The sequence below is a fragment of the Podarcis liolepis genome, assembly GCF_965112155.1.
Source record: "Podarcis liolepis genome assembly, chromosome: 15".
In the NCBI taxonomy this organism is placed as follows: domain Eukaryota; kingdom Metazoa; phylum Chordata; class Lepidosauria; order Squamata; family Lacertidae; genus Podarcis; species Podarcis liolepis.
This window is the reverse complement of record NC_139566.1, coordinates 12,455,840-12,577,735: the sequence shown is the minus strand read 5'-3', so window position 1 is coordinate 12,577,735 and position 121,896 is coordinate 12,455,840. Positions and strand designations below refer to the sequence as shown.

General features: G+C 47.1%; 6 protein-coding genes and 1 long non-coding RNA gene across 10 annotated transcripts; 3 read left to right on the top strand and 4 right to left on the bottom strand.

Annotated features, from left to right (window-relative positions):
• Positions 1-4,906: 4,906 nt before the first annotated feature.
• Positions 4,907-31,194, bottom strand: BSCL2 (BSCL2 lipid droplet biogenesis associated, seipin). Its single transcript, XM_083477630.1, has 11 exons — positions 30,946-31,194; positions 26,495-27,135; positions 23,361-23,442; positions 21,147-21,290; positions 16,994-17,128; positions 15,973-16,070; positions 15,133-15,274; positions 14,118-14,193; positions 10,774-10,854; positions 6,522-6,605; positions 4,907-5,281 (listed from the first exon to the last, which is right to left on the bottom strand). The coding sequence occupies exons 2-11, from the start codon at positions 26,701-26,703 to the stop codon at positions 5,121-5,123; spliced, it is 1,212 nt and encodes a 403-aa protein (XP_083333756.1). The 5' UTR covers positions 26,704-27,135; positions 30,946-31,194; the 3' UTR covers positions 4,907-5,120.
• A 2,208-nt stretch (positions 31,195-33,402) lies between these two features.
• GNG3 (G protein subunit gamma 3) lies at positions 33,403-43,623 on the top strand. The gene is made up of 3 exons (XM_083477726.1): positions 33,403-33,830; positions 40,080-40,185; positions 42,798-43,623. The coding sequence occupies exons 2-3, from the start codon at positions 40,087-40,089 to the stop codon at positions 42,924-42,926; spliced, it is 228 nt and encodes a 75-aa protein (XP_083333852.1). The 5' UTR covers positions 33,403-33,830; positions 40,080-40,086; the 3' UTR covers positions 42,927-43,623.
• A 1,222-nt stretch (positions 43,624-44,845) lies between these two features.
• Positions 44,846-58,023, bottom strand: LOC310694500 (adenylosuccinate synthetase isozyme 2-like). The gene is made up of 13 exons (XM_083477619.1): positions 57,470-58,023; positions 56,263-56,365; positions 55,421-55,489; positions 55,134-55,184; positions 54,980-55,046; positions 52,194-52,301; positions 51,808-51,889; positions 50,907-51,033; positions 49,667-49,821; positions 49,425-49,549; positions 48,357-48,454; positions 46,771-46,920; positions 44,846-46,228 (listed from the first exon to the last, which is right to left on the bottom strand). The coding sequence occupies exons 1-13, from the start codon at positions 57,698-57,700 to the stop codon at positions 46,176-46,178; spliced, it is 1,419 nt and encodes a 472-aa protein (XP_083333745.1). The 5' UTR covers positions 57,701-58,023; the 3' UTR covers positions 44,846-46,175.
• Positions 57,385-60,101, top strand: LOC310694557. The gene is made up of 2 exons (XR_014519746.1): positions 57,385-57,508; positions 58,187-60,101. It is a non-coding gene; the product is annotated as an uncharacterized lncRNA (long non-coding RNA).
• Positions 59,678-77,303, bottom strand: HNRNPUL2 (heterogeneous nuclear ribonucleoprotein U like 2). 2 transcript variants are annotated; one of them, XR_014519727.1, is made up of 14 exons: positions 76,638-77,303; positions 72,304-72,436; positions 71,711-71,784; positions 70,375-70,514; positions 69,116-69,206; positions 68,888-69,000; positions 68,222-68,485; positions 67,407-67,529; positions 66,874-67,005; positions 65,976-66,144; positions 65,308-65,837; positions 63,814-65,240; positions 63,158-63,265; positions 59,678-62,668 (listed from the first exon to the last, which is right to left on the bottom strand). XR_014519727.1 is itself a non-coding variant. In XM_083477535.1 (14 exons), the coding sequence occupies exons 1-14, from the start codon at positions 77,155-77,157 to the stop codon at positions 62,597-62,599; spliced, it is 2,241 nt and encodes a 746-aa protein (XP_083333661.1). In that variant the 5' UTR covers positions 77,158-77,283; the 3' UTR covers positions 59,678-62,596. The 2 variants fall into 2 exon arrangements, 1 of the variants encoding a protein (XP_083333661.1); XM_083477535.1 differs by having other exon boundaries at positions 63,814-63,914; positions 65,637-65,837; positions 76,638-77,283.
• Positions 77,304-80,563: 3,260 nt separating this feature from the next.
• On the top strand, positions 80,564-84,418 carry TTC9C (tetratricopeptide repeat domain 9C). The gene is made up of 4 exons (XM_083477678.1): positions 80,564-80,707; positions 82,102-82,357; positions 82,703-82,885; positions 83,968-84,418. Exons 1-4 carry the CDS (start codon positions 80,687-80,689, stop codon positions 84,060-84,062), a joined length of 555 nt encoding a protein of 184 aa, XP_083333804.1. The 5' UTR covers positions 80,564-80,686; the 3' UTR covers positions 84,063-84,418.
• A 7,199-nt stretch (positions 84,419-91,617) lies between these two features.
• LOC310694479 (uncharacterized protein) lies at positions 91,618-115,660 on the bottom strand (the record flags this gene model as incomplete). Of its 3 annotated transcripts, none has more annotated exons than XM_083477540.1 (6): positions 91,618-91,741; positions 91,793-93,127; positions 93,465-95,744; positions 97,369-97,611; positions 98,807-99,092; positions 115,481-115,660. In XM_083477540.1, the coding sequence occupies 4 exons, from the start codon at positions 115,658-115,660 to the stop codon at positions 94,291-94,293; spliced, it is 2,163 nt and encodes a 720-aa protein (XP_083333666.1). In that variant the 3' UTR covers positions 91,618-91,741; positions 91,793-93,127; positions 93,465-94,290. The 3 variants fall into 3 exon arrangements, with proteins under 3 accessions (XP_083333666.1, XP_083333665.1, XP_083333664.1); XM_083477539.1 differs by having other exon boundaries at positions 91,618-92,676; positions 92,723-93,127; XM_083477538.1 differs by having other exon boundaries at positions 91,618-93,127.
• Between the last annotated feature and the right edge of the window lie 6,236 nt (positions 115,661-121,896).

Genomic DNA, 121,896 nt, shown 5'->3' with positions numbered 1-121,896 from the left:
CATGATTAAACTTGGAAGAACTCAGTGGAATTCAGAATTGCTCATACACTACGTGCCAGTTTCTATACCATGGAATAGCAAAATTCCAGCCTTTCAAAAAATCCTCAGAGTGAGTGGTGCTAAATTCCGCTCATCTTGCATAATTTAAGAATGAGTGGCGTGTGTATTTCTGGTACACAGCTTGCTCAGAGTATTTGCTCCGCATACAACCCGATAAGCCGAGGTTTTGGTTGGCAAATTGTGGGAGAAAAGGTGGAGGAGCGGAACGGGAGAGAGAAGACTGTCTGGCAATCGAGGATGAGACGCAAGGTGGACCTCATGACACATGGCCAATGCATGTTGGGGGTTTCCATTTAGAAAATTTGCACCTAAGGTGGCGGCGAAGGCGAATCATTTCTTAATTTATTTTTAATGGAAGTTGTATTTGAAGGAAGGAAAACGAAGAAGGAAAAACCTGTCAACTTAACAATACAGACAGGCCCCCACTTACCTGTGATCGGCTTGTGTGTGACTACATATACCTGCAGTAAAAAAGGTAAAGGGACCCCTGACCATTAGGTCCAGTCGTGGCCGACTCTGGGGTTGCGGCTCTCATCTCGCTTTATGGGCCGAGGGAGCCGGCGTACAGCTTCCGGGTCATGCGGCCAGCATGACTAAGCTGCTTCTGGCGAACCAGAGCAGCGCACGGAAACACCATTTACCTTCCCACCGGAGCGGTACCTATTTATCTACTTGCACTTTGATGTGCTTTTGAACTGCTAGGTTGGCAGGAGCAGGGACCGAGCAACGGGAGCTCACTCCGTTGCGGGGATTTGAACCGCCGACCTTCTGATCGGCAAGTCCTAGGGTCTGTGGTTTAACCCACAGCGCCACCCGCGTCCCTATACCTGCAGTACTGGGAAATAAATAATGAAGATAAATAGTGAAGATTTTTATGGTAAAAGTGAGCGTGATAAAAAAAATGGTTAAAAATTATGATATATGTAAACTGCTAAAGATGAGGTAAAATGAAAATCAGATAGGGGGGACTTGGGGAAGCCCACCTAACAATGTTTAGAAAAAATAAGGATAAGACAAGAATTTATTTGTATTTGTGTGTGTGTGTTTGTGTTGTTTAGTTGTGTTATAAAATGAATAATGGGGGGGGGGGACCAAAACAGAATGTAAATGGGAGACACCTATGGAAAGCCTGCAAGGAGGATCCCAGCATAAGGGCAACTCTTCACCTCCTACAACTTGCCGGAAGCTGCAGGATACAATATGCATCACCAGTCCATCCATCTTTATTATTATTATTAATTAAATTTGTATACCACTCAACATTTGCACATACAGCTCAACATATGCCATCCAAATGTGGAATCAGCTATCCAAGCGAAGTCGGCATTTATAAACAGTGCGTTCAACATGTAACATTAATACTCAGCCCACCGAGTATTAGATAGTGGGTATTTTCTCCTTCCAGGCTGGAAGTTTAAGTCTCTCTTAGTGAGCCCATGGGCTCTCAAAATCCATTTTTGTTGTCCTGCCGTGAATCCCTGCTCCACTTAATCTAGAAGGACGTGAACATGCACAGATATCAAGGATTTCACCAATACAAAATTGATACAGGCATGTGGGCCAGAGGCAGGGGGGGGGGGCTCCTTTAAACTTCTCTGTTGAGGGGCGAGCTGCTGCCCACCCCTCAGAGAAGAAGTGCCAGGCGGAAGGAACAAGCTACCTACCTTTCAACATCCCGATGTATCGCCAGATCGCGATATTTGGCTGTTGATACATTGCAATGTTGAAAACCTGACACTGCCCAGCCCTACTTTCTATATAATCATCTGCCTTGGTAAAGGTAAAGGGCCATTAGGTCCAGTCGTGACCGACTCTGGGGTTGCGGCGCTCATCTCGCTTTACTGGCCAAGGGAGCCGGCGTACAGCGTCCGGGTCATGTGGCCAGCATGACTAAGCCGCTTCTGGTGAACCAGAGCAGCACACAGAAACGCAGTTTATCTTCCCGCCGGAGCAGTACCTATTTATCTACTTGTACTTTGATGTGCTTTCGAACTGCTAGGTTGGCAGTTCTGCCCTGAGTGAGGAGCAAATGCTCACCTAATTTCCAGCAGATTTGAAAGGGGATTGGACTGGTCACAGTTACTGAGGAAAACTGGATTTCTTTTCAGCAACAACTGGAGGGCTGTGAGTTTCCCCACTCCTGCTTCAGACTATGAGGCCTACCCCCAAAAATGTATTTCATCCCCTATCCTGCCCACGTTTCCAAAGCAATCCAGGAGGGACAGACGGGTACCACCACAACAAACTCAAGTTTCAGCAAAGCATTTCACACAGCCCTGCACAACACCATTGAGCTTAGTTAGGAGTGCCAGCAAAGCACCATGGGAGTTTGGCAAACAACATGTGACCTACGTTAGTCCTCGCTGCAAGCAAGCAGTGCGCACGCCCTGCACTACGAGGTGAACGCATCCTTCCAGCTGGTGTGTGGAGCAATAAGGGTCATCCCCACTACCACTGGGCTGGAATTTGAGGCGAGAGTTACTAGCTGTCTCTGGAATGCAGACAAGCCCTCCTTCCCAGCCAGGACGGGCCAGATGAACATTGGATCTTTGCAAACTGAAAGACGTCAGGTTGGGTGGGACCCTGCTCTGGCTGCAATGATTATCGGAAAACCCTATTAATTGAGAAAGTGGCAGCTCAAACAGCCAAAGGAACACGAGTGTTGAGGCAAGGCAACTTCCTGGGTGCATTTTATGCAGGGTGGTGGTGATGAAGCCCATCAATCAGGCAACTCGGATTCTGCATCAGGAAAAAGGAGACATTCCTCTATAAACCCCGTGCAGACAGAAGTGCCTTGCCTCTCAGCCTGCGTGATTTATTCTGGAAACTGAATGTGCAACCCCTACAGGCGTGCTGAGTTGCACCTGACATTGGGGGCCCCTCGATGTGCATGCACGATGCCACACGTGCGATACACCCCCCAGTCCAGACAGGCAGACTTGGCCCACCCACTCACCCCCCAGCCCTTTTGGAAAGGGACGCACAGGCAAAGATGCTTCACCCTGTGCATCCCTGGCAGAGAGCGCCTTCTGGAAAAGCTTTCTGGTGTTCCTCAAACATACGTGTGGGACAAAAAAGCTTCGCCCCATGGGAGGGGGGCGCACACAGAGGACGCTCTTCCCTCTCTGCTTGTCTCAGCCCCTGTCCAGCTTCCAGGCACTTGCCTGACAATGGCAGGGGACGGATGTCTCGGCCCCCTGCACACCAATATTGAGGGGGCTGAAGCTTCTTCCGCCCCCTCTGCTCGGCGCCCCTGAACCCCTTTCCCAGTGTTTTTCAACCTTTTTTGGGCAAAGGCACACTTGTTCCATGGAAAAAATCACGAGGCACACCACCATTAGAAAATGTTAAAAAAATTAACTCTGTGCCTATATTGACTATATATAAAGTAATTCTCTTGAATAGGAATCAAATAAACACAAATCAAATAAACACAAACACTTAACATCAGTGGTGGGATTCAAAAATTTTAGTAACCAGTTCCGACATTCAAGCATGGTTTAATATTTTTTCTTTAATGGCAAACAAAAACGTTGCGGACCGTTCTCTGCTCAGCAGGGATCGATCCGCTGATCCCCACTGAGCCAGTGGATGACAGCTCCATCTCCGCACTGTGTGCGGAGAGGGAGATGTCAGAGCCTCGCTGCTCTCTATGAGGAATCGGATGAGAGTGGACCGCCTGTCCGCTCTCATCCGATCTTATCCAGTCTGATCCCCACCCAGGACGGATGGAAATTAGGGTGGACACAGTCCGGCGCCCGCCTAGTGGGCGAAAATGTGACTTTTTTAAAAAAAATCTTTCGAATTTTTCAATTTTTCCCACGGCACACCAGGCAACATCTCGCGGCACACTAGTGTGCCGCGGAACAGTGGTTGAAAAACACTGCCCTTTCCCATGGAAGCCAAGGTAGTGCACTCCGATGTTGACTGCAGCTCCAGCACTATTTAAAGTGGGATGATACTGCTCTAAGTGCATAGTGGAGAAGGGGCCTAAGGGCTCGTCGACTCTTCTGTTTGTGCTGCAGAATCGAGGCACTGGGTGCATGATCTGAGCAGGTATTTTTTCAAACCTGTGGTTTTCCTACTGAATCAGAACAAACGTTGATCGACGGAAAACCTGATTGACGTCCGAATCAGTGGTAAACAGCAAGTTTTCCCAGGAAAAGCTCTGGGACAATATTAATAAATTGTAGAATTTAAAAAAGGTAAAACGGTAAAGGACCCCTGGAAGGTTAAGCCCAGTCAAAGGGGACTATGGGGTTGCGGCGCTCATCTCGCTTTCAGGCCGAAGGAGCTAGCATTTGTCCACAGACAGCTTTCCAGGTCATGTAGCCAGCATGACCGCTACTGGCACACAGAGAACCGTGACAAGTGCCAGAGCGCACGGAAATGCCATTTACCTTCCCGCTGCAGCGGTACCTACTTGTGCTGGCGTGCTTTTGAACTGCTAGGTTGGCAGGAGCTGGGACCGAGCTACGGGAACTCACCCCATCGCGGGGATTCGAACTGCTGACCTTCCGATCAGCAAGCCCAAGAGGCTCAGTGGTTTAGACCACAGCGCCACCCGCATCCCTAAATCGCAGAATTATAGAGTTGGGAGGGACCCAAGGGTCATCTAGTCCAAACTCCTGCAATGCTGGAATCTCAGCTACTTGTGCCTACACATCACAGACCTAGAAATCACACACAAACGGAAGGGTAGAGAGGTCCTAAGACTCATCCTAGGCTTCTAATCTAGTCCATGGTGTACATGGCTAAAAAAAACCCAAACTCACCTCCCAGTACACAAGAATTCACGGCATGGCTTTTCTCCAGCACAGAGCTTTTGCAATACACTGGCAACTAATTCGTTAGCAGGTAAATCTTTATTTTAAGTTACAGTGTCTCCGGGTGAGGAGTAGGGGGTGGGGGAGAGAAAAAGGAGCTGGAATGTAAACACAAGCTGGGAGCAGAGGCTCCCTTCGGAGAGCAAGGCCTGTGGTGGGTGCAAGCTATTGGGAGCAGTGCAAAAGGCTGAGGAGGGGCTCGTCCGGCCGCAAACAAACCCGCCCGCCCCCTTTTCAGGAACTGGAGCAAGTACTTCTCTGCCGGATCTCTGAGCCTGGCGTGAGGGTCCTGGCCCCCGGGGGCAGCAGGCTTGAGGGGTCCCCCTCCCGGGAAGGGGCTGGGAAGTTGGCCTCAGCAAGCAGCGTGGAATTGTCCACAGACTCAAATTCCGTCTCTGTGAATGAATAAGCAAACGGGAGATAAATCAGTATTCACATGTTGGAGAGAAGCCCCTGTTATCCAGGCATTTCAAAGAGGAGGGCGGGAGGCGTGCCTTTGGGGCTCCCAGCTCAGTTTCAACTATTGACTGTTAACTTAATCTAAATGTAACACCGCAGCATTAGTTTTTAATCTTATTAGTATTAATAACACTAATACTAGTAATAACAATATAATAATAATTTTAAAAGCAACATGATTAGAATGAAATCAATATCAACAGCATTTCTAGGACTCTTTTCCACCTTAGGACTGCTCTGCAAGACAATATAAAAGCACCACTGGCACCACTGCCCCCGTGAAATTTTCCAGTTGTGACCTTAAACAGATGCTGCAGACTAGGGCTGGGTGATATATCGCTATACAAAACTGGTTTGAAAGTCCATATCGTTATATTGGTTTCATAATTTTTGACCTGACAATATATCGTGAATCGTGAATTTGCTATGCAAAAATCACAATGTGTGAAAAACCGTGAACCCAGCCTATGTTAACTCTGCAGGCTCAGCTCTCTCCTGCAGGGGGCAGCAAATCAGAGGAGCAGGTACCGGCAAAAATCACAATGGAAGAAAAACTGCAAAGTTGCCAGTGCCCCCATGTAGCTCCATCCTTATTTCAGACATTGTGATGTATCAGTATATTGCGATGTTTAGCTGGTGATATACCACGATGTTGAAAACCAGCTATCGCCCAGCCCTACTGCAGACTCCGGCCCAATCGCCTTCTAAATCCAGCCTGTAGATGGTCCAGGAATCAGCGTGTTTTTACATGAGTAGAATGTGTCATTTTATTTAAAATGCATCTCTGGGTTATTTGTGGGACATAGGAATTCGTTCATTTCCCCCCCCCCAAAAAAATTGGTCCGGCCCCCCACAAGGTCTGAGGGACAGTGAACTGGCCCCCTGCTGAAAAAGTTTGCTGACCCCTGCCTTAAGCCATCCAACCTCTGCTTAAAAACCTCCAAGGAAGGAGAGTTATGCTATGCTTACCTTTGTATAGCAGGCTACATGCCACCTTAACAACAGTTAAGAGGTTTATTTACACACTTCCCCACCCAAGAAAGCATGCATAAGTAGATATATGTGTGTCCCTTTAGCTCTGCAGTCTCCTTGTTTATTGTTATATACTGCATGCAAAACATGGATCCAGGAGGGGGGTGGAGGAAGCTCAGGTGAGGACCAGGACATGCCACCTACCTTCGCTCATCCCATTGTCCAGACTGGACCTTGTCCCAGAATCAGGTTTCTCCAGATTGCTCTTTTGGGCCTGCATCTCAGCAACTGTTGCAGAAGCAAGAGGAAGAAAATCAAGCCAGGCCTGTAGGCTGGAAATCGTGTGTTGAAAAGAGGGAGCGTCTAAGATGGCATGGAAATCATGGCAGAATACCCCATTCGTGGAACGCCCTCATAGGAAACCTGCCCAACACAGAGTTGGTCTACTGGTCCATCTTGCTCAGCACCGTCTACACTGACTGGCAGCGGCTCCCCAGGGCTGCTTTCAGAAAGGGAGTCGTTCCCAGCCTTGTCTGGAGATCATAGAATCAGAGTTGGAAGGGACCCTGGGGATCATCTAGTCCAACCCCCTGAAATGCAGGAATATGCAGCTGTCCCAGACGGGGATCAAACCCGCAACCCGCGTCTCCACCTCCATCGTTCTGCCTGGATGCTGAGGTCCTGCGCCAAGGGCCTTCTGGCGGTTCCCTCGCTGCGAGAAGCCCAGTTACAGGGAACCAGGCGGAGGGTCTTATCGGTAGTGGCACCCGCCCTGTGGAACTCCCTCCCATCAGATGTCAAGGAGAAAAATAACTACCAAACTTTTAGAAGACATCTGAAGGCAGCCCTGCTCAGGGAAGCTTTTAATGTTTAATAGGTTATTGCATTTTAGTGTTTTGTTGGAAGCCGCCCAGAGTGGCTGGGAAAACCCAGCCAGATGGGCGGGGTATAAATAATAAATTTTATTATTATTATTATTATTATTATTATTATTATTATTATTATTATTATTATTATTACCCTGGTGTCATCAGCACCATGCTGTAACCAGCTGAGCTACGGATAAGATGCCAGGAATTGGACCTGGGATCTTCTGCAAGCAGAACAAATGCTCTGGCCCTTCCCCAGAGACTTTTTTTTGTCACCTCCTTTGTCATCTTTTTCAGCACATTTAGATTTTTAAAATCATTATTTACAACCTGACCTGTACCATTTGACTCCAAGAACAGGGTGACACAATTCATTTAAAAGAGTAAGTTGTTTGCCTCATGCCTGGACATGAGAACCACCAACCCACAGGGAATTCTGTAGAGCGGAATATCAAATCTTGGCTTATTGGCCCTCATCCAACCCATTACAGTGGTACCTCAGGCTACATACGCTTCAGGTTACCTAAGCTTCAGGTTACAGACTCAGCTAACCCAGAAATATTACCTCAGGTTAAGAACGTTGCTTCAGGAGGAGAACAGAAATTGTGCTACGGTGTCGAAGCAGCAGTGGGAGGCCCCATTAACTAAAGTGGTGCTTCAGGTTAAGAACAGTTTCAGGTTAAGAATGGACCTCCGGAACGAATTGTCCTTAACCCGAGGTACCACTGTACAGAAGAGGTGGGGAGCCCCAGGCCACAATCTTGAGGCCACCTGCCTTGACAGCCTCACTTTGCACCCTCCTTCAGTATTTTCTGCCTGTCTGGAACGGGTCCTTGAACTCCAGTAATGCCTCTTGCTTGTCCGGATGGAGATAGAGGGGGGGTTGCATGAATGCATATAGAAACCAGCCCACCGCACAAAGGTGAACATTTACATTTGCTGCCCCTCCCACCACTGCCATGTGGCTCCCAGAAGGCAATGCGGCTCTGGGGACAAAAATGATTCCCTGTCCCTGCATTATAGCAAACAGACCGGAATTTAAAATTTAGTTCAGATTTGAAATTAGAAATTATTTAGAATAAACGAACAAACGTAAGCTATAATACAACAGAAAATAAATGGCAGTTATGGCAGCAGATAAAAGGAACGCAACAGGGACATTATGGATGTAAGGACAGGAAGTCCAAACGTAAGAAATTATTAAATTGACAGTGAAATGAACAATGTCAAATTTTGTGCAAAAAGCTAATAAAATTTTATTTTTAAAAAGGGTTTTAAGATTTGGCTCTGGATATCATAAAGCTGGAGAAGGTACAAAGAAAGACAACTCTGTGTGTGTGTGTATGGACAGCTTACACAACTGGGACCTTACAACTTGCCAGCAGGTGAAGGGGCACGTCCAAGGCTTTAAAAACCACGAACTTCGAACAGAGACCCAGGGATGGGCTGCAGGAGGAGGTTTTGCCCTTCACACACTACAATACAAGATTACCCAATTTATTTTCAGTGGGTTCAAGATAAAAACCAAAGACAGGGCCATTTCATGTTGTGCATAATTACGAAATCTTAAGGCAGCTGGCGCAGTGCCTGTCCAGATGGAGTGAAAACAAGATCCAGATACAAGTTATGTTGAGAAATTGGTCCAGAGGTTAATTTCTGCAGAACGTTAACGTCATAATGACATACATCATGCATGGAAGGGAACAGAGAGTAGCCACATCTCGCCAACTCAGTGGGGTGGGTAGGGCTTGTCCCTTTAAAATATATTTTCAGATGAGTATCTTAAACAGTTTGCTGCTGTTTTTATCTGATTTTAATGTTATTTCATTGTGTGCGTGCAAATTGCTTTGAGGCACCTGGATACAAATAATGCCACTAATAAATATACTGAATTAATTACTAAGCGAGATTTCACCATTCATTGGAGGTGTGTGTGGGTGTATGTGAAACTACTTAGAAGAATGTGTGGTTTAAGTAGATGTCAACTGTTGCGTTCACAATCCCTGAGAAAAAGTCTGATCGTTATAATTGATACTGGACGTGTAGTAACATGCCCTTTTAAAAAATAATAATAAAATGTTTTTAAAAAATAAATATCAAGATGTTGTCCTCAAGGTCTTATAATTCATACTTGAAACTGAAACGATTTCTGAGTAGTAGCATATTTTGCCAGAGGCATTTGAACACTGCTATCCTAACAAAATAATTAGTCATCATCTAGTTGAAAAGGAATTGTTTTGTTTGTCCTCTAGTATCCTTAATTGTTTATTGCTTTGTGTGTGTTTAATTTCAAACAACCGCATTGTTTTATCTTTATTTGCTAATCAATTATATCTTTTTGATCAAACAAATATTTTCCTTCCTTCTTTCTTTCTTTTTCTTTCTTTCTTTCTTTCTTTCTTTCTTTCTTTCTTTCTTTTTTTAAAAAGGTCATTTTTATCTACCTTTAGACCACGTACAACATCATAAGCACGCAGGTTTGAAAACGAGAATTAGATGACCTGAGCTGGAAACAAAATATTGCAATGTGGGCTGTTCCTGTTCAAGGATCCAGCTAGCCTCTTTCCCGATTACTCCATTCCATCCCATTAAATCACCAGAATTCCCTGCAGGCCTGTGCAGAGCTTATCTTAGGCCCGGGGCGGGAGTCCCCAGTCTGCTGAGAGGCCCATGGCGTTCTTGGCAAGACAATGTAAAGTCAGGCAGGCCCTTAGAGGTCCCCCTGCCCAGCTTAGCCCTCCGAGGCCCGGAGCAAGTGTACCCAGCTGCCCCTCTCTGCACAGGTCCGGTTCCCTGTACAGTCATACCTCAGCTCCCGAACACCTTGGGAGTCAAATGTTCTGGCTCCTGAACGATCGAAAACCGGAAGCGATTGCTCTGGTTTTCGAATGTTCTTTTGGAAGCCAAACATCCGACGGGGCTTTCAACTGGCTGCAGGAGCCGCGCTTTGGAAGTCGAACGTTTTGGAAGTCAAATGGATATACGACTGTACAGTGGTACCTCTGGATACGAACGGGATCCCAAAAGCGCTCAACCTGAAGCAACTTCAAGAAGAAGAAGAAGAGTTTGGATTTGATACCCCGCCTTATCACTACCTGAAGGAGTCTCAAAGCGGCTAACATTCTCCTTTCCCTTCCTCCCCCACAACAAACACTCTGTGAGGTGAGTGGGGCTGAGAGACTTCAAAGAAGTGTGACTGGCCCAAGGTCACCCAGCAGCTGCATGTGGAGGAGCGGAGACGCGAACCCGGTTCACCAGATTACAAGACTACCGCTCTTAACCACTACACCACACTGGCTCTCAAGGTATGACTGTATATCCTCCAACCAGGCAAGTGAGAGGCATCATTAGAGTTCAAAGACACATTCCAGCAGCCAGGCAAAGCCATCTTGGAGTTCAAGGGCAGTCTGCATTAGAAGGGAAGTGGGGGAAAGCAGCACGTTAGCCCCTCCAAGACAGCTGGACAGCCACTGAGGGCAACAAACTCCTAATCCATCTAGCCCTTTGGTCTGATCCAGAAGAGCAATTGTATATATATTTAAAGCGATTGTCCGAAAGGCAAAAGAGCATCTAAAAAAAGTGCAGACCTGCTCTCGACAATTCGTCCTCCTCTTCATCAGCCCCCACATCCTCTGGTTGACGTGAAGCAGCCTCTATTTCCTCAGAGCCTGCAGAAGAAAGGCAACCAAAAAAAGAGTTCAAAATAATTTTATTTGTTGCATTGTTACCGCTGCTGTTGCTAAAACTTCCATCCTGCCCTTCCTCCCAAAGAGGAGCCCTGGTTAGCAAGCAAAGTAGTGAAACAATTAGAAATGAAATAAAAACACATTTAAAACATTTAAAAAGAGTACCTGTTTAGGGAAGTTTTTAATATTTAATGCTGTATTGTTTTTAACACTTGATTGGAAGCAGCCCAGAGTGGCTGGGGAAACTCAGCCAGATGGGTGGGGTATAAATAATAAATTATTATTATTATTATTATTATTATTATTATTATTATTATTACCACCTGAAAAACAGTCGCATAGCCTCACAGCTAATCATTTCAATCTTGCCTGGAATGGTGGGCCGTATCCAGTGTTGGTCCTGTTCCCAGCAGTACCAGTGAAATCAATGGACATGGCCAACTTCGGGCCCATTCATTTCAGTGGGTCTACTTTTGAGTAGAACTTAAGCTGGATGCAACCCAATGCTTTGTCGAGCACTACCCTGAAATCCCAGTAGCTGTTTTGACTTCTGTTTTGAAAAAATGCTGCTAAACAAATTAATAATAAGAGGAGAGAATGGGTTTTCAGCCATTACTAACCTGGGCCCTGCGGCCTTGCACCCTCAGGTAAAGCTCGGAACTTAGCTCCTTTTATTTATCACTTTCCCTTGGTCCTCTGGGCAGATGCCCACATAAGGAAGTCAAAACAATTTTGAAACAAAATCCATGCTATGCCAAAGCAAAACGAAAACCCTCTCTAAAATCCAACAAAAACACAAGGCAAGAAACAGAGCAGAGATGAAAACAAACAGCAGGCATGATTCCACAGCCCAACCCCAGATATTTTTTTTAAAAAAACAACTTTGTAAAGGGCAGATATATGCCAAATGCCATAAAAAAGAGCCTGAAATGTTGATATACAAGATGCTGAAGAGTTATTAAAATGGCACTGAAAATAAGGGTGATTTTTAGAATGCCAGCATCCCAAAGTTCTTTTGAGAGAGAGGTGTCATTTTAATGAATAAACCAAATGTGAGGAACGCTGGACTCAGCTGCTATATATATATATATATATATGTTTTCGTAGATTTTCACGGGTATAGGAATGCAGGTTTTGGTGTCCTCGGGTGTCTTCCCGTGTAAAAGTTGGGGTGTCTAGGCGACGTTTCGACGAGGTCTCACTCGTCATCTTCAGGCTGGTGCTTTCGGCTTCTTGTTACTGGAACAGAGCGGGATCTCAGTGTTTGAGTTCCTATAAATACTGTAGAGGGGTGTGGTGTATTGCCTCAAAAGTTCTGGGCAGAGGGGAAGTTCCCAGGCTAGTGTTCTTTTCTTCTTTTGTTCCTTAATTACTTGAGGGATATCTTGAGTGATTTCTTGAGTGATATTCTGAGTACCACTTAGGTGGGTCATTAGGTGTGGATGACCACACCTAATGACCCACCTAACCACCCAACCAGAGGCACACAGAACGCCATCACCAATCAACCACACCAGACCCAAACCCAGACCCTCTCCACAGATAAATTACAGACTCCATCCAGTAACCAAACCATAGTGGCACCTCCGGATGCTGCACCCCTCTGCAATCCCTACACAGATCTGGCTGGCACAGGGCACAAAACCACAGCTCGCCCCTATACACGAAGCCAAGCCAGAGCACAACTAAGTGCAGTACAGCCATCTTCTCAGAAAAACTCTTCACAAGCTCAAGAGGTCAAGACACGAAAGCTTTAGCAACTAATCCACACTTAATGACCCACCTAAGTGGTACTCAGAATATCACTCAAGAAATCACTCAAGATATCCCTCAAGTAATTAAGGAACAAAAGAAGAAAAGACACACTAACCTGGGATCTTCCCCTCTGCCCAGAGGCTATATACCACACCCCCTCAACAGTATTTATAGGAACTCAAACACTGAGATCCTGCTCTGTTCCAGTAACAAGAAGCCGAAAGCACCAGCCTGAAGATGACGAGTGAGACCTCGTCGAAACGTCGCCTAGACACCCCAACTCTTACACGGGAAGACACCCGAAGACACCAAAACCTCCATATATATATATATATATATATATGAATATATGAATATATGAAAGGAAACGGAGATTCGTTGTACTCTAAAATTTGCAATGCGCTCGCTGAAGTTTGCTTTGTTCTGTTTAATGAAGTGTGAAAACAAAAATAAATTTCAGAGAGGGGAACGTGTCCAGAGGAGGGCAACCAAAATGGTCAAAGGCCTGGAAACGATGCCTTATGAGGAACGGCTAAGGGAGCTGGGCTTGTTTAGCCTGGAGAAGAGGAGGTTAAGGGGTGATATGATAGCCATGTTCAAATATATAAAAGGATGTCACATAGAGGAGGGAGAAAGGTTGTTTTCTGCTGCTCCAGAGAAGCGGACACGGAGCAATGGATCCAAACTACAAGAAAGAAGATTCCACCTAAACATTAGGAAGAACTTCCTGACAGTAAGAGCTGTTGGACAGTGGAATTTGCTGCCAAGGAGTGTGGTGGAGTCTCCTTCTTTGGAGGTCTTTAAGCAGAGGCTTGACAACCATATGTCAGGAGTGCTCTGATGGTGTTTCCTGCTTGGCAGGGGGTTGGACTCGATGGCCCTTGTGGTCTCTTCCAACTCTATGATTCTATGAAAACAAAAAGTCTTCACCAGAAAACAGAAGAACGTGAAAACATCAGCAGCTGATGATTCTCATACGTTCAAAGCACTATGATATCACTTTAAACACTGGTGGGTGGCTTCCCCCAAATAATTCTGGGAACTGTAGTTTGTTAAAGGTGCTGAGAGTTGTTAGGAGACACCTATTCCCCTCACAGAGCTACAATTCCCAGAGTTCCCTGTGAAGAGGGGTTGACGGTTGAACCACTGGGGGAATAGTTGCTCTGTGGGGAAAACAAAACTCTCCTAACAACTCTCAGCACCCTTAAACTGCAGCTCCCCTAATTCTCTGGGGGAAGCCATGACTATTTAAAGTGATACCATAGCGTTTTAAATATATGGTGTGAATGTGGCCTAAGACAGGAGTAGCCGGTGCGGGGGCCGCTAGATGTTGCCGGACTACAACTCCTGTGATCTCTGACCATTAGGCCATTCTGCCTGGGGCTGATGGAGTTGGGAGTCCAGCAACAACTGGATAAGGGAAAGCTCCATACCTGGGAAGGTGCCACCAAAACAGCCCTAAAAGAAATTGACTCCCAATTCCACGGTACCTTCTTTAGGGACCACAATCCGTCGGCGGACGTCTTCTGAATGTTGAAGCATTCCAGATCTTTCCCGGCCAGATAACTACCCGGGGATGGGGTGGGGAAGAGAGAAAAAAGACAGGACAGAAATCAGAATTTTGTTGGTAACTGAACACTCCCAAGATTTAGATTTCTTTTACTGAGACTCAGCTGAGGGGTAGAGGGAAGTGTATACTGTGCTGGTTATATTTGTACAGGTTGGTATATATATACTCCCATCATCCAGCCCAGACACTGAGGTTCAGCTCCGAGGGCCTTCTGGCGGTTCCCTCACTGCGAGAAGTGAGGTTACAGGGAACCAGGCAGAGGGCCTTCTCGGTAGTGGCACCTGCCCTATGGAACGCCCTCCCATCAGATGTCAAGGAAATAAACAACTACCTGACTTTTAGAAAACATCCGAAGGCAGCCCTGTTTAGGGAAGTTTCTAATGTTTGATGTTTTATCGTGTTTCTAATACAGTGATACCTCGGTTTAAGAACAGCTCTGTTTACGAACGATTCGGTTAGCGAACTCTGCAAAACTGGAAATAAGTGTCCCGGTTTGCAAACTTTACCTCAGTCTAAGAACGGAATCCGAATGGTGGAAGGACACTGGCGGCAGGAGGCCTCGTTAGGGAAAGCGCACCTCAGTTTAAGAACGGTTTCAGTTTAAGAACGGACTTTCAGAATGGATTAAGTTTGTAAACCGAGGTACAACTGTATTCTGTTGGGAGCTGCCCAGAGTGGCTGGGGAGGCCCGGCCAGATGGGCGGGGTATAAGTAATAAATTAGTAGTAGTAGTAGTAGTAGTAGTAGTAGTAGTAATAGTAATAGTAGTACAGGTTGGTATATTAAGCAATATGTGGCAATAGTGGTTCATTTGTATGACTTAAGAAAAGGTGAGGTGGGCTTGCTCCAACCATGTCTCCTTTTGGGCCAAGCAACCAGGGCCGTGACAAGTTACAAAACGCAGTTCACCCCCAATCCTTGGCACCGTCTCTCACCTGCATCGATAAGGACTCTCTGGGCCACACGGTGCCCCAGATCCACTGCAAGTAGCTGAAGAGGACGATGACGCTCAGGAAGGTGAAGTTGCTGGCCACACCCAAGATGGCGGACGTCACCGGGAAGTTGTAGAGCAGATATCTATGGGAGACAAGAACAGGAAGGAAGGGGGAGGTGTTAAGAGGTGCATTGTTCATATTGTGGAATTCCCCCCGCAAGAGAGGCTAGACTCGTTCCCTCTCTTTTATCCTTCCCATTCAACACAGGCCTTTGGAAACCAAGAAGCAGGGGTCAGTCACTGGGCTGCTGTCAGGGCAAACTGGGTTTCAATTGCTGGTTCCACCTGTGCTCTGATATATTTTAATTATCATTTTTATCTAGTATTATTTGTATTGCTTTGTATTTTATACGGTTGTTTTTAAATGCTGTAAATGGCCATGAATTCCAAGTAGGGAGAAAGCTGAGGTATAAATACATTAAAAAAATAATAGTTTTTCTGTGGTTTTTAAAAATTGATTTTGCAACTGTCCCTTCTGCAATTTGCTCCCAGGAGTGTGCTGTGGACAGAGGCCCAAACAAGCCTGCCCTTTTTTCTCCGTGCTTAGAATGAACTAGTTTGGCTTAACGAAGTTCACTGAATTAGTTCAAAACTTTCCATACTACTCAAGGAAGGAGTTACCACAATTGCCGAGTGAAATGAACTGTGAATCACCTTTGCCTTGCAGTAGAACTGTGAATGATTTCTACTTCAAGTCCATTGTATTTTTACATGTTGAAGAAATATAAAAAACGCTAATAAATAGATAAATAAATAATAGATAATAAACAACAGTCCTCACCGCAGTCCAGTGAAATGGGCATGGATGCGCAGCTGAGCGCCATAAATCTGGATCTTTGTGGTCTGGATTTCAATCACGGCACCGACTGTTGGTGTGTACTACAAGCAGAAAGAGAAGCCAAGGTCACCGATTCATCTTTTGTGTGTCAGTGTAACAGCAAAGACCTGTGCCTACCCAAAATGCAAAGAGATCATCCCTCCCTCCCCAAGGAAGGTCTTACATGCATTTAACTTGTGCGATTAACTTGTGGGGATGCACTAGCAAATTCTCACAGGAAGTCAGATTATCCCACAAGATCGTGTGAGATCTACCATATTTTTCGCTCTATAGGAGGGGGAGAACAGGAAAAAAAATTTCTCCCCCTCTCTGCTCAGCGCCCCTTCAGCAAAGCGGCAGGAGAAACGGAGCCCCTTCCAGTTCTCCTCCCGCTTCGCTGAAGGGGCGCTAAACAGCTCTCCCTCTCTGCTGAAGCCAGGAGAGTCTTGCTCTCCCGGCTTCAGCGAAAGGAACCCGAAGCCTTTGGAGCGCAACGCGAGGTCCCGCTGTGCTCCAAAGGCTTCAGGTGGCTATCCCTGAAGCCTGGAGAGCGAGAGGGGTCGGTGCGCACTGACCCCTCTCGCTCTCCAGGCTTCAGCGAAAGCAACGCAAAGCCTCCGGAGCGCGGGGGGAGCTCTCCCTCTGCGCTTCGGAGGCTTCACGTTGCTATCACTGAAGCCAAGGAGCCTGCATTCGCTCCATAGGACGCACACACATTTCCCCTTAATTTTTGGAGGGGGAAAAGTGCGTCCTATAAAGCGAAAAATACGGTAACTAACCCAGAGCAAGGCTGCCAGCTTGCAGGAGCCGCAGTGTGAGAGCTGAGAGCAGGGTGGGGACCAAAGGTTGGCAAACTACCCCAGTAGGTGGTGGGAGAAAAATATTGTCAGGTATGAAGGACTGGCCAGGAGATGGGAAACAGGAAGTGACAGTCTTCCATAGAGGAAGCAGGAAATCAAGGAGAAGAGCAATGCCATCCCCTCACCGAGTCCTCCTTGTAGTCTGAGTACAACTCGACGTCCAGCAACTGCTTCTGTTCTGTGAAGCCGGCCAAGAACAGGCTGGCAAAGGCGAAGGTGTCCAGCATTTGCAGCAGGCTTGAGCGGTAGTGTAGCATTGCCTAGTCAGGAGAGAGGGAGAGCGCGGACTCGGTCACTGGGTGAGGGAGTGCAAAGCATCTTTTAGGGAAAAGAAAAATTAGAGGGGACTGGAGGGAGTTCCCCCAAAACAGCCCAGTGAAGAGTGAGAATGGCCACAGATTGCTGACCGGCTGTTGGGAGAGGAATGGAATGGAGTATCCCACAAGAGGGCAACATTTAAGAGGGTGGCGCTGTGGTCTAAACCACAGAGCCTAGGGCTTGCTGATCAGAAGGTTGGCGGTTCAAATCCCCACGATGGGGTGAGCTCCTGTTGCTCGGTCCCTGCTCCTGCCAACCTAGCAGTTCGAAAGCATGTCAAAGTGCAAGTAGATAAATAGGTACCACTCTGGTGGGAAGGTAAACGGCATTTCCGTGCACTGCTCTGGTTCGCCAGAAGCAGCTTAGTCATGCTGGCCACATGACTCGGAAGCTGTACGCCGGCTCCCTCGGCCAATAAAACGAGATGAGCGCCACAGCCCCAGAGTCGTCCACGACTGGACCTAATGGTCAGGGGTCCCTTTACCTTTACCTTAAACACCCCTGAGGTTGCCAACGATCTTTTTCTTATTTTAAAAAAAGCCAATGTGCTGGAGGTGCACCATGATGGGTGCAGCGTGGATTTTTATAAAGATTTTGTATCCCACCTGGTATGGCAGCTTCTTCCAAGCCTAGGGATAGTTCAATGGTAAAATAAAAATTAAAAAATGACCGCATGGACACCTGCCCACACTACGGAACGCTCATTTCCAGTTCCCAAAATGTAAGTCAAGCAACCTTCTTTTATTTAGTACAGAAGTGGGGACTTTGTGCCCCACCAGATACTGGATTCCAGCTCCCATCAGGGATGGTGGGAGTTGTAGTTCAATAGTACTGCAGGACTTCAGTTCCCATCAACCCCAGCCAGCATGACTGCTGGACAGAGATGATGGGAGATGGAGTCCAACAACATCTGCAGGGCCACAGTCCTCAACTCTCATCTAGCCAATGATATTTATAGGTTCCTCTGCATCACAGTCTATTTCACACTCCAAGACTTAAGTGGGGGGGAGAGAGTTGTTGAGCATGGCTGCTTGCAACGTGGCACAATATTTAAATAACAACAACAACAACAACAATTTATTATTTATACTCCGCCCATCTGGCTGAGCCCCCCCAGCCAGCCTCCAATCAAGTGTTAAAAACAATACAGCATTAAATATTAAAAACTTCCCTAAACAGGGCTGCCTTCAGATGTCTTTTAAAAAGAAGACAGCTGCTTATTTCTTTCACATCTGAAGGGAGGGCATTCCACAGGGCGGGTGCCACTACCGAGAAGGCCCTCTGTCTGGTTCCCTGTAACCTCACTTCTCGCAATGAGGGAACCGCCAGAAGGCGCTCGGTGCTGGATCTCAGTGTCTGGGCTGAACGATGGGGGTGGAGACGCTCCTTCAGGCATACAGGACCGAGGCCGTTTAGGGCTTTAAACACCCCGGAGGTTGCCAGTCTAATCTAGCCTTAGCTGTTGCCCCTCGTAAAATCTACCCATCTTGCCTTAAAAGCTGTAGATAGTGTGTTCCAAAAGTTAAAAGAAAGCTTTCTGGATGATAGCCAACCAAACAGTGTAAGCTCTGCACTTGGGACTACAGACCCAAGCGATTGGGAAGCCTCTTTGGAGAAAACAGGCAGAGACAGAGAACGAATCAATAAGCTTTCCTTTCACTTTGGCTATTGGCCATGTGCTGTGCAATCAGCTGTTGTTTTCTATACAGATTACAGACCCCCCCCTGCCCTGCCCGAAGATCTTACATTTGGAGAGGTTCGTATGTGAGAAGGTGGCCTGGATCCATCACCAGTACAACGGAAATGTGCTTTGAATTGTGCTATTCCCTCCTCTTCAGAAGCCCTTCTCCAGCTGCCCCAGCAAACCAGGTTCACTGGACGGCTTTTCAAGGATGGCACTTTGTTTCCATTACTTAATATAATTTTAACATAGAAATGGAATAATTGAATTGCTGACATTATTAAGGATCAAGTGTTAAGAAAGAGGCAGAATTGGCTCCACTCTCATTGATTTCAGGAGCCAATATAATATTTAAACCACTGACCCTTCATCTTTTGGCGGTTGATGGAATGGAAACTGTACACTTGTGGTAAAGTGGCTGTCAATTAAAATATGCAGCGTCGGGTGTGGAAAGTTAAGGAAACACTGAAGTAACAAGGGGTGAGTTTAACAAAGATAAATTCTGTGATGACTGACTGCCTTTTATTCCCTTTAGTAATTCTTGCCCAAGAGCGGTTCAACAACCTACTATTCAGTTTTTCTTTCTGGCGGGCTGGTTGTACAGTCTTTAACATGCTTTTGTCAATTGACTTGATCCTTGATTGTTGATACACACACAGCTTGCAGGCTTTTGTTTTGTTGCTGTAGTCAAATTTATATTGTCCGTGGCTCGTCCCTGTTGGTTTGCTTGAATATTCTCTTTGTGCTATTATAAATTTTGAATTTAATATATATATATTTAAAACGAATCATACAGTGAGGGGTCAGACTGTCAGGTGTAGCATTTTGCTCCCAACAAATAAAACCTGGTGCCTTCCAGATGTTTTGAACTACAACTCCCATCAGCCCCAACCAGCATGGGGAAGGGGGGAGAAGCTAAGGCCGAATGTACACAGCAGTCCAAGCTCTTTGCATACATAGCTAGAAGCAGGTATGTTTGTTCCTAAAATAAAAACAAAAATGCAGCGCTGGTTGTCTCATGTTTAGGGTTATTAAGGTTGAACATTGCTTTGCACCAAAAAAGGCACAAATCAATTTACAACAAATTGTAAAATGACCGCATGGACACCTGGTATGCCCCACGGAGAGCCTCAAGGTCCATAAATAGCAACACCCTAGTAGTCCCGGGCCTAAGGAGGTTAGATTAGCTTCAACCAGAGCCAGGGCCTTTTCAGCTCTGGCTCCGGCCTGGTGGAACACTCTGCCTCTTGAGACCAGGGCCCTGCAAGATCTGATTTCTTTCTGCAGGGCCTGTAAGACAGAGTTGTTCCACCTGGCCTTTGGCTTGGAGCCAATTTGATTCCCTCCCCCTCTTTCTTTTTTCTTTTCCTTTCTCCTCCTGCGATGAGGCTACATTTTAATATTTTAATGTTTCAGTATTTTAATGTTGTATTTTAATTTTGTTTTTAAGTTGTAATCATTCAACTTGTTTTTATTATTGCTTGTTAGCTGCCCTGAGCCCGGCCTTGGCTGGGGAGGGCGGGGTATAAATAAAAATTATTATTATTATTATTAACAGACTAAAAAATACCATAAAATCTGTACATAAACAGTAAAAACAAATGCAATGCTTTAAATTTATAATAATAAAAATAATTTTATACTGCCCTATACCCTCAAGGGACGCGGGTGGCGCTGTGGGTAAAACCTCAGTGCCTAGGACTTGCCGATCGCATGGTCGGCGGTTCGAATCTCCGCGGCGGGGTGCACTCCCGTCGTTCGGTCCCAGCTCCTGCACGCCTAGCAGTTCGAAAGCACCCCTGGGTGCAAGTAGATAAATAGGTACCGCTTTCTAATGGGAAGGTAAACGGCATTTCTATGTGCTGCGCTGGTGCTGGCTCGCCAGAGCAGCTTCGTTACACTGGCCACGTGACCCGGAAGTGTCTCCAGACAGCGCTGGCCCCAGCCTCTTAAGTGAGATGGGCGCACAACCCTAGAGTCTGTCAAGACTGGCCCGTACAGGCAGGGGTACCTTTACCTTTACCTATACCCTCAAGTATGTATCACCGGTGCTGCCCAAAGCCTGGGAAAACAAAAACACATCTGCCCTTTGCTGAAATTATGGCAAGGCTGGCTCCGGGCAGGCTTCCTGGGAGAGGGGTTCAATTAACGGGGAGGGGGAATACTGGAGAAAAGGCCAGTTCTCTTGTCATCACTTCAGCCAAAGGTCACTGGGGAGAAACCACCACTCAGCCGCTCCCCCTCCACCCCCGCAGTTCCCCCGCAAACCCTGGACATACCGATCTGGCCGAAGAGGAGATGATATGGCCACCTTTGGTGTAACACGAAATGACCACCATGAACATCCCCAGGTTCTGGTTGACCGGCGACTCGGGCAGCTCCAATTCCAGCGAGATGCGGTACGGTTGGCCGTACATGAGGACCTGAGGGCAGAGAAGGCGATAGAGAAACACCAACACACACAGACACACCCACACACCCTCACATTTAATCAGTGGAATCCTAGGGTCCTTCATTAAATAAGATCTTAAAACCATTAAGGCTGGCTTTGCACTCAACTTAAGTGCAGCAGCAGTCTTCTTTTCCCTTTGAAAGGAATACAGACATAGAAAGCTGCCTTAGACCGAGTCAGACCATTGGTCCATCTAGCGCAGTGTTGTCTACACTGACCGGCAGCAGTTCTGCATGGTTTTAGAGCAGGAAGCCCCCATCTCAGCCCTGCCAGGAGATGCCAGGGATTGAACGGGGGACCTTTTGCATGCAAAGCAGATTGTCTGCCAATGAGCTATGCACTTTCTCTGCTTCCTTGCGATGACTAGGCAGGATAGCCTTAGAGAAAATTTCAATCCGCTTTTCTCTTTTTTAGGCTAGGCACCCATGGGCTGGTATAATCTTATTTTTATGGGGCGCTAATTCTTTATAGATTTAATTGCGAGGCTGCAGATAATGGGTGTAGCATCGCAGCCAAGAGCACAAGTCCCTGGCCCAGGCCCAGATCTCATCTCAGGCTTCTGGCTAGGTGCTGTTCTCTCAGTCTTATCTGTAAAATGGGAACAATAAGAGTGTCCTAACTTGTCAGGAACACGGACCATGGACCTGGATTTATATCCTTTTGCGTTATATCCACAATTCATTTTATTTACTTATTAAGTTTATATATCCTGCCTTCCTCCCAGAAGAGCCCACGATGGCAAACTCTTCTGTAATAAAAAATAAAAAATACAGTTCATAATAAAGACATGTTTAAGACATTTAAATGTCTGGATAGGCCGACTGAAACAGAAGGAAGTTTTCAGCCGGCATCTAAAAAGAGGACAGTGATATTTTCCCCTGTTTTGTTTTCCACATGGGTACTGTTCCTTGTTTCTTCTTCTTTTGCATCCACTCGGTGCACTTGTAATTTTGAACTTTTCATTTTTCAACAAAAATTATAAAATAAAATATAAATAAACAAAAAGAGGACGGTGACGGCATTTGCCTAATGTCAATAGCCAGGGACTTGAACCCGGCACGTTTTGAGAGCTAAGTATGCGCTCTGCCACTGAGCTAGAAGCCCTTCCGAAATATGCTGAACTGGGCATTTCTGCCCAAGTGCCCAAGATCTAGTGCATGCTATAATTAAGGTTCACTTATAAACTAGAGACAGTTTGCTGAAAGAAATTATCCCATGCCTTCCAGGAGTACCATTGTCTGGGGTGCAGGTGATGAAATTACTTCTTAAAAGAAACCCGGCACATCTTCTGGGACACCGGCAGAGCTTAGAATCTGCTCCCAGGGAACTTGCGCCCCAATAAGAATTAATTAGGACTGTGATGAAAGACACTTCGGAGCTTTGGAACTGACTTTTTCATTTAAAAGAGGGTCTCACCTCCATTTTGTAGACAGCTCAGTCTCATCTGTGAGATATATATATATATATATATATATATATATAGCCTTGTTCTCTTTTTATCTAGTTTTTAGAACATTTCACTGAATATTACAGTTTTTACTTCTATTTTTAAAATAAAAACAACTGAAATTTTTTATTATACCAAACAATATAAACAAATATTAAAACATTATCCGGCTCAGGGGTTATTTACCAGCCAATTGTTCTGAGCAGACAGTTTCTTGCAAGCTCTGGGAAAGGGAATTTGTGGGATTTTGCTATACCATGGAACGCAGAAGTCTAAAAAAAAATGTATTTTCCTCCAAAGGGCTGAAGGCACCATACGCAATTGTGATGACTGGGATTAAGCAGTGTATAAATTGTTGAAATTGTTTAATTGATCAAATAAAATTGTCAAGTTCCCAATTTAACTGGCAATTTTCAGGTGCTGATCTCCAGTTAAGAAGTTAGCCGGACTGCGGGATGGGGGGAAATGTTGCTTGAGCTCTTCACAACTCCCTTGACCACATCGCCATTGTTCGATTCAGGACAACAGCGGATGAACCTGTCATGTCAACCTTAGTGCCAAACACATCAATGGCCAGTGAAGCCAGAAACTCACCCGGTCCCGGCTGTCCTTGATGAAAGAAACGTTGGCAACAGGGAAAGAGCACAGTTCTGATCCAATTTGGCCACAGTCAGTCCTGGGGGGACACACACAAAAGATCCCAAACAAGGTCACATTCAAAACTTGAGAGAACTGCCAAATGAAGACCAGGTTTCTGGATGGAGCTCCTTTAGATACAACCCCTAGCAACACTAGCTGCCCGTCAATTTTCAGATCTAGGCGCTCATGCTAGTGTTTAAACAGCCCTGAATGACTTTGGCCCCAAATATCTGAGAGACGGCCTCCTTTCCTACAGATCCTCCTGGGTGTTAAGATCGGCAGAGTAGGCCCTTCTGGTAATTCCACCTCCCTAAGAAGTTTGGGTCTTCTGGGACAGGGCCTTCTCTGTGGCAGCCCCTAAGTTGCGGCATTCCCTTCCCGCAGAGGTGCACCTGGCTTCTTCCCTGTACAGCTTTCAGCGAATGCTGAAGACACAGCTCTTTGCCCTGGGCCTTTGACACCTGAAATGTCTGCTTCCAGGCCCCACCCTGTTTTTGTGAATGTAGTATTTTTTTTATTTTTACTTACGGATTTTAAATTGTTGTAGCCCACTTTGGGACCTGCGGGTGAAGGGCGGGTGGTAAAGTTAATGTTAATAATCAAAAGAGCAACAGTGTCTCTGGGAGGGCACAAAGCTAACAGCCCTCTCTCACGGCTATTCTCTGCCAACTGATACTTGGAGGATTTTTGCTCCTGACGTGGAGGATCCACTTAGTGACCACAACTGCTGGCCCTTAACAGAACTCTCCTCACCCCCAACTCCATTCATTTTTCTCCTAATCTCTTTTCAAAGCTGTCTAAGCGAGAGGCCACCCCAAGCATCCTGATGCAGCAAATTCCACAAATATATATATATATATATATATATATATATACACACACACACACACACACACACACACACACACACTGTGTGGAGTTAGTACTTCCAACTGAGTAGATGGGGCAACAGTTGGAATCTGTCTCTGATCTGAAATGATTTTATGTATGTGCTGTCTCACATTTATATGCCGGCTCCCTCGGCCAATCAAGCGAGATGAGCACCGCAACCCCAGAGTCGTCCACGACTGGACCTAATAGTCAGGGGTCCCTTTACTTTTATGTATGTAACTGTTTTATGTAAGTTACTATACTGTAAATTGTTTTGGGATGACTTGTGGGAAGAAATTCAAAACAGCAAGCAACAACGTAAGAGTTCTAATATCCAAGGTGGGGGGAGAGCAAAAAAGCACGTCTATCCAGTTTTTCAAACATCATTTTTTGACCTTCCACTTCTTACATTTTTTCTGAGCTAAAAAGCTGCAAAAGCTTTGGAACTTTTTCTCGTAGGGACACCCCACATAGAAGCTATATTATTACCAAGTCAGGTCCATTTACCTCAGTGCTGTCTACACTGACTGGCAGCAGCTCTCCAGTGTTTCAGGCGGGGCAGGGGGCATTGCAAGCCCCGCTGGCAGATGCCGGGCTTGAACCTGGGACCTTCTGCACACAAAGGAGATGCTCTATGGATGAGCTACGGCCCTTGCCTTCACCTCAGCCGGACTCCTGGCTTCATTGTCACCAGGGGCCTAAATACGTCTCTGGGTTGTACTACTTCACACTGAACAAAATCCCTGCAACAACGAAATAGCGTATCAAGGCAAAAAGCTGCTGGCCTACTTTTTTGCCCAGATATCCTAGCTTTTTCCCCCGGGGCTTCTTTTTTGTGAGAAGCCACAGTTACAGAAGTCCTGTCCCCAAGTACAGTGGTACCTCAGGTTAAGTACTTAATTCGTTCCGGGGGTCCGTTCTTAACCTGAATCTGTTCTTAACCTGAAGCACCACTTTAGCTAATGGGGCCTCCTGCTGCTGTCACGCCGCCGGAACACGATTTCTGTTCTCATCCTGAAGCAAAGTTCTTAACCTGCAGCACTATTTCTGGGTTAACGGAGTCTGTAACCTGAAGCGTATGTAACCCGAGGTACCACTGTATATTCTTTCTGTAGCTCTCCTTTGGGGAAATGCGTCTCAGGAGCTCAGTTAGGTTGACCCTTGCCTGCTGAGCCATGAGCCCTCACCCTTTCTGTGGACACCCTCCCTTCTGGAGGGTTCCCTCAACCTCCTCTCCCCTCTCCTCAGGAATCCTTGCCCACTCGCTTACTTACTCCGAGGCCACTGACCTCCCGGTAACCAACACCCCCCAGCCAGCCCCAGAGGCACCATTCGCCTGGAGAACTTGTAGCCAGGGCTGCTGCAACAAACAGCTGCACAAGCCTCTGGAGGTACCAATGTGAGAGAGCATCAGAGGAGGGAGGGAAGGAAAGAGGGACGGAGGCCGGTGCTGCCCCCGGCACACCTGACCACCACTCAAGGCACCCCAAGGTGCCACGGCACCCTGATTGAAAACCACTGCACTAGAGCAAGTCTACTGCTATGACATATTGTGTGCACATCATCCAACAGCAGGGACACAAATTTGGCAGGCTAATAATAATAATAATAATAATAATAACAATAATATATTATTTATACCCCACCCATCTGGCTGGGCTTCCCCAGCCACTCTGGGTGGCTTCCAACCAAATATTAAAATACATCAAACATTAAAAGCTTCCCTAAACAGGGCTGCCTTCAGATGTCTTCTAAAGGTTTGGTAGTTGTTATTCTCTTTGACATCTGGTGGGAGGGCGTTCCACAGGGCGGGTGCCACTACCGGGAAGGCCCTCTGCCTGGTTCCCTGTAACTTGGCTTCTCGCAGTGAGGGAACTGCCAGAAGGCCCTCGGGAGCTGGACCTCACTTCAGAGCCAGCTTGTTCACCCTTGCATGAATTTTAAAGGGTCAGCTAAAAGTCTACGATTATGATTTCTTTCCCCTGGTAAACAACGCCTTGCATAAAAGTCACACTTAGTTAAAAAGCTCAGGTAAACTAAGGACAGTTGTAGCCTGGCACTTGAAAGACACCAGCGATGGTGGCAAGAGAAGTTGTTCAGGAAGGCTGTTCCGGAGCCGAGGTGCCACCACAGAAAAGACCCCCACCCCACCCAACTTGGTGGAGAGCCCAAAAGAGGACTGCAACGGACACTACAATGGAAACCAACCCCAAACTGACCTGAACTTGTAGTGGACGGGGCTGACGTAGCTGACCGTAGGCATATAGGAGTAGTAGAAGCTGCCATAAAGGAAGACCGAGATCCAGAGGAGAAGCAACAAGACGCAGAGCAAAATGGCCGTCTGCAGGACGGTCCGGCGCACACGGAGCATCAACAGCATCGCCACTTCCTGCGCCCATGGCAGGAAGGGTCCGGTGCTGCCCGCCATGGCGCCGGGAGGAGAAGGCAACAGAGAGGGATCCAGCGGAACGAAGTCGTCAAACCGGCAGGAGTCAATGCACAGAGCAGCTTCGATGCCTTCAACGGCAACTGGGAGAAAAACCAGGAATGTAACAGCAGATCCTCAGGCAATGAGGCGGCTAGTAAAAAAATAATAACAGTAAAAAGTTTCCCCTTGTTCCCAGCTGGATGGCAACCAGACCTCCTACTCAGGGAATAGATTCTGGCTCCTGCTTCGCATGCTGCCCTGTTTGCGTCGCTTGGCTTTCTGCAGGCTCTTTATATCCATGAGAAAGACGGGGCGGCCTGGGGGTCAGTGACTCCGGCACATGGCGGATGGCGGGGCTGCCTAGCGCAGCACACCGTCCTCGTGGGAATCAGGAACTCGGCAGGCTCAGCGCCATCATGGGCGGGAAGGTGCCTGGAGAAAGGGGAAATAAAGATGACAAATCCAAGGTCAGAGAAAATCTCAGCACAGAAAAACCAGATTTTGCAGGGAACAGAACTGGGGTGAATTTTAAACAAGGGTGAACAGAAGAGGGAAGGAAGGAGCCTGTTGATGGAGAGTTAAAACAGAGGATCCAGAAGAAATGTAGAAGGTCAAGCAAGGAGCATCAAACTTTTGGAAGAGACCAAAGGGTTAGACGGCAAACAGGGGAAAGGGATGGGATGTAGGAATTGGAACAACTGAGTTCCTCCTCTGGACTAATTCTTATTTCATAAACGTGTCTTGTTTTTCAATTGCAGGTCACAACAATAATCACAATGGACACCAGCATCTCCGATCCCTTGCCCACCACTTACCCTCATCAGTGCATACCAGAGATTTATTGCAAATAATAATAAGAATGTTTATTATTTATACCCTGCCCATCTGGTTGGGTTTCCCCAGCCACCCTGGGCAGCTTCCAGCACATATAAAAGCATAATAAAACATCAAATATTAAAAACTTCCCTAAAAGTCATATAGTTGTTTTTTTGTTTGACATCTGATGGAAGGGTGTTCCTCAGGGAGGGCGCGACTACTGAGAAGGCCCTCTGCCTGCTTCCCTGTAACTTCATTTCTCCCGGTGAGGGAACCACCAGCTTTGTTGGTAGAGCATGAGGCTCTCAGGGTTGTGGGTTTGAGCCCCACGTTGGGCAAAAGATTCCTGCACACTGGTACCTCGGTTTACGAACCGTCCTACTTACGAACGCTTCGGGTTACGAACTCCACAAACCTGGAAGTAGGTGCTCTGGGTTGTGAACTTTGCCCAGGATACGAACGTAATCATTTCTGGGGCCACGAGAGGCCTATGTAGGGAATGGGTGCCTCGGGTTAAGAACGCTTCGGGTTAAGAACAGACTTCAGGAATGAATTAAGTTTGTAACCCGAGGTACCACTGTATTGCAGTGGGTTGGATAGATGGGGCTACAATTCTGTTTCAATGCTTTCCATGTCCTGACCTAATTCTTCAAAAATTACCGTATTTTTTGCTCTATAAGACTTACTTTTTCCCTCCTAAAAAGTAAAGGGAAATGTGTGTGCATCTTATGGAGCGAATGCAGGCTGCGCAGCTATCCCAGAAGCCAGAACAGCAAGAGGGACTGCTGCTTTCACTGCGCAGCGATCCCTCTTGCTGTTCTGGCTTCTGAGATTCAGAATATTTTTTTTCTTGTTTTCCTCCTCCAAAAACTAGGTGCGTCTTATAGAGCAAAAAATGCGGTATATCAGGGTTGCACAACATCAGACTACCCCCAACCACATGCAAAGAAAAAGGCCCATGCTCTTCCCAAAAGTAAAATATCCCTGCACAGAGAAAACTAGAAAGCTGGGGTAAAACTCTTTCCCTAACATAACTTTCTACATGCAGGGATATACATTCAATAGGAAGCCGCCTACTGCAGGATGAAGAGCGACAGCTCAGACACAAGCCAACATTTCAGTGAGAACTAGACCTCAGTGCAGAACAGAACCAGTGTTTACAGAACTTTAGAGAGAAGGAGGTGGCTAAAGAAAAAAGGGCAAGCTTCCAAGGCAGTAAAGCCCAAACTTTCAGCTTCTATGAGCTACTTATTTCCCTCTTCTTACTGTCACTCTTTGATCTATCAAACAGAGTCAGGTGCAAAATAGTTGCTTGAAGAGTTAGGTAAGAACTAGATATAAAGTGCTGGTTCTGGAGCTTGAGGTCCTTAGCTACTGCACCCCAGTAAGCAACACCATTGGGATAACCAGCATATTCAGAAACAAATTATACTTACGTTATTCTGGACCAAGGATTCCAACACAAAACTTTAAAACGCAGCCAGCCAGCCACAATCAAATTTATTTTTCTACCTGCTGTTCTTCCAAATTATAGTCAAAGCAACACCCAGGAATGGTGAAGAAATCACCAATATACAAGTACAACCAGAACACAGTCCTTAGCGGATTGCAGGGCACATTTCCTAATAGAATATAGAAATCCTAATCAGGAAGGCAGCACACACACTATAATTAAAGCCTCCCTATAGATATGAAACCTTCATTGCACAGTCAAGATCACGCGCAAAAAAAGTTTAACAAACAAGTCTTTCCCTAAATCTCTGAAGATACCAGTAGCACAAAAAAGATCAGAAAGACCTTATCAAAACAACTACGGTAATTAGTGCAGTACTCACATTCATACAAGTAAGGAACATGGAGGTTGAAAGATAAACAGAGGCCAGTAGTGACAGATAATTTCTATACCGAGAAAGAAGGATAACAACAGGAGGACTCAAAGAAGGAACTTTTGGAAACTCAAGGCAGTAGAAACATAAGATGATTGGACCCCACTGAACTTGAAGCATGGGAAGCCCCAACAAAAATTTATAATTTGGCAAAATATTTGGACTTTATGATATGTATTTGTATAATTTGGAATATTTAATGTGATTGGATTGGATTGTTAAAATGGAAAACTTAATAAAAATTAATTTTAAGTTAATTTCTATATTGGGGGTTTTAAACAGCAACTTTGTCACAGCACTCAAGTATATAAAGTCCCATTAATATTTGGGGAACACCAAGGTTCAGATATACATAAAACTTGCTATTAAACTACTGAGAATCAGAAACCCTCACTGATCCACTTCCTTCTGCTCCTATCTACCAGCAAACCCTGATCTAGTTACTATCTCTCCCAGTTCCAGAGTTTCAGCTACATAAACTAAGCTCCAGTTAAGGTCTGGGCCCTTTGAGAAGCAAAAGAACAGAAGAGGAACCCTGCTGAAGCCTAACTAGTCCAGCATCTTGTACTCACAGCAGCCAAACAAGTGCCCCCCAATGGGAAGCTTGCAGGCAGGAACCGAGTTCAGCAGCTACTCCCAGCAACTGGTATTTGAAGACAGTGGAGGCGGCACATGAACACTGTGATAGCCCAGATAACCCTCTTCTGAAACCACCCAAGGTGTGCACTTTTCCCAACTAAGTGCTCACTATATCACACACCAACACCCAACATCTGGTCCCATCCAATATGAGTCCTACTCAGAGTAGCCACACCGAAATGAGTGCACATGACTGAGTTAAGCACATGGATTTCAATGGGTTTACTCCAGGCAAAACTTAGCCCAGCTTCAATTCTAGCTAAATCTTGTTGTTTTTTTTAAAACAAAGATACTTAACACACCAGGTCACAGCTTAGGCTAGCAAAGGCACTTCCCAGCCAATAAAACTGATAGTGAAAAAGGAGGCATTTTGTATGTGGGGAGGGGGTATTGATTTAAATATACACCAGAAACAAGGGGATTAAGGCAAGTTTCTGCACTTCTGAATTGCATCCCATATTGTTTTTTGCGGGGGGGGGGAGGGGAGAGTTCCCAATACCCAAATCTCCGACGGACGACAGGTTGAGGAGAAGTAAGCCATACAACCTGAGGTTTCATTCGAAAGCAGGTGTGCATGTGTAAGGAAGGGGACCTGGGTTCGAAACACAGCACCCGAAGTGGGTAAAGGAGGTCAGAAAGCTACTCACACACTGCAGCCACAGCTAGGTGGGTGGGGAGATAATTAGACACCTGGACCCCTGTGTCCCAACCAAAACTAAAGGGGAGGGGCCGGATAATTAGAGACCCGGACGCCTGGGTTCTAGCCACAGATGGAGGGGGGGGAAAGAAAAGTAGGTACCCGAACGCCTGGGTCCCAGTCACATATGCGGGGGCAGATAATTATACACCTGGACTTCTGGTCCCAGCTACACCTGGAGAAGGGGGATGAGAATTAAACCACCTTAGTTAGTTGTTTCCAGCGCCGGCTTGAAGCTGCAGCTCCTCCTCCCCTCGCTCCCCCTCCTCTTCTTATTTCTTCTGCCTCTCCAAAAACTGGCTCTGGTCCTGCCTCTTCCGGGTTTGGCCCCGCCCTTGCCGATCCTCCTGGCGGGGAGGGAGAGGGAAGAGGAGGAGGCGGGCCTCTCTCTTTTTAAACGCTCCTGCTGCGAGCATCTTCCAGTCACGTGGGGAGAAAGATGCTGATGCTGCCCGCCTGCCTCCCGTTTCCATGGCGACTGCAGCAGCAGTGCAGGAGGAGGAGGGGGGGGAACCAGGCCTCTTCCCATCCTCTGCCAAGGACAATGGTGCTGGGGCGCGGGGGGGGGGGGAAGGAAGCTTGGGGTTCAAATCTCCACTCAGTTAACTGGGTGGCCTTTGGCCAGTCCTCCTCACAGGATTGCTGTGAGGATAGAATGGGGAGAGGGCAGAATAGTGTGAGCTGCTTTGAGCTCCTAAATCAGGCATAGGCAAACTTGGCCCTCCAGATGTTTTTTGGGACTACAACTCCCATCATCCCTAGCTAACAGGACCAGTGGTCAGGGATGATGGGAGTTGTAGTCCCAAAACATCTGGAGGGCTGAGTTTGCCTATGCCTGTCCTAAATGCCCCAGTACAGTTGTCTAGGATGAATGTTGAAATATCACCAAGGTGCTGGAGAGGCTGTGCTGAGTTAGGCACGTATTCGCACGTGTGATGGACCTGCCTGCAGGTTTGTATACCCTGGAATCTACTTTTTGATGAAATACAGGAAATTGGAAAGCAGCCGGTGGACGGGCCCCCACAACTGGTGTTGGTGCATCGTTTTATCATTCAAAATGCCAACATTCCACACACCGAGAAAAATTTAGCTGGGCATCTTTTAATGGTAACACGCTTCCTCATAACTAAACATTGAAATGATCTTCAGAGAGCAACTTTATCTTATTGGAACCAGGAAGTATGGTACATGGAATTCCTGGGGGGGGGAAAGAAGCACAACCCAAATTGTTTATTTTTTAATACAGTGCAGTATTTAGAACATTTTTCTGTCAACAGAGGAATGAGATATGAAACATCAAAGCAAAGACAAAAAGGGGGCAAAGCATGGGTGTAGCCACGACTTATGTTAGAGGGGCAGGCTTTATGTTTAAGTATTTTTAATTGATTTACTTGATTGATGGGGCTGCTGCTTCCCCTGTTCCTCATTGGCAGCACCTGTGGGGCAGAGACATCAATACAGTGGTACCTCAGGTTAAGAACTTAATTCGTTCCGGAGGTCCGTTCTTAACCTGAAACTGTTCATAACCTGAAGCACCACTTTAGCTAATGGGGCCTCCTGCTGCCGCTGCGCTGCCGGAGCACTATTTCTGGGTTATCGGAGTCTGTAACCTGAAGCGTATGTAACCTGGAGCGTATGTAACCTGAAGTGTATGTAACCCGAGGTACCACTGTAATCCATTCCAGACATTTGGTATAATAAAGATTATAACAAGAGTATAACAATAAAAATACAATTAACACAGATATCCCTAATTTTAAAGGGGGAAGAGCTGTACTTCCAGCGAACCTTCATTTGTGAAACTTTGCATATATTCCTGCTTTGGGACTTCCTAGAGGCATTGGGTTGGCCCCTGTAAGAACAGGATGCTGGACTAGATGGGCTTTTGGCCTGATCCTGCAGGCCTCTTTTGTTGTTTCCTCCCTCACTAAGAAGGGGAAGCAGAAGGGAAGATAGGTTAATAAACAGCCAAGAAAAGGGTCCCTCTTGGGGCTATAGCTCAGTGGCAGAGCACCTGCTTTGCATGCAGAAGGTTCCAGGTTCAATCCTCTGCGTCTCCAAGAACATCTGAGAGAGAGCCCTGTCCGAAACACTGGAGAGTGCATACCGCTGCATACTAGAGGGATCAGTGATCTGGCTCATTGCAGTGTAGCTTCGTAGGTTTCCATTATGTGCCTAGGTCCCCTTTCTACTGGGGGAAATTGCAGGGATTTAGGCCTCCGAATCGCTGGAGATTGAAATCGGCAGTTTCACTCGATGTGAAGGAGCAGGCGAGGCCTTGGAGTGGCAAAGAAGGCTTGTCATGTGGCACCGAGTGGAAAACGGAGACAATAAAACGTTCTTTTTCCTTCAGCTTTCTGCCTCCCACATCACACATAGTTCAAGGTACTGCAGGGAGTGGAAGCTGCTTGTGTACCTGCTGTGCCTATTTAGAAAGGGGGGTGGCGAAGAGCCTGGAAGGAGGGGAGAAAAGTAGGCAGTGTGCATTGATGTCAGATTTCCAAATGAAAGGGAGATGCTGACACCGTACTGCAGCTCCCATGCGCCTGTACCACTACGCACATGAGGGGTGTGTGGGCCAGCAGCCCCCACTCCTTAGCTGTGCTTGCCCCACACAACCTCATGCCTCTCCTCTTTAATTAAATTTCCTCCATAGCAGCTGTAGCCTTCCACTCCAGAAAAGCAGCCGTCTTTTTAGAGAAAGCCATGTGGGGGGGTTTACCTCCACAACCAGCACCACCCCTGCCACAGAGATGGTTCAGCCCCAGCCTTAAGTGGCTTGTTGGAGCATCCTCTTGGTACCAGATCTATTTAATTAAGGTCCATCCTGGAAGAGGTGAGGAGAGTACTGGGGAGACACCAGGGTGGAGTCACTGCTTTGGTGGGGGGAAGGAAGCAGAAAGGTGCCTTGTGGAAAACACCCACGCCCTTTCCTCTACCCCCCACCCTCAAGTCCAGGTGGGGAGAGAGGACCGGAGTCTTCCTCTACGCCAGATCATCTGAACACACCCAAGGCTGAGAAAAATCAACAACAGGCACCCACATTTACACCCCCATCTCTTCATTCCCAACAGGGATCCAAAATAAAGGTCTGTATTGGGGGAAATCTCCATCAACTCTGAGGTGGGGGGTGGAAGGCGGCTCCTCGCATACAGGGAGGGAAGATTTGGATGTCTGGCATATGGAATCTCTCCAGGGCAGAGACCTAATGTTGATGGGCCTATGCAAATGTTTATTTTTTTTTCCTGATCAGCCAGGGATTGGAATGACCATTTTGCGCTATTCTGACAGTGTGATAGATTTTCTTATTGTATGTTTCGTGTGGCACACTGCCTTGTGGGAACTGCTAGTCTAGAAATGCTTTTCTATAGAAATAAAATGTGGCAAGAGCGTAGACAAAAGAAGGAGGGTGTGAGTAGCTGTCATAGCTTTGTGTTTCCATGGTCTACGTTCCTTGAATTGCTTGGGTTGGGGGGTGGGGAGTGGAGGAGAAGCAGATACGTAGAAATAGAGGAAAGGGCTTCTGGCCAGAGATTCCTTCCCCACAGCTATGCCAAGCGTAAGGGAACCAACACAAATGTGAAATCATAGTGGGGGGGTCTTGAATTCTGATGCCAGCCTTTGGAACTGCCATTTGTTCATGCTTCATAACACCTCCCTGCCTGATATAGCTTTTCTGCACTCCCCACCCCTCGCTTTTATTTTTTTGCATCTAATAAGGAAAGAAAAAGGAAGGAAAGAGGTGAGGGTGGGGCAGCAATTTTAAAAATAATAATAATAAAGGATTGGGTAGAGCTCATGGGATGAGTATTTGTTCTCATGGAAGGTGGGCTGTAAAGGGAGGAAGTGAGATAATGGGGGGAGCTTCTTTGTCTTGAAAGGGAAAAAAAAACTCATGTGGAGAAATTTAACCCTCATATAGCTTTCATTCACTGCAGGAATATAGGAAACCGCCTTATGCCAAGTCAAACCATTGTTCCATCTAGCTCAGTACTGTCTACTCTGACTGGCAGTAGCTCTCCAGGGTTTCAGGCAGGGCACTGAAGCTATGGCCCAACTTGAGCTATGAACCTTCGTTTTAATACATTAAGGAACATAGGAAGCTGCCATATATCATGTCAGATCACTGGTCCATCTACTTCAGTATTGTCTACACTGACTGGCAGCGGCACTCCAGGATTTCAGGCATGGGTGGAGATGCTGGATACTGAACCTGGTTCCTTCTGCATGCAAAGCAGGGGCTTGCAACTGAGCTATGACCTGTCCCCAATACTCCTTGACACCTACTGTATACTTGGCATATAGGCTGATGCCCCAAAGGAAATATCTTAAATTGAGGACACGTGTGACTGAATGGAATGCTATCCTGGAGTGGATGGCTTAGGTTAGTGTTTCCCAGACTTGGGACTCTGGCTGTTTTTGGACTACAACTCCCATAAGCCCCAGCTAGCATGGCCAATGCTCAGAGTTGATGTGAGTTGAAGTCCAGGAACTTCTTGAGGGCAACAGGTTTCGCATATCTGGTTTAATGATCTCAGGATGAGCTGATGTGATGCCCTCCAGAAGGTACTGGACTACAGCTCCCATCATCCTTGTCCTCTGGCCATGCTGGCTGGGGCTGATGGGACCTATAGTCTGACTACAAAGTCTGGAGAACATCCTGTTGGCTTTACAATCCACCTTACCACTAGCAGGGGTCCTTGTGTTTCCTATCTCGACAACCCCATTGCAATGCCCTCTGCAGTCACTTCATTTGGCAGACTGCAAAACCTTTTTAAGAAAAGGAAAAATAAATGCATTGGTTGGCTACCAGGGCTTTTGAACACCAGGAAAGCAAACCCCAAGGCCTGAATTTTCTCCCCTATATTTTTGGGATCGGTGAGGGAAAGTACTGTTGCATTACTCCCAGAGACAGCCTGTCCTTTCCTTCTTGTCCTCAGGCCATTAAAAATACAAGCACCAGATTCCTGGTTTGAGATCTTGGCTTAAATCAAGACTCCTTAGCCTGAGGCCTGGACCTCTCTTCCTCAGGCCAGGCCTAGGTTATTGCTAGAACTCCATCAGTCCCCATTGTCTTTAGCTGGGATGGGAACAGTCCCTGTCTGGGCCTAATAAGGTGCTGCCAGTCAGGGTTGACAACACTTTTACAGACCTCTGCTTTGACTCAGACTCCATCCGCACTATATATTTATAGCGCTTTTATCCCACTGCAGACACAGCTCCCCTCAAAGAATCCTGGGAGCTGCCATTTGGTCAACAGTGTCAAACGTTGATGGGAAACATCCCAACCTTTGATATTGTTATTGCAATACTGTGTGTTTTTTGTCTGTATGCTGCCTGGTGATATTTTATATGAAAGTGTGGTTTATAAAGGAAGAAATAAAATGTTGCTGGACTACAACTCCCATCATCCCTGTCCATTGGCCATGTTGGCTGGGGCTGATGGGCATTGGAGTCCAAAAAAAATGTCTGGAGGGCAGCTAGTTCCCCTTGAAGCTTTGACCTTGAAAACAGGTCCAGGTTCAAGCTAGCAGCTTCTTGTTTAAAAGAAGCCTTGACAGGGACTGGTGCAGCAGTGGCGTAGCGTGGGGGGTGCAGGGGGGGCCAGCTGCACCGGGCGCAACATCTGGGGGTTAGGGTTAGGGGGCGCAAATCCACGGGTTAGGGGGCGCAAATTACTTGCCTTGCCCCGGATGCTGACAACCCACGCTACGCCACTGAGTGCCAGGAGTTTGCAACACCGCTCCAGCCTTTATCAAGGTTAACCTGATGCGCCACTTTCATGGCAACATCACCACTGGATCTTGTTGATTTCCCAATCATGCTCCCAGTGGCACAACAACTGCTTTGCATGTGCATAAAATCCCAGGTTCGCTGATCAGCATCTCCAGCTCGGGCTGGGACCGCCCCTTACCAGAAACCCTGGAAAGCCACTGCCAGTCAGTGTAGACATACTGTGCAAGATTGAGCAACGTCAATAAATTCCATTGTTCAAAGTATTTGCATTTCAAACTCTCCCCTGCCAACCCTGTATTTAACAAGCACTCACAGGAGGAAAACCAGGTGGTGTACTGTAGAGTATATAATTCCTCTGGATTATAAAAAGATTAATTGGAAATTAGGTGGGTGGCAATTTAGGAGTGGGCCTCCTTAGCTGTGGCACCTCATCTGTGAGCTGCAATTTGTTCAGGGGTGCTGAGTTTTGTTAGGAGACACCCTTGTTCCCTTCCTAGAACTGTAATTCTCAGAGTTCGCTGAAGAGAAGAAGAAGAGTTTGGATTTGATATCCCGCCTTTCACTCCCTTTAAGGAGTCTCAAAGCGGCTAACATTCTCCTTTCCCTTCCTCCCCCACAACAAACACTCTGTGAGGTGAGAGGGGCTGAGAGACTTCAGAGAAGTGTGACTGGCCCAAGGTCACCCAGCAGCTGCATGTGGAGGAGCGGAGACGAGAACCCGGTTCCCCAGATTACAAGACTACCGCTCTCAACCACTACACCACACTGGCTCGCTGGTTAGGGTTGCCACATTTCAAAAGCTAAAAGCCTTGCCTAAGATCCAGGACAAAGCGCCACCTTTCAGAAATCCCTCCCGGACGTCAATTCTGCCTTTTAAATTATGGTAATGTCCGGGAAAATCCGTTCGTTATACGGTAAATGTCAGAGGATAAGGCCAATGAAGGTCGTCATATACAGAACTGTCATGGACAGAATGGTACAGTATTATATGCTCACCTGAAGTTTTACAAAAGTATGTAAATGCTCTGGGTACTGTTTCAACACGAATGGAAACAGCTAAAAGTACAGTGGTACCTCGGGTTAAGTACTTAATTCATTCCGGAGGTCCGTTCTTAACATGAAACTGTTCTTAACCTGAAGCACCACTTTAGCTAATTAGGCCTCCTGCTGCCACCGCGCTGCCAAAGCACGATTTCTGTTGTCATCCTGAAGCAAAGTTCTTAACCTGAAGCACTATTTCTGGGTTAGCAGAGTCTGTAACCTGAAGCATATGTAACCTGAAGCGTCTGTAACCCGAGGTACCACTGTACAGTTGACAATTAAGGGATAATTTTGGGTAATGGATTGTAACTGGAGAGTTAACGCAGTAATATTAGAAGCTAAGGTTGTATCAACAATGGCGAGTGGGAAATCATTTAATTAAAATTTCATAAATTTGGTATTGATTTGTAATAATCAGTGAAGATTGGGTTGAAATTTGGAAAATCAATTTAAAAAATAGTATGAGAAAATCTGGACAAATGGCAGCCCTAGATTGATTGTAACAAAACTCTGAGAATTGTAGCTCCATGAGGATAATTGAGTCTCCTAACAACCATCAGCACCTTCAACAAGCTACAGTTCCCATGATTCTTTTGGGAAAGCCATGGATGTTTAAAGGGGTATTATAGTGCTTTAAATTAACGGTGTAGATGTGGTCTTTCATGTGATTCTACTGCCAGGCAAATAAATGTTTATTTGCATAGGATTTTAGCAGGTAACGTAGGGGCCCTTCCAGACGGCCTGTTTATTGAGGTTTCTTCCTAAATTGCTTTGCAGGGAGATGAAATGATATACACTATTTAACAAGCATTCACTCATTGGTGGGGAGGTTAGACGATGTTGCCTCAAAGCAAGTGTCATCCTACTTATTCCAGTGCGTTTTCCCATTCTTTATCGCAAAAAGGCTGTTCTTTTGTGGAAGTGGGTTTATTGCCCAAGATCTCCCAAATCATCTATAAGTGCCCAACCTGGATTTGCTGTTATGTGAACTAATCTTGCCCACAAACAGAGAGTGTCTCAAAATGCCCCCTAAATTCATGGTGTGATGTTTTCAACCTGTTGTGTTCCATTCTTATGCTGTTGCTCTGTTCAGGTGTTAATTTCCACGCAACTCTGTATTTTGTACTTGCAGTTTATCATCCGTGTTGCAGGCTGGCCTGACAATGTTCACTGAAGGGTGGGCTAAAAGAATCCTTTATTAAAAAAATGACAAAAAATTGTGGGCCGCTTTACAGTCTCAGCTCATTCCAGATTAAGTTGTGACCAATCAAAATGCATAAAAAGTGAGGGTGGGGGAGAGCACTTTGGGCTAGATTGGACCAAATATTCATCTAGGTCAGGATCCTGTTTCTCCAAGTGACGCCAGGAAGCTACCAAGCAGGGGCAGGGCAGCGTACACACCATACATTTTTAATATTTTCCCCCTCCCCTCCTCTATATCCTCAGGGTTATAGAGAAAGCAACTCCTAAATGTTTTGATCAGGGCAATGGGAGATTTACATAGTGATTACACAAAGGTGAGAGTCTTGTGCCTTTGCAATCTTCAGGTATTCCTGCTTTGCATTGATTGATGTGATATGTAGGACCGTTGGATTCTTTTGCTTGTAGACGTCCTAGAGAGTTTCAATTGTAACAAACACCAAGTCTAATCTTACCAGCTTTCTAGTATGTGCAATCATTTGAAACGTCTACATTAAAGATGGACTTTTAAGGAGGTTTTAGATACTATCACAAAGAACTTTATATTGGACTATTTAAATTTAATGTGTAAGGTGTGTCCCCCTCCCTGCTCCAGCTGCCTAGTGGCAACCAGAGTTTCCATCTCCCTTTCTCTAACCTATATCATAACCTGCTTTTTGTCATTGGTCATCACCCTGGAAATGGATCATGATTTCACAAACACAAATATTGTGCTAGCTGTCTTTTTCAAGGGGATGAAACTTGTAATTGAAGATTACTTTAATAAAATATTTTTTTTAAAAAAAAGAATCCTAGGTACAGTGGTACCTCGGGTTACATACGCTTCAGGTTACAGACTCCGCTAACCCAGGAATAGTACCTCAGGTTAAGAACTTTTTTTCAGGATGAGAACAGAAATCGTGCGGCGGCAGCGGGAGGCCCCATTAGCTAAAGTGGTGCTTCAGGTTAAGAACAGTTTCAGGTTAAGAACAGACCTCCAGAACGAATTAAGTACTTAACCCGAGGTACCACTGTACTGTAGTTTGTTCAGGATGCTAGGAGTTATAGCCCTGTGAGAGGTAAACTACAGTTCCCATGATTCTTTGGGGGATGCCATGTGTTTCTAATGTATGGTATATACCCAACCCATACAGGCAATGGCCTCCTGCTGTTATTTGGTCCCATAAACTCGTATGCAGAGGTAGAGTGCCTCTGAACATGCAGGTTCCATTTAGCTACTAAATAGCCCTTGAGAGTCCTCATCTCCTTCATACATTTGACCAATCCTCTTTTTTATATATATAAAAAACTCACCTAAAATAGGGTCCACAGTGCCATCCAGTCTTTTTATAGTATCTTTTGCTCCATGATTTCTGTCGCAGAATCCTCATGAAGGGCGAAACTCCAGTAAACAGCACTATGAGTATTGGGCAGGCCCGGAAGATGGTGGAGCAACTGAAGATTGAGGCCAGCATGTGCAGGATAAAGGTAGGAAATAGGAAAAAGGGAGCCAAAAGGGCAGTAGATTACTGCTCCCCCCATTGGGGTCAGGTGTGACGCACGCGCTGCAGATGCTGTTGGACTCCAGTTCCCATCATCCCTAGCCACCCTGGCTGGCACTGATGGGATTTGTAGTGCCAGCCACTCAAGGGCCACAGGTTCCTCACCCCAAGTAGTAGAGCATATGCTTTGCATGCAGAAGATCCTTGACGTCTCCAGGCAGGGCTGTGAACATTCCCAGTCTGAAACCCTGGAGAGCTGCTGCTAGTATTGGGCTAGATGGGGGAAATGACCTGGCATTCCAAATTTGGAAAATCAGAAGAAAAAAATTCGCAAAAAAGAGATGACCTGGTGTTTATTTATTTAGCACTATCAGTACATGTGATGCGACGCGGGTGGCACTGTGGGTTAAACCACAGAGCCTAGGACTTGCCGATCAGAAGGTCAGCGGTTCGAATCCCTGCGACGGGGTGAGCTCCCGTTGCTTGGTCCCAGCTCCTGCCAACCTAGCAGTTCGAAAGCACATCAAAGTGCAAGTACTTCAATAGGTACCACTCCAGCGGGAAGGTAAACGGCGTTTCCGTGTGCTGCTCTGGTTCGCCAGAAGTGGCTTAGTCCTGCTGGCCACATGACCCGGAAGCTGTACGCTGGCTCCCTCGGCCAATAAAGCGAGATGAGCGCCACAACCACAGAGTCAGTCACGACTGGACCTAATGGTCAGGGTCCCTTTACCTTTACCTATCAGTACATGTGGAACCTTGGAGAGGAGGGGGGAACAGGTCCCTGCCCCAAGGAATTTACAATCTAAGGGTGGCAATGGCCACAGTAGAGCAAGCCTGCTGGATCAGGCCAAATGCTTATCTGGTCTCGCATCCTGTTCTCACAGTGGCCGACCAGATGCCCCAAAGCCCACAAGCAGGACTTAAGTTCAACAGTGATTTTCCCCATTTGCGATTTCCAGCAACTGGTCTTCAGAGACCTTCTGCATCAGCCCCAAACCCATCTAGTCCAACATCCTGTCATGTATGGCAGGCACCTTCTGCAGGCAGAGCAGCTGCTCAACCACTTCGCTTTGGAGCATCCATACAAGTCTCTGTGTGTGTGTGTGTGTGTGTGTGTGTGTGTGTGTGCGCGCGCGCGCGCTCCAGGAACATTGAATAAAATTACCCCTTTGTTATATACTGAAGTTCTCACCCTGGGCCAGCAGGGGGATACTGTAGATAGTTAGGCAAATGAAGGATCGAAAGTGACGTTCAGTGATTGGATAGTTTTAGAAAGTTGTTACAGTAACATGGTACTGGAGCTCTATATAAGCAGGCAGACTGAGCCCTTCAGTTCAGTTCTGTCCTGGCCTGTGAATAAACAAGAGCTGTTTGAAGAATCGCTGTGTCATCTGATATGTTCACCCACAACTTAACACCCTTGTAATTTTTGAAGAACATGAAGTCACTGCCCATTTGAGGAGGGTGAACAGCAGCTTGGGCAGATCTCCCCCCCCCCCCCGAGTTCTGAATTGCTAGGAATGCAGCAAAGCTGCTTTCTGGTCACAACTGCAAGCAACACATGGCTTGCCCAGGTGCACCCTCATGTGGCGAGAACGAGCTTTTACTGAACTGTACAGTCAGAAAAGTCTCCTCAGTGGGAAAGTGGTAGATAAACACAATCGGTAACCAAATAAGCAAATAAATTTTTGAAAACATCAGCAGTAAAACACATGCCTGGCATGCAGAATGTACCAGATTTCGCAGCAGGGCATCTCCAGTTAAAAGGACGAAAGAGCCATCTCTGCATGAGATCCTATGAAAGCCACTGCTGGGCTAGATCAGGGCGGGGGAACCTGTGGCTCTCCAAATGTTGCTGAACTCCCAACTCCAAACATCATCCCTGGCAACTGACCGTGCTCGCTGGGGCTGATGGGAGCTGTAGTCTAGCAATATATGGAGGGCACCTTTGCAGCCTTCTCTCCATTCATTTGTCCAATCCTTTTTTAAAGCCATCTAAGTTGGTGGCCCACACTGCTGCCTATGGGAGTGGGTTCCATAGTTGTTGAAAAATTAACTTCTTTTAACTGTCCTGGGTGTTTCAACATTCATCTTCATTGAATGTCCCAAACTTCTACTGTTAGGTAAAGAGACCCCTGACCATTAGGTCCAGTCGTGGCCAACTCTGGGGTTGCGGCGCTCATCTCGCTCTATAGGCTGAGGGAGCCGGTGTTTGTCCGCAGACAGCCTCCGGGTCATGTGGCCAGCATGACTAAGCCGCTTCTGGCGAGCCAGAGCAGCGCACGTTAACACCATTTACCTTCCCTCCGGAGCGGTACCTATTTATCTACTTGCACTTTGACGTGCTTTTGAACTGCTAGGTTGGCAGGAGCAGGGACCAAGGAACGGGAGCTCACCCTGTCACGGGGATTCGAACCGCCGACCTTCTGACCGGCAAGCCCTAGGCTCTGTGGTTTAACCCACAGCACCACCCGCGTCCCTTTAGTGTTACGAGGGAGGAAAACTTCTCTCTATCCGCTTTCTCTGTGCCACGCATCCTTTTACAAACTGACATCATCAGAAGGCTGGAGTTTTCAACTCTCCCCCTTCCCTTGGCAGGTCTCCAAGGCTGCTGCAGACCTGATGACTTACTGCGATGCCCACGCCTGCGAGGACCCCCTCATCACCCCTGTGCCCACCTCCGAAAACCCGTTCCGAGAGAAGAAGTTCTTCTGTGCCCTCCTCTGAGCTATGTCTGTCTCCCCACCTCACCCCCTTGGGCCCAGGGGGGCATCTGGGCTGCTCAGATTTCCTTCTCTCCCCCCGCCCCATCCTTCGCATCTTCCAGTCCTGGGACACCCTTATCACTTCTCAGTGTTGAATTGGGTTTGCGCAGGAGAAGGCTGCCATATACCTCCAAGCCCAAGTCTTGGCTGTTTTGGGGAAGGGGTTGGCAGGGCAGTTGTGGAGGTTTCCACTTTCAAATTCCCCCCCTCCACATCTTCCATTGCAAGGCTAACTACTCCAAACACTTCAACCGAGCACAATTCAAACTCTGCAAGTGATATGGATACAGCGCCCCCTCCTGTTTCCTTCTAAGTGGACCCTCCACAGTCAACACAGGGTGGGAGGAAGAAGGCACCCATTCTCCCCAAAACGAGACCTAGAGGTATTAACCACCCCCTACTGTATGCCCAATCTATGGATGGTTTTGCTACAAACTGCCCCCTCCAGCCACCCACCACCTATTTCAACCAAGTCCTAATGGCCACAGGGACTGAAAAGTTTCACCCTCCCCGCAAAAAAATTCTACCCAGGGGGGAAAAGAGCGAAGGGTTTTGATTTCTTCCAAAACGGGCCGAGGCGGTTTGTGCCACACACACCTGCCCAACTCACACTGCATCAGAGAGCACAGAAAGTAATAAAATTAACTGGAGCCACTCAAGCTGGGCCGGAGTGGTTTTGAGCTGGAGAGGTGGGGAGGGAATCTGCTAAGGGGTCGGGGGAGACCTGTGGGCCCTGCAGCTGTTGTTGAACTCTTAGCTCCCGTCTGCCCCCAGCCTGAGCAGCCAATGCTAACACAGGATGTGGCCCTGTACTGGGTCGAACCCAGTGGTGGCTGGTGTCCATCGGGGCTGATGGGGTAGAAGGCAGGGGAGCCCAACAGGAGGTTCGACCAGAGACAATGGGAGGCAGAGCCAACTAACTCTGGATCGAGGCAACAAAATCAAAAAGAAACTCTGGCATGCAAGGAGGAGGTGTGGACGGACTCTTGGTTATCAGGACTGCAAAACTCTGGCCCCAGGTTTGCTCAGGGCATGAGTGCAAGAGTTCACCCTGTCGAAAACTTGAAAAACAGAACCACCGGAAACTTGGGGAGTCCGAAATGTGTTCCTCTCCCACTTGCTGCCAATTGGTTTCAGGGTCTTCTTTGAGCTCGAGAATAAATGTAGTTAAAAACGACGACACTGACGCTGCCCAAAGGGTCCCCCAGACTGGTGCCCTTCAGACATTGCTGGATCGCAAATCCCATCGCTGTCCCTTAACATCTGCCAAACTGGCTGGGGCTGGAGGCCAGCAATAGATGTCGAATTGCAACTTCCACCATCCCTGGGGCCTTTGGGCATGCCAGCAGTAGGGGGTGGGTGGGAGTCGGGAACCCAAAAGGTTTCAAGGGCACAAGAAGAGGTTGGCATCAAACTTAGGTTCACCATACAGGATGGGTGGGGAAACCTGTTCAGCTTAAGGGCTGCCTTGTCTTGCGGGGGCAGGGGGGACACATGCCAGCGGTGGGTGGAGCCAGAGGCAAAGTGGGTGGAGCAATGTGGCTGTTTCTATAGAAACCCGCGTCTATCCTCCAACCAGACAAGGCATAATCGGAGCTCATGGACATATCCCATTTGGGCAAAAACACATGAGAGTAGCACAAAGCCAGGCAGCTGAAAGGCGTGGGCTGAGGAAGAGTCCCACAAGCCAGACAGGCCTGGAGGGCCATTTATGGCCCACAGATCTGAGTTTGTCTGGCCGTTTCCTGCCAGGAAATGCTCCAGAGTTGGCAACATTTTGAGCTAGAAAAGTGTGTCGGGGGGCACGAACCCTTAAACAGAACCAGTACAAAAAATAGAGCAGTCCCGGCTTGACGCTTCCTTCATGATTCAAACCGTTCATAAAATAAACCACTGTTCTTTATTGCTAATTTCTGTGCACAGTGAAAATTGGCAGACACGACAATGCCCTGAAAATTAGAGCCCCCCGCTGGGGGCAAGGACGACACTGTGACAAAGGGAGCTTTCTAACACTCCCATGCACACACGCATAGAGACGCAAAGGCAGGAATACTTCATTGGGTTGGGAAGGTGTGGTTGTGCAAGTCTGTGCTGAGAACGCTTTGGTATCTAGTCTATTGGCCCCGTGAATCTCCACTTTTATAGTTGAAAAGAATAAAAAAGAATAGTCAGGATTCTGGTCCCTGTGAACACTCAAATGCAACCCTGGGCTTCCGAAGATGACAGGCAGTGCTTCTGCACGTCAACGCAAACCCCAAGCCCTGCTATCAGATGGGGAGCTTTGATTTGCATAGTTATGTCCAATCACAGAAGGCAGGGTGTTAAATGCTAAATCTTTTGGGAAATTCCCCATAAAACCAGGTGAAGAGAAAAGAGAGCAGGCAACGGCAATGTTATTGGACGGAAATGAGCTTAGGCATTTCCCCTCTATCCTCCATCATGGAGGCAAAGAAGAGTCTGGAAACTTTTGCCCCTGCTTTTCGATGAGCCGCAGTTTGTTGTTTCACCTGAACAAAACTGAGTTAACACCTAGCTAGGGTTTAGGGTCCAGATGTCACGCTAAACTGTGGCTGATCAGAAACAACGAAAGAAGCAAAAGCTTCCGATCTCTGTGTGGCCACGCCAGAAGAGCAGACGGGAGAGACGGGGGCGTGCAGCCAAGGCTTGCTGCAGCTCTTCAACGCTTGAGAAACCGTGGCTTGAATTTGGCCACTGTCTTCAGTGCAAGAGGACAGCAACAGGAATCCACACTCGGAGCAAAGAGAAGTTAACTGTCCCATTTCTGGGAATTGCTTTCTGCTACAAGGGGATGCCCTACAATTTCGAGGGACTGTGTCCCTGCCCATCACAAGATGCAGGAGTACCAAGGTTGCCAGATGCGGAACGGAGGCAGCCCCTATGAGAGAGAAGAACGACCAGACGCAGAAGGGGAAAGCGGAGTGTGTGGCATTAACCAGCCTGGAAAGGAAAGGAAAGATCTCAGAGGCAGCAAGTCTCCGTTACGCTGAGACTATAAGCCTCCACAGTGGGCAAGGAGGTGAGGAGTGCTCTTAGCTGAGTGAAGGGGGTGGGAGGCTGGCCTATGGGGCGGGAAGATCCCCATATTTCCCATGTGCTGATTGGTCCGTGAACTGAGTATAGCGGTGACAAGGGGCAGTGCCTGGTTGCTGCCGCCTCCTTCCAAGACGTGAGCTCCGCTCTGCTGCCATCCTCAGAAGAGCTTGATGATGGATCTGCGCGATTTCCCCACTCCAATCCACTTGACTGCAAAACAGGGGAAGGGGAGGGGGGTTGAGAGAGAAACACCTTTATTTATCCAAACAAGGTTTATATACCTTTGTGTGTGTGTTTGTGTGTGTGTGTGTGTGTGTGTGTGTGTGTGTGTGTGTGTGTGTACACACGTTAATCTTCAAAACCTCTAACTGGCCGACACAAAATATAAAACATACATTAATAGGACAGATGAAATCAGATGTTTAAAAACAAGTTGGCCATTCCCGCCCCCCCCCCCCCCAATAAAGGGTTGCAGCCAATGCTAATCCTGCTCAGATATATTGAAATTCACAGACATGGCTAACTGAGATCCATTAATTTCAATGGGTTTACTCCTCTGATAGAACCCATACATTAAGAAGTAAAATACGCGTCAAATCCACACGTCTGGGCAGCCTTGCTTAAGCAACAAACAGAAAGATTTCGGAAGGTGGAAACGCCACAGCGAAGGAGGTGCTTGCCTATCATCAATGGGCAGGGCGTTCCAAAGTGTGGGTGCTGGAGTAGTTCCATTTGCACGGGCCACAACTCACCTGGCACCCCCAGATAATCCTCGATGAAGCGGATGTAGCCCTGGGCCTCGGGGGGCAAATCACCAAAACTGCGGGCCTCCTCGGTGCTGCACCGCCATCCTGGCAACACCTTGTATTCCACGGCCACTTTGTTGAGGAGCTCCTGGTTGGCTGTGGACATCCGTAAGGGTGGGGGAAAGAGAAGCTCTTGTTAAATTTGGGTTTTCTGGTTATGCTCTAAGCCGTCTCTGGGCATTCTTATTCATTACTAGCAACGTTGTACCCGGGGGTTGCTCAGAAGCTTTAAGAAACAAAAAAAATCAGTGTGATTTGGAAATCGGCAATTAAAATGAGCACTGTTCCAAAAGGTTCCTTGATCTCCGGAATCGTCGTCCAAAATCTGGTTGAAATCAGTGGGGTTTTGAATGCATGCATGCACTTGGAGACCTTTTATGGCACTGGGTTGCAGTCAGTGCTAGTCCTACTCATGAGGAAACCCATCATATGTAGGTACAACCCACTGTAACCAAATATGGCGTGGGTGTTCCTGAGGTCAGGGAGCAAGTTTTCATCTACATTTGGATACAACTGGATGCCAATTTGAATGAAGATGGCGGGCTGAACCTTTCAGAACGGCACTTGTTTTTTGTTTATTTGAATTCCTGAACAACTCCAAGGATTAGGCTCTTATAGACTAGTATAAATACGGCAAATAAGTAACTGAGCATGCTGCCTCTGAAACTGAAAATGCAACTAAAGCAGTCCTTGGTAGACCTTTCACCTCCATTAATTTGCCTAACTCGTCCTTAAAAGCTGTCCCAAGCCAGAAGTCATCTTGTGGCAGTGAGTTGCATAAGTTAACAATGAGTTACGTGAAGCAGTCCCTCCCCTTGACAGTCTTTCTGAACCCCAACTCTCAGCAAAACTTGTTTTTCTCTACACCAGCCTCTGCTAACCAGGGTCTCTCTAGCTGCTTTGGATTACTATTCCCATGAGCCCTAGCCAGCACTCCTGTGATGGGAATTGTAGTCCAAAGCAGCTGGAGGGCAAAGGCTGCTCTATGCAGACTCCAGGACACTGCTCACCACTTTCCTCCTGTCCTCTGAACCAAAGGACAAAACCCGTAAGGGCCTAAACCAGCCGTGGGGAGCCTGTGGCCCTCTGCATGTGGTTGGGACAACTCCCATCATCCCTCGACCATGCTGGCTGGAGCTGATGGGAGCCAGAGTCCAGCAAAATCTGAAGGGCTGCAGGTCCCCTGTTTGAGGCCTAAACTGCGAAGGCTAAAACAGCCTCCCTCCCATTGCTGACTGGCCTACAGGCTAGGCCATGGGTAGGCACACTAAGGCCCGGGGGCCGCATCTGGCCCAATCGCCTTCTAAATCTGGCCTGCGAACGGTCCAGGATTCAGCGTGTTTTTACATGAGTAGAATGTGTCCTTTTATTTAAAATGCATCTCTGGATTATTTGTGGGGCGTAGGAATTCGTTCATATTTCCCCCCCCCCCAAAAAAAATATACCCCAGCCCCCCACAAGGTCTGAGGGACAGTGGACTGGCCCCCTGCTGAAAAAGTTTGCTGACCCCTAGGCTAGGCCCACAGCATCACCTGGGAAGTAAGGAATGCGTTTCTCATTCAGCCGGTACTCCACGCCCACTTTGATCTCCTCGAAGGTGTCCAGGATGTCCAGCTTGGTCACAGCTAGGCTGTGGAGCAGAGCAGAGGGCGACGGTTACAGGGTTATGAACCAGGTTCAAGAGATGGGAACAGCTTTCCATTCACAACAGAGGCAGGCAATGCCTGTTTGTCACTGAAAGCCCTATATGGGTGGAAGGCCACGGGGCTGTGTGGCTATGGGCAGGGACCGGGGTGGAAGTTGAGTCATTCACACATAGCCATTAGCACACATGGATGTGTCAGGTGTTCGACCCTCACTGTGCGAATGGTGCGCCCCTCAACGTGGGGTGGGGGCAAGAATCTGGCGTTCATACCGAAGGCATCAGAGGACCACAGGTGCACATTACAATGAGCTTCTTCAGTTTTGGATTCCAATGACACACTACAAAAGTATAAACTCCTCTAGAACCCCACACCAGCACCTTTTGGTTCTTTAAACCTTTGACTGAACCAGGGCTGGGCGATATCCTGTTTTAAAGCCATCCAAGCTGGTAGCCGTCACAGCCTCCTGCGGCAGTGAGTTCCATAGTTTAATCATGGGCTATATGAAGAAGAGGGATGCGGGTGGCGCTGTGGGTTAAACCACAGAGCCTAGGGCTTGCCGTTCAGAAGGTCAGCAGTTTGAATCCCTGCGACAGGGTGAGCTCCCATTGCTTGGTCCCAGCTCCTGCCAACCTAGCAGTTCAAAAGCACACCAGTGCAAGTAGATAAATAGGTACCACTCTGGCGGGAAGGTAAACAGCATTTCCGTGCGCTGATCTGGTTCGCCAGAAGCAGCTTAGTCATGCTGGCCACATGACCCGGAAGCTGTAAGCCGGCTCCCTCGGCCAATAAAGCAAGATGAGCGCCGCAACCCCAGAGTTGTCTGTGACTGGACCTAATGGTCAGGGGTCCCTTTACCTTTACCTATATGAAGAAGAGCTTTATTTGTCCTGAAACTTCCAACATTTAGCTTTGCTGGGTGTCCCCGAGTTCTAGCGTTGAGAGAGAGAGGCTTACGCGCTAAATCCATTGATCATGTGGGCGTATTTCACCAGCACGAGGTCCAGCCAGCCGCAACGGCGCTTCCGGCCTGTGGTGACGCCAAATTCTCGCCCCCGCGACTGCAGCTCCTCGCCAATCTCCTGGAAGACGGCAGAAAAGCCGAGTCATCAAACCACTCATGGGTAACCCAGTCTCCCCTTCCGCTGCAAAGTCTCACTCCTGTTCTGCCCCCCACAGCCCCTCAGGGAAAGACTCACATTGTCCTGTTCAGTGGGGAAGGTCCCAACTCCGACACGGGTGGTGTAGGCCTTCACCACGCCGTACACCTTGCCGATGTAATGTGGGGGGATGCCCAGGCCGGTGCAGACCCCTCCCACGGTGCAATTGGAGGATGTCACAAATGGGTAGGTACCTAATGGGGAGAGGAGAATCTTCACAACGTCGCTGAGCCAATTGCGGCCTGTAAGCAGTGCACAGAACCTGTGCATTGTCTCCAATGAATGCCACTTTTGCAACATACATTTAAAGCACTATAGTTCCCCCAAGAGACATCACCTTGCCAACAAAGGTCCGTATAGTAAAAGCTATGGTTTTCCCAGTAGTGATGTATGGAAGTGAGAGCTGGACCATAAAGAAGGCTGATCACCGACGAAATGATGCTTTTGAATTATGGTGCTGGAGGAGACTCCTGAGAGTCCCATGGACTACAAGAAGATCAAACCTATCCATTCTTAAGGAAATCAGCCCTGGGTGCTCACTGGAAGGACAGATCCTGAAGCTGAGGCTCCAGTACTTTGGCCACCTCATGAGAAGAGAAGACTCCCTGGAAAAGACCCTGCTGTTGGGAAAGATCGAGGACTCAAGGAGAAGGGGACGACAGAGGACGAGATGGTTGGACAGTGTTCTTGAAGCTACCAGCATGAGTTTGACCAAACTGCGGGAGGCAGTGGAAGACAGGAGTGCCTGGCGTGCTCTGGTCCATGGGGTCATGAAGAGGCGGACACGACTAAATTACTAAACAACAACAACAAGTTCCCCCAAAATAATTCTGGGAGTTGTGGTTGTTAGGTTGTTAGGAAGCCTCACAATTTAACGAGCAACCCCTCTTCCTGGGGACCTCTGGGAATCATAGCTCTGCGAGGCACTGGCATAATGTGGGTTGCCAGTGCCCGGGGCTACGCCAAGGCGGTGGGTGGGAGGGAAATGGAGTATGCCTGCCTAACAGCGTTTGTATCACCATCAGCTGCAGAGATAAGAAAAGTAGAGTCATTTCATTGTCTGGAGAGGTCACTTCCTGGTTCGCACAGAGAAGCCGTTTCCAATGGAGCCCAGCGATGGAAGCACACAGCTGTATTGAGGCAGCACTAGGTGCTGAAATTTTGCACCCCCCAACAATTTTGCACCTGCGGCAACCGCCCTGGTGCCATCCTTCCTGCCCCCGCTGTGAGGGGAATAAAGGGTCTCCTGCATTCCAAGTGTTAAAATGAGGATGCTTACCAAAATCGATGTCTAAGAGTGCAGCGTTTGCTCCTTCGACCAGGATCTTCTTGGGTGGGCCATGCAGGGCTTTGTACATGAAATAAACACCGTCCTTCACCAGTGGGCGGATTCTCTCGGCATAAATCTGTCGGGTTTTGATTTTTAAAAAATGAGTTGCAGTTTTGGGCTCAGTCCAAGAAAGTCTAAGTCATGTGTAGGGAAACTAAGGCCCGGGGGCCGGATCCGACCCAATCACCTTCTAAATCCAGCCCGCAGACAGCCCGGGAATCAGCGTGTTTTTACATGAGAGTAGAATGAGTCCTTTTATTTAAAATGCATCTCTGGGTTATTTGTGGGGCATAGGAATTCGTTCATATTTTTTTCCAAAATATAATCCGGCCCCCTACAAGGTCTGAGGGACAGTGGATCGGCCCCCTGCTGAAAAAGTTTGCTGACTCCTGATCTAAGTCTAAGAAAGTCTGAGTCATGCACCCAAGACTCAGCAAGGATGGTGCCTGCCTAATCTCAATAGGGAGGGAGTTCCACAGGTTTGGGCCCATTGCTTCGAGTAGTTACAAGCAGCACCTCTAAGCCACAGGGGGTGCACCAACAGAGACAACCCCAGAGATCTCCGTCATCAGGTCGGGATATATGGGATCAGGTGGTCCTTAAGATATCTTAGACCCAAGCTACTAAGCACCTTGTAGGTTAACCTGGCCCAGTAACACAGAGGCAGCCAGGGCAAGCGTTTAAGCAACCGAGTCAATACGCTGTCTGTCTAGCGGCAATATTTTGCACGAGATGGAGCTTTTGGACCAGGTTTAAGGGTAGCTCTACGTAGAGCCCAATGCAATAATCATGAATCACTGCAGGCAGGCTTTCCCAGTAGTCACGGACCTACCCCCACCCCAATAATCACCTTCAATTGCTGCAGCTCAGCCTCCGTGTCAATGTTGAGAGCTGGGTATGTTGTTTTGTACTGCTGGGCCAGGACCCTGAATCTAAGAGAGGGAGGGAGATTGCTGCTGAGTCAGTTGCACTCCCCACCGATCATTTATTTGCAAGCTACCTTTCCAACATTAAACCATGCTCGAGGAGGCTTATAACACCAAAAACAACATGCTGTAGGCCGTACACCGCCTTGCCATTCTTTTATGATTGAAAACAATATTAAAAACAACTTAGAACAACTTAAGGACAATAGACAAATGAAAACTTCTCAGCGGATTTACGACGCAGTTAAGCAATCCTCACCGGTAATTTACACTGATGCCTAACAATAATCTTTTCCGCCCATCAACTCACTTCTTGGAAAACTCGTTAAAATCCGCCAGGAGGTCACAGATGCGCAGGCCGGTTCGGGAGGCCTTGGAGGAGTAGGCTGGACCAATGCCTTTCTTGGTGGTGCCAAGGCTGAAAAAAAAGTAACCAAAGGGGCACAATACTTTTCACAGGAGCAACCAGTATAAGCCGCAATAATGAACCGCCCCCCCCCCTATCGTGACCAGTTCTAACTTTGATTTTGTAAATACAGTATACATTAGGAGCCAATTTGTTTCTCAACATCATTGTTTATCTTTGTGCTGGTGGGGGCTTTGTGTGCGGCATCCCTGGCTGTGCCTGAAGACTGCAGGAGTCGCCAACCTTTCTGGGCCAGTGGGCGCATTTGGGATTTTGAGAGAGTGCCATTGGTGCCAGTCACAGAATGTGGCATAATGTAAAATGGCTGCCACAGGGTTTGGCATAACACAAAATGGCTGCTGTGGGCATGTGGCGTAACACAAAATGGCTGCCGTGGAAGTGTGGCATCACGCAAAATGGCTGCTGTGGGGTGTGGCCGAAAAAGGAACAGGGCAGCAAACCTGTGTAGGCACGCCTCCCATTCATAGGAAAAATGCAGCTACAATAGCCACGCTCATACAAAGACAGAAGCTCTTTGCACCTCTCCTTTATTCAGAATTGCATACAATGAAATGTGGGGATGTTTAAGGGTAGGAGATGTTCTATGTAGGGGAGACTCAGCCACTACAAACAGGAACTGAGCAGTAAGGGCAAAATGTCTCTCGAATGTTGTGGATTTTAGAGGGGATATTTACAGAGACATTTTGTGGATGCCACAAGAGGTACTGGAGGACACACGTTGGCGACCTCCGATGAAGAGTGTGGGTTTTGTACGGGAGAACATGGCATTCCATGTGCAAACATTGGGGAGGACTATAGCTCAGCGGCAAAGCATCTGCCTGAAATCCTGGACAGTTGCTCCCAGTGTCAGTGAAGGCAATTCTCAGCTAGAGACAGTTCCCCATGTTCCTGTGTGTATGTTTGCATTTTATAACAGTTGGCTCAGCTTATCTCGGGTTGGGAGAGAGCTGTGTATTGAAGATGAGGGAGCAGCAGATTTCTATGGAGCAAAATGGAAGCAAACTTTGGTCAAGGAACTCTGGTTCAAGGTTTAAACAGGCCTGGGATGCCTTGTTCTGAGGGAAGAAATGTCTATGACTGTGTAGGCTCCGGAATGGGGGAAGAAGGAATGCTGACTAGGCCTTAGTTGAGCTGAGATCATGTACCACTGGGAAGAATACATGATCTGTTTCTCCTTGGGCACAGAAGGTCTGAATGACCTCCACGATGCTCAAGAATACCTCAGTCCCCAAAACAACAGAAAACTATTCCTGCAAGTTTCTACCACCAGGCTTGTCATTTGTCAGTACAAAGCTGAATCTCAGTGAGCAAAGAGAAGGTGACAAGAGAAAAGGTTGAATCAGGAAAATGGGGAGACGTAGATGGATAAAAATGAGATGGCACCTCAGTTGTTACAGCTCACATCTGCACCTCCTGTGCTTAATTTTACTTTTATATAGCTTCAGTTTTGCTGGTAAATATTTGCTTTAGAGCTCAACTGGCCTTTTTCCTATTTTCTTTGAAAGAAAAAGGGATTTCCTGTTTTGAGTGTGTCCCTCCTTCAGATTTTGCAGCTACTCCTTGCCTTTCCCCCCCTAAGCCAGCCTTTTAGGGGGGCTCATGAACAGTTTTTGTCACATTCACACCACACATTTAATGTGCGGAAGGCAGGGAGGCTAAACAGTGACTGGAACCACAACCGATGACAGGTGGAGCCAGAGCTAACGAAAGGCAGCACCAGCTAATTCTAGTTTTGTCCCCCATCTTTCTCTTCCTCCCTGCTGAGTTTTACAAGGGGCAATGTGGAGACTCAGGAGGAGGAGGAACCTGATAGGTGGGCCCGCCTCCTGGCCTGGTTTTAGGTAAGAACAGAGGGTTGGCTGGGGGCAGACAGGTCGGTGGGGCAGCACCCCATATGCCTTAATGGACCAGCCTCCACTAACATCAAGCTACAGGAGAGGGTGAGAGATGGGACTTCAGGGCCTCTGCTCTGAAAGACCAGCGACTTTTGACTCTACCTGTCTTGAAATCTTTCCTTTCCAGCTGGTCATTATAAGAACTCCGTAACTAAGAAATAATGTATTGAGTTTGCTTTCCTTCCTGCCAAGCTCGTTTCCTTTCATGTTTTGTCTTTTAGATTGCAAGATGAGAGCAGGGACTGTCTTTTTTCAATTGGATCTGTAAAACTACTCTGGGGGCCCTTTTAGCTGAAAAGCAAGGTAACGCTGCTTTAAATAAATAAATAGGCAAGTTTCATAGTCTCAAGCCCATGCTAGATCTGTGGTAAAGCTCAAATGCATATGCGATAACAAGAGACCTTTGCAACAGCACTATTACCAAATACCAGTGTGGCAAAGGGTCACTGTTTATTTAAAGCAAGGATGGGGGACCTGTGGTCTTGCAGATGTTGCTGGACTCCAACTCCCATCAGCCCTGGCTATTGGCAATGACGCCTTAGGCTTATGGGACTTCTGGACTACAACTCCCATTATCCCTGACTATGAGCTATGTTGGCTAGTGTTGATGGAAGTTGGAGGCCAAAGGATCTGCCGTCCTGCCCTAAAGGACAGAGCGCCCACAGAGACAGAAATAGACTGCGCACCCCTTGCCCAACATGCATGCCCGTGCCTACCCTGGGCCCCAGCAACCGATGCTACGCCACTGAGCCACACCCGCAGCACCCCACTTACTTCTTGCCACCCTGCAGCTGCCTTTGCTGTTCCTGGATTCCATCCACAGCCTGGTGGAAGTTGAACACTGGGGAAGACGCAAGATGACAGATATGTCGGTCTCTTTCTAACTGTTATTTCACTCCCACCACCAAATTCCCCCCAGGACACTCACCCAGATGAGAACGGTCGGAAATCACCGTCCGAGACTCCCAGCCTTCTAGCCCTGTGGGAACAGAACACTTGTGGCTTTTAAACATTTCCATCTCTTAGCTCAACAGGGCTTTCTATTAGTGGACTTTCCATTAGTCCACAATGGAAAGCCACATATAAAAGGGACAAAGGTGTGGGCTGTACCCTAGCCATGAAGCACGATGCGCACACACTTTTTCCTTTTCATTTCCCTTCTTTAGATCAGGCGTGGAGAATCTCACGTTGTTGTGGGGGGGGTGTGTAACTCACCTGACCCTTTCTTAAGATTCTTCTCCGCTTCCTCAAAGAGTCCTGGCAAGTGGATGACAACACCGTTCCCTGAAAGGGAAGGCAACCTCTCATTTATTTACTTAAATGGTTTATATGTCTCTCGATACATTTGAAAATCTCAAGGCAGTTTTACAACCAAAATTAAACCGACAAATAAAGCATTACAAAATACCCAAATTAAACATTTCAGGCCCAGGTCAAATGTAAAATACACACTTAAAAAAAGCACAATGGACAGGAAAACAAAATGTTCTCCTGAAGATAAAAACATAGCACTGACAGAGTGATCTCCTTAGCGCTATTTTGCATTCCCCCCAATATGAGTATCTAACTTGATGGATGTGCCGTCTCCTTTCTTCAGCCACAAATACACACAAATGCCACCAGCTACCTGAATGAAGCTTGCAGACCACAGTTTGGGAACCCAAATTGATCTAGAGCAATACAGTGTCCCACAAAGAACAACAGAGCCACCCCCTTCCCACCTCTCTCCCAGATAGAGCTATACTTTATGCTGGTTCAATCTCCCATGCTGAGTGGTGTCCAGCAACTTTTAAAAACACATAATCCGAATCCCAAGCACCCAAGTGGAAAGAAGGGTAGGGTTCTGGGGGGAAATCCCTGTCTAGGGACACAAAGAGAAACAGGTGAAACTGCAGAAGGAGAATATCCACTGCGGGGGAGGGAAAGAGTCTATGCAGGGTCAGAAGCCACCCATTTGGTCACAACAGGGATTTGAACACACATCCCCAAATCTGCCCCCTCACTGCACCTGATTTGGCTGCCTGTCACAATCGTGGCAAGCACACAAGAATCCTTACCAATGAATGACGTGGCATTGTGGTTGATAACCCCACTGGGCAAAAGGTGGAAATCGTATTCAACCGAATCCACCACAACGGTATGGCCTGCGTTATTGCCACCCTGCAGAGACACACATTGTTACAAAAAACAGCAACACTTAATTGGCGGCGTTTTTAATTTGTTAACAGCCTGTAGGGTATGGTTAATTGGGAGGCAACTAAACAATCCACTTTTGAAGAGTGTGTTTTTTTGAAAAGTGATCTATAAATGCTTACAGAAACACACACACAAACCGCAACAGAACAGAACTGGGTTATGTTGTTATAGGAGGGAGATTTGTTTATTTTGGTAGCAAAATGAAATAGAAATATTTCAGGGTTTTGAAGGGCTATCACAACATAGATGGACCAAACTGATTTTCTACTGCTCCAAAGTTAGGGATGAGAAACCTGCGGCTCTACATGTACTGCTGGACTACAGCTCCCAGAACCTGTGACAACTGATTATGTTGGCTGGGTCTGATAGGAAAGAGTCCAGTGTCCCTGCTCTAGGATAAGGCGGACAACCTTTGGCTCTCCAGATGTTGCTGAACCACAGCTCCCATCAGCCCCATTCAGCACAGCCAACAGTATTGGGTCCTGTTTGTTAACAGCATCTGGAGGGCCAAAGGTTCCCCACCCCTGGAGTGAGATCTGGTTCAGATTACAAGAAAGGACATTTGAACTAAACTTTAGGGAGAACTTCCTGACATTACAAAGCCTTGGAAAGTGGTGGTCTATCTTTCATGGCAGAAACCGGGTGTCCACCTATCAGGAATGCTTCAGGCAGATCGTTTTAAGCTCATAAAACAAATCCTGGGAACTGTAGTTTACCCCTCAAAGAGCTACAATCCCCAGCACCCTTAAACAAAAACAGTCCCCAGGATTTTTATTGGGTGGGTGCTTTAAATGTATAGTGTGTGGATCTGCCCCAGATCACTTCTGAGGACCCTCGATCCAACTTTAGGATCCTAAACCAGGGTCGTTGAGGGAAAGCTGCGTCCCTCCAGGTGTTGCTGGACTCCAGCTCCCGTCATCCCCAACCGCTGGCGTTGCTGGCTGGGGCTGATGGGAGTTGGAGTCCAACAACACCTGGAGAGTCCCAGGCTTGCCACCCCTGTCCTAAGCAAGACCCCCAACACCCCCCACCCCCACTGCTCTCGCAGGCACTCTTCTCGTCTCTCACCTGGCACCTGCAGACGAGGTCCGCGTCGAGGCTGAGCAGGTCGACCACCTTGCCTTTCCCCTCGTCCCCCCACTGCGCCCCCAGCACCACCGTCACGCGGTTCCCCTGGGGTCCGGACCCGGAGGGAGCTGGGGCCGCCCCAAGCCGGGGCCGCTTCTCCTCTGGCCCGTCCCCACCTCCGCCTCCATTCAGCAAGCTCCCGGGGGTCGCCGCGCTCTCGGTCCCCGCCATGTGCAGAAGCAGCAGCAGAAGTAGCGGTAGCAGGAGAGGAGACGGAAGCCAACCCTAACATGGCGCCGCCCTAGGGGGCCTCAGCGCCAGCACCCAACATGGCGGAGGAAGGCGTAACGACCCACCACGACCACGGCCTCGCTCCGCCATGATGAAGATGAGCCCATAGAGATACGAAAAGAAGGGGGGAAATGGAGGGGGGGAAAGAACCTGTGAGCCGTTAGGACTCCGACTCCCATCAGCCCCAGCCAAGAGGGCCAGCGGTCAGGGATTATGGGAGTTGGAGTCTAGAGTAACAAGATGGAGCTTTCTATTCTTTTTTGATGCTGCTTGTCCTTGTATTGTAAAATATAACAAAGTAATAATAAAACTATTATTGATTGATTGATTGATTGATTAGTTAACCCTAAGGTTCCATAGCGGATTACAATGAAAGCACAACATTAAATACAGTTTAAAACCATTTATGAAAATTTTCTTCTGCAGGTCTCCTAGCCAAAATTCCCGCGAGCTAAGATGGCGCCGTCCGGGGCAACCTCAGCGCCAGCACCCACGATGGCGGCCACTCCCCGCTTCTCAAAGAACATCACTGAAGAGCCCGCCAAAGCAACATGAGGCCTTCTTAAGTCAAGCTCAGCGCCAGCATCCAATATGGCGGCGTTAGGATTTAAGGCTCGACAGAAGCTCGAGGCTAATTTTCAGACAGGCAATGGCAGCTTTCCACTTCCACAGAACTTTTGCCTCAGGCGAGCTTGGAAGCCACTTCACTCTAATTTAATTGCTATTTAATCGCATTTATTGTGTACCTTGCTGCTGCATTAACAACTTCCATAGCATTGGTTAAATGTTTCTTGAAATGACAACCTGTTTTGAATGTGGTGCCTGCTATCCTTTGCATTTTTTCAAGGCTGGTATGGGAAGTTTAAAAAAAAAATAGGGAAGAAAGAAGTTCACCACAGGCTTAATTGGGCCTGAACCTCCTGGTAAAGGTTATTCCAGCCCCAAAAATGTTCAGATCCCCTCTGCAAGGAAGCGAACCAGATGATTCTTGTACATCTCTCAGCTCTACCTCAAAGGGTTGTTGTAAAGGTAGAATGGGATGGGGTGGTTAGGAGTCATGGCCCTAGAGAAAGAAAGATAAGCATGTAATACAAAATTGCCCTTTAGATGAGGCCAAAGGTCCAAGAGTTGCTAGTCACCAACTAGCTCAACTGTTGCTCCTTGGAACAAAAAAAAAATAAATCTTTTTGCAGATACAGGGTCCAAACAGCTTTGAGAAAATTGAGAGCCCATAGATAAAGTATTAGTGGGGTGTGTGTGTGTGTGTTTGCACAGGAAACCATCTTTTAAAAAACAACTAGATCTGAATACCAGCTGGTTGAAACATGTGCAAGTCACCTTTCACCCTCTGTAAAGGGAAAGCAGAACTGTAGTCTCTTAACAGGTGTACAGTTTGAGCACATGCAGATCCTTATCCCGTACTGTTACCAGCTTTAAAATGACAAAGCACTTTTATTATGAAACTCAAGACTTAACACGCAAAGGGCAGAGCAGCATCATACCTGGACCACGTTGGTGTTAATGCAACCTGGCAAACCCCCCTTCCCCATTATGTGAGCCTAAATAATATACATTGCTTCTCTCCTCACTGCAGTCTGTGCTGATAAACTGCTCCACTAAATACTATTTCAATTCGTTTAAACAAAGGGCTGGGATGTAAAACCACTGTTTTGAAAACCTATCTTCACCAATGGATGGAAATTGCTTATTTTGCATCACCCACAAAAAGATATGCGAAACAGCCTTTCGCACTTTGCACACTCCCATTGTTATTTTATTGTCATCAGCCCCAACTAGCATGGTCAGTGGTTAGAAGTTGCGAGTACTCCAAAACATCTGGTGAACACCAGGTTGCCCAAGGCTGCCACAGACTGTATCCATATGCTTTCACCTGAATGAAGAGGAACCTCAAATTGCTTTGGTCTTTGAGTTTTTTATTTTTGGGGGAGGGAGAGAGAACAGACAAGCCAAAAGCATTAAACAACGACACCTAAGAAGTCAGCGCAGCAACAGAAGGATGTGGAGTCAAGCGAATGATTATTTATTCTAAAAATGGAAGTTTTTCAACCTACATATGCCAGAATTGTTAAGGAAAGAAAGTTACAGATGTAAACAACCACACAGTTACATGTTCAATGGCAAAACCCTTTTTTTACTGGCCACTTAAACGTTTTACAGTTCGTAAAAACATTTACAGCCTCCGTTTCGCTTGAGCTTTCCATCTACAGCAACTAAGACATACAATCATGAAAAACACTAACAGATTTTAAACAGGCTGAATTTTTTTTCTATTTTTTGTCATTTTTACCATTTCTTTTTTTTTCCTTTCCTTTTTTTTTTTTTACAAAAATGTGCAGAAAAAAGAAGACATCTACTAAAGTTGCTAAGATCTCTGTCTGATGGTCTAGGATGCGGCAGTTTTAGTCATTCCCTCCCCACACACAAGAAGACAAGTGTGCGTCATTCTTTTGAGATTCTACTTTTTAAAGGGACCATAGCTCCAAAAAGCTATTCCACTGAACAGCATCAGCAACTTCTCGAAGTGATCCCCTGGAGAGGCGTGACCGAGGACCTTCTTGTTTTCACCAAGGCTGCTGGCACTCTGTATGCTGGTAATCACGCCCAAGACCAACTCTCCACAGCATCGATCTATCACGCTCCCATGCGAGTGTTCAGTTAATGAAGCTATCTGCGTGCGCACACTCTCTCACACACAACCCCTTCTTCCCCAGAAGAATATTTTCTAGTGGCCTGAAGCATGTAAAATACCAGTTAACTTTGTTATAAAAACAGTTGTCACACAACCACACATTCTGAATACACACATGCACGGAGATAGAAGAATCCTGCTTCTCTCTAACTCCTATATTTGAAAAAGGCAAGAGGGCGAGGAGGCGGCTGTTGCCCTCCACACTCCCTCCCCACCCCACATCATCCCCCTTTTCAAATGACTTGGCAGGCTCCCCACTTCTGTTCTGTCAGGCTGGGATGCAGGAATGAGCATTCTTAATGGGGATGGAGACAAGAACCGTTTGCAAAGGCTGGAAAGAGAATTCTTGTGTAGCCAAAAAACAAAACAAAATAAATTTAAACCCAACAATCTAAAAAGAAAAACAAGTGTTAAAATTTCAAACAGTGAATCACAAGGAACAGAGGCAAATCTTCAATCCCTGTGTCTGGGAATCAGACATAATTTAGTCGAGCTGGAAAAAGGTGGTACCAAGAAACTAGGGAGCGTTTACACAATGTGTCTTAAGGAAGAACATCCTGTTGTAAAAAGTCCCCCCATCGTTCTGTGGAAGAAAGCCTACGATGAAGCAAAATAAATCAACCCACAGGATGGGGAATAGGTCCCCCTGCAACACACATAAATTCCCACCCACATCCCGGAAAGAACACCAGCCACTAGACCCAAGAAGCCTAAGATTTTCTTCCATCTGCACGACTGGACAAACATGGAAGAGGATGCTTTAAGAATTATAGCTAGGCACACTAGTGTGGTTAAAAAAAAAGAGGAAGCATCAATAGAAGCCTCTAGGAACTGGAAAAATAATTAAGCTTCATCAAAGGGCCAGGATCAAGAAGCCAACATATTTCAAGGACACACACACACACATATACACACACCTGTCACCCCACCCACCCCACAAGCGCAGATCCTCTTCGCCCCTCCCCATGTTCCTATTTACACAGGCTACCAGTTTATCAAAACCACAAGGACAGAACACCCCCCTTCCCCACAATGACTGTATAAAACCAGTTGGTATTCTCAGCACTAAGCTTCTCAAAAGGTGACAGTTACATGCTTGCAGTTTTGCTTATATACATGTTAGGTGCTAACAATGAGAAGATCCTGCAGAAACCCTGAGAAAAATGTTCTTTCCACTCCACTTAAGAAGAAAAAGGAAAAAAAGAGGACAGATACTATAGAGATGATGAGAGGGCCAACTAAGTCTTGGGAGGAAAGGAAGGAGGGTGCAGGAAGGGCACCCAAGGCAGCTTGCTCTGACCCGGGAAGAACTTGGGAACGTGGCGAACTAAACTCCTGCGCTTCCTCCCATCTGATGGGTCACAAATAAACAAGCCGCTGAGATTTCAAGGTGAGGCGCCTGCAGAAATAGGGAGAAAGCGCAAGAAAAGCCTCTGTGGCCTGAGCGACACGAGGTCAAACAAGCCTCCTGGCAATTCACTGTCTGAAAACGTAGGCCGAACTCTGAAAGAGGAACATCAAGACCTCTCTTGTTCGCTCTTGGTGGCTACAGGATGGGGAAAGGTTTCCTTGGTTCAACTAGAAGAACATTCATGCCGCCGCCACCCTGGCCTGGAAAAACAGAGTGACAATGCTCAGGAAGTGCGGGTTTTCTGCACGAGTTAGGAGAAGCCAAAAGTTGTATCCCGTCCCCTTCCCTCCGCCCAAACAGCCACCCGCTTATCCCTGCATGCCCTCATTTGCGCCTCCCCCTTTGCCATGTGAGCCCTGCACCTCCCTTCCCGTCCAGCTGCTCTATGATGTCATGTTTTCCTGCCCAATCACAGGCAGCGCTAAGTGCTGCTCTCCTGCTTGCGCAAACGTTTTGATTACAAATGTCTAAACTAGGTTTGAAATGTTTTTTTTTGTTTTTTTATAGAATAAGACAATATTCTTTTCAACAAACTTTAAAAAAAATTTACAATTTCTTTTTTTTTTAACCCCCCCTCCCGCCCCCCTCAACCCTGCTGCCACTTTCCCCAACAGCCCCACATCCATTATGTTGTGTCTTGGGAAGTGACAGACAACCCCCCTGCCCCCCAAATAGAGCCTCGCTGGTTGGCTGAAGGGTGGAGATGGTTGGGGTTTCACCGGTACCCCTGGTATCCTCCATAGTAGTTCCTGTAGTATCGGTCTCTGTCTTGGTAGTAGTTCTGCCACTAAAAAAAAGGACAATGAGAGTTGTTATTATAAGATAAACAGTCTTATTGTAGAGGTGAGGAACTGAAGCGGTGATTTTAAATAATGCCATGTTGTTGCTTTGAAAGCAGAGGTGGATTAGGAACCGAAGCTCCCTACATCAATTACCTACTTCTCACCCCCCCCCTTTCTTTACTCCAGTCAAAGTCAAAAGTTTCTCTTAAGAAATCCTGGAACTAAGACTTCTTGTACCAAGAGCTTTTGTAGTTGGAATGCCTTTAGATGCAACACTGCTGGAACCAAAGCAGATGAGAGTTCCAGCAGTAGTTGTCTCCAAGAGCAGAGACAGCGAAGTGCAAAAACCACTATTCTGAAAGCATGGGACTGTGTCCAACTAGCTTCTGTCAGAGCAGGCCCTCTGACCAAAGTTAGCCGTGTCCATTCGTTTCAATAGGTCTACTCTTCATAGGACTAACATTGGATACAATTCATGGTATGCAGCCTCTTACCTCTCGGTTGTAGTCCCTGTAGTAGTCTCTGTATCTGTTGTACTCATAATCACGCCCGTAGAACCGATTGTAGTCCCCCCTGTATCGCTCATAGAAGTTACGATATCCCTGTGGATTGAAGGAGCAGATTAGATGCAGAGACATGTATCTGGCACTGCACCTTAACATATAGCCTGTTCAAGGAAAAGTGGCTAACCTCTGGCCTTCCTGGAGTTGCTAGACTTCAACTCCCATCATTCCTGGCTATTGGACACACTGGCCAGGGCTGATGGGTGCTGGCACAGCCACTCTTACTTTATTATTTTTTAATTCTGTTTATATCTTGCCCTTCCTCCCCCAGGAGCCCAGTGTGGCTTCAGAGGGCAACTGCAAGAGGATTTGCTTTGCATGAAAAAGGTCCCGTGTTTAATCCCGGACATCTTTGGAATAAGGCTGGACTCTGAAACCCCATACACTGCCAGTCAGTGTAGCACAATACTGAGCTAGATGGATCAGTGGTCTGACTCTCGTCTAAGGTAGCTTCCTAGGTTCAAAGGTCGCTAAAAGGAAATCACTTGAAATTTCACAATATGGAAGGGGGGAAAGTCTTCCTGATTAAGAGTATGAAACCTAACTTATCAAACTTGGGCAAAGACAATCCATGGGGATATACTTACACCTCTGTTTCCAGGCTGCCCCCAGTACTGCTGCTGCTGCTGTTGCTGCTGCCCATAAGCCCGATTGTTGTAGCCTCCTCCTCCTCGGCGCTGGCCACCAGCTGGGGGCGAGGGGGCGGAGAATGTAACAAAACAAAGATGTGTCAGACAGCAGTGCCAGCTTAAGTGAAAATATTAAGAAGTGCTGAACAGTCAACCTGGCATCTCTCTTTTGTGTGTGTGGAGAAGCAGGACTTGAGCCCAGGGCAGGCAGGGCAGCTCAGGGGCATTCATTATTTTTTTTAGGAAGCATAGGCCAAAGATGCAAGAGAACATTTGCCGCTTACAAACACATTAGGATCAGCCAAAGCTTTTTCCTGCAGCTTGCTGGCCAGCCAAACCTCACCCTACTTTCCTAAATTCACAAGGGGGCATGGTGGGGGGAGAAGGATAGACGGTTCCCTTAGAAAGCTGACAATTAATATGACCCATCTTATGCTAAGTGTGGCTATTTCTCCGCAAATGGTGCTTGAATCACCACCCGCTGCCCCAATCCAACTCCTCCCAGTCCTCTACTCCAAAGCAAGGTAAACTGTGACCTCCCCACTTCTCCCATCCCCACCGCTCCATCCTTTGCTCCACCTCCCACAGAGCATTAGGCTACTCACACAGCAGCCCGGGAGGGTGCTGCATACTTGGATGCTTGGGCTGAGCTGCCAAAAAGAAAAACAACAACACTCTCAGTGAGAGTTTTAAAGATTTTTCAGCCTTCCCCAAAATGACTACAAAGGACCGTCTGCTCTACTGTGGAAGCTACATTTTTGTTATGGGCTTGAGCAGAAGCTATGGAGAAGTAGTGGAAGCGCAAAGCAGAGGGTTAAGTAGCAGGAGACAGATCAGGTGGTATAGAGCCAGAGGTGGGAGACAGAATCTGGACAGGTGGGGGCCCCAGTAAGCAGCTATGCAAAAGGACAGAGTGGGGTAACTCAAGATGAACCACTCTTGACAGGGAATAAGGAATTTGGGTGTTTCAAAATTGCTCATGGCTGTGTGATCCAAATGAGAAATCTTGTCTCTGGCTCCTTCTCTGCTGGTAGCAGTCTTTTGGAAAGGAAAGGTGGGAGGTACTACATGATAAATTAACTGAGGGCGCAGATGCCCTAGGCTGTTGCTCCAGAAGGTGGAAACAAGGCTTATAATCAAGGGGGAAGGGGAAATGAGACTGGTACATAATGGGGAGGGGGAGGTGATGAAAGCTTAGGGCAGGGGTGGGAAATCTGTGGCCCTTCAGATGTTGCTGGGCTCCCAACACCTCCATCTGCCCCTGCCAACATCATTTGGTAGAAATAGTCACTGGATGGCTGAGCAAAGGAAGCACCATGAGGTTAGTCTGAATGTGACCCCTAAAACAGACATCAAGCCTGCAAATGTGACTTAATGGATCAAATCTTTTATATTGTGAACTGCTCTGAGACTTGTGGTTATAGGGTGGTGTACTACTACTACTACTACTACTAATAAATCTTAGTAAAAATCTTAGTAAAAAAACTGCTGCAGCCAAGTCCTCTAAGTGCGCATACAATTATCCTGCATCGTCAGAACTTCTCACAAGTACTCTAGGCCCCAAAGGGGGAGAGCTAAACCCACAAGGAGCCAAGAATGAGCTGAACAGGATTGGGGAAGTCATTTGGGCAAGAGCGAAGCAAGTGCTACTCTCAGAGATGCATGGGATTTCCTTTGGGACCTGGGGAACTGGAAGCCCACAGCTGTCCTCAGCAGAAAGACGAATGAAGAGTGTCAGGAGTACCTCCAGAGAGCAGCCCTTGCTACTTGCAAACCCTCACCATATCCCTGGCCGCGGTTGCGGTTCTGGCGGTTGCGTTTGTTGCGGTTGTTACGTCTGTTCGTCCGCTTTTCGGAGGGTGGGAGCAGTTTCCTGGCCTCTTCCTTGTATTTGGTGACGAGGGGCTGGGCCTCCTCCTTTGCAAGCTCTTGGTACAGGACTTCATCTATGAAATCACATTTCTCCGGAAGAGAGAAGTTGGCTGGGATCACAGGGAAGCAGGAGGAAGAGGAAGTGCAGAATCATTAGAGGAAAGTTCTTTTCAACAGGGAAAACAAACCTGAAGCCCCAACACCACCACTTCGCTCGTGCTCCCACAGACCCTTTTTGCAGAGGCTACCTTTCATTTCCAGCATCACAGACTCAGGCACATCTTCTCCTTCAGCTTCCTCCCTCTGCTCCAGCCTGTCTTCCCAGTCTTCTTCGGTGGGAACCAACACAATCACCTTGCGCACAAAACCCTTGAAAGGGAGCAGCTTCCGCCGTTGCCCAGAATTGTACACATTACACTAAAAGGGAGAAAACATGCGGGTCTTAGAGATGGCAAGAGCACCTCCTCTCAGCAATGGCCAAAAGTCATTAAGGGGCTCCCTGATACCATAGCCGAGCAAGAATGAAAATGAACCAAAACATTACGGTCGTTAATTATAATCAGACTTCTAGTAGTCAACCCATCCTTTATGGTCAGGGGCAGGAAATGCTTCTAAAAGTATGGTGAAAGTTTAATTCATCTCTCCACATGTTAAGAACTCAAAATGTTAAGAACTCATCTCCTGCCTTGCCCTGTCTTGCTTTTTGTAAAAGTACCCTCCTCATAACCAGTGGTGAGGAATGGATGTTGCCAACACAACTCTCATCACCCGACTGCCGACCATTTTGGCTGAGGCTGTTAGGACCTGAGTGTCCCAACTACACCTCAAGGGCCCCATGTTCTCCACCTGCGTCCTAAGCATGTATTTAACGGAAGGCTTTTATTTCCCCTTTCCAGTAGGTTCTTCTGTTCTGATACTGTTTTCTGAATGTCACTGCCATCACCATATGCTAACCCTTCTCCTCTAACAACATGGAGAAGAACAGGCCCACTAAAACGTTGTGACAAAGACCCTTCCTCATGTACCCAGTCATCAGAGAAATCCTGTTTGTCAACTTGCGTGGAGACTGTATGAATACTTTGGATTTTCTAACTTCATTGCCTACCTCCTTGGAACTAAACCCCCTCAGCACTTATGTAAAAATACCTGATCGAGAATGAAGTTTCGCTTTGTCCTGGGGGCAATCTGGACCAGTTTACTAACACAACGGGCAGCTTGCTGAAGCAGTTGGTCTTTAGCTGCAGTGTCCAGGACCTCTTCAACTTCAGTGCCCTTTGTCTGATAAAAGGGGGGGGGGATATGAAGGAGACAACACAAATCAAGGAGAAATATGTCACTCACACACACACACTCACCCCACAAGCCACTACTTTACACGGTTAAGAGTTCAGGAACTGACAATAGGGATGTTATTCCAGGGTGTCTCCACCATACTGCCCTGCTGACATTCTTGGGTTGTTTATGGGTTCTCTCTTGTCTTCTCTAAAACTGTCTGTCTGTCTTCTACGGAGAAGTGAGTTCAAAAAACGCTTGCTTTTGCTTACATCGATGATTATGAAGGCAAGATGGCCAAGTCAAGGTTTAATCTGCAATTACCCCACCCAATTCGCTCAGACCTCAGATTCACCCTCTGGAAGTATACACAGACTGAAAAGTGGAAGTGACCTCTAACTTCTTACCCTCATTTGGCAGAGAACAATGCCTGTTCCCAAGACGTTGTAGCGCTTATCTTGATTCTCCTGGATGTGCTTCTGTGCCCAGTGGGTTTTCCCGCATCCTGGCAGCCCAACCATAAGCAGCACCTAGAATGGGGAGCAGGAAGAGAGTAAGCAAGCCCACAAATTTAGAAAAGTTAAAGGGGCACTGGTGCTAACTGTGCTGTTGGGCCATGCAAGTCCCTGTTAAGACAGCAGTTGCCAAAACTCCATTAAGATTTCATCTATGCTCTGAAATGCCTTTCAACACAAGGGGGCTAACCACAGAGAAGGCCCTCTCTTACCACTGCCCCTCCCTGCCCTGCAATTAGAACACACAATTTTCTGGACCCTTTCAATACATATCCCCTTCCTGGGAGATGCCCTGCCCCCAGGCTGATGAAAACACAGGATGAAATAGAACACATAAAAAAAGACTACAGCTAGGTAAAAGAAGAGAGGAGGTTTATCTACCTGGGTTTGGAGGCACATTATTCCCCCACCTTGACCACAAGCTATCTAAGGTCACACCCACAACATACATTTAAAATTCCAATTCTTACCCCCTTCAACAAACTACAGTTCCCAGGATTCTTTGGGGGAAGCCATGCAGGCTTAATTGGATTTAAATGGAATGTGTGGATGTGATCTAATTCACCAGAATTTGGTAAAAGACAGTGTCTTCACCACTAGATTATCCATTAGAGTTAAAAGATTAAGCAGCAGCAGCAGAACACAGTTTTATTGGGACGCAAGAGAAGCCCCTCTAGGAACTGAAACATGGAAGTCTGTTTTATTACCTCACACTCTCCAGGGGTTTTGGGTGGCAGGGGAGTGCGCACTCGATCCTCAACGGGGACGGCATGGATGAAGATGAAGTCCTCAGGAACCGGGAAAAAGGGCTCCTCTTTCTGGCCGAAGTTCAGCTCCACGACACAGTTTTTACACAGCACATGCGGCAGAAGAGCTCGGTCGCCGAGCAGCTCCTTGTTGATCTGGAAGGCCACACCTAGGTCCTCCCCATTCTTGGAGAAGGACAGCTCCACCTCTTCACTGTCAAAGTTCTGTAACACAGGATGCGCAAGAATGTGACCGGCAAGTCCCCGTGGAATGGGCACACACACACCTTCCTCACACTGTCACATGCTTTCAAAGCCATGTTCTAATAGCCTCCTGAAGACAAAGCAATGGAAGGCAAAGCTGGCTTTTAGCTGCCCTGGTTGAACACCACAGCCAGTTATGGGGACGTTCTAGTAAGAAGCATTAAGGCAAACCTCGTGACGGCACATGCAGTGCACGGTTGTCCCCTGAACGGCACTGCATCAAGGAAAGGAGCAGGAGTTAACTTTGTGTTGTTAGTTACACCTTGGCTGTACAGAACCTCATTTTCCCCTACCCCGGCCTACTCCGAAGATACCGAAGCGGCCCCTCAAGAGCCGGCCCGAGGCCTCGCTCACTGCACTTACAGCAAAGCAACCGATCACATCATTCTCCCCAAAGGGCTGACCAAAGTCTTCGAATTGCCCATTTTCAGCCTTCAACCCTCGTCCATCGTAGCCATAAGAAAACTCATCCTCACCTAGAAGAGAGCAACACTTACTATGGTGACTTCACCTTGAGAACTGCGATTTCTTCCCCCAGGCGGCGCCAGCTTAGTTGCGCTGCATTGCTGCCGGAAAGGAGGTACTGCTTACCTAGCTGTGAACGAGAGAGATCAACAGACCATCCAACGCGAAGCAACTGGTTCTCTGTGGACCCTTCCTTCAGCGGGAGGTTTTGTGTCACCTAAGGCAGATCAAGGGGCAATGCCCATTTGAGACAAATGTTAGGAAGCTTGTAGAAAAGTTTTCTGTGTGCAACAAAGTCCATTTGCAAAACGACACAATGATCTTTATTTAAATATCAGCCCAAGTAGACCCATTGTTAAACTGGCCCTCACAGCTAATCCCATTTAAAGCAACTTCTGCAGTACAAAACATCTTCCTCCAACCAAAAGAAAAGAAATATGCAATTCACCATTATGTTCTGATTACACATTATACTACTGCCTTCTGCTTTGATTGGGTAAGTGTTCTGTATTTTTATTCTTCTGTTCCTTGGCTGGAATCCAATTTATGTTGGAGGGCTGGGGGTCCTCCAGAGCAAATCTGGTTGGGGGGCCTGAATGGAGGCAGTGGAATTGCCAAAAATTGCCTCCCCCCCAGCTGCTAATGGATGCCTTTCATCACTGGAATGACACCAACTGATTATACTATGTGTTTTTAAAGGACACATTTGCAGCTATTGCTGTGTTGCTTTTTGCTTTTATTGCAATAATAAATTTTTGTTCTAAAACTGTGGATCACCTAGGCAACATTTGTTATTAGGCAACCTAAAAGTGACCTAAATTAAAATAAACTAGTAACAATAGCTCAAGCCTCAATTCCTTGGCAGATGAAATTCACCTATCCAACATGTGACTCTCTCTCTCTCTCTCTCTCTCACACACACACACGTGTTGTGTATACACATATACATTTATTGGCCCTGACTTTTGTCATCGTTATAAGCTGTTGTGCAGGCCCAACTAGCAATAGGAAGTGAAGGAATGGCAACATAAACTTTGTTAACTTACGCCTCAACAACCTTCACAGCAATGAGACTTCACTTACTTTAAAAACAGATCTGTGCAGTAAGAGTTGTATCCAACAATAAAAATTAATAGACCCAGGTTAGTGATGTCTATTAATTTCAATGAGCGTACTTTGAATATGACTAACATTGACTCTTAAATGTCCACTTCATGCCAATCTGGAGGGGTCCGAGTGCTACACTATGCCATTCACAATGAAAAACAACTCCAAGCTGCAGTCTGTTGAAATGATCACTCTAACTAGCTCAGACCACACTTGCTGCTGAAAGCTCCAAGAAGGCTCAATGTGGATTATGTGTTCCCCTGAGGAAAAGTCCTTACCTTTGCCTCAAAGCAGACCTTCCCCTTTTTCACCCCATGTGTGCTTCTTGCCCCAGACCACAGATTAGGGAACTTCTCGGAGAACAGAGGCTGGCCTCCGTAGCGGTCCTTGGTAGCTCTGAAGTGGAGATCGGATGTATCTGGGCAAGAAAGGAAAGCAGGATGCATTTAAAGCCAGCGGGTGTGTGATGTCTGCCATTGCAAAATAATATCGAAAGAGAAACCTGGGATGTGGATCAGTGATCAGATTTTGAGGCTTTCTGTAATCCTTTTGTTCATATAATGACTTCGAAACTCCTAAACATATCACCCCTTGTTCCTGCACTCTTGCTGAAGTGCCCAAATCCTCTCAGGTTAAGTTACAGAAAAGGCATACATTGTAGTGAACGTAGAAGGGATTTTTTTTCCCCTGTTGGGAAGGACACATTCCCTCCTGGGATAATTAAGAATCACATGCTGATGTTGGGAGCAATCTGAACAGGTAGGAGGCCAGGCTTGCCACCTCACTGGAGGAGGAACAGATCATTCTAGTAAGAGGACTAAATTCATCACTTGTAAAGTCTCCCACACCTTCCATTGCTCCCATTTTTGCTTCTCCCAAACCTTGCCTTATACAGTGAAGGAAGAAATGGGATAAGACTTAAAAGAATTTGAAAAACAGTGGTACCTCGGGTTACATACGCTTCAGGTTACAGACTCTGCTAACCCAGAAATAATACCTCGGGTTACGAACTTTGCTTTAGGATGAGAACAGAAAGCGTGCTCCGGCGGCATGGCAGCAGCAGGAGGCCCCATTAGCTAAAGTGGTGCTTCAGGTTAAGAACGGACCTCCAGAACAAATTACCGTATTTTTCGCTCTATAACATGCACCCGACCATAACACGCACGTAGTTTTTAGAGGAGGAAAATCCGTAGGCATGCCACCCGTAGGCATTTCCTCCATAACACGCACAGACATTTCCTCTTACTTTCTAGGAGGAAAAAAGTGAGTGTTATGGTGCAAAAAATACGGTAAGTACTTAACCCGAGGCACCACTGTAATGAATCTAGGTTAGTATTGTCCATTCAATTCAATGAGTCTACTCAGAGTATGACTAACATTTAATACAACCCCAAGTCTTTTAGGTCCTATACTATTTAGGGTTGGCAAACTGATCAGAGTTATAGCAGGGCTTGCTATCTTGCTTTTATTTTATTTTTTTTAAAAAAAATGAACAAAAAACACAAAAACTTTCAGTTGCAGTCTTACTATACTACAGCAGTCCTGACTTTTCTATGAAATAATATTTAAATTTTACGTTACACAGTTCACATAGCATACAAAATAAGCACATACATGTGTCCAGGATCACAGTATTCTCATCATCCTCTTCTCTAGCCTCCTCCTCTGGTGGTGGCGGAGACTTGGATCTATATTGAATATAAAGGAACAACCAACAAGGTCACATTAAAAAAGCATCCAGTAAAAAACTGGTATGTAGAAGAAAACAAAGCAATACCACAAACACCATGATAATCCCTGGAACCTCGTTCTCACATCTGCTTGCCCTTCCTCCTGATTTAGCATTATTTTCAAACCAGATATTAAAACAATCTCTAGGTATTCAGAACAAGTCAGGTTCATGGTCCATGTTCCTATGTTGTTTGACTTCGATACTTACAAGAGTTTGTTTCAAAAACACCACCCTCTGGTTCAAACACAACACGAAGCCACAATTCTGCAAAAGTGAAACTAAACTCTGCCCAAGTCCTCCTCCCAGCCATGTGTGTGGGTGTGGGAGAGAGAGAGAGAAAGAGAGAGAGAGAGAGAGAGAAATTGATGCTTTGCTTGTGTTCATTCACAAAGCACTAAACCCACAGTTTAGTGTTCTGTATGAACTTCATTGGCCACCTTGCATGAATTCCTGGACAAAATGAGCCACAGCTCACCGGCTATTATATGCCTCCTCTCGGAACTCATAGTAAGCACGGCCGTGCTCGTCCTTCTCATCCCGCTGTCTTTTTAGTCCATGGCGTTCTCCGTCTGGTCCAGCCTGCTTTGCTTTCTCATCATCCTCATTTGCTGTAAGAAAACACAACCACAAAAACAAAATAAATTTTGTTGAAAGCAAACACACTTGCATGTATAAGCCCCTTCTGGCCTCTCTTACCTTGGAATGAAACACACATAAGGTGTTTATCTAGGACTCCTAGGGTAGCCTAAATCCCCTGTGATCAACCTAAGGGAAATCTTTATAAACAAGCCTTGTGCCTCCTTTTTCGCTAACAGTTAACCATGGATTTAGTGAGGCTCCTGGAAGTCAAAGTGATATGCTTCATTTTTCCATTTTGGCCTATGGGCAGAAGTCTTACATTTTCTGATTCTCTCAAGCCTCCAGTTCTTTAGCGTACGTTTTATTTTACATCTACATCAATAAGGTATGCAAGCTTTCAGTTGCATTATGCCTGATGCAGAAGATAGGAACAAAGCCTCCACATCTGTAAGACTGATGTAGGCATGTGTTAAGTACTAGGATGACACTTCATACTGCAAATCAAACTTTAAAACAGATTTATGGCAAAGATGTGACACACCCTGAGCCCACATGTAGATCTTGAGGGTATTAAGTAATGTGTGCCTAAGTATAAATTCCTATTTCTTCCTTTAATGTTAAATGCTACTCAGAGTGGCCCACGCCCCCACAATTTTCTCATCAAAAACAGGGTTCAATGTATTTCCAATTTCTAAGGAGAATGAAGCATATGCTAAATATCAACATTATTCCCAATATGTTAATTGCTTTGTCAAGAAACAGCATAGAACTAAATAGGCACAAGAAAGACCATTTACCTCGGAATAGCCTATTTCAATGATGCACCATAATATGCCTTTTTTAAAAGCTTATTTCAATTTGCAACCATAGACAGGTAGCAAAAGTAGTGCTAGCAAACAGCAATAAGCAACCATACAACTTAGGAGCCACACATGGAACTGCTATAACCTAAGCCTATGCATGTTCCCCTAGGAAGTAAGCCCAGCTATAGTCAATGAGGTTTACTTCCTAGCAAGTGTTTAAGATTGTAGCCGAACTGCCTAGCTTTCTTAAGAATAAAACAAACCTTTAGAGACAGCACAGCAACTAGTTTTCCTCTTGAGAATCTGTCGTGTGGTCTCATGAACTTGATAACAGCCCAACATCACCATGCATAAATCTGAAATACTAGTTTTCCAAACCAATTTTTCAGAGTGTTTACCACTTAACCAAACAATGCACATAAGTTACCCTTAGTGCATTTCATGTGAATAAGCCTGGAGAACATGCTTTGGTTACCTGCAGCTGCTTACAAACTGAGAATACTGTTTATAACTATGCTTGGATACCAGAGGGTTTTTTTTTTAAAAAAAAATCAAAAATCAAGGACAGTTTATTCCAGAACAAAGAAAGAAAGTAAAAGTATCAGTCAGAGGCTGAGAAGTCTGATGTGCTTTCCCCTAAACACACATTTGGCAGCAGTGCTGAATAAAATTCTTTCAGCAACTTCTAGTTCAAGGCCCAAGACCACGGCACTGCACTACATCAGTGTACTTAATAGGTCTTCTTAGCAAACTGATGGCCCAAAGCAGTGAGAATACAATTTACAAGTCCTAAATTCAAATCACACCTTTGCTGTGAACTTTTAGGCATCCTTATACAAGCTTCACATCACAACAAGAAAATGCTAATGTTCAGTGATTTGAACACTTAAAATACATAATATAGTTATAATGCATTTATTATTATGCTAAGTTACTTTCTTGTGGCAAACATTCAGAAATTGATAAATTGTATAAACAACCCTCTCTCTCCTGTCTACCAACAGTAGAAAATTGAATAATAATTATAATTGCAACATTACTAACATTTATACACACAATCCATCATAGATGAAACTTTACAAAGAATCTTACCAGCAAAGCAAAACAAAAAGATCCCTGTCCATAGGGAACTAGCCCTTAAGAATTTAATCTAGTAACTTAGACTCCTCACAAGTGCTTCTCACACACACACACATTTTCACCCCACTCCTCCTCTAAGGAGCTCAAGGTAGAGTACACAACCAACATTTTTTTCTTACAACAGCCCTGTTAAGCAGGATAGATTGGGAGAGTGGACAGCTAAAGGTCAGCACTGAGCTTCATGGCTGAGTGGAGATTCAAATGAAGGACCCCCTAGTCCAGTGGTTCTTAGCCTTTTTGGGGCCACAGACCTCTTTAAGAACCTGCTAAAACAGGCACCCCCAAACTTGGCCCTCCAGATGTTTTGGGAGTACAACTCCCATCATCCCTAGCTAACAGGACCAGTGGTCAGGGATGATGGGAATTGTAGTTCCAAAACATTTGGAGGGCCGAGTTTGGGGATGCCTGTGCTAAAAGCTATTGACCCCTTCCTCAGAAATCCCCCCCCCCAAAGACAATTCTCAAAGTAACAGGAAGTAAATGAAATAAAAATCTTCTCTTTATGTGCCTAGTTCATAGCCCCCCCAAGCTCATCCATGGGGGTCTATGGGCCACAGATTAAGAACCCCTTGTCCTAATTCAACCTCACACGCCTCTACTCCAAGACTGTCTCTCATATCTTAATAACCTTATTTACACCAACCCTGACAAAGTATAATGCCCATTTATGGAAAGGAAAAAGAGACAGGGCAGCAAACATATTAGGACAACAGCCATAATTTAAATTAGATAACATAGATTATTATTTATTTATACTAAGCCATTAATGTGCACACCTCTTCACAAGAGCTAATTTCTTATGGACCACTTACTGCCTGCCACTGACTGGGATTCTTACAAAAAAAATATTTACAATTTAGTTCTATCAACTTCTACTGTATTTTTACTGTATAACAAAAAAGAGGTCCCTGCCCTGAGGAGCTTCCAATTTAATATTCAATTCAGGGGGAGGAAAGAGGAGAAACAAGATGGAAACAAGTTATCAACAGAGGAGAAATAGGAGTTCAGTTACTATTACAGTGAGACATATAAAGGAATGGCTATATATGAGAGAAAATAGTACCATGACTAAAAGAGCTAGAATGACAGAAAATCTCGTGAGACAGTAGAATTGTGACATTTCTATGCTAGGTCAACTGCATATAAATTGTACACTGGCTATTCACAACAGCAGTTAATTGGTGATAACACCATCTTCTGCAGTTATGAATTTACCTGTTGGCCCACAATAAACCTGTCAAATATTTTACTTTTGTTCTACAACCAATAACAAGTCACTGGGCCATTAGAGATCTACCACAATACACATGTTTACTCAAAAGCTAATCCTATTGTGTTAATTGGGAGCTTACTTCTGGGTAAAGTGCACACAAAAATACAATTCAACAGCCAAAATCCTATACATTTTTTACCCAGAAGCAAGATTCACAGATTTAAAGAGGGCTTATCCACCACTAAAGCTGCAGCCCTGTGCATCCCATCCGTATGCACATTAATTTGCAGGTTAGCACCACTGATCCAACACAAGTTAATTGCAAGTAAAAGATGCACAGGATGTGCTGTGGCATAGCGGCCCTTCAGAATGCCTCACAACGAGGATAAGAATGACAACACAGGGGTAACAACAAATAAAAGCAGCATTAATGGTAACAGAGAATAGGTAAGATATTGAGGATGCTGTAGTTAACCACCTCTCAACAAATAGGTAGTAATAATGATGGCAATGCGTAGGTAGAATAAACACAAGGTGGTACCCAACTATAGTGATACACAGGGTAGATCCAGTTAAATTAATAGACATTACTAACTTGGGGCCATTTATTTCAATGAGTTTAGTTTGCAGAACATGGTTGCATGCAACCCTAATATTACAACGTATAAGTAACAATGAGGATGCTGATGAGAAACAAATAAAGACACGGGGCTTTACTGTGCGCTTTCATCAGTATCCGACGTCAGCCCTGCTCTGAGGAGGCCCATTGAAACTTCTGCTAAGTTCATTGATCCGAAATGGTGCACTTCAGGAACGGCTTTCGCCTATGAAATCAATGGGCTGGGGGGTTTCATCCCGCGCTCGCCCTGCTAAAGAGTAGCCCCACTGGAGTGCGTCGACACGACCTGAATCTCGGGGAGGCTCTTGAGCAGAACTTCGCCGGATGCGTCCCCTAAACCAGAGGCAGCCCACCAACAACGTAGGCAGCAGCTTTGCCTGGCGGCCAACAGCCGCGATGCGAAGCGACCGTTACACTCCGCCCCCCCCCCCAACCAGCCACGATTCCCGCCTTACCCTCTTGCTCGGCTCCTTCCTTGGCCGCGGCCTCTCCCGCCGCCTCCTCGCCAACCCCGCCGCCGCCTCCTTCCTCCTTCGAAGGCCGCTGGGCGCCGTTGACCCCGCCGCCGCCGCTGCCGCCGGGCTGGGCCTGGCCTTCGTGCTGCTCGCCGGCCTGCTGGGGCTGGGGCTGGGCCTGGCCGCCGCTCGCCGCCGCCGCCTCCCGTTGCTGCTCCTCCTCGTCGGCCAGCAGCGCTTCTTCGTCCTCGTCCTCTTCCTCGTCCTCCTCGTCTTCTTCGTCGTCGCCGCCGCCCTCGTTGTTTTCGCCGCCTCCCAAGCGGGGCCTGCCGAGGCTCTGCCCGGCCGCCGCCGCGGCTGCCGACTCCGCCCCGGCCTCCTCAGGCCCGGCCGCCAACATCTCGGCGTCCAAGGCCTCCTGGAGCCGCTGGGCCAGCTCCACTTTCAAGCCGCGCGAATCCAGGCCTCGCCGCCCGAGCTCGGCCCGCAGCTCCGTCACCTTCAGCCGCTTCACGTCCATGGCGCGCGCGCTCCGCGGATGAGGGGGGGGGAGGAGGAGGGAGGGGGGAGGAGGAGGAGGAATTAAGCGAACGAAAGGCGCTCCGGAGGGACTGCGCCTGCGCGGTGCTCTCACGCTCGCTCGCTCTTCCCTCAGCGGAGGCCTACACCCCTGCAGTCCGAGTTCGGCGCGCGCGCCCGCGCCTGCGCCGTCCAGCAGCGCTCCCCCCTCCACCACCCCGCAAGCACGGCTCCCTCGCCTTCGACGACGTCTAACGCGCAAGCGCAGCCTGGCGAAAATGGCTGCCGCGCAGGCTCGGAGGACGGGCCGGCTAGGCAGCGAGGCGCATCGCGCAGGCGTGGATAGCCAGCAGCCCGTCGATGAGGGCAAGCATCACAACAACGCATGCGCTTCGTTGCGGCGCATGCGCGCTTGCTGCCCCTTGGCGTCCCCGCCCTCTCCTCTTTCGATCCCACTGTAGTTTAAAAAGGTCCCTTTAGTTCGCGCGGCCTCGTTTGATTTTTTATTTACTCAAACGATCTGTTAAGCACCCCTTTTGCTTTGAACGGTGCATGCGTTTTCCCGCGCCTACGTGCACAGTGATAGATTTTGAGCGGGCGTATTACAAGAGGGGAATATGAATTTTTCTGATTGGCTGAAATTCACCAATCAGAATGTAGAGCTCGCAAAGTTACTCTGCCTAGGAACAGTGCAAGCTGCTTTTTAATTGGGCGGCTTCTCTCGAACCGCCATCTTGCCCTTAAAAGTCTCACATTAAGAAGAGAAAAGTTGTTTTATCTTGTTGCCCCTGACAGCGGCTCTTACGTTTTTAAAAGTTGCATAACTGGCAGAAATTAGACAGGTGCAGCATGCAAATCGAGGGTGCTGCACTAGTTAAATTACTACGTGTTGGCAACTCTTAAAGACACAGAGCCCTTGCCAGTAAAAAGGTTTATTTATTGAATCTTTTACACTCCACCTTCTCTCTTGATCCCCCAAAGCAGGGGTAGGCAACCTAAGGCCCGTGGGCCGGATACGGCCCAATCGCCTTCTCAATCCAGCCTGCGGATGGTCCAGGAATCGATGTGTTTTTACATGAGTAAAATGTGTCTTTTTATTTAAAATGCATCTCTGGGTTACTTGTAGGGCTTGCCTGGTATTTTTACATGAGTAGAACATGTGCTTTTATTTAAAATTCATCTCGGGATTATTTATGGGGCATAGGAATTCGTTCATATTTTTTTTCCAAAATATAGTCCAGGCCCCCACATGCTCTTGAACATAGCTGTCAACTTTTCCCTTTTTAAAAGGGAAATTCCCTTATTCCGAATAGGATTCCTCGCAAGAAAAGGGGAAAGTTGACAGCTATGGCTCTGAGGAACGGTGGACCAGCCCACAGCTGAAGAAGATTGCTAGCCCCTGCCCCAAAGTGCGACCAAAAACACACAGTACTTTACAGTAACACAGGAACTCTCCCTCTTTTTTTCTCACTTCATCACCTGCAAGCATTTGCTTCTTTATTTCTGAAGGTATCTACCATGTATGCTGGGTAGTTTCATGCTTTTTGGATGTGCCTGTAGTGCATCAAGAACTATGTGAAACAAAACAATGTCTTAGGTCAATTTGGTAATCTCATTAAAAAAGAGAAGGATTAGGCCCAAACTACACAGGTTGGCAGCAGGACATCACACACTGTCTTCAAATGTTCCAGCCATGTCAGTGGCAGAAAGTGGGCATGACTGGCAGCACAATCCCATACAGTACCCTCCAAAATTTCTCCAATGAATACAGGGACATCATATTATTATTATTATTATTATTATTATTATTATTATTATTATTATTATTATTATTATCATCATCATCATCATCATCATCATTATCACCCAATCAACTCTGGGCTGCTTCCAACAATAAATTAAAATTAAACATTTTAAAAAGAGTCAAATAACTCCATACCCTCCAACATTTCTCTGATGAAAATAGGGACATCCTAAGGAGAAACAGGACATCTATATGACACTCACTGTTTATATAATCAGGAAATGCAGATCATTTTACATCAGAATTATCTGATTTGGCTTCACCTCAGATTACACATCTATGTCTGACCAGACATGCAGATAAATCTTTCTGTTCATGGCAATTTATGAAATACCACATTGGTATGAACATTGCTATAAGTATATTTTTGTCCAGGGAGGGTGGAAGGGAATATAATGTTTGTTATTATTGTTCATATGTGCAAACATTTTTGAAGCAATGTTCCATACATTAGATGATAGCCTTAGTCTCCAATTATTCATCTAACCCAGGGGTCTGCAACCCGCGGCTCCGGAGCCGCATGTGGCTCTTTTACATCTTTGCTGCGGCTCCGGGGCGGATACTAGCGAGGGGAGGAGGCGCATTGTGCGCCCCGACACTCCTCACTGTGGCGGGCACTGTACTGGCTGTGACGTCGCATGGGGGCGGTCACCTTCCCGCCCGCTGCCAGATCGTGGCTCCGGAGATATATTTGTTTTAAATGTCGCAATGGTTTTGCGGCTCCCAGTTGTTGTTTTTTCTTCGGAAACGGGTCCAAGTGGCTCTTTTTGTCTTAAAGGTTGCAGACCCCTGATCTAACCCCTTTTAAAAGCCATTGAAGTTGGTAGCCATCACTGCATCTTCTGGAAGCGAATTCCATCTTCTATGTGCTGCATGAAGAAGCACTTTCTTTTGGCTGTTCTAAATCATCCTAACATTTGCCTTCATTGAATGAGCCACCTTCTAATATTATGAGGGAGAAAAACTTCTATCTATCCTCTTTCTCTTCACCATGCATAATTTGATCCCCCTCTCTCATGTCCCTCCCCCAACTTGCTCACACCCCCCCCCCATACTAAAAGGTCCCAAATGTTAAAATTTCGTTCCTTATAAGGGGGATGCTCATAAAGCCACATCAACTGAAACTGGTCCATGATGCCACAGTAGATGTGTGCCAAGATCACCCTCAGGGTCTCTTCCAACTCTGTTGTTGTTGTTGTTGTTGTTATAGTCGTTTAGTCGTGTCCGACTCTTCGTGACCCCATGGATCAGAGCACGCCAGGCACTCCTGTCTTCCACTGCCTCCCGCAGTTTGGTCAGACTCATGTCTGTAGCTTCGAGAACTCTACCATTTACAATTCTATGACCCAAAACTTTTGCTGCATTCCCTACGTGCACAGGAGACCTGCGTGCTTCCCAGTACGCACACGTGTCCGCATCCACTCAGAAGGAAACCCCACTGAGTTCAATGGGTCTTACTTCCAGGTAAGAGTATATACAGTGTAAAGCCAGCAGTTTGCGCTATTAGCATTCCTGGGGGCTGGTTGTTCCCCGACTCTCCCGCTCGCCTCCTCCGAAATCAGCTGACTCCGGTCACGTGATTTCGCTGCCCGAAGCTGCTTCCCATTTTTTTTTTGCAGTTTAAACTCTGCTTCCAGGTCACGGAGGGGGGCGTGGCAGCCCATGCAGAGCAGCAAGTGGTGATGGCCGGCTCCAGAAGCTGCTGCCGCCGCTCCTTTTGATCCCAATGGCCACCGCAGCAGCAAAGGTACGTTGGGGGGGGTGTTGTAGCTCATTTGTACAGCATCTGCTTTGCATGCACACAGAAAAGGTGTCGAGTACAATCCCTGTATCTTCAGATACAATCGTGTATCTGAAGAAGTGTGCATGCACACGAAAGCTCATACCAAGAACTAACTTAGTTGGTCTATAAGGTGCTACTGGAAGGAATTTTTTTATTTTGACTATGGCAGACCAACTGTAACAAGTACAATCCCTGGCATTCCCAGGTAGGGCACGGAATACCCCCTGCCTGAAACTCTCTCTGGAGCAGCTGAAAGCAGTCCTTCATTCAGAATCACGAGGACTGGAATCTTTACATTTACACAGCTATTTTACTTTTAAAAGACAACTGAAGGCGGCCCTGTTTAGGGAAGTTTTTAATGTCTGATGCTGTATTGTTTTTAATTTTCGGTTGGAAGCCGCCCAGATTGGCTGGGGAAACCCAGCCAGATGGGCGGGTTAGTAATAATAATAATAATAATAATAATAATAATAATAATAATAATTAATTTACATCTAGAGAGGATGGACCATCACTCAGTAGCAGAGCATGTGGTTTGCATGCAGAAGGTCCCAGGACAGGTTCAATTTCCAGCATCTCCTGGTAGAGCTGGGGAAACTACCTCTGCCTGACACTTTGGAGAGCCACTCGCAGTCAGTGTTGCATAGTGTTGAGCTAGATGGACCAACAGCCTCAGTCGGCCTCACTCTTCCCCCCCAAAAAAAATGTTGTGGGTGGCAATGCTAGGTCCCAAGAATAAATTAGTACTGGGATACGTGCTCTCATCCCCCAGATCAAAATGCTCAGGGAGATCTTGCTATGAAAAACGAACTCAAGGAAACATCCAAAAGAGGAAATATTGTAGTAGTGATGGGTGACTTCAACTACCCACACATAGACTGGCTACATATGTGTTTCACTCAGGATGACAAAGAGATAAAATTTCTAGATACTCTGAATAATTGTGCTCCAGAAGTGTTGGTTATTGAAATGGCCAGAGGGGCAGTGACCCTGGACTTAATCTTGAGTGGTGCCCCATGTGTGATGTTGTTGATGAGCCAGTTGGGATCAGTGACTATAGTGCCATTAAATTAAATAAATGGCCAGTTGCCAAACTTCCCTGAAACTGGGAGATTGGTAAAAGGGAAGTTGAAAGGCAGAGTCAAGAGGGTCAAATCGCTCCAAACATTAAGACCAACAACATGGTGTCAACTGCATTCCGTTGTTGAACATGATGGCCGCATTCCCTTGGATAGTGGAATTTTTGATGGACTAAAACTGCCATCGTGCCTGATCACTGGCTGAGGCTGATGGGAGCTGGAGTCCATCCATGTCCTGGCACCCATCTTTTATATTATTCTGCTCACTGTCCCTTCCAGGCTTCTTCGGAAGCAACTATGGACCAACGGCTGCAGCAGGCCCAAGCCTTCAAGAAGGAAGGGAACCACTGTTACAAAGAGGGGCGTTTGCGGGCTGCCGTGAGCCGCTATCACTGGGCCTTGCTGCAGGTGAAAGGGCTGGATCCCAGCGTGCCTTCGCCTTTGCAGGAGTTTGGTGCAGAGAGGCCTCTTGTGACGCCGGAACAGGAAAAGGAACTCCACAGCACCCAAAGCGACTGCTACAACAACCTTGCTGGTAAGCCAGGGCAAGTCTATTACATGTCTCTGATGAAGTCCACAAGCATGGCATGACAGCGACTGACTGGGCTATCCCATAATAGTTATCCCATCCTATTTGCTGGGTGATAACGTTCTCCCATTTGCCTGTCTTGTCCAAGACCTCCAGCCATTATTATTGGATTGACTCACAATGAAAGGTGATGTCATAAATTTATTTTTCTCCTGTTAGCTGTAGGCTAGCTAATGGTGAGAGCACCTTTGAGCGTGCACAGAGTGCCTACCTGAACCCCTTCCCATTGAGTAATCCCAGGCTGTCGCTGGCCTCCTAATAACAATGTTGTGCTGTGTGCTTCTTCCACAGCGTGCCTCCTACAAATGGAACCTGTGAACTATGAGCGGGTGAAAGAGTACAGTCTAAAAGTCCTAGAAAGGCAGCCGGAGAACCCCAAGGCGCTATACCGAGCTGGAGTGGCTTTCTACCACCTGCGGGATTACGACAGAGCCCAGCACCACCTACTGGCAGCAACCAGCAAGCAGCCCAAAGGTGAGAGGTGCTAACATGGTGCTGGAAGGATCACAATACAGGTCACTTTGACTTTGGTGATCTCTAGAGCAAGTGTGGGCATCTGAAACATATGAAGCTGGCCTATACTGAGGCCTTATATACACTATACCTTTAAAGTACATTCGTTCCCTCAAAGAATTCTGGGCCTTGTAGTTTGTTAAGCGATGCTTGGAATAGTAGCTGCCTGAGGGAATAAACTACAGTGTCCAGAATTCTTTGAGGGGAAGAATGTGCTTCGAATGTTCCTTAAAGGCGTAGTGTGTTTTTGTTTTTATTATGTATTTTGTGTTTTTTATATTGCGATTTTATGTTGTGGATTGCCTTGAGATCTACAGGTAAAGGGCAGTATACACATTTAATAACTAAAATAATTATTATTATAATACAGTCGTACCTTGGAAGTGGAACGGAATCTGTTCGGGAAGTCCATTCGACTTCCAAAACATTTGGAAACCAAAGCCCTGTCAGACGTTCGGGTTCCAAAGAACGTTTGCAAACCGGAACACTCACTTCCAGGTTTGCGGCGTTCGGGAGCTAAAATGTCTGAGTACCAACACATTTGGTACGACTGTAAATACATATCCCTAGTCAGTCAGTCAGTCAAATTATTTCTTTGTTAGAGACCATTGATCATCATCAAAATACAAACAGTAGAGAAGTACATTTTAGCAGAGGTGGTCCCCAATGCAAGAGACCCCATGTTGTGTATACTGAGTCAGACCATTGGTCCAGCATCTTCAATATTGTCTGCACTGAGCAGTAGCAACTCTTCGGGTTCTCCCAATCCTACCTGGAGCTACTGAGGATTGGAACCTGGGACCTTCTGCATGCAAAGCATTTGTGCGGGAGGCACGTTTGCAACCTGCAGCGTTCGCAGCCTGAAGTGCCACGTCTGCGCACTGACTTACAGCACCTCCCTGACAGTTTGTGAGCTGAATTCAGCCCACAAAACAACTTCTTCCAAATTTTCATTGAGGCATTTTTTAAAAACAATCGAATTTAACTTTGGTTTTTGCAACCCTTTCCCTCCCTGTTTTTCTTTTCCAATCTCTCCATCGAAGATGCCAACGTGAAGCGTTACCTGCAGCTGACGCAGTCTCAGCTGAACAGCTACCACAAAAAGGAAAAGCAGTTGTACATGGGGATGTTCGGCTAGAGGCGGCAAGTCCTCCCTGAAAACACCTGGATATGGCCTAGTGTTGGCTCCTGGTTTTGTGGGCCACATGTGGCTATCGGCTTCAGAAGCATCAGATGACGCAGTGCCTTGGGAAACGTATTTCATTACCAATTGAGCCTGGGAAAGTGTGAGCGACAGAGACCTCCTTCAGCATTTCCTTCCCTACCCAATGTTGCTGTTTTTGGGTGCGGAACGGCTTGGGGATGGACTGCCCAACCCCTAAACGATTCCCTCCTTTCCATTGCAGCTATAATAGGAACTACCGGCTAGATTTGCTCTGTTTCGTTTTTTCCCTTCCACCTCGCTGTTTCATAAAAGTATTTTGGGAAATGTAACTTTTGACTGCCTGTGTATGTGTGGTGCTTGTTTTCCGTTTTGATTCTGCAGAGGGAGAAACTGAAACCGAAACAAGTTAAGAAAGGCCGAGCCCCTTATTCATATATTGGCTTTGGGGAAATTGCTGAGTTTTGAATGTGAGTCTTTCTCTCCTCCCACCCTTCCATTACACATATCTAGCAGGTGACTCAACACTGCTTTGTTATTTGGTTTTTTCGGTGCCCTTCGTTGCCATAGCGACCGTCAGTAGGCCTCTCCTGTGGCTTGCTCCTATGGCAACGGCGTCCTGTTGTGTCAGCTATGCTTGGCATCTCCGTGTGACCTCGCTCCCACCCCACCGACGGCCCAGACACCTCTGCCCATACAAAAGGAAGGCCAGAGGTCTGCATGTTCCACCTACCACATGCCTGTGTTGGAGCTTTTGCCGCTGCCGCTCTCAAGAGCTGCTAGCCCATCCAGTATTTAAGAAAATGGGTTTGCTTCCCTTTCTTCTTCATATTTCTTCTAACATAAAATTGCAGTAGGGGTGCGTTATTGGTGATGCCTGAAGAGGCCAACCCTTCCAAGAGAGAGAGATGCCTGGGGTTTCACCTGGCTCTGAATCCTGCAAGGGCACAGGCAGCTACTGGCACAAAGGGAGCATCGTGGCGCTGGGATCAAGGCCACACTCCCACCACACATTTAAAGCTCTGCAATACCATATAATAATACAGTGGTACCTCGGGTTAAGAACTTAATTCGTTCCGGAGGTCTGTTCTTAACCTGAAACTGTTCTTAACCTGAAGCACCACTTTAGCTAATGGGGCCTCCCGCTGCCTCCGTGCCACCAGAGCCCGATTTCTGTTCTCATCCTGAAGCAAAGTTCTTAACCTGAAGAACTATTTCTGGGTTAGCGGAGTCTGTAACCTGAAGCGTATGTAACCCGAGGTACCACCGTAATAATTTATTATCAGTACCCCGCCAATCTGGCTGGGTTTCCCCAGCCACTCTGGGCAGCTCTCAACAGAATAATAGTCATACCTTGGGTTGTGAATGTGATCCGTGCGGGAGGCACGTTTGCAACCCGCAGTGTTCACAGCCTGAAGTGCCACGTCTGCGCACGTGCGTGATTTGATTCGGCGCTTCTGCACATGCGTGTGACATCATTTTACATTTCTGTGCAGGCGCCGAAACCCGGAAGTAACCCGTTCCAGTACTTCTGGGTTTGGTGCAGTCCGCAACCCGAAAACACACAACCTGCAGCGTTCGTAACCCGAGGTATGACTATAATAATAATACAGTTGTACCTCGGGTTACAGATGCTTCGGGTTACAAACTCCGCTAACCAGGAAGTGGTTGCTTCCGGTTAAGAACTTTGCCCCAGGATAAGAACAGAAATTGTGCGCCAGTGGGAGGCCCCATTAGCAAAAGCACGCCTTAGGTTAAGAACCGTTTCAGGTTAAGAACGGACCTCTGGAACAAATTAAGTTCTTAACCCGAGGTACCACTGTAGTAGTAGTAGTAGTAATAATAATAATAATAATAATTAATAATAATAAAAAAGATCAAACATTAAAAACTTCCCTATACAGGGCTGCCTTCAGATGTCTTCTAAAAGTCGTGTAGTTCTTTATCTCCTTGACATCTGATGGGAGGGCGTTCCACAGGGCGGGTGCCACTACCAAGAAGGTCCTCTCAGTGGCTCCCTGTAACCTCACTTTTTGCAGTGAGGGAACCACCAGAAGGCCCTCAGAGCTGGACCTCAGTGTCCGGGCAGAACGATGGGAGTGGAGATGTTCCTTCAGGTATCCTGGGCCGAGGCCATTTAGGGCTTTAAAAGGTCAGCACCAACACTTTGAATTGTGCTCAAAAACTTTAAACTGTCATAGTTACCCACAATAATTTTGGGAGCCATAGTTTGTTATGGCTGCTGAGAGTTGTTAGGTGATCCCCATTACAGAGTTACAATTCTCAGAGTTTCCTGGGAAGGGGGATCAATTGCTAACTGGGCATTGTAACCTTGTGAGAATAATGGAATATTCTAACAGCTCTCTGCACCCATAACAAACTATAACTCCCAGAATTTTTTTTTTGGGGGGGGGATGCACTTTCAATGTATGTTGTGACTGTGGGCTCAGTGTGCTATGAGGGGAGATCCATGCTCAAAAATCCCACCCAGTAACTAAGGCCCCCTCCCTCCAGGCTGGTGTATGTGTGTGTTTGCCACTACAGTGGTACCTTGGGTTAAGTACTTAATTCGTTCTGGAGGTCCGTTCTTAACCTGAAACTGTTCTTAACCTGAAGCACCACTTTAGCTACTGGGGCCTCCTGCTGCTGCCGCACCGCCGGAGCACGATTTCTGTTCGCATCCTGAAGCAAAGTTCTTAACACGAGGTACTATTTCTGGGTTAGCAGAGTCTGTAACCTGAAGCGTATGTAACCTGAGGTACCACTGTATATCCTGCAAGAGGCTGAGGTCCCTTCACACACACCCCAAAAAGTATTTTAAGGGACTGGGCCCCCACAAAGTTGATGGGTATTGCTTACCTGGACTCCCCTCGTTTTATTCAAGTTGGCAGCCCTGAATATGTGACCTATTCAGTATAGTACATTCCTGGTGGATTTGCACCAGACAGGCAAAAAAACTTGTTTTATTAGTAGTTCTGTGAGGTGTCCTCAACGGTTACCACATTATTGCCGTCTGGAGGGGGCACTCTTGTGCCACAGTGCAAGAAAAAATAGGGGCGCGGGGGGGGGGGGAAGAAACAGGAATATGTGTGGTATAGCAAGTTACAGGATTTCAGAAGGAAGTTATGGGACCTGCACCAACTGGGAAAATAAAGCAGTTTGTCCACCTTGAAACTTTTGAAAGTGGGGTCATGTGTAGCTGCCCTGACAACACAATATGCCAAAATGATCGTGAATACAGGGAAAAAGGATGTCCTGAGTGAAGGTTAAAGCGACCCCCACTCTACAGGTTCATAGTAGGGTTGGGGAAGGAAAATGATGGGGACATAATCTGCAGTGGCGTAGCGTGGGGGGTGCAGGGGGGGCCGGCCACACCGGGCGCAACATCTGGGGGTTAGGGGGCGCAAATCCACAGGTTAGGGGGCGCAAATCCACGGGTTAGGGGGCGCAAATTACTTGTCTTGCCCCGGGTGCTGACAACCCATGCTACGCCACTGATAATCCGAGAGGCTTCTAATTCTGAGCCATGTTGGCACTTGTACAAAGTCAGAACTCCTGCCTTTTATCGATTTTGTCATTTCTGCTTTCTTCCCGGTTCTCCAGCTGTGACATCCCAGCAAACATCCTTCATTGCTGCCATGCATGTCTCCTCCGGTCTCTTAAGCAAATACGTGTGTGTGTATGTGTCAGCAGCTGGGAAAGGGGGCTGTTTGCTTTTCTCAGCTGCCGTTTGTGACCTTGCCTCTTGCAAACAAGACATCAGCAAGTTTTTCTTTTTGTGGGTGGGGGTCGCTGCGGGTGGGGGCTGCCCTGGGCCTCTGTGTCCATAGTACCTTTGTGACTTGGTAGCAACCGCAGCAGAATGTGTGTGCGGCGCATGTGTACATTGTGGGTGTGGTAGCATTGAACCAAACAGAAATTTGGCTTCTAGAAGATAACTGTTTGGGGGGGGGGGGTTGTTTTAATCGCCAAAGAAAGGTGCTAGTCCACAAGGTGGCAATATTTGCTGACAGGTCAGCAACCAAAGGTCAGAGGCAAACAAGTGAGAGGAAATTAACTCCTGAAAGGAAGGAAACTTGCATGACACAGTCCTGAGCGGGCCCCCAGAGAGGTACTGATTTTCCGTGTACTGTATAAGCCTGGTTTTTCTCCCTAAAAAATAATGTCAAAAATTTGGGGGCATCTTATATACGGGGGTCATCTTCCCCCATTTTCTTAAATCGGAGTCCCCCAAAATAGGGTTGTCTTATACATGTGGGTGTCTTATAGACGGAAAAATATGGTAATTGAAGAGGGCCCAAAGTTTGTTTATTTAACCCCCTGTTCCTCTTCAAACCCAAGGCAGCAAACACAAAAGCAACAAAGTAATTAAAACATATTTAAAAACATGTAACGTATTTAAAAACATGAGAGATTATGGTCAGCAGGATGGTGGAGGGTACGCATTATGACTACTTTGCTATGTCATTGTTCTGCATTTTTTCATGTTGAAAGCCACCTTCAGCATTGTTTGAAAGGCGGCATATAAATAAAATTATGTACGTAGTATGTATGTGATCGGTTCAGGGTGTGTACTGCTCAGCAGTATTTGGCTGTTTTGCCAAGATGCAGCAGAGAAATTGTTATGCACAGATCTCCACGATTATAATTTTATTAAAATAAAATTTTATTAAGGCAACTGGGGAGAATAGTGAGAAAAGCTCAACAACTTTGCCAATAAAAGCTCAACAACTTTTGTGTCCAGATTTTCACTTTTTGAAATATGGCAACACACACACACACACACACACACCCCCCACAATGAAACCTGGAAGGTGTAGTTTGTTAAGGGTACCGAGAGTTGTGAGAAGACCCCTGCTCCTTTTACAGAGCTATAATTCTCACAGTGGTTTAACAATCAATCCCTTTTCCTGGGGGATTAAACACTGCTTAAGACCCTGAATAATGACTGAAGACATTCCTAAGCAGATACAGGCTTCTTATTAACAAATTCCATTGATTAAAATAGCTGTCTTAAGGAGGCCTGGGTATGACATTTTAGGCCAGGGGGGTGAAACCAAATGCCTTCTGTCTCCTCATATACAGTACGTGACAAAAATATAACAATGAACTAAATCGAAGGCAGGCAGAAGATTGAGCAGGATCTCCTGGGAGATTAATAGATTATTGGCCAGAGGTTTCTGCTTCCTAAATGTTTAACTATGGCTGTGTACACACCATACATCTCCCCACCCCCCAAAAAAACCCTCTGGGAACTGTAGTTTACCCCTCACAGGGCTACAATTCCCAGCAGTCTTAGCGAAATAGTTCCTAGGATGCTCTGGGTGTGTACGATTTAAACGTAGTGTGTACACAGCGTAAATTGCAGTAGCAAAAAGCATGTTTGTTTTCTAAACTGGGCTTGTTAGAACCACCAAACTAGTCAGTGAGTAGTCAAAAGGCAGTGCGGTGTAGTGGTTAGTTCTCAGCCTAACCTACCTCACAGGGTTGTTGTGCAGGGATTAAATGAGCGAGAGAAGAACTGTGTACACCCTGAGGTGGGAGGAAAAGATGCAATAAATCAGTCGCTCAGATGGAGACTTTTCTTTGTGTTTGGGGGTCACAAGGTGTATGGCGTATAGCTTATACAGCAGGGAGTAATCTGCTCTGCCCCTCAGCCTCCCTGTTTTGTCTGCCACTGCCTTTATCCAGCCACAACTGTGGATCTGGTAGTGTTGGGTGGGGGTAAAGGGGTTAGTTATAAAAGACAAGAGACCAAAACAAGAACCCACGTGCCTGAACTAAGTACAGTGGTACCTTGGTTCTCAAACTTAATCCATCCCGGAAGTCCGTTCCAAAACCAAGGCATGCTTTCCCATAGAAAATAATGCAAAATGAATTAATCCGTTCCAGACTTTAAAAAAACAACCCCTAAAACAGCAGTTTAACATGAATTTTACTATCTAACGAGACCATTGATCCATATAATTAAAGCAATTATCAATGTACTGTACTATAAAATAAATAAGACAGTATTGTAGATGATAAAAATGAAAATTAAATTATTTTCTTCCCTGCACTGATGATGGTCATTGGTGGGAGGGGGGCTTTTATCCGTTTCTGCAGTCACACAATCAATAAATCAGTAGCTGAAATTTCACCTCTGCCACTGACTCACTACATGTCCATAGACGAGTCACTCACACTCAGCCTCAGTCTTCCGTATCTGCATTATGGGGGGAATAATATTACTTTCAGGGTGTTGGTTAAGGATTACTGAGACAATGCATGCAAACTGCTTTGAGCCACTCAAGCTATTTGACAGGGGTTTTCTGTTGCTGGAAAATGCACGTTCTGGGCTGGAAGGCTGCGGCAGGACCAGACAACAAGCTCCGGCTTGCCGAACCCCATCCCCCACCGTCTTGCAGCCTCCTTAATTACTATTATTAGCTGCGCGGTGCCAGGAGGCACGCCGTAAACAGCAATTCGCTCAGCCTTTTCAAGGCATAACCAGGAGCACCGGCGTCGAGGAGGCAAAAATGTGTGCCTGGAAGGCAGGAGAAACCAGCTTGCTATATCCTACCTGCTTCTAGGCACTGAGCGGGGAGGGATTAATTATAGGAGGGATAATCTGGCATCCCCCCCCTCCTTCCCCCTCTCCATTGTACAACCCAGGGCGTGGTGGGAACACACCTCTCTCCAGTGTGCATTGCAAAGCGTTGCATTGCAAATATGAAAACGCAGTGAGGTATGATCATAGATACAAGGGATGGGGGACTTTCACCGTCTGAAGGGCACATTATTCTCTGGAAATCAATGGGGCAATGTTCCAATGGTACAGAAGAGTGTCAAAGTCTATTATTTCGGCAGGAGAGACCCCTCTCCAGTAACCTACAACCACCTGAGGATGAAAGGGGAGCTTTTTATCCTGTGTACAGGGTTCCTTTATGACAGTCAGTCAGTAAAGAGTTATAGATATACCGTATTTTTCACCCTATAGGGCGCACTTTCCCCCCTCCAAAAATGAAGGGGAAATGTGTATCGGGCGAATGCAGGCTTTCGCTGAAGCCTGGAGAGCGAGAGGGGTCGGTGCGCACCAACCCTTCTAGCTCTCCAGGCTTCAGGAAGCTATCCGCAAGCCTTGGGAGCCTGGTGGGAGCTCTTCAGCGTGCCCTGGGCTTTCGGCAGCTCTCCGCAAGCCTGGGGAGCCCGGCGGGAGTTCCCGCCGGGCTCCCCAGGCTTGCGGATAGCAGCCTGTTCTGGGGGCCGGGTTCAGGGGAAGCTGGTGCTTCCCCCGCCCCAGCCCTGTGCCTGGGGGGGGAAAAATATTTTTCCCCCTTTATTTCCCTCCCTCCCCCCAAACTAGGTCCGCCCTATTGGCCGGTGCGCCCTATAGGGCGAAAAATACAGTATATGGACAGAAAACATACTGGCATATATACTCAGCTGCTGCAAGACTTTGTAATAATGCTTCAGTAGGAAAACATCCTTACCTTAAATCTCCGCACACTCCGTTCATCCCACATTCCCAAGACCAAAGCAAGACGCCTAATTTCAAAATGCTCATTTTTATTTTCTATCTTGATCTTAACATTTACATGTAAGGGGGAAATAAGGTTCACAGTTTCAAAGAGCAAGACGGATAAAAACAAAAGGACGACGTTAAAAAAGGCTACCTTGTTTTGAGTCTGCTTTGGGGAGACTTGGCCCTCCAGAAGTTGCTGAACTACAATCCCCATCTTCGTTGGCCATTTTTGCTAGGGCAGATGGGAGCTGTAGTTCAGAAACATCCAGATTGCCAAAGGCTACTCACCCATTTTAATTAAAGTTGGGGGGGGGGGGAAGGCAGATGGGAGCACAGCCACACACACCCCTTTAAAGGTGGCAGCGATACCAGACAGAAATATCTAGGAAGACTTTTGGAAGCCTTTGGGGGCCAAAATGAAGAATTGGGGGGAGATGAAGGCCTTCCCTGGTCAGGGTTAGCTCGCACTAGGAAGGGGGGGTGGGCCTGTGGCCCACCTGATATTGTTGAACTTCAGGCCCCTGACCACTGGGCCCAACTAACCAAAGCTTACCTATTTCATTTATTTCATTACAGTGGTACCTCGGGTTAAGAACTTAATTCGTTCCGGAGGTTCACTCTTAACCTGAAACTGTTCTTAACCTGAAGCACCACTTTAGCACCGCAATTTCTGTTCTCATCCTGAAGCAAAGTTCTTAACCCGAGGTACTATTCCTGGGTTAGCGGAGTCTGTAACCTGAAGCGTCTGTAACCCGAGGTACCACTGTATATCAATTTTTTCTCCAAGGAGCTCAAGTACAAGATACTCCCCCCTCCTCATTGAATCCCCACAACAACCCTGTGAGGTAGGTTAGGCTGACTGAGGCAGTGACTGGTCCAAGATCACCCAGTGAGGTCCATGATTGAGTGGGGATTCGAATCCCACTCTCCCAGGTCTTAATCCGACACTCCAACCACGACACCACATCGGGTAGTGATATGAGAACTGGAGTCCATTGGCACCCAAAGTGCCACAACTCTGCATTATACCCTTACTAGAAAAGGAAGGCAATATAAAACCTTGAAGAAAAAGGCAAATTAATACCACTTCAAAATCAGTGTTAGGCCTGCACGATTTGCAACCTGTTAACACAGCTCCCTCCCCACCAGGGACACACGATGGACCCCTGCCAAGCCCCTCTTTGGTTTTCACCACCTGCTTCGAACTGCCAAGAAGAAAAATCCAGGTGGTGGTCAGGGAATGACTTTGTTGGGCAGGCTGTGTGTTCCTCAGGACAGGCTGCACATTTTATTTATTTAAATAATTTACATGCTGCCTTTTCTAAGCGTTGTACAAGAGAGATAAGAACATAAAGCAAGTTAAAATTAACCACAGAATCACGGGGCTGGGGAACCCCCTCACAAACTGTGTGCTGAAATAGAAAAAGTTGTCACTCAGCGCTGGGAGTTCAACAGGGAGAGAGGGTGGTCGAACCACAATACGAATCTTGTGTTTGAGCCACGGGGAACCATGAAAAGCACCCTCCTCCTCAAATACCTCAGTACAGTGGTGCCCCGCAAGACGGATGCCTCACAAGACGGAAAACTCGCTAGACGAAAGAGTTTTCCGTTTTGGAGGTGCTTCGCAAAACGAATTTCCTATGGGCTTGCTTCGCAAGACGGCAATGTCTTGCGAGTTCCTGCGGGGTTTTTTCCCCTCCCCCCCCTTTGCTAAGCCGCTAAGCCGCTTATCAGCTGATCCGATAAGCTGATAAGCCGCTAAAAGCCGCTAAAAGCGCTAATCCTCTAATCCGTCAATGGGCTTGCTTCGCAAGACGAAAAAACTGCTAGACGAAGAGAATCACGGAACGGATTCTTTTCGTCTTGCGAGGCACCACTGTAATGGCCCAGGGATATAAGGCATGGCCTGGATCCTAAAATAATAATAAAATTACTTATGGAGATCTGCATGCTTCCCCTACCATATTTGTGGTGGGTGGGAACCCAAGGCAAGGCAACACTTTTAAAGGACATTGGGGGTAGAAGACTCAGCATCTCTCTGACCCTCATATTGGCTAGGCTGCGAGACTACCATAACTCAAGGGTTTCAGTGGAAGCTGGTACATGAGGGCGGAGGAAATGCTGCCCCACTAACCTCAGTCTGCCCCTAGCCAGCCCCCTCCCGCCTGCCTTGTTACATCCAGTCCAGGGGGTGGCACTGCCTGCCATTTTCCTCAGTCTCTGCGCTGCCCCTCTTACAACTCAGCAGGGGGCATGGGGACAAAACTAGAATGTGTTGGTTCTGCCTGCCACTGGCTCTCTGGCGCCACCTACTGTGGGGCTCCCCACCTGCCACCCTATCAGTCCCAATGGGCAACAGCCGCCACCGGGGTTAGGTGAGGCGGCTTCAAGGCCCCTCAATCCATTCTTAGGAAAACATTATCGAAGGAGACCTGGAGTTCCATGTCCATCTTTGGTTCTTGTTTAGGCCAGTGAGAAATCCTGAGGCATAAAGAGTTAATGTCCAAATTCAAGGATGTACGTAGCAATAAGGGTGCGGGGGAAAACTCGGGAGACAACCCCCGTCGTCCAAGGGGATGGAGAAGCTGGTCTAAGAAGGTCAATCAAGAAGCCTCAAAAATGCTTAAGAAGCTTCTTCACCTTTTACCTTCTCCACTCACCCACCCAACACATCTTACAGCCCTTTTTTGGGGGAAGGAATCACTTGGTGGTCCTGGAACCCTTGAAGGAGCGTGACATCATTTTCTTGAGCTCCTTGAAGGAGCGGCTGCGCCGGAGCTTGAAGCTGCGGACTGGCAAGTCGGCAGAGTCCAACGTGGCCGCAGTGCGGGGCCACCTGTCCCCAAGCTGATGGAGGATCCAGTCTCCGTTCAGGCTGACGGCGCTTGTGGCGTCCACCTCTCCAAGGCTGCCGCCGGCAAGTCCAGCCCGCTGCCGAGGTGGCAGGTCAAGATGGCTGCTGCCCAGGAAGCAAAACGACGCTGGCGAGTCAGAGGAAAAGGCAAGGTGGCGGTTCAGCACTTGGGGCGGGTGGAAGGTGCCGGCTTTCAGCCGCTGCCGGCCGGGGGCTTTGCTGGAAATCTCCAAGACCGATGTCCATTTCGGCTTGACCGCTTTGCCTCTGCTGGCTTGTGGGTCGCTGTGGCAACCCAGCCCTGTGGCCACGTGGACGTTGATTTCCGAGCTGGCGCGGGCCCTGCTCCCCATGCGAGCAGACGGCCTACGGCGAAGGCTCAGCCTGCGTAACAGTTCCCGGGGGCTCAGCCAGCTCCTCTCGGCCGGCTTCTCCTGCCTCTCGGCTGCTTTCACCAACTCCCGCGAGGCATGTTTGCCTTTGTACAGCCTGTCAAAGTTTATAGCAGCCTGCGGCAACGAGGCCTCCTTTCTGAAGGGAGCCTCGGCCTGGACAACATGACAACGGGCCACGTTGACCCAGCCCAGGACCTCTCTTTCCGATCCGCCATGTTGCTTATTTGGGTAGGGGATGACGGAAGGTTCCGGATACGATGGGAGAGGATCAGGCAGGGACACCACCGACGGCTCAGTAGCCTTCACAAGGTTGGTAGTGCTGGACTGGACTGAGGCGATCTCCAGAAACGGAGTGAAATCCCCTTGGCTGTCCAAAACCCGCGAGTCCCGTGCCCCTTCGGAACCTTCTGGAGAACGCAGATGCGAGCAGGTAGAGATGCGCCGCCGGATCTTCCACCCGGGCGCCGGTGCCAGGAGCTGGCTGGCACCCAGGACAGAACTGCAGACGGAGGACATTGACAAGCTCTTCTGATTCCCCGCCAGGTATCCGGACTCCGGCCTGCTGGCTGCTGAGCGACACTTGTACCGCAGCACCAATTTGGCCACGTACTGGTCCAACCGGGCTCTCTGCTGCTCCTTGGAGCATGCGGCCGCTCTCTTTGGGGAGCTGGTGCCAGGCTGTTCCAGGGGTCCCTCATCCAGATCCTCCTGAGACGAGCTCTGGGAGAGGCTGCTGGTGAAGAGGGGGCTCTGGAGAGCCACGGCATGCAAGGGGCTCGGGTAGTGGTAGATCTCGTTGGTGTTCCGGGAGACAAGGTCCGACTTGTACTGCAGCAGCTGGAGACTCGGGTTCTTTGGGAGTGGGAGGGACAAGTCTCCGAGCCCCAAGAGGAATTCCAGGTCACCTGCAGCAAGGGAACACAAGAGACTTATGGGTAACAGGAACCAACAACCGTAGGCCGGGCAAGGTAGAAGATGGACTGTCTCTTTAACAGGGATTCAAGGCAGGCAGAAGCTACCTGGTTGTAGCCAGCTAAGTTAGACTCACTGCAGACCCATTGCTATTAATGTTCTTAGCGTAGTCATACCTATCAATTTCAATGGGACTATTTTCAGAAGACCTAGTATTGAGTATTGCCCATGTTCAATCATTCCTTGAACTCACATGGGCATAAAACAGGGATGGGGAATCTGTAGTCATTCAGCAACATCTGAATTGCTGGATGGTGCTGATGGAGTAAAACAAATTTAAAAGATAATATTTTGGGGTGGCACAAATCTGTTTCTGCAACCCATGGCAGCAGAGTCCAGTTGCCCTTGGGGGACCGGTGCCATCTTGTAACTAAAACATAACACCTGAGTTGAGTTTGCTTTTTTCCTCCTCCCCTTTTTCCTTGTGTGTTATGTCTTTTCAGTTACTATAAGCCTGAGAACAGGGGCTGCCTTTTTACTGATCTTCATAAACCACTAAAGGTAAGAATGCTTCAAAAAGGAAATAATAATAAAGAGAAAAACTTCCTGTTTATCAGTTTGAACTGAAAGGAAGGAAGAAGGTTCTCAGGAAGCTGAACATAGAAGTCAGGATCACCTCATGGAACTGGGCGGGTCATAGGAAAGCTGTCTTATGGACAACATCCACACTATACACTTTAAGCACCATTATACCACTTTAACAGTCATGAGTTCCTAGGAGGTGTCATTTTTTTTAAGGGTACTGAGAGTTCTTAAGGTAAAGGTAAAGGGACCCCTGACTATTAGGTCCAGTCGTGGCTGACTCTGGGGTTGCGGCGCTCATCTCGCTTTACTGGCCGAGGGAGCCGACGTACAGCTTCCGGGTCATGTGGCCAGCATGACTAAGCAGCTTCTGGCGAACCAGAGCAGCGCACGGAAACGCTGTTTACCTTCCCGCCGGAGTGGTACCTATTTATCTACTTGCACTTTGACGTGCTTCCGAACTGCTAGGTTGGCAGGAGCAGGGACCGAGCAACGGGAACTCACCCCGTCACGGGGATTCAAACCACCGACCTTCTGATCAGCAAGTCCTAGGCTCTGTGGTTTAACCCACAGCGTCACCCTCATCCCTATTCCCTTCATAGACCCATAATCCCCAGAATGGTTTAACAATCTTCCAAGGGAGCTCTGTGTGGGGAACAAGGACCTCCTAACAACTCTCTACACCCTTCACAAACTTCAGCTCCCAGAATTCTTTGGGGGAAAGCCAAGCTATTCCCCCAAAGGACTGTGTATCAAATTGCTCTATCTGTAGAGTGTAAACGTGGTCTCAGTTTATTCTAGTCCTACCTGGAGATGCCAGGGATTGAATCTGGGACCTTCCACATGCAAAACAGGTGCCCTACAACTGAGCTACACTCTTGCCCCAGACATGTGCAGCCCAGTCTGTGTTCTTTGTTGTACTCTCCCGCATTCCTCCCTTTTAACTCCTCTCTTGGTTGGAGCAGAGGAGAGAGGCTCAAGCACACAGCCGATCTGCAAAGCCTGAGAGTCCCTCTTCATGCAAGCGCGCCTCACCTGTCGACACAGGCCTCCTGCCGTCCGCGCCAGAGGCGTTTGCCAAGGTGAGACGCTGCAGCTGGAGGTCTAGGAGGCGGACAGCAGCCTCATCGGTAGAGCGCGGGCGGGAGAAGGTGGCCTCCCGCAGGCCGGGCAAGTGGGAGAGGGAGCCAATGCTGCAGCGGGAACCCCCAGGCCCATCGCTGTGGACGGAGGCGCAGGAATCCGACAGGGAGCCCATCTCACTCGTCTCGTAAAACCCTGGAAAACACAGAGAAGGAAGATGCAACGCTCTGGCCGTGGTGGAAATTTGAGATGGCAAAAATCTGGCCACGTCAAAAAAGCAAACATAAAAAGTCTTGTTTACACAGAGGGAAATCAAGAAAAGCCACAGTTTATCCAGTCTAGTTTGATGTTATTAAATATATACATGTGGGAGCGGAGGGCTCAAATACGCCAGCCAGAAATACACATTTGTGGATCTCTTAATAGCTAAAAGTTTTGACACTCAAGATCAGTGACTGGTATCTTGGGAACTCTATGCTGCACACTATGAAACTTGGGAAGAGAGGCAGAACAAATCAGACTAACCCCTGATTATTGTTTTCTATTTTATTTATTTTTACTTTGCTGCAATTCTGGGCATTTCTCCTATGTGTTTGTTATTTATTGTTTGCAGCCTTGTCTTTTATGTTTTCAATAAAAATTAGATAGTGCAGCACTCCAGACGGACGTTTAATCGGATTTAAAGAAAGGGGATCAGATGTTTTCTGGGAGAAGGACCGGTGTGTCGTAGGGATTGCGACCTGTGAGACTAGGAAGCGAAGTATTTGTGGAGATATAGGGATGCAAGATATTGAGGTGCATGTTGTGGCTGTGTCTAGTGGAGGGTGTCTTCTTTTTGGTCAGAAAATATTGTCTGCGTTAGCTTTGTTTCGGAAAAATCCTTAATATTTTCAGACATTCACCTACTTTTCCATTCCATTGCTCTGGTGCAAAGACTTAACAGATGGACAATGGAAGTGGACCCTGCAAACCCTTCTGGTTGCAGAGACTTAGGGTTGTGTCCAAAAACTATTTCTACTCAGAGCAGAACTACAGAGGTTAACAGACATGATTAACATGTTCATTAAATTCAATGGGCCTACTAACTGAATATAACCTTTATATCTCAAGACTAAAAGGTTCATAATTATAAGCACCATGCTCTAATCAACTGCCCTTTCTACATTTGAACATATATATTGCATTCGTCAGTCTTGTTTGGATAGCTCTTTGGACACATGAACTGCCTATATTAATATAAACATTTAAATCAGAACTGAGGGGCAATTCTTATTGCTGATGTGAGCCAGCTGCCTGCATTTTCTTTCTTTTTTCCTGTTAAATTTACAATACAAATAAACAATCCACCAGGCAGGTAAATTCTTCCTGGCTGAACCTGGAGCAGGCATACCTGAGCTGGGCCTGGAGTCTGCCTCCAAGATTTCTTGGGTATCTCCCCCATTGACTCCAGCTTTCTTGGAGGAAAGGAGTTGCTCGCTGACCATCCGCAACCCAAGGCATCCCTTCTCTGATCCGTCCCCCATGTGAGCACGGAGCACCCCGGGGTCTGCCTCAATGTTCTCTGATGAGCTGTAGGTGCGAGGCTCCTTTGGGGTCCCCAGCAGGTCCTCAGATTTGCTTCGGTCCAGCTTAGTGGTGGTGGGCAGTCGGTTATCGCCCAGGCTGCTTTGGTCCTCCTGTTTTTTGCAGGGGGGGGGGGACAAGCAAGGGTTTTGTGAGACAGAACAGCAGAGGAAAAAGGAAACGGCTGCTGATTTTTTTATCAGGCCAAACTCAAAGTTTTGCTATTATCATATATGCCCAGTTGACCACTTCAATTTGCTCAGCTGGCTCTTTCGCAAGTGCCACATGATATCCATTCCACACTCATAAGGTATCAATCTTCCAGCATGGCAGCACCTGCAACCTGGAACTCCCTGCCCATTGCCATTAGGCAGACATCTTTGTTGTACTGTATTTTTTTAATTCAGGCAGGCCCACCCAGATATGTGAGGGACACGGGTGGCGCTGTGGTCTAAACTCTAAACCATTGAGCCTCTTGGGCTTGCCATCAGAAGGTCGGCGGTACAATCCTCCACATTTTCTCCTGTGAGGTTGGGTTAGGCCCTGGCTCAAGGTCACCCAAGTGAGCTTCATGGCTGAGTGGGGATTCGAACTCTGGTCTCTCTCCAAAATCCTAGTCCGACACTCTAACCACTAGGCTACACTGGGCTTTTGGATTTCTCCACCGATGTCTATGAGCAACACCCACTTCTGTCTGCAGGTGTGAGCCAGGACATGACCTATTCAGATAAATACGAAAAATGCAGAACGGAACCTCATTCTTCGCGCCACTTCCTTCAGCCATCCCATTCTCTTGTCCACCTGGTTTTCAGTCCTGCCCCCCTCCAGTCGAGCCCTCGAGGGTCTATCTTTGCCTGTTCCCCCCTGTCAGGGGTTCAGGAGCAGAGACGCAGAGAAGGGAGGAGACAGAGAGCGAGGGGGAGGAATACGAAGGAAGGATGAGTGGGGATGACGACCCGAGATCACCGAGCCTGTCTAGCGAGTCCGAGGATTCCCAGAAGGGAGCGCCAGCAGCCAGAGCAAGGGGGGAGAGCAGGGGGACACCCCAGGAAGAAGGGTCCAGAGAGGGATCAGAAAGCAGCAGTTGGAGATCGGGACCCACGTTCCCAGCCGGGAGCAGCGGGGAGAAAGGGGACCAGATATCGGGCTCCGGAGACTTTCAGAAGGAGGGAGGGCATAAGTCAGGAGTAGTCACGCCCACCTCGGGGAGCGAGGAAACGATCAAGAGGAAAGTGGAGAGTTGGGCGCGCGCGCCAAGTTCAAATGTAACGGAAGCTGGCGCAGTCAGCAGCCCAGAGAGTGAACCGGGTCCCAAAGCCCGCCGCAAGGAGGCGGAAGGGTCAGGGGGGTCCGCGTCAGAAGAGAGTAGGAAGGGAGAGACCCAGGGGGGCAGGAGGACCCAGAGACGGAAGGAAAGGCGCAGGAGGTGGAGCAAGGCTAGGGTATTAAGCTGGTGCGCTAGAGGCGGAGACTCAGACGGGTCTTCGTCGTTCTGACCTAGAAGAAGTAGGGCTGCACGTTGCAGTTTGGAAATGGAACCTGTAATCCAATAAAGACTCTTTGAAACTGAACGCTGGCTGACTTGGTCCTATGTGAGCTGGGACTGGGCGGCAGCCCTGACACCCCCACATTTAAGGGCCTCTCCCTTCAATATTTTTAAGCATTTGTAAACCTCAAGGTTGATCCTTCTCTTTTGTGCGGTGCTAATTTTTCGCTACGGAAGGAATGGAACTCTTCTCCCAGAGAGCGGAAATAGAAGGAAGGAGCCCCACGCTCTGTACACAGAGGTTTCTGATGCTTTTATCTTGCGACTGACAGATGTGTCCCTTCATTGGATTTGTCTAATCCCATTTTGCAAAAGCCAGCTAACCACCCTCAGGCTTTTCGGGGGGCCCCTCGCTAAGCCCCACGCTGGAACGTCTCCCTCCACCACCACACGACAGCAGGCCTGCGATAACAGAGGCCAATCTTCCTCGCCAGTCACCCTCTATGCTACCGCTTGAGAGAATCATGGCTTCCCCCAAATAATTCTGGGAAGTGCCGTTTATTAAGGGTGCTGAGAGTTGGTAGGAAGCCCCTGTTCCTCTCACAGTCTTCCCAGGATCAAATCAGAGCTCAATGAGGAGAATTGGGGGCTCTTAACAACTCTCAGCACTCTCAACCAGCTCCAGTTCCCAGGATTCTTTGGGAAAAGCCATGACTGTTTAAAGCAGTCTCATAGGAATACAGGCGGCCACCATTTTGTGCGTGTCCGATTGATGCGCGACTGCCAACAAATGGGTTGTTTTGGATCTGGAGGAGGGCAGAACATGGTGGGCTTATGCGCGCGCCGCTAACACGTTCAGGGGCCAGGTACAGAACCCGCACACAAAATGGCTGCCACCTGTATAAGAAGTTGTCCTACAGCAAATCAGACTATGGGCCCATCTATGGCAGGGACTGAACCCTATACTTAGAGTAAACTCATTTGCTATCCGCTAATGCTTACGTAGTCAAAAAAGTGTGAATTTTGAAAGAAAGAAAAAAGGGGGGGGGGAGACAGATAGCAGCAGGCTTGGGGAAACCCCAAGGTTTTTAGAAGTACAAACAAATCTTTAGATTAAAAAACACCCTAGGGGAAGGGGGAAACCCCAAAGTAGCTCAAACGGCAGCTGGACACAGAGTTCCCACTCAGCAACAAAGTTCACTGGGTGGACCTGGGCAGGGCGAACAATGGAATGGAGTATCCTGAAACAGGGCATGGCCGGCTGGCTGGCACCCTACACAGTTCTCTGTAAACCCTTAAGGCGTTGTATTTACAGTGTGCACATTTGGATGGCCACCTGTCAGGGATTCTTCATCTGCAACTCCTGCGCTGCAGGGAATCGGACCAGATGACCCACTGGGGGGGGGGTCCCTTCCAAATCTTAGGTTCCTAAGGCAGGCCGACACCAAGGCCTGACTCCAAAACCGAAGGTATTAACCGGTGCAGAAAGCCAAGAGGAAGCAAACATGCTGCGGCTTATCTCCTAACCCACCCTGCCTGTCCCTCCAGACTGCACCTGGGCCAGATTCCAAGATTTATTGATCTCCGTGGGGCGTTGGAGGGGTAAAAGTTGCAACATGCCTACGGAGTTTTCCCCCTCCCCACCCCACAACAGTTAAGACAGCTGCTTCACGCAAGGAAAGGGGGAGCGGGGAAGAGTCCCATTTGCTGAGCCAGCAGGAATGAAACATGAACAGGAGAAGGGGGATGGTCTATCCTCCTCCTCTTTCTTCTCCTAAAGCCAGGCAGCTGTCGCCATTGTCTTGGGGCCTCCTGGCTACCCGCTGAAATGGCAAGCGAGACGGCCGGACGCACGTGCCATGTGGCGGGTGCATGGCGTGTGTGGCTGGCAGAGGGAAGCAGCCGTTCCTCTGGGCTTGGGCCCCCAAGCTAACAGGCCCCAGGTTGGGGCTGCCATTTTGTCCACATTAATTCATTACCACCCCCAAATCCGCACCGTCGGTGGAGCGAGATGCAATGTTTTGTTTTCTGCATCAAATCTATTGGTTGCCTCTTCCCCCCCCAAAAAAATCAAGTTAATGTGACTGACATTATACAAATGCGCACATTGAAACCAGCGTAAGAGAAAACAAAGACAAAATCCAAACGGCAGTCCTGCTTTCAGAAGGTGGGTTTAAAACATCCCGCCAGCTCAAGGAGGTTGCAAGTGATTAGAAGCCAAAAACCTGGCGAAAAAGATATGTAAAGACGGCAGCAGGCGAGCCTCCCCAGGGTGAGCATTCCACAAGTGGGGAGCCACCACTAAAAAGGCCCACTTTGGTTCTGCCACCCTCTGGACCACCCTTGGAGTAGGAACACAGAGAAAGGCCTCAGATGATAACAGCCCTGACACCTCTGTGAAGGCCAGACACGCTTGTAATTCTCAAGAAGGAAACTGTTGCAAAGACAACTCTCTTTTGTGTGTTTACATCATTTTTTAATTGAAATTTTACATTCACTAATAAAGAAACAATCCAAATGCTTGTTTCGAGACTGCTATAACATTTTGATTATATAGTTCACCCAGGAATAATAACCAATTATAGAATTGTATTTATTATTCCAAAAAGGCTGCTGAGAAGATGGGCTCAGGTGGGGATATAAGATCAGTGTTAGAAACTCAGAGATGTATAAATGGCTCCTTAAACCAGAGTTACAGTCACCAAAATGTCTAGTTGCCATTTTTGGACCAGATGGCTCAAAAGTCGTATTTTTCAATACAACATTGTGCAGAGAAAATATAATGGATAGAATTCTACAGGATGGGGTATTAGTGTGTGAAAACAGTCCGGATTCAAGGATCCCCATGCAGGAATCTCCAGATGGTGAAGATGTCAGGCGCCGATGGCGCCCAGGCATCTTCGCTTGGTCAAAAGTGGCCAGTAGCCAGGTGCAAAATTCACCTGGCAAATTTCAAGTGCTAGAGAAGATTATCCGCTCTTTAAAAAGAAATACCTCGCTAAGAATTTAGCAGCCCCCCAAAAGAGTCAGAGCTACAGCTGCCCATAAAAACCTCTGTTTCCGAAAGCATAAAATTTTGTGAAATTATGATAGTCTCATTAACACCAATGCCACACTATTATCATTACACATAGCGCAGGGATGAGGAGAAACCTGTGGCACGCCTGGTGCTGTTGGACTACAACTCCCATGAACCTCATCCACTGGTTATGCAATCTGGGGCGAAGGGAAAAAACCACGGAGGCCACTTTGAGCTCCTTGGAGAAGGCAGCGGGATATAAATGCAATAAAAAAATTAAAATAGTAAGAAAAAGTGTTCGATCAGACCCAAGGTTCATCTAAACCAGCAAATCCTAATTCTATAGTTGCCAGCCAGGTGCTTCTGTGGGAAGCTCACAAGCAAGGCAAGAAGGCAAATACATTCCCTTGCTGTCTCTCCCTGCCATTAGGTAATCCGAGATACAGTATATTCCCCCTGCACTTGGAGGTTCCAGTCTTTACCAGCTAATAGACAATAGCAGACGGAGCCCTTCGCTGGTTTTCTGGTTTTCTAATCCTTTTATTTTGATTTTAAAGCCAGCTAAGCCAGTATCTACCACCACATGTTCCGGCAACACATTCCATAAATTAAGAACGTGCCGTGCGGACAAAACGCTTCTTTGCACATTGAGCAAATGTGAGCCTTTTTTGTGCATGACTTAAAACAGGCAAACCTGCCTTATACTGTTTTTTTTAAAAGTCTTTTGTTTACCTTCATGAGAACTTTGTGAACTGGATCGATGTTGTTCTCACTTCAGAGATAAGGAGAGCCGAGGCCGACAGATGAGAGCCAGAACAGTATTTTAAAAACTACTGTGTGGCATACTGGTTAGAGCGTCAGGGCTTGGGAGAAAGAGTCTAGGGTTCAAATCCCCATTCAGCCACGAAGCATGCTGGGTGACCTTGCACCTGTCAGCCAAAACCTACCTCACAGAGTTGTTGTGAGGATTAAATGAGATGGAGAACTCCTTGGAGAAAAAAGTGGGATAGACACGCAATAATAAATAAATGCAAAGTTCTGTTGGTTAACCAAGAGACGTGTGGTGAATGCGGTGGAAGTCTTTTGTAGTATTTTAACTAGGATTTATATATTGTAATGTTTGAAGTATGAATTTGGAATAATTGATTGTGAAAAGTATTTTTTCTCTTCATTATTTTTCTTGTTTCTTTTGTCTTTCTTCGTTTCTAGTCTGCATTCTGGAAAATTGTGTAAATAAATGTTTCTATGTATGGTTATGTATTGTTTCTATTCCTTTTTCCTATTCATTTTTTTGGTAACATTTAATAAAATTTAATTGAAAAAATAAATAAATGCAAAGTTCTGATCAGACTTCACTACAGCCCTCGATTCTGGGCAGAAATGACGGAGGCCCAAGTTTGCGAAACACGGCAGGCCCAGGCTCAATCCTTAGTTATCCCCAGGTAGGATGGAGGGGCCAGGACTCCCAGCCTCAAACCCAGGGGAGAGCCTCTGCCAACCAGTGCAGACATTCCTGAGCTAAACGGACCAAAGGCCCGATCTCATGCCACCCTCGGCTGATATGCCACCCTTCCTCTCCTAGCCTGGAAGATAACGCTGTTTGCCCACGATTAGGTCACTTGTGTGTACACAACGGCCTCTCCCTGCCACGGGTGGAGCTCCCCGCAGGCGGCTGCCATCTGTCCATTTGACCAAGAGCTCGTTCTCCCATAAAATAAAGCGAGCTGTTTAAGAGGGGTGTGTCGGCATGCAGGAGGGAGAAAGAAGAGGGCTCGAAAGACAAATAAACTTTCAGGCCATTAGCATTCCCCCCCCCCCATAAAACAAAAACAGAAGGCTTCTTCACACAACACCATTGAGCAAAGATAGAAGCTGTGTCTATGGAAGAGCTAAGTGCACAGAGCATCTGCTTTGCATGAAGAAGGTCCCACGTTCCCTATTTTCTAGGGACAGTCATGGATTTACAGACGCTGATTTGATCCCAGAACGTCCTGCTTTTCCTCAGGATGTCTCTATTTTCATCAGAGAAATGTTGGAGGGTATGTCAGTAGAAAAAAACAGCATCGTGTGTACACATGCCTGCAGCTTTCCCAGCTAGATGGAGAAGTCTCTGTCATGGGCATCCCATTTTGTATCGCTTTTAAACTCATCTCCTGTTATTTCTTCCCCTGCTGTTTGGTAACTGTTTTCACTCTTATTTTCTACCCTGCCTTGGAACCTATGTGGAAAGCAATCACTTATTATTGGTCATTTATACACCCCTGAATTTCAAATGTCTCTTAGTAAAAAGTTTCTGAACAAGATAAAAATCAGTTTGAGCTATAAAATCCCAGAATTCAGTTATTATGCCTGAGGATTATTATTATTTTTTAAAGTCTTCAGCAGCAGCAGCAGCCGGAAATTCAACAGGGAAGGGCACTTGTCTGTGCAATGGAGTTCCATAAAGCTGGACCCACGATACTGAGCAAACAGGTCCTGGGGGGTACGAACAGCTCCTGATAATAACATTAAAAAAGTTAACTCTGCCACATTAAATGTGCATTCTGTAGTTGACCTTTTTGGTAACGTTTCATTTTGAAATCTTTAAGATAATATTTTAGTTTCCTGTTCATCGTGTTACTCTGATTGTATACTTTACTCTTAATTCTGGATTGTTTTATTTGATGTTTTAATGTAGGTTGCAAACTGCTTTGTGATTTTTTTCTTAATACAGGAATGAAAATAAAATAAAATAAAATAAAATAATAATAATAGGTCCTCCATATTAAAAAAAACTGACTCCAATATTAAAATTTAAATAAAATAGCATGTCAGGAAGAAGCAGCCTCAGTACTGATATGCCAAATGTTTTCTCTTCAGGGAGCTGGAGTATTTTTTTTAAAAGAAATTAAAATATAGTAATAGGTGCCAATTTAAACAGGCAACACCCCTCCACCTATGGTCTAAAAGCTGTGCAATTTTGTTTTCACACGAGTCAGCTCTACATGGGCTGCTTAGGAGGAGCCACAGCTCAATGAAGAGGGCGCCTGCTTTGCATCCAGAAGTTTCCAGGTTCAATTCCCGGCTTTTCCACTTAGAAGAGCCCCAGGAAGCTGGATTGGGAAAGGGCTTCTGCCCCTCAGAGGAGGCACTGCTGACTCCTGACAATTAGATTTTCAATAAAGCGGCATTGCTTTAGTGCAAGCTCATTGTAGCACAAGCACCTTGCTTGAACCATGTGCGCCCTTTCCCAGAATGCATTTCGCATGCTCTTCCCAGAATCCCCTGCGAGAGACACAAGGGTTCTGCAGAGGGCGAGACAACGCAGATTAAGGGTCTTCCTGAACGCAGGAAAAGAATGGAAACTCAGAGCGACGGGAAGAAGAACTGGGCATCAGTGAGACTCTCATCAGGTAGTTCGGGTCTACAAATCTGAGCAAAAACAAGGAAGCTGGAGGAGAGCGACAGACACTGTTCCCTCCAGGTGGCAGATGTGCCAAGCAGGAAGTCACCGCCGTGAACAGCAGGTGCTTTGTTTTGCTGTGCTCTCTCACCCCACCCAACGTATGCAGGGGGAATGGCCGGCCTACACCCACAGCTGGCAAGCCAAACCACAAGGCAAGCCCCACCTGCCAGGACTCCCAGCACAGGGAGGACCTCTGCAGCAACAGCTGCTACCAGCGTGAGACAAAGAGGAGCCTGGAAGGGGTTCGCCGGTGCTGTTTCTAGCCCAGATTCCCTGAATTATTTTATTTTATTCTGAGACTGCAGGAAAAGAGATCTCATTTACAAAGGAGGCACTCCACTCCAGACGCAGGCAGGCTCTGACCACATCCTAACACCCAGAAGTCAGTTTGTTTTTTAATTTTAATAACAAATGACCCTCTTGGTGAGACTTGCGAGATGCACTATCGTAGGGGCAAACCCACACCAGACAAATTCTAATACAGTACCACTTTAACAGTCATTGTCCCCCTCCCACCCCAAGAATTCTGGGAAGTGTAGTTTGTTAAGGATGCTGAGAGTCATTAGGACAGGCATGGCCAAACCTGGCCCTCCAGCTGTTTGGGGACTACAATTCTCATCATCCCTGACCACTGGTCCTGTTAGCTAGGGATGATGGGAGTTGTAGTCCCAAAACATCTGGAGGGCCAAGTTTGGCCATGCCTGCATTAGGAAATCCCCTGCAGAACTACATTTCCCAGCACCCTTAAATTACATTCCTCAGGATTCTTTGTGGAAGCTGTTAAAGTGGTATAAGGCTGCTTTGAATTCATGGTGAGCATGTGACCTCAGTACCAACAGTCTCCTACTCTGTCTGCAAGATGACACTCTTGTCCTCATACTCTTGAGCTGCCATCAATCAGAGCAGGCAAGTGTAGTCTATTGTGGGAGAGAGGGTTATTGCTTTGATATGCTTTTGTCTATTTATTTGTGCCTTTATCCTATACAGTGGTGCCTCGCAAGACGAAATTAATCCGTTCCGCAAGTCTCTTCGTCTAGCGGTTTTTTTGTCTTGCGAAGCAACCCTATTAGCGGCTATTAAAGGCTTAGCGGATTAGCGGCTAAAAGGCTATTAGCGGCTTAGAAAAAGGGGGGGGGAGCGGAAAAAAAATCGGAACACTCGCAAGACGTTTTCGTCTTGCAAAGCAAGCCCATAGGGAAAATCGTCTTGCGAAGCAGCTCAAAAACGGAAAACCCTTTCGTCTAGCTGGTTTTCCGTCTTGCGAGGCATTTGTCTTGCGGGGCACCACTGTATTTTTATCTTGTGAACCACACCAAGATCTTACGATGAAGGGCGGTATATAAAATAAATAATAAATAAAATAAAATTACTAGAGCAGTGTTTCCCAAACCTGGGCCTCCATCTGGTTTTGAACTACAATTCCCATCATCCCTGACCACCGGTCCTGCTAACTAGGAATGATGGGAGTTATAGTCCAAAAACAGCTGGAGACCCAAGTTTGGGAAAACACTGGACTAGATGGAAAAGACTATGTCCTGGTCTATCGCAGCTTCCTGTGTTATCCAATTTAATTCATCCCAAAAGGAGCACCAGCTTCCCAATTTTGCACTTACAATAGGCAATTCTGAACAAGGATCCCAGTTCACAGTCTATGGTAGTCACCAAAACATGATGTGGAATGCGGACAAGGATTGTATTTTTGGTTTTTATGGAAGCCGCCCAGAGTGGCTGGGGAGGCCCAGCCAGATGGGCGGGGTATAAATAATAAATTATTATTATTATTATTATTATTATTATTATTATTATTATTATTATTATGAAGAATAGCAAGGATGATTCAAGAGAGAGAGAACAGTCAGAAAATGAAAGTGACATTTCCTGGCATATTTATAGATACAGATGCCTCATCAACAGGCTTGTGCAAGCTTTCAGGAGAAGCAGAACGCTTCATCAGACCAATGTCAGGGTGTTCTGTGCTGGCATATTCTTCTCTGCAACTAGCCCAGCTGCTAATTTACCAAAATTCATTAATTTGCCAAAATTGCCAAAAGCTTCCCGAAACACCTTGCTCAGACCAGAGAGAAAAAGCAGAGCTAACAATTTGGCAGAAACCTTTACGTACGCAATATAAAACGGGAAGCTAGTTACTGGGTACGTCTTTGATGCAAAACTGGTAGGGCAACTCCATACAGGGAAAATCCAGAAGAGGAGCATGCAATCTTTCAAGCAACACGCCGGCCTTTGTTGGGCGGTTAATAACAACTGCTTCCTCAGTGGCCCAGCTGTCCGAGTTTCGATGCAGCAACTCCCACCCCCCACCCCCCCGCTAGCAAATTCTTTCAGAACAAGGAAGGATGAATCGCAGAAAAGCAAAAACAACCCCACCACCACCTGCTTAGCCATTCAGGATCCAAACATTGGATTCCTTGCTGCCGACGCCACCATTACAGGTGGATACCGATGGGCGGATTCCAAAACACGTGTGTGGTTGCAACAACAGAACCTGGGCGCTATTCCAGACAAGCATGCAAGAGTGTGACCTTGCACATATGTGGTGTAAACATTCTGCCCTGTGCAAGATTCAGCACACAAGACGTGGGGTCCTGCCAGAATCACGCCATTTCCCCGAAACGTCGCCAGACTCTCCCCTTCTCGTCATTTGAACACATTGCTCCTATAGTTCCCATTCCTTCAACCTTCCCAGACTACCACCCTCTCTTCTTGTTCCTCTGTGGGAAAATGATTGCTTGTACATGAGAGCATGAGCAAAGTTCTTATTGTTACAGGGTGATCTCATAGCTAGAAGCATCCTTGGAGCATGAATAGCGCGTGAACAGCTCGTGCTGTCCCATATGATTGGCTAACGTAGTATGGTCTGATCGCTCGCATGGTTTGGTACCAAGGTCTTTATCTGCTGGCTAGAACAAATTGCTTGACTTGTATTTTTTGTATCCTTACTTGGCTTGTATCTTTCTGATTTTCACACAATAAAAGCTGTGCTGCATTAGCCCTAGGAGCGGCCATGTTTCCCTAGGAGCAGCCATAATTCGGAGATGGGATGGTCGCTATTAGGAGGCAGCAAAACTGTAATGATGTTTGGTGGTTGAAGTGACTTCCCAGGGAAAAGGGGGGCCAATGCAGTAGGGATGAAGATGGCCTTTCAGCGTGCCAGGAAACACTGGAACAGCTGTGGAAGGTGATTGTGATCTTGTCTGCTGGATCCTTATGTCCTTTAAGGGCAGAAAATAGTGGAGACAAAGTGGAGGTGGGCAGGTCCAAATAACTCTTTATCCAATTCAGCTGTCCAAGAATTTGTTGTAAATCCACCAGTTTAAAATCAGGAAACTGTAGTTGAGGCGTGACTGGAATGGCTGCAGATGCTGGCAGCTTGTGTCCCAGGCACGTAATAGGTAAGGTCCGCTGGATTTTGTCTTTAGCCACTGTCAATCCAACAGGTTGTAGCCTTTGCAGGATTTTGGGACACGGCGGAGGACCAGGCCGTGGCTAGCAGGCCGTGGCTAGCAGTGCCCACTGACTGGCAGGCTTTAAGCATATCAGCAATGGCTATATTTGATGTTGCCATTAGAAGGCGCAGCGCTTGCTCATTTGCATTATCAAACACAAGTTGGCGTACAGTCAGTTCTTGTGTTGCCAGGTTCTGAACTTGCCGCTTGAAGGTATTGTACAAGCGATCAACAAATTGTCCATAGGGCTTTGCAGGACCCTGTCTGATGCTTCTCCATCGGCCATCTCGCTCATTCCTGTCATCAGGGACAGAGGCCAAAGCCTCTTGGGCTGAGGCTGTAGTGGCCTCCCAATACTGAGGATGGAGAGTTAGCTGTTGGGCAGCAGTAAGAAAATTGCCTCCTCCCGTTAACCCATCGAGGACATCAGCTTGGGTTAACATGACGGGGGCTGGGGGTGGGGCGGCACCAGCAGCCAAAGCAGCCAAAGCAGCCTGATGATTAGCCAATGCAACATTATTAAGATTATTCCGAATCCCATCAACACGACGTTGGCAGGCCCAGTGCCAAGCTTGTATAAACAAAATCATTTGATGAGGCTGCATTACAGTGCGGGCCAACAGCTTAACATCCTCTGGTATCAAATTTTGTTGAAAAATAGTGCCAAACAAGCCCAGGGTGTAAGGAGATTGTAAACCATTGTCCTTGACAGAGGAATGCAGTTCCTTTATGAATCTCAAATCAAACTGTTCGTGCCGGGCTGGGCCTCCCCCTGGCGCGGCAGGAGCAATCACAGGGAAGAGATTAGGAGTTGTACAGTCAAAAGCCAACAATGGTGCAGCGGCACGGAGAGATTCTTGGAGAGGAGTGGTAGAAGATGCCTTGGGCGGAGGAGGTGGAAGAACGGGGGGTGCTGCAGAATTTGAAGAATGCAGGGGAGTGACAGGAGGAGGCGGCGGTTTAGGAGGTAGGTTTGAGGCAGGCAAAGCGGGAACCGGGGGGGCGTTTGAAGAAGCTGTTCCAGCAGCCAGAAGAATGTTTGAGGGAGTTAAGCACGACATAGCTTTGTAGACGTTACTCCAGGCATGCAAAACCTTTACATCAATCTGCGGATGATTTTGAAAGAAGTGTCCAATTTTTTTCCAATCGTCTAACTCCCAGTTTCCGTCCTGGGGAAACCACGGGCAGTGAGTGTCCAGGGCTTTTATAAGGGACTTAAGGTCAGCTTTCCTAACAGCAAGGTTGTTACTGGCCAAAAGGAATTTAAGGTCTTTTAAAAAATTTTTCTGTGGTGCAGAGAGAGATTTTCCCATGATTGCAAGAGTTGCAAAAAGAGCAGGGAGCACTTACCGAGGGATCCGTAGGAGGATGAGAGAGAGGCGCCTTTTGCCCTGTCCGGGCGGAGATAAGTGCTGATAAGACCGTAACGTAGTCCAGAATCACATTCACACGGGAGCTCTCACCGGGGATCCACTACGTGGATGAGCGACGCGTCTGCAGCCCTTGCGGGGCGAGGTGAGAGCTGAACGTTGTACACACGGGAGCACTCACCAGGGATCCACTACGTGGATGAACGACGTGTTGGTGAGTGCTGAAAAACAACGTGAAGTTCGAAGGCAGTCACACGGGAGCACTCACCAGGGATCCACTACGTGGATGAACGACGTGTTGGTGAGTGCTGAAAAACAACGTGAAGTTCGAAGGCAGTCACACGGGGCACCAATTGTCGAGTTGCAGCTCGGCATCCAGAGAAAAATCAGTCTCACACCAAGATAGGTTCCGAATTATGGCTGCTCCTAGGGAAACATGGCCGCTCCTAGGGCTAATGCAGCACAGCTTTTATTGTGTGAAAATCAGAAAGATACAAGCCAAGTAAGGATACAAAAAATACAAGTCAAGCAATTTGTTCTAGCCAGCAGATAAAGACCTTGGTACCAAACCATGCGAGCGATCAGACCATACTACGTTAGCCAATCATATGGGACAGCACGAGCTGTTCACGCGCTATTCATGCTCCAAGGATGCTTCTAGCTATGAGATCACCCTGTAACAATAAGAACTTTGCTCATGCTCTCATGTACAAGCAATCATTTTCCCACATTCCTCTATTCAAGAGCTCCTCTCCTACATTCATTAAACATCTGCCACGTCGGCAAGCCTTACTTATTTACTTCCCCAAGCTCACACACCTGCCTGATCTTCCTAGTTTCTGCCACAGCCCTTCGGAATCCAGGCTTCCCTGAGGTCAGGGCACCTGGACCGTACAAACCAAATCTTTCTGTCTCCAAATCAACCCCACTCCCGTTATCCCCCAAGACATACACCCTACCCCAACTGCTGACTTCCCAAGCTCCTCAGGGCAGGGACCACTCTTCCTCAGGTTTTGTTTTTTAACTCGGCAAAGTACCATAAATCTCTAAATCATTATTTGGAATATGTTTCCCTGCAAAAAGCTCCAAGCAATGAACAGGTGTTGCCAGCTGAAGTTAGACTGTTCTTTTCTTTATAAACAACCACCACATCTCTATGCCCAACATAGAATCATAGAACTGTAGACCGCGAGAGTCAACTAGTCCAACCCCCTGAAATGCAGGAATATTTTGCCCAACATGAGGCTCAAACCCATGACTCTGAGATTAAGGGTCTCATGCTCTATCAGCTGAGCTATCCCAGGGTTCTTAAACAGGCTAACATTTTTTTAAATAAAAAACTAGATTTCTTGTAGTCAACTGACACGTTTTCAAATGAAACCAGCAAGGCACACTTTGGATCTCTTTCAGCTAAGGTAAGGGTTGGGAACTTGATGCATGGGGGGCCGGCCCTCTAGGCCTCTCTGTCTGGCCCTTGGGACTCTTCCATGTCCTTCACCAGCCCTGGGCTGGATACTCCTTGAGCATCTGTGCCTGACTGGAATGGGTCTCCCAACTGTGATAATGCCTCCTGCTTACCTGAAGAGGAGCTGGGTGCAGAAACCTCTGACTTTCCTGTAGCCCCACCCACACCTCACAAGTAGCCCCCAGCAGGTTGCCGACCCACCCCCAAATTAAGGCATAAGTTACTTTTCCTTGAGACCAGAAGTGGTCTCAAGTATGTCCTTTAAGCAACAACACACAGAACTGCATTTCTGTATCAGACCCACCTAGGCCCAAAGCTCTTTCTAAAAATCCTTACAACAGTGGTGCAGCCAAGCAGCTTTAGACTCTAAACCAGGCATCCCCAACCTTCGGCCCTCCACATGTTTTGGACTACAATTCCCATCATCCCTGACCACTGGTCCTGTTAGCTAGGGATCATGGGAGTTGTAGGCCAAAACATCTGGAGGGCCGCAGGTTGGGGGTGCCTGCTCTAAACGTAATGGATACAGGGCTTCTTTAGGTCTGATGATTTCACTTTCTTCAAAACGGGCTACATTTCTGAAAAATTTACCAGTGTGGTTGAGAAGCCTCAAGGTCAATCAGAAAAGGATCCTTTACCAGTTTATTGATTGATTTCCCTATATTCAGTATGTTCCAATCAAGCACATGGCTAGTTCTGGAGAGAGGATAATTTCAGTATTTTCACTTGTGTTATTTACCGGTACATTGTTTGGAAATGTGTGGAATACTTCGAATTCTTTACTTGTTTATATGTTGTGTGTGTGTATGTTTTTATACATTCATTCTATTATTGGTTGTTGTTATATAAAAGCTAATTTTAAAAATGGGAGTGCTCTACTTTGTTTGGGGCCCCTCCTGCTCACCCCACCCCAAAGTCTTCCCCCGAAAGGTATCACTGCCCAACAACCAGCAAACAAGCTACTCCCCCCCACCTCAAAACTAGAAAGCCAACTTTACTCGAACTGTGAATGGCTGAAGAGTCAAGGCACAACCCATCACAGAAGTGCCTCCCCGATCACACCAAAGGCCCACATTTTGTCTACTCAGACGCAAGTCTCACTGTGTGCAATTTATCATTTACACTTTGCCTTTCTAGAAAATACCTAAACTGCCTTACCACGAGTGTCAAAACAGACAAAATATAATAAAAAAGCAAGTCTGGCAATGAGCTCGTCGTAAACAGCCTTTTAAAACAATCCCTGTAAAGCCCTGTTTAGTGGGGGAAATGTCGTAGTTGGGCAATAAGAGCATCTTGCCTTGTCTGCAGAATCAGAGTTGGAAGGGGCTGCAAGGGTCATCCAGTCGAAACCCCTGTAATGCACGAATCTTTTGCCCAACACGAAGCTCAAACCCACAACCCTCAAACTAAGAGTCTCATGCTCTACTGACTGAGCTATCCTGCCCCTTCACTCCCCACTTGAACACACACACCCTAAGCCGCTGCTTGACAGTGTTTACAATGCAGACTAACGCTCCGACTTGGTACATTTCCCCCTAAGTTAAGTGTGTGCAGGACTGCAGCATTGCAATCAGATACAGAAATGCCTTTGAACTGAGTGGGACTCTGGCTGCAAACACATCATACCTTTACAGCAGTCCTCCCCCCCAGAATACTTGGAATTGTAGTTTAAGGGTGCTGGGCTGGGAATTGTAGCTCTGCAACGGGTCAACTACAACAGATTACATACCTTGAGGCACATGTGGTATAATTATATATAATGCATACAGTATAATTATATATAATGGATAGCCTGGGATGGGGCTATCTGATTGCAATCCTTTGCACACTGGCTTAGGGTAGATCAGTTTAAGAGCCCGCACTGGAAACCTAGCAAGCTAAGCCCCTCCTGGCCTTATCTACCCCAGCCTGTAAGTTTACTCCTGAGTAAGCATGCCTAGCAGCGAGCATTTAGGAGTCTGGCATAGCTTTCCTTTTGTTCTAAGATACGCACCCTATTCTTTCTTCCTTTTTTAAAGTTTTGGCATATATATATATATATATATCTAATGTTGCACTTTGTTGTACCCATCGGCTGGCTTTGAATCGCAAGTTATGTGAATTAGTGGGTTCTCATTTTTGAACTCTTTGGTGCAAAAGGCAGTTAAAGGGCATTTTAAGCAAACTTTCCCCACCATTTCCTCCCCCCTCCCTTCAGATCTCTCTCCCTCTTTCACACACACACACACACACACACACACACACACACACACCTGTTGCGTCTCGCCATCTCTCCGGCTCCCTTCCAGAGCGCGTTCCACCGTCTCCCTTTGTGTCTCCCGCAGGAGATCCAGCTCGAAGATCCCGGCCAGGCTGGCTTGGAGGCGCTCCCCGATCCTCAGCCGCTCGTTCCCGGACCACAGCGACGGGGGCACTGCTCTGCGGCCGGCCATGGCCCCCCCGAGACGCGGCTTTCTAAATCCCCGGGCTCCTGTCCCTTTTGGAGAGATCGCCTCTCATGCACCCGCAGCTTTGGGGGAGGGAACAAGGAGCGGTAGATCCCTACTAGAGGCAAGGATCGGAGGGGCCACCGCAATTTGGGGTGATCGAGGAAGGGGGGGGGATCGCAAGCAAAGCAGCGCCAGAAGCGTGTCGTGAGGGAGGGAAGCACCGGCTTCGCACGCGCCGGAGCGCGCCACCAACTCCAGGGCGCGCAAGACGCCGCCGGACTCGGACGATCGTAAAGGAGCGACCCGCAGTTCAGACAAAGGGGAAGGTTTTGAAAGTGTCACGTGGAGACAGGTTGCCTTCTCTCTCTTCTCTCTCTCCTCCCCCTTTCCCTCCCAATCAACTTGCCGGCTTCCGATTGGCCCGAGCGAGAGGCAGGAGGGGAGGGGACCCGCGCGCGCCCACGCCGGACGCCAACATTTTCAAAGAGCGAAAAAGTTCGGAAAGTTTCTGGCTCGGATTTGAAAGGGACGCCAGATGGCCCCCAACTCAGCTGCAATGCTATGCGCGCTTCAGCCCGGGAACAGGAGGCCCATTGAATTCAGTAGCGCTTGCTTCTTAGAAGGCACGAGGATGAAAAAAAGGCCCGCTTACCGAGGTGGTTTTACCGCCTCTCTCCCTCCCCAAATAAGATTTATTAATAGTATATACAGTGGTACCTCGGGTTAACTACTTAATTCGTTCCGGAGGTCCGTTCTTAACCTGAAACTGTTCTTAACCTGAAGCACCACTTTAGCTAATGGGGCCTCCTGCTGCTGCCGCGCCGCCGGAGCACGATTTCTGTTCTCATCCTGAAGCAAAGTTCTTAACCTGAAGCACTATTTCTGAGTTAGCGGAGTCTGTAACCTGAAGCGTATGTAACCCGAGGTACCACTGTACCGATAATCCCCTTCATGGATCACTGCCTATCCATTCTTAAGGAAATCAGCCCTGGGTGCTCACTGTAAGGACAGATCCTGAAGCTGAGACTCCAAGACTTTGGCCACCTCATGAGAAGAGAAGACTCCCTGGAAAAGACTCTGATGTTGGGAAAGATGAAGGGCACAAGGAGAAGGGGACGACAGAGGACGAGATGGCTGGACAGTGTTCTCGAAGCTACCAGCATGAGTTTGACCAAACTGGGGGAGGCAGTGGAAGACAGGAGTGCCTGGCGTGCTCTGGTCCATGGAGTCATGAAGAGTCGGACACGACTAAACAACAATATACCGATAATATGCTTTATATTATCTGTTGGTAATAAATATTAATTATTGGTTTTATTTTTTGCAATGAGTATTAATCGGTGTCATTATTAACAACTAAACGGTCATGATTAATGATCATTCCTTCACTGTGCCTGGTGCTTTGCAGAATGCAAAGAGGTCCCTGCCCATAGGAACTTAAAACAATTCCTAAAAAATCAACAGCAAGGGTAGGGGAGACAGGGAAAACTGGAGTGGATATTACAGATAAATATGTTTATTTTCATCCCAACAGCCTCTCCAGTCTTGCTGGGTAGCCTTCTTGTAACAATAGCAATGGAGATCAGCAGCAATGGGGACCAGCCACTTAACTATAGGTTCTGATCAGGTTCAGTACATTTAAAAAGAAAATAAAAATAAGTTCATTTAAGTTCATACACGGATCAGCCAAGTGTGCTGAGCCATAGCTGCCCATGTGTGGCTGGAAGAATGCAAGTGTCCTTTTCTTTAACTGCAAAAGATATGAAAGTACACCAGGTGGTTTTTTTAATTCATCTGCTCCTGTTTCATTTTGTAATGATGCAAGTTGACGTGTCAGTTTCTCAATCAATGCTGTCTCTTGATGAAAAAGGTTTGTTGAATGAGATTTCCAGTTTTTCGCAATAACTCTTTGCACTTGCTATAAGGAGAAAAGTCATAAGATCTTTAAACATAGCTTTTGGTGGTTGCTCCTTGAAGTAATAACATTTGATTTCCTAAATCTTGTAAGACCCTTTCAAACAGCCTCTTCTTGCCTCTTCCTGCAAAATTACTTTGCATACTTAATTAAGATGTGATAGATTTCTATTTCCCCCTTAAGCTAGATTCAGTCTCATTATCCCCCCCCCCCACACTTGTCACTTTGTATTTAGCTAGGAGTTATTTCTGCAAAGTCACAGTTTGAGAGTCATAAAACCTTGGCCTTGTAGCGCATTCCTAAACCCAGGGGCAAAAATTGCATGGTACAGATAAGGACTTCAATAAAAAGCTAGCTGAATAGCTAGTGGAGTGCTGTATTGCCTGCTAATGTCATAAATGAATGAAAACATAATCTGAAATTGTTGTGATCCTACCAGATGACTTAACTGCTTGACTCATGCTTTTACTGGAAGAACATAAGAAAAGCCCAGCAGGATCAGGCCAGTGGCCCATTTAGTCCAGTATCCTGTCCAAGAAGGAACCGAGTGCAAAACCACTCTCCCCACTTGTTTTTTTGTTTTGTCCCCCCCCCATTTTATTAAATTTGCTTAGTAACATAACATTATTATATATATTCTATAAAACAAAGAATACAGAACAAAATTCATTCATACTACAATGCCTAACTACATAACATTAATATATTGGTTTCTGAAAAAAAGGCTTACATAACAAAATCAATTCAAAATACCGTCCGGTTTACTTCCCCCCCCATCCCTCCCCACTCCAGCCCTCCCCGCCCCCGGTCAGGCCTTCCTTCTTCATATTTTTATCCATGTACACAGTCTGTTCATTCGAGCTTGCATGTTAGGGTTGGCTTCCCCTCTTTCTATCCAGTTCCTGTAAAATGCCCATTTATTTGTGATTCTTTGGCATTTATTTTCCCATCTATCCTCTGCCACTATCTGTGCGAATATTTCTGATTGTACGTATTCAAAAACATAATCATTCAATTTTTCCATATTCCATTTGGCCTTTTCTTTCCATCCCAAAGCAATAACTGCCATTCCAGCTAGATACTCTCCCCACTTGTGATTCCAAGCAACTGGTATTCAGAGACATCTTGCCTCTGACAGTGGAGGGAGAACATCGCCATCCTGGCTAGTAGCCATTGATGGCTTTCGCCTCCATTAATTTGTCTAATCCTCTTTTAAAGCCATCTCAGTCGGTGGCCATCACTACCTCCTAAGGGAGAAAATTCCGCCATTTAGCTGCATGCTGTGTGAAGCAGGCCTTGCTTTTGTCTTTCCTGAATCGTCCAACTCGTTCAGCTCCATCCGAAGTTCCCGGTACTCACCTCCGACCTGTTAACCTGCCATTGTTAACCTAAGGAGCAAACAAAGCCCAGCTTTTGTCTGCTTAAACTCAGGAGAACACACAACATCCTGCTCAGATGAGGACCACGCTGACCCAAGAAACTAAAGAAATGGCCTTCAGCGATGAGCCAACATGAGAAACCTTGTTTTTGAAGTTTAAAAGGAAGAGGCCGGAAAGATATTAATCCAAAATCAGGGTTGAGAATTTGAAAAGACTGAAGCACGGTTTCTCAATGATCCATCACGTAATACTCAACACAGAGTGATGCAAATAAAAATGGATTTCATAGTATAACTTTGGATGGATCTGCTGGGCTATAGACTATAGGACAACCAGGGGCCCTTAGTGGAGGGGAGCCCACGCCAGTGAAAACACCTTCCACCAGAACTCCATCTGCCCACCCATGGGCAGCGTGGCAAGTGGAAGTCATACTTGCCACTAACCCCACTAGCATAATAGCAAAAAAGGAACATGCACCCTTGACTTAAAAACTATGCTTGGTTGCTGTGCCCGCACTTTGGGACTATTGTCGCCACACATTCCTGGATCCTTGCGGCCACCACTGGCTTGTGCCACGTCACTGTGGTGTAGTGGTTAGAGTATCAGACTGAGACCAGGGTTCGAATCCCCACTGGGCCGTGACGCTCGCTGGGTGACCTTGGGCCAGTCACTGCCTCTGAGCCTAACCGACTTCACAGGGTTGTTACAGGGATTACTTGAGCAGAATAACCATGTATGCCACCTTGGGGCGGGGGGGGGGGGGAGGAGAGAAAGTAGGAAATAATTGCAATAAATCAGGCATAGGCAAACTTGGCCCTCCAGCTGTTTTGGAACTACAACTCCCATCATCCCTAGCTAACAGGACCAGTGGTCAGGGATGATGGGAATTGTAGTCCCAAAACAGCTGGAGGGCAGAGTTTGCCTATGCCTGCAATAAATAAATGCTAACATAAAAATACAGCACATTCACTTGATGCCCAGTTGCTTTTGCTGCCTTTACCTCCAAACCCCAACACTTTGCATTCACCTGTTATACAACAGGTGCTGATGACCCTAGCACAGAGCTCCCCCCCCCCACTTTTTTGGAGCAGCAGTACCCCACACAGCACCACTGCTTTGTCTAGCAGCAGGTAGAGGACTTTCTCCTTGTCCTACCTGGAGATGGGAGACTCGACTTGAGATCTTCTGCATGCAAAGCAGATGTTCGACGACTGAGCTACAGCTCTGTCCCAAAAAGGAATACAAGAAGCTGCCTTGTACCTGTCTGCCCACCTAGCTTGGTATGGTCTACACTGATTGGCAGCTCTCCAGGATTTCAGACAGCCCTATGTGGAGACTGGGCTTGTGACCTCCTGGATGCAAAACAGCTGTTCTACCACTAAACTATGGCTCTTCCCCAAATTTCAACAAAGCATCCACAAAGGGCAAAATAGGGTAAAAAAAAGGCAGTGATTCTCTCACCTCCCACCCCCTTCTCTGGATAATACAGATAGTTGGAGCTTTATGCATTAAATGTGAAGCTGGTATCCTCCAATGGCTGTGAATTCTTTGTTAAGCAAGAACGTGCACAGGAATAATGGGACTGTGCTGAATAATAGTAACAGCCTAGAGCTATTTACCGAGAGTGAAGTCAGCTGCTAGGATTGTATAAATTCCTTCCCATCTCTTGTCCAAAGGACACATTCATCTAACCCACAAGAGGGGTTCCTAGAACAACAACAACGTGATTCCTGAATTTCTAACTGCAAATTGGAGGGGAACTGCCAATGATGGCTTGTACTGTATTGGAATAAAATAAATTACAAAAATAAAAAAGGCCCAGGACCAGAGAGAAAGACGGCAATCGTCATCCCCATTCATATTTGGGCCCAGGAAAAAGGGCTTAACTCGAACTGGGTTTAAGGCCTGACCTCATTCCCCATATTGATCTGGCTCAGCAATAGAGGATATTAGCTGTGCCTCTGAGCATAAACTACAAAATGGGTCCCATGTTTAAACAAAAAGCCCAGCTTAGGGTAATACCCCATCTAAATTTATATCAGCAGATCCCCTGTAAGATTTACAGTGGTACCTCAGGTTACATATGCTTCAGGTTACATATGCTTCAGGTTACAGACTCTGCTAACCCAGAAATAATACCTCTGGTTAAGAACTTTACCTCAGGATGAGAACAGAAATCGTGCTCCGGCGGTGTGGCGGCAGCAGGAGGCCCCATTAGCTAAAGTGGTGCTTCAGGTTAAGAACAGTTTCAGGTTAAGAACGGACCCCACAAACGAATTAAGTATTTAACCTGAGGTACCACTGTAATTTAATATACAGTGGATTTGGCTTTGATTTCATGGTTGTTGTGGCTGTGGTGCAGCTAAAGTAGACTTTATACCTAACTTCTGGAATTGCGCCCAATTAATTAAAGTGAAAACAAATAGTACATAGTATTATATTGGATATGCTAGGAAGCCGTATACCTTTGGAACCAACTAAGTTATTTCATAGATGTTATCTCAGAAAGTGATCAAGAAGTGTTAATTAACCCTATGGGGATGCAAAGGTAATGATTGTAAAGAATTGGAAAAACAAGAACCTCCTACTGAGTGTGAATGGATGGAAAAGATCTGGTTCATTGTGATGGTGATCAAATAACCTTCTGCAAATCTACAATAAAACAACCTACATTTAAATCAACTGGTTAAGTTTATGGAGCGATTCCCCTCCTCCAATGTCCTGGAATAATAAATTCAGTGACAACATACAACTTTGTAAGTCTTTAATTTATTGTAATGTCATCAGCCTATTTTAATGTTAGCGCGGTGTGTAGTTAGCTTTTTTTTGTTGGCTCTTTCTTGTTGATAAAGGTAAAGGGACCCCTGACCGTTAGGTCCAGTCAAGGACGACTCTGGGGTTGCGGCGCTCATCTCGCTTGGCCAGCATGACTAAGCCGCTTCTGG

What these genes read in the sequence shown, in the direction of transcription:
- BSCL2 (XM_083477630.1), bottom strand. Translation starts at nt 26,703, where the DNA reads ATGGCGGGCAGCACCGGACCCTTCCTGCCATGGGCGCAGGAAGTGGCG. An exon ending in TCAAGGACAGCCGGGACCGG is followed by an intron (nt 21,291 to 23,360) that starts GTGAGTTTCTGG and finishes CTCTGCCCTCAG; the next exon opens with GTCCTCATGTACGGCCAACC. An exon ending in TCTCCTCTTCGGCCAGATCG is followed by an intron (nt 17,129 to 21,146) that starts GTATGTCCAGGG and finishes TCTCCTGACTAG; the next exon opens with GCAATGCTACACTACCGCTC.
- GNG3 (XM_083477726.1), top strand. Translation starts at nt 40,087, where the DNA reads ATGAAGGGCGAAACTCCAGTAAACAGCACTATGAGTATTGGGCAGGCC. An exon ending in CCAGCATGTGCAGGATAAAG is followed by an intron (nt 40,186 to 42,797) that starts GTAGGAAATAGG and finishes TTCCCTTGGCAG; the next exon opens with GTCTCCAAGGCTGCTGCAGA.
- LOC310694500 (XM_083477619.1), bottom strand. Translation starts at nt 57,700, where the DNA reads ATGGCGGGGACCGAGAGCGCGGCGACCCCCGGGAGCTTGCTGAATGGA. An exon ending in ACCTCGTCTGCAGGTGCCAG is followed by an intron (nt 56,366 to 57,469) that starts GTGAGAGACGAG and finishes GTGTCTCTGCAG; the next exon opens with GGTGGCAATAACGCAGGCCA. An exon ending in ACTCTTAGACATCGATTTTG is followed by an intron (nt 49,822 to 50,906) that starts GTAAGCATCCTC and finishes TCTCCCCATTAG; the next exon opens with GTACCTACCCATTTGTGACA.
- HNRNPUL2 (XM_083477535.1), bottom strand. Translation starts at nt 77,157, where the DNA reads ATGGACGTGAAGCGGCTGAAGGTGACGGAGCTGCGGGCCGAGCTCGGG. An exon ending in TTGTTCTCTGCCAAATGAGG is followed by an intron (nt 67,006 to 67,406) that starts GTAAGAAGTTAG and finishes CCCTTTTATCAG; the next exon opens with ACAAAGGGCACTGAAGTTGA. An exon ending in GGCAGCCTGGAAACAGAGGT is followed by an intron (nt 63,266 to 63,813) that starts GTAAGTATATCC and finishes TTCAATCCACAG; the next exon opens with GGATATCGTAACTTCTATGA.
- TTC9C (XM_083477678.1), top strand. Translation starts at nt 80,687, where the DNA reads ATGGCCACCGCAGCAGCAAAG. An exon ending in TGGCCACCGCAGCAGCAAAG is followed by an intron (nt 80,708 to 82,101) that starts GTACGTTGGGGG and finishes TGTCCCTTCCAG; the next exon opens with GCTTCTTCGGAAGCAACTAT. An exon ending in AACCAGCAAGCAGCCCAAAG is followed by an intron (nt 82,886 to 83,967) that starts GTGAGAGGTGCT and finishes TCTCCATCGAAG; the next exon opens with ATGCCAACGTGAAGCGTTAC.